General features: G+C 34.4%; 5 protein-coding genes across 7 annotated transcripts; 2 read left to right on the top strand and 3 right to left on the bottom strand.

The window, feature by feature from the left end:
* Positions 1 to 24868: 24868 nt before the first annotated feature.
* LOC120071239 (germin-like protein subfamily T member 2) lies at positions 24869 to 35286 on the bottom strand. The gene has a single exon (XM_039023395.1). It carries the CDS (start codon positions 26484 to 26486, stop codon positions 25821 to 25823), a length of 666 nt encoding a protein of 221 aa, XP_038879323.1. The 5' UTR covers positions 26487 to 35286; the 3' UTR covers positions 24869 to 25820.
* Positions 35287 to 35435: 149 nt separating this feature from the next.
* LOC120071238 (5-formyltetrahydrofolate cyclo-ligase, mitochondrial) lies at positions 35436 to 39056 on the bottom strand. 3 transcript variants are annotated; one of them, XR_005480190.1, is made up of 8 exons: positions 38575 to 39056; positions 38270 to 38410; positions 37678 to 37833; positions 36585 to 36626; positions 36438 to 36483; positions 36157 to 36227; positions 35923 to 36026; positions 35436 to 35835 (listed from the first exon to the last, which is right to left on the bottom strand). XR_005480190.1 is itself a non-coding variant. In XM_039023394.1 (8 exons), the coding sequence occupies exons 1-8, from the start codon at positions 38990 to 38992 to the stop codon at positions 35823 to 35825; spliced, it is 1014 nt and encodes a 337-aa protein (XP_038879322.1). In that variant the 5' UTR covers positions 38993 to 39055; the 3' UTR covers positions 35436 to 35822. The 3 variants fall into 3 exon arrangements, 1 of the variants encoding a protein (XP_038879322.1); XM_039023394.1 differs by having other exon boundaries at positions 35923 to 36049; positions 38575 to 39055; XR_005480191.1 differs by lacking the exon at positions 35436 to 35835 and having other exon boundaries at positions 35972 to 36049; positions 36410 to 36483.
* Positions 39057 to 73852: 34796 nt separating this feature from the next.
* LOC120071196 (transportin MOS14) lies at positions 73853 to 88737 on the top strand. The gene is made up of 27 exons (XM_039023316.1): positions 73853 to 74161; positions 75359 to 75436; positions 75589 to 75651; positions 76883 to 76930; positions 77018 to 77164; positions 77791 to 77922; positions 78041 to 78081; positions 79931 to 80022; positions 80736 to 80863; positions 81590 to 81665; positions 81765 to 81885; positions 81997 to 82096; positions 82422 to 82503; positions 83873 to 83955; positions 84421 to 84540; positions 84986 to 85037; positions 85241 to 85396; positions 85886 to 86009; positions 86104 to 86185; positions 86262 to 86350; positions 86435 to 86509; positions 86593 to 86647; positions 87072 to 87191; positions 87274 to 87366; positions 87464 to 87609; positions 87758 to 87935; positions 88046 to 88737. The coding sequence occupies exons 1-27, from the start codon at positions 74039 to 74041 to the stop codon at positions 88322 to 88324; spliced, it is 2883 nt and encodes a 960-aa protein (XP_038879244.1). The 5' UTR covers positions 73853 to 74038; the 3' UTR covers positions 88325 to 88737.
* A 3515-nt stretch (positions 88738 to 92252) lies between these two features.
* Positions 92253 to 95121, top strand: LOC120070555 (serine/threonine-protein kinase AtPK1/AtPK6-like). The gene is made up of 6 exons (XM_039022348.1): positions 92253 to 93418; positions 93563 to 93645; positions 93745 to 93865; positions 93957 to 94130; positions 94375 to 94482; positions 94558 to 95121. Exons 1-6 carry the CDS (start codon positions 92735 to 92737, stop codon positions 94843 to 94845), a joined length of 1458 nt encoding a protein of 485 aa, XP_038878276.1. The 5' UTR covers positions 92253 to 92734; the 3' UTR covers positions 94846 to 95121.
* A 1108-nt stretch (positions 95122 to 96229) lies between these two features.
* On the bottom strand, positions 96230 to 98517 carry LOC120070556 (transcription factor MYB1R1-like). Its single transcript, XM_039022349.1, has 3 exons — positions 98126 to 98517; positions 97668 to 97876; positions 96230 to 97234 (listed from the first exon to the last, which is right to left on the bottom strand). The coding sequence occupies exons 1-3, from the start codon at positions 98421 to 98423 to the stop codon at positions 96812 to 96814; spliced, it is 930 nt and encodes a 309-aa protein (XP_038878277.1). The 5' UTR covers positions 98424 to 98517; the 3' UTR covers positions 96230 to 96811.
* Between the last annotated feature and the right edge of the window lie 26485 nt (positions 98518 to 125002).

Consider the following 125002-nt stretch of genomic DNA (forward strand, 5'->3'; position numbering starts at 1 on the left):
ACGAGAAGAGGACCACCTGAAGAAGAAGAAGGAAGAGAAGAGAGAGGGCTGAGATCCCAGAAGTCGACGAAGAATCCACCACCATAAAGGTGGATGAGGAGGTGTCAGCGCAACAAAAGGAATCGGTGCAACCTGAAGAGGAAACAACGCAAATAAGAGCGGTTGTGATTGATGATGGAGAAGATTCAGACATCACCCCCCTCATGTGGCGTCGCAAGGAGAATGCGCCGCAAGGGTCAACAGTCGACCCACAATTTTTACAAAGTACATAGAAGAGAAGGAGAAGAGAAGAAGAGAGGAGGAAGAAAAACAAGAGAAGATGTTACGGGCACAACAAATCATCGTAGAAGGCGAGTTAAGAAGAAAATTACATGATGAAGAAATGCGCTGAAACAACGCAATCTCGGCAGAAGAGGAAAGAATAAGGCTCGAGGAAGAACAACGCATTTTACTGGCCTCGAAGCAATTTGAAAGAGAAATAAGAGAAGAAGAGGAGGAAGAAAAGAAGAAGAATGAAGAGAAGGAGAAGAAGCGCAGAGCAAATGTTCAGCGCATAAGATAAAAGAAGAGCAAAGAAATTGCAGAGTGGGAGAAGGAAGAACAACGCAAGGAAAGGGAAAGGAAACAAAAACAAAGATCCCGCCTTGCATTGATAAAAGAAAAGGGCAAAGCAATAGCGGAAAGTAGTGAGCCTGCGTTGGCCAAAGGACGCCCATCAAAGAAGAAAAAGAACGATGACATGGTGATGGAAATGGGGTTCTTCCCTGTGCCAATGCCACTATCGGTTTTGATCATAAGTCTTGTATTAGAGCATGGATGGGAAACATTTTGCCAGTGCCCATCCATTGTAATTCCAACGGTAGTGCGAGTTTTCTATAATGGACGACTTCATGGCACCAAAGATGCAGTGATCATGAAAGGAGAGGTAGTGCCTTTCAGCGCAAAGGACATCAATGAGTTATATCAAATGAAGGACATCCCGGATGCGCCGGTTAATTAAATCATTGATGATCCCATAGAGCAACAAATGGAAGATGCGCTGAAGATATTAACACAACCGGGCACTTCAGGTCGACTCCTTTAAAAGGCATCAGAACCCTTGTGTCCAATAAACTGCTTCCAGAAAGCGCGACTTATGGGTATATTTGGTGAAAACGGCGACTCATCCCGACTTCTCATGACAAAACAGTTTCGAGGATAGAGTAATGGCTTCATACTACATCGCACGTGACATTCCAATAGATTGGTCAATTGATCGCAAGGCAGATTCGAATGGGGCATATAAGAAGCCAATTTCTTCCTTGGACACTCTCAAGCTTATGCCTCTCATTAGGAGTGGGTATCGAAGAAGAACCAATGCCGGAAACATGGTCTCAATCAACACAATATAAATGTCTTCTCAAAATTCCCCACATTGCCTCAAACTTCCACCTAAAAGGCCCATCATCGATTAAAATGCGTTGCAAAAACCATAGCCCAAGAAATAGCACAAGGTTGACAAAGGAAAGGAAAAAGTCCAAGAGCCATCACCGCAAGATTCAAGAACCCTGGACCCTTTACCTTTGGTGATTCGCCCTTCAGCACCTTCTATAGAACCCCTCCCCCTCCCCAAACATTTACCAACCTCTCATTGCCCTGCTTCACCCAATGTATATCTAATAGCTCCTTCCTTCCCTTCGTCTTCATCGCAATTTTTCCCTCCACCGCTGCATATTGATGACCCACGTTGATTTGGGTAAAGGCACTTTGCCCCAACCCCAAAACATTGATGGTGAAACATCGCAGATGCAGCCCACCTTTGATACCCTAGCCTGCTGAACTTACTGATATGCATTCTCTTCTTTCTCATCAACAATGATTATTTCTACCATTACGAATAACGGAGGTACAAACGAGCGACAAGAAGAGTTCTCAATGGCAGTTGGTTGCCAGATGATAAAGGGCAGGTGTTGATCAACAATTCAATGCAATATCTATACGATCCACCTGAACCAAAGACAAGTAGCAGAGTGCAACCATGAGTACTTCAACTTCTTGATAGCCTATCTCCATGGTCTCATGGTGCCTCCGCACTTACAGCAACATTTGCACTTTGAAGCAGCTCCTCGTGTTCCTCCACAAAATCCTCCTCCTGAACCTCCTCCTCAATGAATCTACAAATTCGTTTGCGGTCATTCTTTTATTTTTAATTCACTTCATTATTTCTATGTATAGAAGCTATTTCTTGATTCTTTGTACATGCTCAAATTTTGTATTGCGTTATTTGTAATTCTTTGTATACTTGGTTAATTTTTAATATAACCGAGTAAAAATTCTTTCCGTATATGTGCTCCTCTTATTTATCATCCTTTGTCAATCATTGCGATGTTCTTTATCTTTTATCTTGCGTTATTCATTGTGCTGCCATGATGAGTTATGTGCATACCTTTAGCAACCTTTCCTACACTTTGTGTTTTCTGACTAACACTTAGATAATTCGTAGCAATAGCACTGCTTTACCTTTTATCCTTCAAGACTCTGCTCAAACCTTCTTTTCAAAACTTTGACTAAGTGCTTGTATATTCTGTCGAAAACAACGCAATGAGAACCATGTGCATCTCTAAATTTGGGGGTGGGGAAGGTCTGAGCAGATGCGACCAAGTGGATACGGTCATTAGAAAAATGCGTTCATTGTCAAAAAAAAATCATACAAACTCTAATGCCAGCGTAAGGAAAATTCCAAAACAATCCCAACCTGATAAGAGTTAAGTCGTGAAAGGAACCTGCTTGTAGTTGGCTGTTTGCATGACACCCGTGGAAGTAAGCCAAAACGAAGGTAGGTTTCCAAGAACGACGCAATATGAAAAGAAAAGAAAAAGAAAGAGAAATAAGAGAAAAATAAGAATATAAGAGACAACTCCTCTGACCAACAAAAGTTAAACTTAGATGAAAATCAAGAGTTGAAGTTGAGATTAGCACACAACCATAGTTGGATGTTCGCATGACACCCGTGGGAACAAGCCAAAACGAAGGGTGTAACCATGATCAACAGTCTCTAATAAAATGACGCAAACTAGACCACCGCATACAAACGCACCAAGTTGTTTTTGCATGAAGAGGTAAACATTCTTTTCAAAACAAGAAAGGAATTTTTTAGTAGAGATTTGTGGTATAATAGAATAAAGTAGAGCATGTTTATGAATTATCAAGGATAGAAAGAAATTGTGTTGTTAAGTAATGTTGCCTAGGTGGAGCATTCGAAGCAACCAATCGACGCAAAATAAGGATAGGAATTGAGCAATATTGCCTTAGTTGAAGATATGCTTGAGGACAAGCATATATCTAAATTTGGGGGTGTGATAACTTGTAGAAATACAAGTTAGTTATACTGTTTTATTTAGATATTGCAGTAAAAAGAAAGAAAAGTTGCGTCGATAGTATAGAAATTGGCTAAGAAATGCGAAAATTATAAAATATCGTCAATACACCCATTAACACTATTGCGATGGTAGAATAGAATGTTTCAGTTTCTGTTTTGCACGAAATCAGTCACCGCATGCATTCTGGCTCAAAAGCAAAATAAACAACGCATCTACGTCGCATTGCACCCATCCATCGAGAACGAAAAGATGATCAACGCAATGACGGCATATGCAACAATTGATCAAGAGCTCTAGCGATCAACGCAATTTCAACCGCGTGCGGTAATAAAAAATAACACCGCATGCGACGATTGATCGAAGATGTAAAGAGCAACGCATTTGTGGAGGAATCTGACAAATGTACAGCTTTCAGTTGTGCATTTCTGACGAATTGATTGCGTAACAGAAGGAAGATTCACTCTACCATTTCAGGAATTACCATAACCATACAGTGGGGACCACATATTCAAAGAGCCAAGCCTCACTTATAAATAGCTTCTGCAAATTCACTGAAAAATATACATGAATACATAGAGACGTGCATATATTGATTCTGAGAGAGAGACTGGTCTGAAGCGACTGTCCAGAGTAGATCCGGGATAATCAAGAGACAAGGCCGAGAGGTGAGTCTCCGAGCAAGGAATCCTTCCAATCCCCGTCGTTGAAGCTTTGTGCGAAGGTCATTTCTACCAGGAGAGCAAGCTTGAGAGGGAAGCTCTCCTCTCCATTACTTCCACACGCTGGCAAGCACTATCTCCATCTGAAATCTGTGTCAAGACGTTGAAACTCTTTATGTATTTGTTTCTAATCTCTATTTCATCATCTATATTCACCTTTTCTAATCTTTCATTCACACCATGTATCAGACGCTTAATCGTAGTATTAAATGTTATGATAATTACCATTGTCATCTCTCTGTCTCTTTCCATTCATCCATAATCAATTTTCTCCATGATGTTTTCCTAATTCCCTGGGTAAATGGCAAGACTTAAGTGAGTAAGTTAATTTGTGTTAAGGAAATAATTAAGTTTAACTAAAGCATGCTCGACGGCATCTCCACCTGTGAGAGCAAAAGTGAAGTTGTTATTCTGCCTATCGAGAGAGGGTTGAAAGAATGTGTTAACTAAAGCAAGAAGTATTTCCAGAGATGGAAACAACCTTGCGTTCATCACGTTCATCCCTGTTTTACCATAGAGATATGGAACGTGGTTGATCACCGAGAGGTGTACGCCAAGGGAAAGCGGAACCTTAGTTGCATCTTTAACGCAATTGACAAACTTGCGATGTTTTTACTATTTATTCTTCCTCTCTCTTCTTCATCCATAAAGACTTACCATCGCATACATAGATTCTTTGTACAACTTCACAGTCAGTTCTCGACCTCAGTATCATGTATCATGTATCTTGTATAATGTATCATATTAGTTTAAGATTTTATTTTATCAACGTAATTTTTACTTTCACCACAATTTACATTTCTGTATAAATCAACATTCTTTATTCATTGTAAAAACCGGTCGCATGTATCACATAAGTAACGCATTAACAAAAATAATCCTTGTGTTCGACCTCATATTATTCTGAGAAACTTGCGTTGGAATTATACATGGTTTCAGTGCAAGGAAACTTGTGACACGCATTACTTCATCGCATACAACAAGCATATCATTAACAATGCATATATTTAGACGTAGTATCTCATAGAAACTCTCTTTATCGCAAAAGAACTTTAGCGCATATTTAGCACGTCATTCGTTTCATTCATTAGCCATGCATTAAAGAAGATAAAGAGATTAAATTTCATGTCATCTGGCTTCCCTGTTTTTCTATCCTCAAGGCATTCCTTTTTCCAGTGAATGTGCAGTCCTGATCATCAAGCATGCCCAAAGAGATGAGATTTCTCTTAAGTTTTGGAACATGCCTAACATCTCTTAAGAGTATTTCCCTGTTGTCTGAGAGTTTTAATAGTACTAAGCCTCTACCAATGATTTCAGATTCATTGTTAATTCCCATGTAAATTGAGTCCCCTTCCTCTGATTTGTAGTCGACAAACCAACTTATTTTGGAAGTCATATGACAGGTACATCCTGAGTTTAAGACTCAGTCTCCCTCCTCAGTTTCAGAGTCCACAACTTTCTTATTTGCAGCAGCAAAAACCTCAGTATAATAAGTCCCCTCTTCAACAGGCCTCTGATTCCTCCCAAACTCCCTTGACTTCCTTTGATCATCACTTCTGAAGTCTCTACTTCTAGTTGAGTCATCTCTACCATATGGCTTGTACCTCTTATTATCATCTCTTTTGTGGTGTTTTCACCTTTCAGGGAAATTTCTCTTGAAATACCCTTCTTTATGGCAGATGAAGCACTTTAAGACTGGCCTCTCTCTGTGATTTTTCTGATTCTTATTGAAAGACTTTTTCTTAAACTGATACTTACCTTTTGTGAAAAGAGATTCAGCACCACCAGCACCCTTGCCTTTTGCTTGGAGCTCTAGTTCCTACTGCTTAAGGCTGTAATGACAATGTCTAATGTCATAGCCTGTCTACCATATTTCAAAGTTGTTCTGGCCTCTTTATAGGTGTCATGGAGTGAGTTGATCAGCAAAGTAGCCTCACTTTCTGCTCCTAGTTTCTCCCCTAATTGATTAAATTCATTTGTAAGTTTTTTTAATACATCTAAATTCTCATTCAAGCACTTGGAATGGTTCATCTTGAAAGAAAAAAGCCTTTCTCTAATGTACAACTTGATTGGAAGATCCGTTTTGTCGTAGAGAGTCTTCAATTTCTCCCAAACTTCATATGCAGTGTCTTCATTTATGACTTGTCTCAACACATTGTTTGAAATATTGAGGATGAGGGTTCCATATGCGATTTCTTCCATATTCTATCTTTCTCCAGCACTTAAAGTAGCAGGCAAGGTCTTTGGGTCATCAAGGTCTTTCAGGGCCTTTTGAGAGCTCAAAAAAGCTTTGACTTTCTTTGTCCAAAGAACAAAGTCTTCTGCTCCATTAAACTTTTCAATTTCAAATTTTGCAATGGTCATTTCAAGAACTTTAAGATTCTGTCCTGTGCTCTCTCAAGAATCTCAAGAAAACTGAATTTTGATTTCTCAAGAACTTTAAGTGAACTAAGCTTTTCAAGAATTCCAAGAAATTTTCATGTGCTCTAATACTAGTTGTAAATGGACTTTTGGATCAAATACTACAAGGCCCAAAACTGTTTCTGATGGATTGATCCAAGGAGAGAAGAAATGGATGTTGATTGTATGATGGATGAGCTGCCACGTAGCTTTACCAAATGGTAATTATTTCTTTCAGCTTATCTTTCTTTATCAATACGAGTGATAGCATTTTGATACAATTTTTTTTTTCAGATCTCTCTCCACTGTCCTTCTCTCTATTCTTCGTTTCTTTCTTTTAGCTTTATCAGTTTGAACTCAGATTCTTGACTCAATCATGGTAAAAACAACATGCAATCTCATAAATGAAAAGAGAAGAAGAAGACAAACTCAAAGAGGTATAGTGGTTGGGTGATTCTTTACCTATATCCACTCTGGAAATGATCTTCAAGCCTTTTATTCATCCTTCAAGATTACAAGTTTTAGATGCAATAAAGATGAGTATAAACTCTCAAACTCCATCTCAAAACTTTTATCTTCTGAATTATATTTTCTGTTATGTTCACTTTATCACAGAGTTTTAGTTCTATTTGTATTAGTTTATCACATATAACATAAATAACAAGAGTGGTCAACTAACAAGTTTAGTTTGTTGTAACTTTTTAACAGCTTCTAAATGTAAGTCTTGTATGGTTTGTCTTTGACAGGAGCTGTAGTTGAGCTTGGAGACAGGAGCTGGAGCTTTTTGGTTCACCTCAACAATTAACGCATTTGATTGTAGGAATTCAAGAAATTTCGCCAGTGGTTGCAAACCAAGCTAACGCAAGGGCATGCATCCAAATATGTCTGACATAGAAGAGATACATTGGTTCGCACTTTTTCTGTCAAATCACCACTTGCAGGTATGGGCATCTGACTGGTGGCATCTGAAAAGCTCTGAAATGGCAGGCAGCTGACCAAGGCATGAAATTTAATGTGAGTCTTGTCACAAATTGCTAAAGGAAACGCCTACAAATAGGGAAGCTTGCTGCCAAGAGAAGTTAGACACATGAGAAAACTTAGAGGATTCAGATAGCTAGAATCTTTGCCATTACAAGAAGAAGATAAGAGGAAAAGATCCATTGCCATCGTTGATCAAGAAGAGTTATTGGAGACTAAGCTCGAGAGAGAATTCTTTATCATCTTTTCACCAAGTTGGTTGCAATAAGAATTTAAGTCAAGCCAAAGAGAACAAGAGATTGAACTTTGCGACTTGACTTCTTTCTCTTCTTTTACTTCACTTCCATTTACCATCCCATTTGATTAAGTTAAGATTGTTGTAAACACATTTGCTATCTTTAAATTCAATCTTACATTTGATAAATCCACTTTTGATTCTCTGTTTACATTCAAATTTGTGTGTGGCTGCCATTTTTCTGACTTGTTGCATACTTGAATTCCATGCTTTAATCATCTTGATCACTTGATTGAAGTAATTACATAGCTAAACTGTCCGAGAGAGTAGGTTAACTAAAGAATGCATTGAGTCAAAGCACATAGTAGTTTTAGAGATAAAAATACCTGTGTTTCTACCATTCTCTGTCACCGGCACATGCACCTTAGAGATAAGAATACATGTGGCATTAGCATTGAGAAATGTTGAACAACACAATCTAAGGAATAGAGACATAACACATATACATACACTTGGTTTGTAAACAAGCATCCATATCATCTTTATTCCACTCTCACACCTTCACACACTTGTTCATCTAGCTTGGAATCAATGCATATCCCCAAACACTTAGCACCATTCACCCATAAATTTCCCTTTTCCCCTTGAGCTCCTATGTTTTCTTGTATGCGTGCATCAAGATTAATGTAAATAATCTTCACACTCATTAATTTGGGAACCATCTACAATTGAAGCAACACAAGGACTACATTAGACTGTCCCAAAATTCCTCATTTCGACCCTGGACTTACTAGGAAGCCTGAGTCAGATTTATATTTGGGTCTGGTTCAGGAAAGCTTGTACGCATTATATAACTGTGCCATATCTACTTCGACACATCGCCTACTCTTCTCACATAGAGAAACAACTTGTCATTCATATCCATCTCCATTCATCTAGTATCATCTTTTACCTTTATTCATAAGCACTTTTAGATACAAATCACGAGGCAAACAATTAGGGTCAAGATACAACTACAAAGTCCATGGTACATTTTTTTTATTTATTGATTCCTTAAAAACTTTCTTTTTAGATTGTAGGTGTATTCGCTATAATTGCAACTACACAATTTCTACACAAAAACACAAAAACCTATCAAAACACTCAAAACTAAATCTTTTATACTAAAACACCTCTATTTGATGAATTGAAATTAAAACATAGGTTTCACTAGTTTCATTTAAATTTACCATAATTAGTAAAATTCTCTTTAAGAAACACGTGAACTTTTTTTTTTTTTTGCATGAATTCACAAACTTAACTTTTTGAGCTCACAATAGTTGAGAGTTTATGAGTTATGAATGAAACCCTATCTAAAGTTGTTGATGCCAAATTCTAACCAAGGAAAAGCACACCTGACCTCCACGTGACATCAACGATAAATTTATAATTTGGGAAAGAGAGGGCCTGGAAAACAACAAAAAAAAGCTTCGATGCTTAAGTAAGTAAGAGAATTATATAATAGAAAGGAGTCAGAAGTTTAGGTTACCCTATATGGAGCCATAAGGGATGTATTTATAGGGGATTTGAGCTTAGATTCATCTTAATCCTACTAGAATTTATGTTAAAAATGTGCATTAACATTAATGCAAAAGTAAGCTGAGTTTGTTTAATGAATGAGGCGGTTGTAATTTTAAAAGAAGGAAAATTTTCTAAGTGTTAAGAGTATATGCGCTCGGGTTGTAAGAATAGCTGATGCATTGAGAGTTTGAGAAGTTTAAATAACGACAAGTTGGAAAAAGGGAAAGGAAATATGCTAAGTGTGGAATGTTAAGCTCTTGGGTGAAGTAGAAAGAAGTTGACACTTAGAGAAAGTAGAGAACTCCATGTGTTGGAGCTATAAGGCATCATGCAACCAGCTCTGTTGAACTACGTGGCCAGAGATCCAAGAAGGGGACGTTATGGCTAAGTACAACAATGCGGTATGAGATAAGTATATGACCAACCTCGTATCCCAATTTTGAGAGCTAGGTTGATAAACAAGGCGGCAGAGGATCATGTGTTGAAGGTGTCGCTCAAAGGATATGACAATGGGTAGAAGTATGCGCTGACTAGGAAAAGGCTTGAGTGGCCACAAGGCCAAACAGTGAAGTTAAGCTGAGGAGTTCAACTTACAATCTTAGAAATGTCAATTGGAAGATAAGTATGTCAGGTGGCGTTTAATTAAGTTGGAATGTCATGCAAGCCTAAGTATAAATTAACATGACGAAGAAGGAAAATGGTTTGCCAAAATTTTTCTTATGCTTAAGGGAAAGAGTATTGCTACCATATGAAGACTTAGAAAGTGAGAGAGTTCTCGGCAAGCTTGGAGGACAATTAGAGGATTCTAATCAACTCAAAGGGAGTAATGCTCAATTTCTAAGGTATGTGAAAGTTAAGATGTTTATGAGAAAAATCGTTGAAGAGAGTATAGCTAAATTAATATTGGGATTAAAGTATGAAATTTGAAAGATTGAATTGAAATGGTGTTGTGGATGAATAAGCAGGCAGCTGCATACGAAGAACAAACAAGCAGCTGACCAATTGATTGTTGAGTTATATGTCCTAAAACTTGCAGTTTGTAAAGTTAAACATATTTTATCGTCAATAAAGATGTTATTCGTCATTATTTCAATAAAGTTGTTATTGAATCTATAAATTTCACTTATAAAGTCTAAATCCAATAAACTAAGATCCATGGTTATTATATGTGGAGGAAACTCGTTTACAAGAGATCCATTAACGAAAGCGGATCATCCAAATTCCATTTTGATTGAAAACAAACATTTACAATAAACACAAACAGATTATGCATTTAACATTAAACTACAGTATGCTTTAAATAAAAAATTAGTTCAAGAGAAATTACCTTTGAAGAACTTTTCTTCACAAATCCCTCGAACAATCACGAATGGAACACCTTCCTTTTGGATCTTCTTCTTCTTGCACGGACACTACCAATCGAGAACCCTCTGTATTCTCTTTTGGGATTAAAGGATTCAAGCAGGAGTTGTGGGCTTTACTTGAATCCTTGGTAAAGGGAAGGAGAAGGAGATGATGAGATGTGGAAGTTTTTCTCAGAGAACTTTTCTCTGTATGAATTCTTGGAACAAGATGATTCTCCTCCACACACACCTTTATCATTTCTTAGTTATTTGGAGAGAATGTGGGAGGGAGTTATAGCTCTTTTCCCCTTTTTTTAATTTCAAATAAATTAATAAAATAAATTATATAATAACTACTTTATTATATATACAAATAAAGTATAGCATATAGTCCATAGCTGTATATTGTATCAAATACAACATAAACTATAGCTTTTATTCTCTCTTAACTATATGCGATATAAATCACATTTATATTAAATCCATTTATATGAATCTCATTCATATAAATGATATTTGGATCATATCCAAATATTTAATTCCTCTCAATATAAATCATATTTATATTTAATTACATGAATTTCGTTCATATAATTGGTATTTGAATCATATTCAAATTCCTCTCATAATGTATCAAATACATTATAATTAATTATATCATATATAATTAATTCTCTCAATTAATTTGAACACTTCAAATTAATTCAACAACTAAACCCCTGTTGAGCTATAGTGGGGATCTTATGGACCTGTAGATTGAAGCTCCAACGGTACTCGGATAATTAATTAAACTCTTTAATCAAATTGTCCAACATCCGTTAACTGTCGGTCACTCTACTAAAGACCGACAGTTGTACACTTCGCACTATAGATATATTTATGTGTCCATTGGATATAACCAATCAACAATGTGATGACCCTTCACAAATTGCTCGTAAGTACAGTTGGGTCAAAATACCGTTTTTGCCCCTGTAGTTACATCTAACTTCTTAAGTACCACTGATTTCTTTAATGAACAATAAGTCATAGTTCCACTATGACCAAGTCTCTCGGGCCAGTAGAGGGTGTGGCCACTATGTTCAAAACCCAGAATCAGCCATTAAGGGAGTAATATATCTACTTGCTCCTGCATTGGGGAAGGAGTGAATTCTATCTTGTGTAGCTGAGTTCCCAGTTCCCCAATCAAACGAATTCCCAAAATGGACGGCTTGTTGACTTGGCAATCTGGCCACTCTCACCCATACAGATCAAAAGACCGCCTTCATGAGCAAGATTTCACAACTTACTCAGGATTTAGGTCATGTGACCTATGGTCATCCTAGTGAAATGTAAGTCTCTATTATTAACGGTATTATATAAAGAGACTAATCATTTCGTGGTCCGGTCTTATACAAACTTTTTGTATAGGGTACCTCCACTCATATATCTCCACATGAATGATCAGGATCAGATCATTTATAGCACTTTACAACACTTGTAAAACCTACAAAACGAGTCGTATCTGTAATGTCACCAAGATAAGGTACCTAGCCTTATCCATCTACTACAAATCATTTAGGTTATTATTTAAACAAGATCCACTTGTATATCTCTACATACTTGTTTAAATTACATGAAATAACCTTGGATCTTAGTTTTTTTTTTATTGAGTTTATGCTTATAAAAGAACACTTATTTTATTAATAACAATATGTTTATATAGAGTTTACAAACTACGAGATTATAAGGAGATTTAGGACATCATTCCCAACAATATGAATACTTGAACTTTATGTGGAGACATAAAAGTGCATCAGTTTCGAGTAAATAATCAAAATGATCTATAGTATACGAATAAAGTTGGATGTCTTATTCTAGTAACATTATTAGATGCGGCTCACTCTGTAGTTGTTACAAGTTATTGTAAAGGTGCTATAAATGAAGTGGTTTGATTTATTCATGTATTGACATGAGGAGTGGGGGCGTCCTATGCAAAATGAGTTTGCATAAGATCGAACCAAGAAATAAGTCACTCTTACTTTATAACATTGTTCACTGTTTAAGACTGACTATTTCGTTTAGATGACCTAGGTAACTCGATCTTAATCCTGAGCTAACTATGAACTTCTGTTTATTCAAGATTATCCTTAGATTTGCATAGGTAAGAGTTGGCTCAACAACACCAACTCAATAAGCCTCCCATTTCAGGGATAAGACATAGGGTGCAATAAGGAATTCACGCCTACCCAATTTAGGGATAGAAGAAAGGTTGTTCTCTTAAGTACTGAATCCAAGTCTTGAACAAGGGACCCCACCCTCTCATTGGCTTGAGAGGGATCCAATTTAGTGATTGGATTACAAACCAATCGTTCATTAGAGGATCAATGAAACTTAAGGAGCAAGAGGTAAAATCGGGGGTAAAACAGCATATTAACCCAGTCATTATTACAAACAACCTGTGAAGGGTCGACTTACTGATTATGGTCAAATCAAGTTAACAAAAATATATCTACAGTAAAGAGAATGCAACGATCTAGCTATACTGGTGTGACTTGATAGTTAACGAATACTGATTAATTTGGAGCCAATTAATCTTAAATCATTAGAGCTCATGATCTGTAGGTCCATAAGGTCCCTCTACTAGCTCGTAAAACGTGAACACTTTGAATTAATAAATTGAATGAATTTGGAATAATATCAATTTAAATAGTTCAAATTGAGTTTCAGTTTGAAAATGTTCAAATTGAAATTAAGGTTTGAATTTGTATAGTTCAAAACTTGAATTAGGGTTTGTACAATTATATTCGATATAATTAATCAATGTTAAATTTATCGAAATTAAACGAAATTGGAGAGTTTACAATATTTAAATATTGATTACATGAATAGGATTCATGTTTTAAATTAGGTGTGTGATTAATTTAGTAATTGATATTAAATTATTATTTAATTAATTAAATATGTTTAATTAATTAAAATTAAATTAATTTCTCTTTTTATTTCAAATTCTAGAATTTGAAATTTTTTTATATTGATTAATTTTGAATTAATTAAAATTAAAAACAAATGAAAGAGAAAATGGAATTTTGAAAAGAAAGTGGAAACACCCCACTTTTGTGAAGTAGGTGGTGTTTTCTCTTCAATTTCACACCTTGCCCACTGAATTTCTGCTGATTGAAGTGTCAATGTTGTTGAACTTCAGTGCTTGTATGTGAATGATATATAAAACCTCTTCAATTTGTAGAGATCAAGTAAGTTTTTGCAGTTGGAAAAGTTCTGGCAATTGTGTTCTTCTTCTTGACAAAAACCCATTTTTTCCCTTCACAAATTTACTCCAATTTGGAGTTCCACCACTCAAATTCAAGGCTGAGAATAGTAAAGAAGATCTCTTGGTGGTGCACTATTGAATTGGAGCTGGAATCACGTGAAGAGCAGCTTGAAATTGGGAGAATTCATTAAAGGTATGAAGTTTAGAAACCCTCTTCTGAAATTTTTGTTTAAGCATGCTTTTAGAACTCAAATTAAATGTAATTAGAGTGCTTATTGATTATGTTTGCTTCCATTTCATGCTAATATATCCTAACATTGATGATATGCGTTGACACATATGAGCATAGACAAAAAGTTCACAACTAAGACACTTTGAGTACGTCGCCTAGTAGACGTTCATCGCATAGGCTAAAAAGGTGTTTTAGTGCTCACTCAAGCACCTTGAGAAAGAATTTTACATTTTCAGCCAAGTTATAAGGTAAGATAGCTAAGGATAGCTGTACAGTAAAGATGGTTTATGATGCATCGTATTTATCTGTGATCCAATGAATTACTAGTATGCGATGAAGTTAAGTTTATGCGTTAAGCTCAAAAGGGAGGACTTTTTTTTGTTTTAGGGCAGACGCAAATAGGAGAGGCTTATAAACCCCTTCGATAAGTAGCTTAAGGCAGTGAGTGACTAGTTTTCAAAATATTTTCTAAGTGTTTTTACTTATGAATGTTCAATGCATAGTTGCTCTTACTTCAATATTCAATGCATGCTTTTAGTAATAGAAATTGAGTTTAATGCATGATTGATGTTTCTAAAGACAAATTTTATATGAAATCTCCATATGTTTTACTTGAGTTTTCATGCCATAACTTAACATTTAAATGAGTTATCCATTGATTCCTGTAAGTTTGAAAACATGTTATTTAATGATGTTAACATGTGTGATTATATAAAAACCTACTTCTAAGTTTTGGTACCGAAGGTATGGTAAGGTACCCAATTATATATCAATCCTTGCTACCAAAGATATAGTAAGGTAAACAAGATCATATCCAGTTCTACATGCACGTAAGACTTATGTTATCGACATTGATGAAATCGAGCAAAAGGGTTCTCTCTCAACTAAGGTCGGTAGAGATTGAGCAACAAGGCTCTCCCACATGTTCAGACAAGGAATAAAGTAATTCTACAAGATATGTGAATGAGTTTTAAACCAGGATTTTCATTATATATTTTCTTTATTTCCTAAATTTTATTTCTAAACCTTGGTATGTGAATGAGAATGTTTTATTATTAAGTTGTTTATACTATGAGTTATGAAAGCATGTTTTCTTAAAAGGGGTCACTCATTGGGTTTTCCAGCTCACTCTTTTTAATGTTTCCCTCCCCATGTAGCGGTCGACGTCTCGAGGCCTAACAGTCACTTCCCAGACCCTTGAAAAATTGAAGCGTAAGTGGCTCATGATGTTTTGTTAATCTAGTTTTTATGTTCATGTCATGGGGAACAAGGTAGAATTTATGTTGAGCAGTTGTTGTAATAATACTTAGTTTTCTGGAACTATTATGTATGTTGAAGTTGATATTCTGATTAGTAGTAAATTGTATGCCTTGAGCTATTGTTGAGAATTGTGTGTTAAGTTCTAGAGTGTTATAAACTGCTAATCAAATTTAATAAGTAATAAGTGTTGGGATTGGTGTCCTAAATCTCCCGGAGTCTCGTTGTTTATAATTATACACATTGTTTATGAATAAAATGAGTATTATTGTTGCGTTTATGTCTTAAAAACTCGCAGTTTATAAAATGATAAACATTTTCTATAATCAATATACTTGTTATTGATTTCATAAATTGTATGAAAGTAAAAATCCAATAAACTAAGACCCATGACTATTGTATGAGTACGTGAACTTTATGTGGAGACATAAGAATAGATCAGGTTCAAGTAAATAGTCAAAATGATCTATGGTACATGAATAAGGATGGGGACTTTATACTGGTAACACCATTAGATGTTGCCTACTACGTAGTTGTTACATAGAGTTGTAAAGTGCTACATACGATGTGATCATAATTCGTATATGTTATGACATGACGAGTGGGGGCGTCCTATGTAATGAGTTTGCATAAGATCAGGACCAAGAAATAAGTCACTCTTACTTTATAACGATGTTTACTGTTTAAGACTGACTATTTCACCTACTCGATCTGAATCCTGAGCTAACTATGAACTTCTGTTTATTTGGGATTGCCCTTAGATTTGCATAGGTGAGGGTTGGCTCAACAGTGTCGGCTCAATAAGACTCTCATTTCAAGGGTAAGACTGGATAGATAGCTGGGGACATAGAGTGCAAGACGGAGTTCATGCCCACCCGATTTAGGGATAGGAGAAAGGTTGTTCTCTCAAGTACTGAATTTAGGTCTTGAACAAGGGGCCTCAGCCTCTCACTGGGCTGAAAGAGTTTAGTTTAGTAATTGGATCACAAACCAGTTGTTCATTAGAGGATCAGTAGGGACTTGAGGAATAAGACGTAATCTCAAGGGTAAAACAGATATTTAACCTAGCTGTTATTACAAACAACCTGTGAATGTTCGACTTGTTGATTATGGTTAAATCATGTGGACATAATATATTTACAGTGAGGGGAGTGCAACTATGGACTTTAGTGGAGTGACCCATTAGTTAATGAATGGGAGATTAACTAGGTCTAATGAGTTTAGCCAATTAATCTCGAATCATTAGAGCCCATGATCTGTAGGTCCGCGAGGTCCCCCTACTAGCTCCTAACGGACTAGCTCTGGAATAGTGAAATAGGTTAATTTGAAAGGTTCAAATTAGAATTAAGAGAATTAGTAATTATATGAGATATAATTACATGTTTAATTTGAGAATTAAATGGAATAGAAAAATTTATATATTTAAATATGATTTAAATATATAAAGATGGATATGTGTTAAAATTAATTTAATATTTGATATTAAATTAATTAAATTTTATTTAATAATTAATTTATGAAATTAATTAAATTTTTCATTTTTAAAATCAAAATAGTTTTAATAAAATCAAATTTTGATTTTTGAGATAAAATTAAAAAAGAGAAAACAAAACACACAAATGGAAAAAATGGTTTTTCCATTATCCATCTTTCAAGTAGCTCACACAAAATGCATTCAACTTTGCCTTGTCTTCTCCAAGCATGAGCTGCAACTCATGCAAGTCTCTCCTTTACAATTTGATCTACAATATAATGAAGAGATTGGAGGGAAAATCGAGCATGCAATCTATAGAGAATTTTAGAGAAAATTCAATTTGAAGAAAGGTTCTTCAACAAGGTTGCTGCAGTGAGCATTTCTTCATCCTCCCTTGATTCAAATTTGTTTTGAGTCCCACAACTCAATCTAGAGCACCAAGAGAATAGTGGGGAAGATCTTGAGGTGGTCTGCAACAAGATTTGGAGAAGATAGCAACTGGAGAAGGAGCTTTGAAGAAGTTCTACAAGAGGTATGTCTTGAAACTCACTTGTTTTTCCTGCAAGAGCATACTTTATTTTTGTCAAAATTAGTGAACTTGAATGCTTAAATGATTCTTGTGATTTTGTTGTTATTGATACAATCCTATAGTTATTTCATTCTGGCATTCACTCATATCCATTAAACAAAGGTCCATGATTATCTTATGTAAACTTAAGCATGTATATGAGATATACGAGTGAATCATGTCTTAAGTGATAACCTAAATAGGTCTGTAGTATAATTATTAAGGTAGGATACCTGATTCTGGTGATACTACGGATACGACCCACTTTCTAGGGGTTTGCAAGTGTTATAAACTACTACAGATGGTAGATCCTGACCATTCATGTAGAGACATGCGAGCGGGGGTGTCCTATACAAAGAGTTTGTATAAGATCGGACTACGAGATGATTTGTATATGTACATAACGTCGTTGATACTGGAGACTTACATCTCACCTAAACAACCATAGGTGACATGACCTCAATCCTAAGTATTTTGGAAACTCTTGCCTTTGAGGGCGGTCCTTTGATTAGTATGGGTGAGAGTGGCCAGATTCCAACTCAACATGCCTACCTTTTTGGGGACTTGTCTGATCTAGAAGCTGGGGGCTCAATTACACAAGATGGAATTCACTCTTTCCCCAAAGTAGGGATAAGTAGATAGATTGCTCCCTTAAGGGCTGATTCTGAGGCTTGAACATAGTGGCCACAGCTTCTCTTTGAAAGAGAGGACTCGATCATATTAGGACTATGACTTATGTTCATTAGAGGGATCAATGATACTTAAGGAGTTAGATGTAACTATAGGGGCATAATGGTTATTGGCCTAGTTGTACTTACGAGCGATCTGTGAAGGGTTGTCGCACTGTTGATTGGTTAAGATGGACACATAATATATCTGCAGTAAGGAGAGTTCAGCTGTAGGTCTTTAGTTGAATACCTGGCAGTTAATGGATGGTGGATCCCGTGACTAAAAAGTTTAGTCAGTTACTCACATACCATTGGAGCTTCGAGCTACAGGTCCATAAGGTCCCCTTGGTAGCTCAATGGATTCAAGTTGAGGATCAATTCTTGATGTTGATTTGAAATGTAAATTGACAAGAGGTAATTCGATTATATATGATATGATTGGTATGATGTATAAGATACATCTAGTGGAGGGTTAATGTAAATGAGATTTACATTAAGTGCCATGAAATAGAAAAAGAGTTATGGTTTATATGTTTCATGAGATGAAATATTAAAACTATAGATTATAAATATAGTATGGTAAGTTGGTTATCATTTATATTTATAATAATATTAATTATTGGATAATTATCTCTTTTTCTCTAATAACTAATTGAGTGGAAGGTTATTGGTGGTTTCATGGTAACCGTGAGATAAAAGGAAAAATATTTTCCTAAATTTAGTAAGAATGTTAATTTGAAATTTCCAATCTCGGAAAGTTATCACGAAACAGTTGTCAAGTAAATCAGATTTACTAAACGGCGGCTTGGAGAGACTAGATGATCGTGGAGTGTTCTTACACAATAGATACTCAGTTGGACGATGAGCTAAACAGTCGCATAGCTTTTGTTAAACGATTGGGCATCGACCTATATGATAGACTTTATCTTCTCCCACTTGCTCAATCATTTACACGATTGTTCTTCCTTTGGTTTCTGCCTCTACCAAGTCCACACATAGCCCACACTCTGGATTCTCACACCGAAAATACCGAGGTAACCTTTTTGGTAGTGTCTTACTCAACTCGACACAGTCAAGGTTCTGTGGAGGTTGTTCGTGGTGTTTGGGGTGTTCGTGACCTTGGTGATCGCTTTGTTTGAGTTCGCTGTGATCGTGCAGTGTAGCGGTCGTGTTTGACGAACGTTCATGTGTTGTTGTGATCGAGCGTTCATGATTAAGGAACTTGAAGATGAGTTTCCAAAGGTATGTTAGTCTTATCCATTGATCGCGTAGTAAAGCATGCTGTAACTTCTGTTTTGCGCATAACCGTATGTTTCTGTTTGTGATTGTAATGTTCATATACGATTGAAATTTGGAAAGATTATTCCGCTGCTCATGGAAATTCTTATGTCCGATTTTCTTCATTAAGGATACAAGTTTATAGGAATATGTTGGGTAGTAGTTGTCATAAAAGGGTTGGCAACTACTATCTTCACATCTCTTCTCGGATTAAGAATGTAATCTGGGGAGGGATGTGACACCAAGGGTATTTTCTACACTCAATTATCTTTAATTTAACTCAAGAAAATGAAAATTTTCCCGAGTGGAATGGAAGAAACTTTAAGGCCCCCCTTCCCCCCCCCCCCCCCCACCCCCCCTATTTATACCTAGTCCCAAGCCCCCCTCTTTGTGCCAGCTCCTCCTTGCATGTAGGGTTAGGTGTCTTCAGTATGCAAATCCTAGCACAACAAATCCTTTTTGAGGTGTCTTCACCAGCTTATTACATGATTCTTCCTTGCTTCATAGGCGGTCACCTCCTACTTAGACTTAGTCAATACTTCTTCCAAATTTGCCACAGACCCTTTCTAGCTATCAACTTGGCTTTGTTCCCCAAGTAACCGTTAGTTTCAACGTATCCTCTACCTTCCTTGGGCACATGCTTCCTCCAAGTTTAACGCATCCTGCCTCATGTTGGACGCATGGTTCTCTTGTCATGCGCCCATATCAATTCCTTAGGTTCAACACCTATGTCACTATGGTTTCAAGGCTACTTCCTACCCATGGTTTCTTTTACATTCCACACCCCCCCACCACCACCTTAATATGCATCCAAAATTGTATCCTATATGCATTCCCTGGAATAAGGGTTGAGTCTTACTCCTTCCCTGCTAACACTTTAGTCAAATTTTCACTTCTCCAATGGACTATGCGGTCAACCCTTCCCTTCCTATTTTCTCCTATGTTCAACCGCATGGTCCCGACACTTAGAAATTTTCCTAAGTACCTCAACTTCTTTGAAAGCATAATCTGACACTTAGCCAAATTATTAGCGTCCAAGATCCAAGTATATGCCTTTCATACTTCCTTGGCTCAAGTGGTTGTTTACTGTATCTCTAGCTTGGATGAAGAGAAAAAGGAATCAAAGGCTTACACTGATTGAAAGCACAAATAGTTGCTGCTCTTGCTAAGGATTCTAGAAAAGGTGGATTTTCGCAGTTGATAGAAGTTGTCGTCCTTAACTTGTTGATATCGTTGTTCAAAGCCGATGCCCATTGCTACTGCTACTGCTGTTATTATTTGAAGTTGACACTTCCTGTGGCTGTTTGGAACCATCATCGTCGCCTGTTCAAAACTCGTCACCGTCGCCTACTGTCGCTGTTCAAAGCCACTCAGTTGTTATCGCTTGGAGTCGTCATCGTTTGTAGCCATTTATCACCGCTTGCTTTTGTCTTTCCAAATCTGCTCCCCGTTGTCGTCGTTATCCAATGTTGTCACCCGTCTGCTTACCTCTCAGAACCGTTCAAGGTTGAAGCCGCCGCCACTGCTCGTCAGCATCAATCGAAGCTATTTGTTGTCTCTGTTCCCCGTCGTTCGCACCGTTCGGATCTGCATGTCGTCGTCGTCTGCCATCGGTCGAGGCCCTTGCCATTCAGATCTGCTCACCACCGTTCTTTGCTTGAAGCTTATTGCTTGTCGTTGCTCACCGATGCTTGAAAATCATTGTCGTCGCCACTCAAAGCATCTCGCTGCCACTACTTGCAATCATTGTCGCCACATGCTTCTTCTGCTTTTTGTCATCGTCTGTCACTGCCATTCAAAGCTGTTGGGTATATTGTTGAAGATGAGAAGCGTGGGGAAGGGTAGTGGCTAGCTCGCTTACTAAAAGAAAAGAGAAAAGAAAGAGAAAGTGAGTAGGAAAAAAATGACAACCATTTTCTCTATTTGTTCTTTTCTCCCCTTTTTTACTATCAATATTTCTTTTTAATAAATAAGCCCTCAATATTTTCATGATATTTTCCTTTGCATATGGTTTGAATTTATTCTTCTTGGATTAGAGACATGGAGATTTAATTCTCCCATTGTTGTTTTTTATTTTGGTTATGGGGATCTAATTCGCCCACGATTCTGTCATCAAAATTTTTTCCAATTCTTCAACTAAGTCACTGTAGCCTTGATTCTTTTAATTTTGCAAAGATTCTCGATTGTGCATTGATAAATCACTCTCGTTTAATTTTGCAAAGATTCCCGATTGTGTATTAGTAAATCACTCTTGTTTCTCACATACGGTTCCAACGGTTGATGCCAAATTTTGACCAAGGAAAAACACACCTGACCTCCACCTGTCATCAATGGTAAATTTGTAACTTGGGGAAAAGATGGCCGGCAAAACAAAGAAAAATGACTTAGATGCCTAAGTTAATAAGAGAATTATATAATAAAAAAGTCAGAAGTTCAAGTTAACTTAGCCATAATAAGTGTATTTATAGGAGATTTGAGTTCAGATTCATCTTAATCCTACTAGGATTAGGATATGAATTTCTTATTCCCTAGTTTGAATTTTGGTTTTATTCTATTGGACCAAAATCCACTCAAACAAAGTGATTAAATTTCATGAATGCTACCATCAAGTTTTAAACAACAAAGTAAAAGGATGGGAGAAAAACAATGCTTTGAATAACAAGTTGCCTACTTTCGATCCAATATTGTTAGCCTAATTACAAAGTTCAATGGTCCCAAAAAAAAAACATTTCCATAGGGGCAAAAGCTTTATAGAATAATCATGCCAATCTTAACATTCAATAAATTGAGAGCTGCTTCCAGTTCTTGTAGCCCTATGTGGCCCAATCATATGGTACCTCGTGGCAAGTCCATTTTGCATTTCTAACAAAGTTTTCATATTTTTCTTTACATTTTTCCTTTTTGTCTTTTTTTTAACGTTTTCATTGAAGTTTTTATCTTAAAAAAAAAAAAAAACAAACAAACTTCTCGACAATATCAATTTTAATATTTAATTTTATTTTCATTTTCTTTCTTACGTACACAGTACCTTTCATGAAAAATAACAACGGGAAAATTACGTTTCGTAACCTAAGGCTTACATCGATTTCATAATCAATTTCCTTTTATTTTTATAATTTTTAATTTTATTTTCTAATGTACCTAAACCATTAATTTTCAACAACTAAACTGAAACGGAAGAGTTAAAAATAGTAACGTGATAATTATATTAAATCACCTAAAATAATTTATATCGTCCGAGTTCAGAAGACATGCATGAATAAACCTAGGTCACATCCGAATGAGAGATTCTGAAGATATAAAAGTATGGTCAAAAAAGTCTTAAAAGAGTTGATAGCTACTACAAATACTAGCAAGATGTACCTTCCTTTTTAGTGGCCTAATCTAAAGAACTTTGTACTTAACTTTGAACAACTCTATATTACGTAACTTTTTTTCTTTTCTTCCCTCCCTCCCTCCCTCCCTCCCTAATCATTTGGTTCAAAGATTTTTGGACTGACTAGATAAATAACAAATTCAGAAGTTTCATTTGTAAAAATAGCAAAAAAAATTTAAAATTATGAAATGGAAAAATCGAATTAAATAATAAAAAATGATGATGATAAATTGTCAAACTACCCTCACTTACAAATAAATACCTAAAGCTCATAAGTTGAAGCAAAAAAAATTCAAATACACTAACTAAATAATTACCATGCTAATCAATGTAGCCTACCAAAAGTCCAATCAATACTTACATTACTACAATTCTCTAAACATTCATAGAAAATAAAAAATAATTAAAACAAAAACCATCAACAACTCAACAATAACTATGGATTTGAAAAACTTCTCCTCTTCCTTCGGTTTTCCATTCAAAAAGAAATTAAGGATTTGAAAATTTCTTCACGCAACTACAATGCATCTTCTTTCGATTTCTTTTCGTCAGGCGATCCCAATACACATTGTCACAGAGAATAAGAAGCGATTGAAGGAAAGAAAAATCATATATTGGAGTTGTATGGATGTCGATTACAGATTCATGAACGAACAAAGAAAGTGAGAAAAGGAAAAAGAACATGAACCTGCAGATGGTATGATATGTGGTTACGATAATAGTAGAACAACAAAAATAGGAAAAGAGAAAAAAGTTATAGCTCATAGGGTTACATTTTTTTATTTTTATTTTTTTCCTTTATTTTATTCATTTTTTTCTTTTTATTGATTTGAATCATATTAAAATTGAATTCTAAAATAAAACCTAAACATTTCAAATTCTATCAAAATTTATTGGGTTCTTAAAAAATGAAATCTATATAATTCCAAGTAAGGTTGACCTTTTCCCTCTTAAATTTTAAATTTACAAATTTTAAATCTTTTATCAACTTAAATGCAAAATTTTCAAATCTCGTATCAAATAAATTTAAATGGATTATCTTCTCAATTATATTAGCTTGATAATAAAATACAAATTTAAAAGGAAACAAAATCTAATAATTTGAGATAATTAATTTAAATTCATAAGATCTCGTAATATTACAATTTATATATCAATGATATATTATTATATTACATTTTAAAAAAATAAATTATATAAATAGTAATAATATAAAAGAAAAAATGTATGAAATAGAAAAAGAAATAGTTAAACCAGGATAAAAATACAAATACCTAAATATAGGGGGAAAAAAAAGATTGAAAGAGAATTTGATAACAAAATGTACAAATAAATTAAAAATGAATAAGATAAAACCAAATTTGATAAGAAAATGTATAAATAAATTGATAATGAATAAGATAAAATCCAATATGATGACAAAATATAGATTTGAATAGATAATCATAGAGAAAAATAAGAAAAATACAAAATTTTGTTATAATAACATATCAAAAAAAATTATGGTTAAAATCTCATAAGTTTACATTACAATTACGTTGTATGTGTAAATGTAAAATAATTAAATCTCATAACTTCATATTACTATTACATGTAACTATATGTTAGTTAATTAGTGAAAACTTATATAAATATAACTATAATAATATGATAAGTGCTAAAATTGACAAAAAAAAAATGAATAATATTTTAATGATTTGAAAAAGAAAAAAAAAACTATCACTTCGTAAAAAAATGACCATTCAAGGATATGAGGTTTATTTAAGAATATATGTATAGAATTAGAAAATCGTTAAAGTAATAGCAAAAATAGTATATAAAACAATTTAATCCTTCAAAGATATGATAAATACACCGTTAATTTATTGAGAACATATGTATAAAATTATGAAAAACAATTCAAAGATTTGAATAAAATTGAACATGTAAAAAGTAATGAAAAACCATTCAAAGATTTGAATAAATTTATATATCTAAAATGTTAATTTGGTAGAAAATTTGATATTTAATTCAGGTGAGGTTAACTCGAAAAGTGGTTAAACATAATCTAAATTAATAATAAAATATGGAGATTATGTTAACAGCAAAATCAGAAAGGCTTCAATTATATATAACTCGAGGACAAATTAGGGATTTAAAAATTTGTGATCATGTGCATATCACATGAATTACCATAAATCTTATTCCTTGGTTGTTTTGCCAAAAACCTAAAATTTTGTCATTCGCTCCAATTCCCCAAGATTTTTATTTGAGGGACCTAAATAAAAAATGACCAAAGATTCAAAAATAAATGAGAAATGGACTTCTCCTTACGTCAACTTCATGTGAAATTACCAACTTGATCCCAAATGTGCATGAGGATCTACTACTCGAAGTCATTCGCACTCTCGATTCTCACTCCTTGCTCCTCATCGCACTCCCCAATTCTTGCCCGTGCTTCCTAATTCTCGCTCGCACTCCTCATCGTGCTCCTCGATTCTCGCTCGCGTTTCTCATCTCGCTCTCCGATTCTCATGCACACTCCCAGATTCGTAGAAGTCATCACAACAAAATACGAAGACAAACGCAGGACCACAAAAGCAAAAGAAGAAGAATGCATAAGAGAATGAGAAGACAAACGCAAAAAAACGCAGATCGAGAGAAGACGAAGACAGAAGCGAAAGTGAAGGCAAACGCAGATTGAGCGAGAAAAATGCAAAAACAAAGAAGGAAGAAGAAAAATGCCCTTGAGGTTAACTTGATACTTTCGCACAGTGATGACATAAACGAAATGCCAAATTTTATTAGTTTTCAAAATTGGGGTTAATTTTATTTGGCCCTAAAAATGGGCCCTCTATATAATTCTTCCTGAATTAGATACATATGATGTAAAAAATAAAAATTATAATGAAACGAAATAAGTAAATTGGTTTATTTGTTTATTTAACATATTATTCTATTATCTTCACATTTCACTGAACAACAGAAAGAAATGCAAGCATCAAGAACAGTTGAATTATACAAAACACCCTCACATGACTGCCTTTTATGCTGTAATGTTAATACATTCACATTCAGGACTATGAATTAGATTTATTGTGCAGAAAAGTATCAATCTTCAGTAAAATTGACAAAGGAAGAGTAAAATTAAGCAAACTTGGACTTTATGCTGTTGATAACACCATCGTCAACCTGGAAGGTCTTTGTCAAAATTTTGACAGGGATCGGAGGATTTGAAGCGAACAAAGTTCGAGACACGACCACAGCCCCTGGCAACTGACTATTGAAAGCTGTAAGCAGAATTGCTTTGCTATGCCCAACATTATACTGGAAATGAACAAGTCCTCTGGGAACAATGAACATCTGCCCTACAGTCAAAACCTTATAATAGTACACATTTCTTGTTGACACAAAACCAACAAGAACCTTCCCTTTAATAACGACGATGCTTTCGGAGGCACGAGGATGTGAGTGAGGAGCATTTATTCCTCCCTTAGCAAGGTCGACACGGTTCATGGATAGCCCAAGTGTATTGAGTCCTGGAAATGCAAGAACATTTCCTTGTGTGACCCCAAAACCAAAAGGATTATCTGTGTTGCCCTCTTTGCTCAATCCATCAAAGAAGAAATCATCTGCAGTAACTTCTGAAACTGGCTTGCAAGGGAAGCCATTAAGGGAAATAGTAGCATTTAAATCAGCAACACAGAAGTCCTGCAACGGATCGAGGTCGGCTGACAAGGAAGGATAAGGAAGAAGCAACAATATAATGAAGCAAGAAAGCATGTTTAAAGGTGAGTTTCTCAAAGCAATCATGGTGGCCAAGCAGTTTAGTCTCAGAAAGATTATTAAGCCCAAGCTTGCTGATTGAGGTAGTTAAGAGCGTTGAGTCCTCTTAAATACTTTTCATGGATCAGTTGTCTTCATCAATTCTCTTTTCTCAAGCAACATATCAATGGATAAATTATTATGATAAGAATATACTAATCTGTTGAGGAGCCTTCCTATGCTGACCTTACAAATAATAAAAGCTTAAAACTAAGATTACACAGTCTTAATCCAGAAAAATGGTGAAGGTTAGTTGGGTTTGGACAAGGATAAAGCGACATAAAGTCAAGCCTTTTCATATATTTTTTTTGGAGAAAGAAACTAAATCTTAAAGAAGTGGGTGGGGGGGGATTGATTCAGTCTCATACTCGAGAACCTTGAAGCATTGACTTGGTTAGATCCCAACTTTTTTACTTCTCCTTGTCCAATTTTCTCTCAAAAAAGAAACCAATTTTCTTCCATTTCCCTTTTTCTATTCCTATAGCCCAACCATTCTTACTGAAATGACAAGGTCATTAGCTAACATTAGAGATTACATAGAAAGAGTTTTTTCTCCTTTTTATTGATAAAAAATGAAAAGAGAGTTACAAAGAGAGTTGATTTTGTTAAGCAACGTCATAGGAAGAGTCACCCAGAGGCCAGGTCAAGCTTTAAATTGGTAGTTGACAATTTCTGAACTTGCTGACATAATTACAAGTAGCCAATTGGATCACCAATTGGAAAAAATCAATCTTGTCATATGGGGTAAAAGCTTAAACTTATAAACACACACTCAAAGGACATTGTAAATTTGGAATTAACTTACCCAGTCAATTTTGTGGCAATAATATTGATTTTAGCAACACAAAAATTTAACCGTCATCCTTTCTACGCACCACAAAACATTATAGAATTACAAGTCAATTTTGTGAATAATTAAGACGTAAAGAAATAGGTTTTTTGATAGACCCCAGTGCTGAAGGTCTATAGCCAGAAGAATTGGAAAGGATAAGATTCGTTATGTAGCGGACCCATGGGAATCTTGTTCGTTAAGAGGGGCATGAGTCTATTATATTTGTTTTGTTCACTCTCTTTTTATACCATATATCTGTGTGGGGAGGGATATCTTTTGACAATCATCTTGTATTGGGTCTTTTAGAGAATTGTGGAGAGATTGGGAGGCTTTTGAAATCCTTCCTCGTTGATAAATAAAGTTGAAGCCTAGGTTTATCAACTTTGGTATCAAAGCGGTTGATCTTGGAATAGTGGGGAAAATGGAAACTAGAGTGATTGAATTGGAGGAGAAGATGACTAGCTTGTTGTAGGAGTGTTCAAAACACCCGATAACCCAATTAACCCAGACTACCCAACCCTTGAAAATTTTCAAAAATATTAAATCCAGGTCGGGTCTTGGGTTACTCCATTTCAAGGTTGGGTCGATATATATATATATATATATTAAAAAAAACAAAACAAAACAGAAATTGAATTGAAGTCCGAACTCGAAGAAACGAAACCCTCGGTCCCTCGCCAATCAGTTGCCTCACCCTCACAGTCGCCGTTCCCCTTGCCGCTTCCAATCAAAACAATCGAATCTTCGCTCACCCTCGCCTCTTGGGTCGCCCTCGCCGCTTCCGTCGAAACGAAACCCCTCCGCCTTAGCCGAACGAAAACCCTCCGCTTCCGATCCGGTCTCCGCCTCGTCAAATCCGACCCACGCCTCACGCTTCCGACCCGGTCTCCCTCAGTCCCTCGCTTCCAGTTCCGGTACTAACTCACGCTTTCACTTTCAATGTCGTGAATGTAGAAAATTTTGCAAATGTTCAAATAGATCTTTATAAGACAGTTAATACCACATTCGCGTCAATGTCGTGAATGTAGAAAATTTCGCCTACTGCTCCAAGCTTTACTACTCACATATTGGTATTTTCTTCAATAAAGCAATGATGCTTATCATTTCCCCCGAAGCTATCCAACAACCATTTGATTAGTTGAGTGCAAATATTTCAACGAGATAAAGCCAAGGCCATTTTTTGTGACAGTTTTGTTTTTAGGTTTTGGTTTCTTAAAAATTACACTTATAAAAACTATGCATAACTATTTTTTTTTTTTTCACTTGTATATAAACACTCTAGTAATCTTGATCAAATTCTTTCTAGTTTTTAAATTCGACCACGATTTCAAAAAAAAAAAAAAATTGAAAGTAGACTAGGAAACAAATAAAAAAAGGGGCAAATATCAATCTATACCCCTTAACTTTGGGAGTTCCAAGTTTTTTTTTGTGCCATTCAATTGTGCCATTCAAATTCAATTGTAAATTATTAGAGCTTTCATTTGAATTGTAAATCGCTATTCCATTCAAACGTAGATTTATTAATAAATAAATTTTTATTCAATCTCGCAGTGTCTTGAGAACAGTTAAATTCTTCAAAGTCGTCACAACGGACACAGAATCAGAGAATCACCATTTTCAAACTTCCCCATGAATAAAATAATTTAATTTTTATTATGTACATGTACTGTTTATGTGTGATTGATTGATGATTGATCTTTATACATGAGTTGTTATGAGTTAATTGAGAAGCTAGTGTTTGTTTTTTTTTTAATTATATAGGTAGGTATAATTAGTTGTTTACTAGTTTCATTTATTTTATAGATGGACAGCAGTAGTGGTAATGCAATTTTCTAAATTGTTTATTGTACATATCTAATATATATTATGCTCAAATAATTAATATATTTAATTTTGCATGATTTGTTTTGTAGAGAGTCCATCATCTTCGGTCCTTTTGAAATAAGGAATTGGATTTGAAGCATAATGATGATTTTAATGGTAAGTTTTACTATCATAAGATCAAATATTATTATTACCTAAGTGAAAAGACCAAAGATGAAGAACTCTTTCAAGCCATTCGTCATGCCTCATGGTGCATTGGTGCTCTTGAATGTTATTATTGAACTTGGAATTTTATGCAATAGGCCACTAGTCATTATTAAACTTGGACTTTTTGTTTCTATTTTGAATGGAGACTTGAATATTTTGAGTAGAGATTTTGAACTTGAACATTTGAATTGAATTATTTGAGGAAGTTTCTTTTGAAGTTATGGTAGTTGTATTTGAATGTAAATGTTAAAATTTCAAATTTATGGTAGTTTCTTATTATTAAATTTTTATTAATTGGTAATATATTTAGAATTAGTTCACTTTTGTAATATGGAGGTTTATTGACCTACAAAAATCAAATTATTCAATAGAACGGGAAGTAACCGAAAAAAAACATTCAAAAAAATAAAATAAAAAAAAAAGAACCGGTGACCCAACACGACCCAATCCAGAAATTTTGGATTGGGTTGGGTTTACCCTTAAAAATGAACCGATAGGGTTCATTATTAGCCAATCCAATTTTTTGGGTTGGTCCACAAAATTCTTCCAACCCGGACCATGTACACCCCTAGCTTGTTGGCCAAAGTAGCAGAGGTTGAAGGGTTGGTGGAAGCTCCATTCATCAAAGCTTCTGGCCACCATAGGGTGTTGGAGAAGAAGCTGGAGACCGGGTTTGCAGAAGCTGAAGCAAGAAGCAAATGCGGAATAGAGGTCGGAAACGAACTTTTCTTTAATGAGGGAGGACATGAAGAAATGGATGCAAGCATTATAGGAGTGTTGGGAGAGGATCGGTGAAAGAAGTGTCATCATCGAAAAAAACACTTACGGATAAAGGGAAGAAACCCATGAACGAAAACACAACTCGGGAAGGGAAAGGGGATCATAACCCAAACTCCACAAGTGACGGGGAGGCCAGTGCTCTGGCGATTGGCGCTCCCTTCAATCCAAACAATCGAGAAGTCTCTCTATTTGATATGCGGCTACGATAATTAGAGGTTCCCGTTTTCAAAGGGGAAGAGGAAGAAAACGTTGATGGATGGCTACATCGTGTGGAAAGATACTTCGTGGTGAATCGGTTGATGGAGAGGGACAAGTTAGATGTCGTTATCCTTTGTCTGGAAGGAGAAGCTCTGGATTGGTATCGTTGGAAGGAGGATAGGGAACTCGTCGAAAGCTGAAGTGTGTTTCACAACTTACTGTGGAAGCGATTCCGGCCGTCGGATCATGGTGAGAAACATGCTCGATAAATGAAACTGCGACAAGAGATGATCATACGGGCATATCGACAGCAATTCGAGCGATACTCAACGGGCCTAAAGGATCTGAGTAACAAAGCCCTAAAAAGCAAATCCGTATGTGGGCTTAAAGAAGATATCCAAAGTGAAATGAGGAAATTAAAACTCTAGGGCCTAGAGGCTAAAATGATGATGGCCCAATTAATTGAAGATGACCAGCAATATCAGCTCAAACAATTTCAGAATGTTGGGTCGAATCCAAGCCCAAACAAAAGCGGGGCGGGGGCAGGCGGGTCTTCTAACCCAACCGGGTCGACTACAAATGAGTGTTCTTCAACTGCTCAGACGATCACAATTAACCCTAGTCGTAGTGCTACTACTTCGTCCACGACGATTAACACCGCCGCACGAATTCGGAGGAAGAAATGTGATGTCCCAACCATCTAAATGATTATCAGATACAAAGTTGCGATTGAAGAAAGAAAGGGGGTTATGCTTCAAATGCAATGAGAAATTTAACCCTGGACATTGCTGTAAAAAGAAGGAGCTCAACGTCATCGTGATGCAAGAAGGGGAAGAGTTTGGGGATGAGCTGGAATCCAAGCTCAATGAACTAGAGGAACATGCGATGGAGCCGAAGGACACTGATGTAGCAAACCTATATTTGAACTCCTTGGCGGGCCTAAATTCCCAAAAAAACGTTGAAGATAAAAGGGAAGTTACGAGGTAGGGAGGTCGTCGTTCTAATTGATGGAGGCGCCACCCACAATTTCATCTCAGAGGAGATTGTGTCCTCACTAAAAATCCCTATAGATCCATTTGAAAGTCATGGAGTAATGTTGGGAACAGGTGGGGTCGTACGGACAATTGGAGTCTGTAAGGGAGTAGTTATTACAACCTCTAATCTATCTATTACTCGTGAATTATTTCCTTTACCTCATGGAAATGCTGATATCATTTTGGAGGTATCATGGCTGGAGACATTAGGCAAAGTCCAATTTGAATATCGACGGTCCGAGATGGATTTCTAGATTGGTGAGTGGATAGTGCACTTACAAGGAGATCGAAGCTTGATGAAATCACAAGTGTCCCTTAAATCTATGATGAAAATGCTAGGAGAAGAGGATCATGCCATGCTCCTCGAGTTGGGTATTATGGAACAGGGTGATTTGGAACCAGATGGTTCTACGATTGATCTATCCAACTTGCCATCATCGGTAAGATTTGTGTTAGGTAATCTTTTAAAAGTGTTTGAAATTTCTTTTGCTTTGCCTCCTAGGAGACTCCGTGATCACGCGATCAAGTTGGAACCCAATGTCGGGCCGATAAATGTGCGCCCGTACCGATATCCGGTGTCAAAAAGATGAAGTCGAAAGACTAGCACAAGAGATGTTGGTGGCCTGCATTATACAGCCAAGCCGGAGTGCTTTCTCGAGTCCGGTCCTCTTGGTAAAAAAAAAAAAGGGATGGCAGTTGGCGTTTTTTTGGTAGATTACTAAGTATTGAACAATGTGACCATACCAGATAAGTATCCTATTCCTTTAATAGATGAATTATTGGATGAGCTGTGTGGAGCAACGATCTTTTCTAAAATTGATTTAAAATCAGGGTATCACCATATTCGTGTTCGGGTGATGGATATGCACAAGACTGCATTTCGTACACATGAGGGTCATTACAAATTTTTTGTCATGCCATTTGGATTAAAGAATGAACCCGACATTTCAGTCTATGGTCAATGATATACTCAGGCCTCATCTGTACAAATTTGTCCTTGTATTTTTTGATGATATATTGATCTATAGTCAATCATTGGAAGAGCATTTAGGCCACATGTCCATCATACCAAATGTGCTTCGACACCAGATGTGCTTCGAACAAATTAGTTCTCTGCCAACTTTAAAAAATGCCAATTTGATGTGGAGAGTATTGAATATTTGGGCCACATTATTTTCGCAGCCGGGGTATCAGCGGATCCATCCAAATTAAAGGCTATAGAGTCTTGGCCAATTCCGCATATCGTTAAGGAGCTTCGAGGATTTTTGGGCCTAACCGGATACTATAGAAGATTTATAGCTAATTATGGATCTAGCTTTGCACTCACTTAACTACTCAAGAAAGGGCAGTTCTTATGGAACCCGGAGGCTGGGGATGCTTTCATTAGGTTAAAGTCAGCCATGTTATCAAGTCCGGTGTTGGTTTTCCCGGACTTCTCCCAACCATCTGTGGTCGAAACCGATGCTTCAAGAGTCAGAGTGGGTGTTGTGTTAATGTAACAACAAAGGCTCTTAGCATATTTCAGCCAAGCTTTGCCACTGACACATCGTTTTAAGGCTGTCTATGACCAGGAATTGATAGTGTCATCGTCTTAGCTGTCCAAAAGTGGCGCCCGTATTTATTGGGACGACGCTTTGTTGTTCTTACAAACCAAAAAAGTTTGAAGTTTCTCTTATAACAGCGATTGATTTCCGAAGAATACCAACATTGGATCGCCAAGTTAATGGGTTACAATTTTGCCATTGAGTATAAGCGGGGTTTAGAGAATTTGGCATTTGATTCCTTGTCACGGTTACCACCAGCATTAGAATTGGGTGCTTTAAGTATTGTGGGGGACCTAAACACAGCCATTTTTATGGAGCAAATTAAGAACAATGAAAGTTTGAATAATATCCGTCAGAGTTTGTTAGCTGGCTTACTTGCTCCGCCCGGTTATTCTCTTCAAGGGGATGTGCTTTGTTATCAGGGGAGGTTAGTTCTTCCAGATGATTCACCAACAATTCCCTTTCTGTTAGTGGAGTTTCATAACAGCCTCATCGAGGGACACCATGGAGCTTTAAAGACATATCAATGGCTGGCTCGTGAAGTATATTGGAAAGGCATGAAGGCTCGTGTTCGGACCTATGAAGAGGAATGTTCTACATGTTAGCAAGCTAAATATTTAACTTTGTCACCAGTCAATCTTTTGCAAGCACTTACAATCCCAAATCGCATATGGGAGGATATCAGTATGGATTTTATTGAAGGGCTACCAATGTCTGGTGGGTTTGATACTATCCTAATAGTGGTTGATCAACTATCAAAATATGCCCACTTCGTACCCCTAAAACACACGATTACTGCGAAGATAGTGGCTGAAATTTTTGTAAGAGAGGTGGTGTCCAGTTACATGGTTGTCCTTGGAGTATAGTTTTAAATCGAGACAAAATTTTCACCAGCCAATTTTGGGAAAAACTAATGTGACTTTGGGGGACTCATTTATGTCGTAGCACCGCTTATCACCCACAAGCCGATGGTCAATCGGAAGTGGTTAATCGGGGCGTCGAAACCTATCTGCATTGTTTTGCCATGGGTACCCCCAAACAATGGACACGTTGGTTGGCATGGGTAGAATTTTGTTACAACACCACCGTTCATACATTGTCCGGTATATCCCCCTTTGAAGCTACCTATGGGCGGCATCCACCTTCGTTAATACATTATGACAAGGGTTCCAGCTCGATCAATGAAATTGATATGTTGTTGAGGGATCGAGATGCAATGTTGGCACGTTTACAGATGAACTTAATGAGAGCACAGCAACGAATGATCAAAACGACCAACGCTAAACGTCGTGAGGTTCAATTTGAGGTCCATGATTGGGTTTATCTTAAATTTCGACCCTATCGTTAATCATCCTTGGCGTCCTTTGTTCACCCCAAGATCGCCCCCCGATTTGTAGGTCCCTTTCAAGTGATGGCTCGTGTGGGACCGGTGGCTTATCGATTAACATTGCCAAAGGACTCCAACATTCATCCGATATTCCATATTTCTGTTTTGCATAAGGTTGTCGGTAATAATTTACCCATCATTCCTCTTCCACACAAGATTGCCCCTGATCTCTCGGTACAAATAACCCTCATTGCATTGTTGGGTCTGCGCAAATCCTCCGCCACAGAGGCAACTTTGGAAGTCTTAATTCAGTGGGATGATAGTCTACTAGAAGATGCAACTTGGGAGCAGGCTAACGTAATTCAATCCCCTTTTCTTGACTTCCACCTTGAAGACAAGGTGGCTCTTTCGGGGACGAGTAATGATAGACCCAGTGCTAAAGGTCTATAGCCAGAAGAATGGGAAAGGATAAGGTTCGCTATGTAGTGGCCCCATAGGAATCTTGTTAGTTAAGAGGGGGATGAGTCTGTTATATTTGTTTTGTTCACTCTTTTTATACCATGCATCTGTGAGGGGGAGGGATATCTTTTGACAATCATCTTGTATTGGGTCTCTTTGAGAATTTTGGAGAGATTGAGAGGCTCTCGAAATCCTTCCTCATTGTTGATAAATAAAGTTGACGCTTAGGTATATCATTTCTATCTGGGTTATGCTAGAGATTACATTGCAAAAATTAGGTTCCTAGATGTATTTATAGGCACTATGATTTACAAGATTATATTTAAAAAAATAATAATAAATAATAAATAGATAATCAAATTTTTTTTTAAATTTTTTTTTAAATTCTGCTCTGAGGCCCAAACTTAAGAAAAATTTTCTTATTAAGCTCACTCGAAGATTCGAACATGTGACCTTTAAATAAATATTACTAGAGACCATAAATCACGGTCCTTACGCCAACAGCCCTTGGGAGTTCCATAGCCATGAAAGTTTAATATAGTAGTATACTAAGAAATGTATGCAATCCTAAGCAAATTTACAAATCAAATATCAAACAGACTCCTTGTAGGCTGGTAGTGGAGCGCATTACAAACTCTAAAGCTAAAGTCAACGAAAAGAACTTTAAACATAACACCAAAAATCCCTATGTCTACTTCAAATGACCGGGTCTTACGAGAAAATGCCCCTTCATTTACGGAAAACAATACATACATTTATTTTAGATGATGAAAATGTTTGCAGATTATTAACTGTTTGCTAGAAAACAACCAAAAGGCTTTCCTTTGTCAACAATACGTCATAGATTTCTCCATGTTGCCTAAAGCATGCTTGTACAATTAACAAAATTACATGTCATTCAGATTAGTACGCATTTAGAAGCTACTTTTCCAATGGCTAAGAAAAAAGCAATTATGAGGAACCATAACTTCCTCATGATGGCGTATCTAAAATAGGTGCCACTCGAAAAGGGAGGGGAAAGGCGTACATAATTTAACAGCTTCAAGGTTCTTCAAGCTCCAGATTTTCAAGGATTTCATCGAAGAAGTTATTGTTAGAGGTTGATCTCTGAGTCCAGTGTCAGACTTTCATTCTGCGAGGACATGACAAGTAGAAAGTAAGAAATCAAAGAAAAAATTGGAATGACAAGTGGTTAGACTTCTCAGATGAAAGAAATTACTTGTCCAATCCAACTGAGCTGATTGGAATCACACCAGATGGTGATACAAGAGCATCGATTAAAACATCGTTTGGAGTAAGTGGTATAATTCCTTCATCCATTATCTGCACCGAATAGGACAGTGCAACTGCAAATCATTCCAATTGAGTCAAGTGAAGTTGCAGGGAAACAAGGTGAGGTGCAAGGGAAACTAAGGTGAGGTTCTACTAGAAAGGAGAGAGCTTGCACACATACCGAGGAGAGGCTGCTTCCAATTCCGTGCCTTTGCAAGTTCTTGGTAGTTCCTTAGGAAGGTATCATAATAACTGGTTTCATAGCAAGTAAAGACAATACAGATTGAATGAGGGCAAAATCTAAACAAGCAGAGAAAAAAAAAACACAGGGGGGATTTCACTATCGTGATTTGGGAGTCACTCTACTAGTTTCAACTTCACAAATCAGCTCCAAATGTGGTATGAGTTAAGTAATAACAGCAGCAGAAAGAAACCTCAGAAAGGCTAAATGCAATTCCATACCCTCCCCCTCGGCCTAAGCGTCTTCCTGATTTATCAAATGCTAGTCCTGGCAGCAATCATAGTCAACATATTAACAAGTGATTTCACATTGGCTTCTAACCTATAAACAAACCCTAAACAACCAACAAATAGATACAAATATCTCACCTGGTAAGAGGAATAAATCCATGGGCTCTTTTGTCTGCATAACTGCAAAACATAGATGTTTAAATATCAGCAGTGTTACACTCAAGATGCAGAGATGGATTATGTCAAATCATTTTTTTGTTCACAAAAGATAAAAAGAACAAAAAAGAGATCATATGGATGGATAACAGTAATGTTTGGTTGATATATTTTTAGAAAAGGAAAAAAGAAAACGAATGTAACAAATCCTTCCTCATCAAAACTGCAAACTGTTTTGACAGATCGAAAGAAGAGAGAGGAATCGATTTGTTTTATGCCCGCAACGGAACAATAACACCATTCAATACTGATGCTCTGTTCTCTCGATGGCAATAATGTTTGGTTGATAACAATTATCACCACCATAACACATAAGAGTTAAAGTAGACTCATGGCTAACCACTCCCCACTCTGGGGGAAAATGCCGTATAAATTCCAGGAAAACTTCACAAGGCTAAGGAGTTTAACAAAATAAGTTAACGATTGGGTACTAAAAACATAAGAAGAATGAAACAGCAGTTCCATGACCTATCGTCAAGCTCAAAGAAGATCCAGGGACATACTAGAGGTACAGGTTTTTTTTTTTTTTTTGTTGGGGGGGGAGGGGGACAAGTATTTAAGGGATACTGGTTTATGGATTCTGTCAAAGATGCAAACCATGGAAGGTTCAGTTCTGGCTCGCATTGAAGAATTAATAGATCCATTGACCATCCAAGACAAAAAGGAACAACCTGTCTTTTTGCTGGTGGTAAACAAAAAATATTTTGGTCCCCGATGATAAGGACACAATTACCCTAGAGCTATTCTATTTGCAAAGCCATACTATTGCATTAGAGGAGATCAAGCCGGAGAAAACAATAATATCTTTAATGTTATGAAGATAAATGGTTTAAAATGTTATTCAAATCCCAGTACTAATTGCTATATATAATACATGAGTCAAATACATCATTATTCCAGTGGCAGTGCAATATATAATATATTGTAAATTGATCACAACAATCACTACGACCATTGTGCCAGGAACTGACAACAGAAAATCAAAGGAGATAGATGGGGTGGAGTATTCAGTTACCATCTTCACGTTCATTTCCATCACCATCCACTGGAGCTGGTTCTAAGATGTTCATTGAATTTGCAATAAGATCATCCATACATGAAATATTGAACATCCGCATATGACTATTCTTGTCCTCCACACGCGGGACAAAAATCTTCTTTGAACAACCATCTTCAGATAAAAAGAAAAATGTCAACATTTACAAAGCTCAGTCGAATCATACTATAATCAATAACTTCCCCGAGTAAAACAGAGCATTATCTTAGAACCAACATGTTCAAAAAACAACTTATCCGTATCATGAGCAACAATTGTTCCCACATGTACTCTGCATTCAGATCCACTGCGTCAAATAGTCTCTCTGTTTGAAATTGAAACCATTTCCAGACGATGATTATATTCTCCTACACTAATTATTAAACTGATCTAAAGAATCTAATTGAATTAGTAACTAATTGTGTTTATTTTATTTGATGTAAACTAATATAAAATCTTTCATTGAGCCTTACTGACATAATTGCGTTAATCTCGCCAAAAGAATCCTTGAAACTTCGGATATATCATCCGCATGAATTAGAGTAAGCGGCTAATAAGTTTACGAACACACCTTTAGGTGGGTATTGCAGAGTCTCTGATAATAGTCTCGATGTATCGACTTCCCTTAACGCATTGCAACTCACATAAGCACATAATCTCTGACTAGATTTAAACCACGGAGCTTCCAAGACGATACTCTGAATTGCATTGTCTGAAAAACAAGTATAGAGCCCAATGAAAGAGGGAAAATAGAAGATCGCATTCTGTCGATTCAGAAACATCGTAAAACGATATCCAATTAACTATGCTATTACATGGACAAACATTTTCAGCAAAGGCGAAGTTAATCGATGAAGATAAGTAAGCAATTGCTACCTTCCTGGTATCTGAGGGAGGGGTCCATGGCTTTGAGGGCTTTTCGAACGCTGGATCGAAGAACCCGTTTCTGTTCAAATGTGGCCTTCAATTGGTCTTCGTTTTCTGGTTTGATACTCTCGTTGCTCGCCATTTTTGGGGACCCGGATGAAGAACGCGATAATGGAGGAAGGGATCGTTGGAAAACTGAAGGTTGGAGGCGATTGAACAGTGAATTGGCTGCAATGGGTAATAATGGTTTATAGTTTCGGAGCATTGGGGCTTCGAAAATTGCCCACTTTCTGGGTTTTGGGCTCCGACCCAAGTGCACTCCGGCTGGACTTCGCTGGTTCGTCAACTTAGAAGCAGTGATCGAATCTTGAAATCCATGTACCGGTAAATTTGTATTGTTTCCTTGGAGGAGCTGATATTTTATCATCAAAACCAAAATGCTCCAATCCCCAATAAGAACAATTTGATTCCTTTCAACAAAAAAAAAAAAAGGGACAAGAACAATTTGATTGTCAAATCCGTAATTTGGACTTTTCAAATCACATAGGGGCTTTGGTTGAGGCTTTTTTTTATGGAACAGTTATATAGTTTTTAACTATTTATTTGGAATAAACTATTTTCACCTCATTTCACACTTATAATAGTTTTCTATTATCTTTCAAAATCTTTTTTTCTCTTTTCCCCTATCTATCTATTTTTCATCTTACATATATTTTCACTTTGAATATAGTTAACTAATTAATTAATTAATATTAATTTAATAAAAATAATATAAATATTTATTTTAATAAATCAATAATTATTATTAAAATATTTAATGAACTTATTTTTATAATAATTAAATAAATGGAATTATTTTTTTCATAAATTATTAATTTATCAATTAATAATATCTTAAACATATTTAATTAGTAAATTGGGATTAGTTGAATTTAGTTACTATTAAACTTCATTTTTCAATAGTAGTAATTTATTACTTTATTTTATTTTTTAATAATCAAGTAATTTATGGAGATTAATTTTAGTTTGATCCTTCATTATGAACATATAATCATCATTGATTATTTATAAGAAATTAATTATTTATTGTGATTAATTTTTATTATTTCATTTATTATTAACATATAATATTTACAAAACACTTTTTAGTAAATATAATAAGATTTTCGTGCTTAATTTCATAAATTAAATAAAAGCACAATTTTTGTTCACACAATTCTGATAGCATTTACATGCACAACCAAACACAATCATCTTTGATTCTCAGACATCTTATTCTCATATATCTTATTTTCAGACATCCTTTATTTTCAAACATCTGGAAAACCTTAAATCAGACGGCCCCATAGATATTATGGGAGGTTTAGATTGGGATGAACAGTGCAGCTCTGTTAAGCAAAGGAATTATTTGAGTATATAAAATAAAACGCAAATAGTTTCGTCATCATGAAAATAAAATGCACTAGCTCAACTTTTATGGTTAATAAGGGTGATCAAATAACCCGACAACTCAAACAATTTGAACGACCCAATCTAAAATTAAGGGTTAGATTGGGATAATTTTGTTGTTAAATTTTTTCTATTTTTGTTGGGTTGGGTCGTGAGTTGACTAAACAAATTTGGGTTGACCCAACCCAACCCGAAACTTATATACATATATATACGGATTTCTCTTTGTTTAAAGTTTGATTGCTTTGTATTGATTAATTTGTGAATTACTAATGTTTTCTTTTAAATTTGTTATAATGTTTGTCTTTGTTTAAAGTTTGCAATAAGATATTTGGTATCTGGAATTTGAATTTTATGGGAGTTTAGTTATTAGTCATGTGTTGTATATGAATTTCATATTTTTAATTACAAAGAAAAAATAAGTTATAACCCACAATACAACACAACCCGAATTTTGAATTTTCGGGTTGGTCCAGAACACAGTATCGATTCAACACATGTATACCTCTAGTTGTTTATATATATATAATAATTTAATGACCTTCTTATCTAAGTAGATTGATAAATTTTTTGTATGGGATTTTTCTTTTTAATTAACTATAGAACTAAGTCATTATGTAATTAAAGTTGACACTTAATTTTAAGAAGATTTTTCATTATAACCATACTTGTTTTATATAAATATTTTTGTAGACAGCTGATAATGGTTGAATAATGACGTCTGTTTTTGTAGAATTTCTACTAGAGAATGACTTGGATTTACATAATGTTCAAATAATTCAATTACAACTATTTGTTGATTTATAATTAATTTAATATAATTTAAATTTATATAACATATTTCTTTGGTTTAAACCATATTTTGATCCTTGAACTTTGAATCGTATTCTATTTTGGTCCCTACTCTTTGAAAAAACAATTATTTTAGTCCTTGGACTTTAGAAAAATGCCTACTTTGATCCATGGTGTTAAGATTTTGTTAGTTTTTTTAACAAAATGGTGAGTTGGATTGTATTTGTAGATGACTAGGTTGCCAAATACATCATCCTCCCAAAAAAAGAAAATTAGGGCTTTAATTTTCAATTAGAGGATAAATCAAAAGTCAGTTTGATATTGGTTATTCAATATTTTGGCCCGTTGGATGTTGGCATTCTACTTCACTTCTCAAACACATGTCATACACAATTTCATCCATGTCTTTTAGTGATTTGTTTTCTCAAGTTTGGGATATTTTTGTAATTCATCAAGGTGTTTTTTTCTTCTTCCTCCTAATCTTTTTTTTTTAAAAAAGAAATAATGAATCCAATTATGTGATTCTTTGAGATAATGTTTTTTTCTCCTTTTTAAGAGTTTATTTTCTATATGAGTTGGATTTATTTTATTATACTATATTTTGATTTTACTCCATTTTCATCTTATTTGCTTGGACATTTCAATTTGGAAAAAAAAATAAAGGTTTTTTAGAATAAATAAAAAGAAAGATAGTATTTAAAGAAAAGGGAAATTATTTTAAATGAAAAACTGCTAAAAATATTTAGAAATAATAGCAAAATATTACAGTCTATCTACGATAGATCGCGATAGACTACTAGCTATGTCTATCATGACACGGATAGATACAAATAGTAGTCTTTTACAGTCTATTGCTAATAGACAATTAAATTTTGCTATATTTATAAATATTTTTGTTCATTTTTTTATATTTGAAAACAAGCTTAAAGAAAAAACAAAAGAAAAAATATGTGAAACCAGAGGGATGTAGGAGAGTATGGTTTTGAAGGAAAGGAAAAAGAAGGAAATTAATTATTTTTTTCTTCAATTTTGTTTAAGTTTCTTGATTTTCTGTAAATTTTGGCGAGCTTTCGACTACAATTTTAACAGATACTCTAATTTACGTTCTGCTTGGGCCGATTAAATTTTCGTTCTGCTTGAGCCGATTGCAATTTCACCGTCATCTTCATCACAGGCTCTAAATTCTGCCTGAGTCGGTCCCAATGTTTCGTCTCTTTCAATTATCGTAATCGTCATTGGTTTGTACACCTCAAAATCAACCTCTGAAGTAGAGGAGCTCCAAAAGAATGAGAAGATAGAGGAGTGAGAAAGAGTTGTGTATTAATAAAATAAATTAGAACCCTAAATTTCTTAGTCTAAAGTTGGTTAGCTTATTGGGCATCTTAGTCAAACTATTTAGTGTTTGTTCATCTAAATCAACCACCCTCACTATTCTGTTAAAAACATAACAGAGTCTTAACAACAGTGACTAAAGTAAGCAATTTTTCAAAGTTAAGGGACTAAACACAAAAGTTTTTAAAAGTTTAGAGACCTAAACAGAACAAGATTCAAAGTTCAGTGACCAAAATAGAATTTAAACCTCTTTTTATTAATTTGAACTTCTTTTTCAATCAAATGTAGTTTATAATATTTTCATATGTTGTTGTTCTTAACAAAATAATATATATTAATTTGACATTTTTTTAACAAAATAAAATTTTAATTTAAATATAATTTTAATATATATATATATATAAAGGGTACAAAAGTAAAAAGACGGTATCATCGAGATGGAAATCCAAAAAATATATGTTTGAGGAAGGTATCCAAAATTCTCAAGATGTCTATAGATATCCAAATATTAGGACATCTTGTATTACCACAAAACAAACGGGACTTAAAGGGACCAAATCATTATCTACTAAAGTTCAATGACTAAATTGTTTCATTTTATGAATGTTTAGTGATCAAACAATTTTTTGGACCTAAAATGAACATCCCAAACTCAACGTAATTAATATGGGAAAATTTGTATGGATGACCCATTTTTTGGATCCAAAATGTCAAATGACCCATTTTTAAAAAATATTGTCAATTGACCATCTGCTAATATCATTGTCATACCAAATTACGTAAATTACCCTTAACTCTTTGTCTTCTTACCCTTTTATTAAAAACTAACCAAAACTAAAAACTCTTCAAATTTCCCAAGCGTAACGGCTTTGTATCGCTCATAAACTAAAAACTCTTTAGAATCTATCATTTGGGCTTGCAAACGATTCTATTGCCACCGATAAATCGAATCTGATCGGTCAATCTTTCAATTTGTGCCTGAAAAAGTCTTAAACTGATCGGTAATGAGGCTTTGTGGGTCATTCTAGGTTTAGAAATACTGTGAACCTATGGTTTTTTTTATTTGCTTTTTTGGTTTTCGACATGTTCTGTAGTTGAAGATGAGTAAAAAGAGATTGTGAGCGAGATAAGTGAAAGTGAAATCGGCGAGAGCGATAAGGGTCACTACGAGAAAAATGCCTCGATGCCTAAATCGATCGTCAGGAGTTTGGTCGTCGGGAGAAAGGGTATCTCCCAATGACATAAAACGGCGTCGAGAGTCCCCAGGGAACTCCCGACGCTGGAATTCTTGACGCCTACCCTAATCAGACGGATCTCCCACTGGCGGCATCGGGAGATGGGATCTGGTAAAAACCAGATCCCTTCTTCCTCATTTCCCCACTCTCCCTATTTTGAACCCTAACCCATCGCCCCCGAAACCTCAACCCGCCGTCGCTGTCATTCTTCCCTTTCCCTTTGCCGATCTCTCTCATTTTCCCATCCTTCTTCCCACCGATCTTCTCCTCCGCTCCGCTCCCTTGCTCATTGATCCCTCTCCCTTCCCTTGCATTTTGGTCCTTCAAGCAACCGACGCCACTCCTTCAGTTGTCGTCTAGTCCCTTTCCCTTTATCGTCGTCTAGTCCAGCCGCTGCCGCCTCCTTTAACTGCCAACCGTCGCCTGCCGGTAATCTTTCCATTTTATTTTCTCCTATTTTGTATATTAATTTAAAACATTATTTTTAATTTATAGCATGTTTATGTGGATTGAGTTTTTTTAATTGTGGATGTTTCAATTTATGCAATTTTTTTTATTGAGTTTTATTATTGTGGATGGTGGATTAATTTATAGCATGTTATTGTGGATTGTGGATGTTTCAATTTATGCGATTTTTTGGAGTATGAATGTTATTATGGATTGTTTTTAATTAGCATTGTTTTTTATTTAAGCCATGGATTGTGGATGTTTTAATTTATGCAATTTTTGATTATGGATATTATAATTTACTTAATTTTGGACTTAGTTTGGGGGGGGGGGGGGAGGGGGAATCAATGACATTAGGGGCAAAAAAAAGTCAAATCACGTATTATAAATTATTTAAATTTTAAATACTTCGAACAAACTTGGAATTTTGTATTAAGTTAATCAAAATTCATGCTTAATAAAGACTTTGTACTTTGTCCTCTAATCCAGGTTATTGTTTTGGATTATAAGTTGGTCAGAAAAGATTTATTTTTAAGGATGAATAAAGAATGAATTAAACTAAGGAATAAGTTATCAGTGGAGTATAGAGAAGGAGTATCCCAGTTTTTAGATATGGCGAAGTTTCGTGTTAATGATTCGGGACGAATAAGATGTCTATGCAAGAACAGTATGAATTCAATTTGGGAAAAAATAGATATCGTGGAACGACATCTATTAACATATGGAATATCTCCCTCATACTATGAATGGGTATATCATGGAGAGCCTATAAACTTATCTAGAAGTTTTGAAAGTCATTCAATACAGAATGTCGAAGTAGATAGTATAGAAAGTAATGTTGTTGAAGAAAATGAGATGTTGAATCTTATAAATGATTTACAAGTTCCAATTGAAAACGAAAATGCAAATGAAGAAAGGATTGAGAATGAAATATCCTCTAATGGTCAAGAAAGAGATACCACGAACTTATTCGAGGATTTAATGACTGAAGCACATAATGAATTATTTCCTGGTTATTTGCAATTTTCGTCCTTGAACTTTTTAGTGAAGTTGATGCATATCAAAATTCTCAACGGCTGAAGTAACAAATCGTTTGAAATGTTGCTGGAATTGTTAAAAGCAACGTTTTCAACTGGCACCTCTATACCTCTTCCTTTTATGAAGCCTAGTAAAAATTGTGTGATTTAGGCCTAGGTTATGAGTCTATTCATGTGTGTAAATATGATTATGTATTGTATTAGAAAGAGTTTGTAGATTTGCAACAATGCCCCGTTTGTGGTGAGTCTCGGTACAAGTTAATGATGGTAAGGGTAAAAAATACCACATAAGGTATTGCGTCATTTTTCATTAATGCCGAGATTAAAACGATTATTTGCATCAAAAGAAGGCACTTCTAATATGAGATGACATAAAGATAAGCGAGTTGAAACGAAGGATGTATTGCGACATCCAACTGATGCAGAGGGGTGGAAACATTTTGATCGTGAATTTCCTCATTTCACTTTAAATCCCCAAAATGTTCGTTTGGGATTAGCTTCAGATGGGTTCAATCCGTTTGGAAATATGAACACTTCTTATAGTATGTGGTCTGTGGTCATAATTCCTTATAATTTTCCCTCGTAAATGCATGAAGGAAACAAACTTCTTCATGTCTATGCTCATACCTGGTCCAAAATCTTTTGGAAAGAAAATTGATGTTTACTTACAGTCGTTGATTGAAGAGTTGAAAGAGTTATAGACAATTGGTGTGTGAACTTATGATTCTATTACAGGTGAGTTTTTTCAATTATATGCTACCTTATTGTGGACGATTAATGACTTCCCTGCGTACGATGACTTATCTGGCTGGAGTACAAAAGGCTATCAAGCATGTCTAATATGCAAAGAAGATAATTCATCCTTCGGGATAAGAGAAAAAATATCATTTATGGGACATCAGCGTTATCTTCCAGAGAATCATAGTTGGCGTCGAAGTAGGTAACATGATGGAAAAGTTGAACGTAGACCTCCTCCAGTCGTAATGAATAGAGAAGAGATCTTACAACAAATAAATATGCTGGACTTTTATGTGCTTAGCAAACATCCATCGAAGTAAGATAAAAAAAAAGAAAACGAATTCTAAACTGGACTAAGAAAAGTATTTTTGCTTTACTATCATGTTGTTTTTCATTTCTAACTTTAGTCGTTCGTTCTTACACATTTAATTAATATGTCTAGAATCAAATATTGAAATTACAATCCAACCTCACTCTAGAAGGTTCTCAACCAATAAAAGGGGATGAAATCTGTGAGATGGATTTGGGTAGACAACCCGGATATTCAAAAGGCCTAGGTTGGGGCCCTAAACCTAAGTCAATAAGGGGTAGCATCTCATCAAGCTTGTCATATACTCAAGGAATGGAGGAATTGAGAGCCAATTTCGAACAGTCTCAGTTGAGGATTAAGGAACTTGAAGACGTTCAGGAATAAATGAAAGATGATCATGCAAGACAAATGAAAAAAATGACGGAAGACATGATACGATCACAGAGAGGAGACCCATCAAATTAGGTATGATTACTACATTATTTAGTTGTCTAATATGTTGTTATCCTGCAGTTATGGTAGCAAAGTAGTTATGTCTTAAGTAGCTTTATGATAAAGAATTGTTGGCTATCCTGCAGTTATGGTAGTCAAACAACTGGATTTTGATGTATTTTTTGTCGTTTTGTGTGTTTTTTGATATGCTATCCTACAGTTATGAAATTTGTATGTTTTTTTATGTTCGGGAGGTTCCATGTTGTCGTTTTATATGGGTTTAGATTGGTTTAAACCATTTTAGGGATAAAATTTGTGTTTTATGTGTGTTGGTTCTTGTTTATGGTATTTGTGTGTTTTTTGATGTCCGGGATCAACCATGTTTGTCGTAGGGGGTGGGTAGAGTTTCATTGCACTCGCCTTGTTGTTGAACTTGGAGTTATTGTGTGTTTATAAATGTTTATGAAGTGTTGTGAGGGATGAGTTGAGATTGGTTTAAACCATTTTGGGGACAAAGTTTGAGTTTTATGTGTGTTAGCTTTTGTTTATGATATTTGTGTATTTTTTTATATTCGGGAGGTTCCATGTTTGTCGTGGGGGGTGGGTAGAGTTTCATTACATTCGTCTTGTCGTTGAACTTGGAGTTCTTGTGTGTTTATGGATGTTTACAAAGTTCTAATGTGTTGTGCAGTTTGGGTTGAATTGGTTTAAACCATTTTTTGGGACAAAGTTTGAGTTTTATATGTGTTTGTCCTTGTTTATGATATTTGTGTGTTTTTTTATGTTCGGGAGGTTCCATGTTTGTCGTGAGGGGTGGGTAGAGTTTCATTACACTCATCTTATCGTTGAACTTGGACTTCTTGTGTGTTTATGAATGTTTATGAAGTTCTAATGTGTTGTGGGGGGTGGGTTGAGATTGGTTTAAACCATTTTGGGGACAAAGTTTGAGTTTTATGTGTGTTGGTTCTTGTTTATGAAATTTGTGTGTTTTTTCATATTCAGAAGGTTCCATGTTTGTCGTGTGGGGTGGGTAAAGTTTCATTACACTCGTCTTATCGTTGAACTTGGACTTCTTGTGTGTTTATGAATGTTTATGAAGTTCTAATATGTTGTGGGGGTGGATAGAGTTTCATTACATTCGTCTTGTCGTTGAACTTGGAGTTCTTATGTGTTTACGAATGTTTATAAAGTTCTAATGTGTTGTGAGGGGAGTTGAAACTGGTTTAAACCATTTTGGGGACAAAGTTTGAGTTTTATGTGTGTTGGTTCTTGTTTATGAAATTTGTGTGTTTTTTTATGTTCAGGAGGTTCCATATTTGTCATGGGGAGTGGGTAGAGTTTCATTACACTCGTCTTGTCGTTGAACTTGGAGTTCTTGTGTGTTTATGAATGTTTACAAAGTTATAATATGTTGTGGATGTTTACCAATTATGACATTTGAATATTTTTGTTTTATTGTAGAATGCTGTTCGGAGACGAGCTTGGACGATTGTTGAAGATATTGTGTTCCAGACGTGTTTTAGACGTTGTTTTCATTTTATTTCTTCTATGTATTTGTGATATGAGTGTTTATGAAGTTCTAATATCAACTTTTTTTTATTTTAGGATATTGTAATTTTTGATTTATTTGTTATAGTATGGACTTTGTTTTCGTTGTTTTATTTATTATGTGAATCTTTATTTGGTTAATTATGTTTTTACAGGTTTTTCAGATCAAATTTTAAAAAATTACAAACTATAAATTAAAAATATTTGAAAAACAATTTTCAATTAATGAAGAAACTCCTCGTGCATATATTACTGCATCGGGAGTTCTCGTAACTCCCAACGCATCAAATAAATCGTCGGGAGTTCAAGCACTCCAGACGCATGAAACAACCGTCGGGAGTTTGGGAACTCTCGACGCATAGAAAACAACGCTGGGAGTTAGTTGAGGAACTCCCAACTAAGGCATCGACAGTTAGTGGAACTCCCGATGCCTTATACATGCGTCGGGAGTTCCTCGACTAACTCCCGATGACTTATACATGCATCGGGAGTTCCTCGACTAACTCCCGACGTCGTCCTTTCATGCGTAGGGAGTTCTTCTCTCGACGGGTTTTTCCTGACCAAACTTCCGATGACTCGTTATTCGTCGATAGAGTCTCTCCTGACATATTTTCCACTTGTTTCGACGAATTGTGACATCGGGAGAAGTTAGATTTCTTGTAGTGGGTGGGTCATTTTGAGGTTTAGAAATATTGTGAACCTATGGTTTTTTTTCTTGTTTTTTTTTTTTTTTGTTTCGATGTGTTCTATAGTTGAAGACGAGTAAAAAGAGAGAATGTGAGCGAAATAAGTAAGAGTTACTAGAGAGAGCAACACCATAGAGAGTGATACCAGAGAGAGCGACACCAGCGATAGCGATACTTGCGAGAGCGATGCCAGCGAGACTTAAACAGAATGTTTTTTACAATTTTTTTTTCTGAAGGAGTTTACTAATTGAATCTTTATTTCATGAGGAGTGATTTAAGATGTCAACACATTTTAGAATACTTGTAGTCGACCGATTTTTTGGTCAAGTAACGAGCTTGGCCCACATTGGTAATGCGAATAAGACTGTGAAGGAGAAGCTTACCCCAAGGCAGTTAGAGATGTTCAAGAGAACAATTTTTGGGCGATTTGTAGATGTTGACATGGTGTTTAACAACCCAATTATCCATCATATATTGTTGAGAAAGGTGAAGAGGACGAGATCTAACTTAATCTCATTCTCTATTTATGGAAAGGTCGTCACTTTTCCGAAGGATGGTTTTTTGTTGATGACTGGTTTGTGAAATGGAGTTGAAGTTTAAAAATGACGAGGATGCTATGAAGATCACATTAGTCTACTATAAGAAGGTTGCAATGATGAGAAAGAACAAACAGAAAAATGCAGTGGGCCTTAAATGTTTTAAGGACGTTCAAAACATAGAGTACTACAACAGTCTAGACTGGGGTACCATTATTTGGGAGAAGACACTTGATGCCCTAAAAACTGCATTGAATGTTAAAAGTAGTCTATACAAGACAAAGGTGAAAGGAAATAAAAATTACGTCGTGAAGTACTCTTGCGTGGATTTCCACAAGTGTTCCAGGTAGATTTGCTTAACATAATAATCGTGTTGTTTGATTTAACATTATTATTGTTCTTAATATATGTTAAGTTTTATTTAGGTATGGACGTACGAGATCCTAGCAGCATCGATAGCTAGGAACATTGCAGAGCGAAGGAGCAAGGTGGCTTTGCCTCGCATATTACGATGGTCATGATCACACTCAGTGTCATTCAAAGTACTTGAAAGAGACATATTCGAGTCTAACAATGTACGTTTACTCTATGCATAATATGATTATTTGGTTATTAAATTGGCACTAACCAGTTTACTGGATTGTTAATGCAAATAGAGGTTAAAGAGGGTATTGTCATAACAGACGCTGAAAGGGAGTTTCAGGATACCCCAATGGATAGATGACCTATATTTGATCTAGGTGCCAATGATGATAGTGCTGAAAGTGGCAATAGATCGAGTAGTAGGGGTAGTTCTGAAAGTGATGGTGATGATCATCATGGAGGTAACAATGATGAATGTGGAAGGGTGGAGGGAGGGGATGAACATGAACACTATGAGCACGAGGATACTGAATGTGGAAGGGTGGAAGGAGGGACATTCACGCCTAGTAATGATATGTTCCATGATGTGGTGAGGGATGTACGCGATGAGGACGAGTTGAACCCACCTGATGTCCATCTTGCGGACTCCCATAGAAAGTGATCTATAGATGAAGAGTGTCTTAAGTGTGTTGCCCACAGGGAGGGAGCCAATCCCAACGATTCTATTTATTCATACCTGCAGACCATTGGTCGCTCTCGAGCATATCGTCTATACCTAGATAGCTTCCTATCTCCCACTTGCTCGATCGTCTGCACGATTGTTGTCATCCAGTCTCTTCCTCAAACTAAGATCATACAGAGCCCAAAACTTCTGGATTCTCACACCAAGAATACTAAGGTAACCATTGTGGTGGTGTCCTCACTCACTTCGTTAAATCGAGTGTGACTCGATTGGTTTCGAGGAGCCGTTGGCTGTTCATTATGTTCATGCTATTGATCGTGCTGTGCACCAGCCATTGCGTTCGAGGGTTGTGCTGTTGTGGACGCTTATAGACTGATCGAGGGAGTTTGAAGATTGTTTCTTCGAAGGTATGCATACTCTATCCCTTGACACTCTTGTCAGCATGTTGTAATTTTATTTTGTGTATGACCTGTTAGTTTTAGTTCTTGTACTGTAATTGTTTATGTTCAACTTGAATGGAATTTGGAACAATCCTTTCGCTGCTCATGGAAATCCTCATGCTTGATTTCCTTCAAGCGATACCAGGGAGAGCAATACCAGAGATAACGATACCAAAGAGAGCGATACTGGCGAGACTTAAATAGAATGTCTTTTACAAAGTTTTTTCTGAAGGAGTTTACTGATTGAATCTTTATTTCATGCAAAAGTGATTTAAGATGTCAACACATTTCAAAGCACCTATAGTCGACCAATTTCCAGTCAAATAACGAGCTTGGCCCACATTGCTGATGCAAACAAGACTGTGAACGAGAAATTTACCCCAAGGAAGTTATAGATGTTTAAGAGAACAGTTTTTGGACGATTTGTAAACGTTTACATGTGTTCAACAGCTCAATTATCCATTATATGTTGTTGAGAGAAGTGAAGAGCACGAGAGCTGACTCAATTTCATTCCCTGTTAGTGGAAAGGTCATCACTTTTTCGAAGGATGATTATTCATTGATGATTGGTTTGTGGCAATCCCCTACGCGAGTTAATCAAAATGAGCAATCCTTGTATGAACTTACAATCAAGTATTTCAGTAACCGAGTGATGAAGGACACCTTATATGTCTATCTACTAGAAGAAAAATACAAGGAGTTGGAGTTTGAAAACGACGATGATGCTGTGAATATCACATTAGTAGTCTACTACACGGAGATTGCAATGATGGGAAAGAACAAGCAGAGAAATGCAGTGGACATTAAACGTTTTAAGGACGTTTAAAACATAGAGTACTACAACAGTCTAGACTGGGGTACCATTATTTAGGACACTCGATGCCCAAAAGACTGCATTGAATGATAAGAGTAGTTTATACAAGACGAATGTGAAAGTAAATAAAAATTACGTCGTGAAGTACTCTTTGCGTGGATTTCCACAAGCATTCCAGGTAAATTTGCTTAACATAATAATCGTGTGGTTTTATTTAACTTAACATTACTATTGTTCTTAATATATGTTAGATTTTATTTAGGTATGGACATACGAGATCCTAGAAGCATCGATAGCTAGGAACATTGCAGAGCGAAGGAGCAATGTGGTTTTGCCTCGCATATTACGATGGTCATGCTCCCACTCAATGTCCTTCAAAGTACTCGAGAGAGACATGTTCTAGTTTAACAATGTACGTTTACTAAATGCATAATATGTTTATTTGGTTCTTAAATTGACACTGACCATTTTACTGGGTTGTTGATGCAGACAAAGGTTAAAGAGAGTCTTGTTATGACCGATGCTGAGAGGGAGTTTCGGGATACCCCAGTGGATAGACGACCTGTATTTGATCTAGATGCCAATGATAATAGTGTTGAAAGTGGTAGTAGGTCGAGTAGTGGGGGTAGTTCTAAAAGCGACAACAATGATCATCGTGGAGGTAACAATGATGAATGTGGAATGGTGGAGGGAGGGGATGAACACGAGCATTCTGAGTACAGGGATGTTGAATATGGAAGGGTGAATGGAGGGACATGCATACCTAGTGATGATATGTTCCATGATGTGGTGGGGGACGTACGCGATGAAGATGAATTGAACCCATCTGATGTCCATCTTGCAGACTCCCATAGAGAGCGATCTATGGATGAAAAGTGTCTTGAGTGTGCTGCCCGCAGGGAGGGAGCCAATCCCAACGATTCTATTTATTCGTACCTATGGACCATTGATAGATCACTATCGAGGTTGGATGGTCGTTTATCGAGTTTAGATAGTCATGTATCGAATATCGAGGAAAACGTGACTTTCATGAAAGGATAATTGTCGACCATCTTGTCACTGTTGCAGTCTATGTGCAAGGTTTGCATTTACTATAATTTTATGTCTTCACGTGTTCGTGAACTCATCATTTTAGTTTTCTAATTGAAGGGTTCCATGGTGATTGAAGAGACGACAAGGTCGTCCATCCCACATACAGGTGACGATGCCACAATGTCACTTATCCCATCTTGGGATCCCGATTCCACTGATGCGACTGCCTCTGATAGTCCCATCTCCCCTGTAGAGCCTTAAAATACCACCACTTCACCTACTCCCATCCCCCCTCTAGAGCCCAATACCACAACATCACCCACTGACATCCAATCTATAGAGGCTGACATCCCATATATAGAGGTCGACATGTTTGACTTACTCACCATGCCACATATAGGGGCCGACACTTCTGGTATTGTTACGACCAAAGAAAGAGTTACAATGGTGAGTAATTTATTAATCAGTAATCTTTGTTTGTATTTTTATATTTCTTGATGAGTAATTTTTTGTTATTTGTTGGTGTAGGAATCTCGAAGAACTACTCGTAAGAGGAAAGGTGTTGATAATGTTAGGGTTAATGCCTTAAATCTCGCAGGGTCTTATAGTTTATAAACATCTGTATGAACAAACGCTTGTGATGTAATAATATGAGATATTTTCTTCATTGTTGTCTATGAAATATAAGATATTTTAGTTGCATTTACCACAAAAAAATAAACTAAGATCCCTGGTTATTGTTGTAACTTAAGCATGTATGTGGAGACATACAAGTGTTGGGATTTATGCCCTAAAGTTCCGTGTCCTGTAGTTTATAAACAACTTTGTACGAACACTTGTGATGTATAATATAAATGATATTTACTTCACTACTTAACTTTGCACATTTAAATTTTTTTTTATTTTACCACAAACTAATAAACTTAATATCCCGGGTTGTCTTTATGTAACTTAAGCATGTATGTAGTGACGTACAAGTGGATCATGTCTTAAGTGACAACTAAAATAGTCTATAGTATATGGATATATGAGGGAAACCTTATCCTGGTAACACTACGGATGCGGCCTGTTTTGTGGAATTATTACAAATGTTGCGACTTGTCACAGATGGTTTGATCCTGATCATTCGTGTAGTAGACATGCGAGTGGGGGTGTTCTATACAAAGAGTTTGTATAAGACTTGACCTCAAAATGGTAATGTCTTGTCATATAACTCCGTTCATGACTGAGACTTCACTTCACTTGGATGACCATTGATAACATGACCTCAATCCTGAGTGAGTTGAGAACTCTTGCCATTGAGTGCAGTCCTTTGATTTGCATGGGTGCGAGTGGCCAGAACGCCGACTCAAACTATAATTTTGGGGATTCGTCTGATTTGGGAGCTGGGAACTCAGTTTCACAAGATGGAGTTCACTCCTTTCCCAAAGTAAGAGTAAGTAGATAGATTGCTCTTTTAAGGGCTAATCCCGGGACTTGTACGATGTGGCGCCACGCACCTTCTCATGGCCCGAGAGGTGTTCACACATAGTAAGGCTATGTTGTATTGTTCATTAGAGAGATCAATGGTACTTAATGAGAAAGATATAATTATAGTGGCAAAACGGTAAATTGGCATGTTGTAATTACGAGCATCTGTAAAGGGTCATCACACTGATGATTAATTATATCCAATGGACATAGAAATATATCTATGGCAAGAAGAGTTCAACTGTTGGTCTTTAATGGAATGTCTGGTAGTTAACGGATGGTGGATATCATGACTAAAGAGTTTAGTCAGCTATTCACATACCATTGGAGCTTCGAGCCATAGGTCTCTAAGGTCCCCTTGGTAGCTTGGATTCAAGTTAAGAGTCAATTTTTGGGTCAGTTTGAAATGTTCAAATTAACAAGAGGGAGTTCGATTATATATGATATAATTGAACAAGTTAATTAAATATGATATAATTAACTTTATGTATGGGATACACTAATTTGGAGGAAATTGGATATAAATATGATTTATATCTAGTAGAGGAAAATATTATAATTAATATATGATATTAATTTGTATGTTATGAATATGATAATATCACATCCATTGTCTATTCTGTTCTTAATAACGGATAAGTGCATTATAAATATTTGACGGTGTGGTAAGAACAAAGGTGCAGAAATTGTGAAAAAGATTGTGTCATCGTTTAAAAAATCAGTGTCTATACGATAGTGACTGCACGATCGCTTACATATATGATATTGCTAAGAGATCGCTTACCGATTACACTATTGCGCACTATTAACTAAACGATCGTTTACTTTTTCCTAAGCGATCATTTAGCTCCCGATATTTACTAAACGATCGCTTAGTTTTTCCTATGCGATCGTTTGGATGATCGCTCACCCTTTTCCTACACGATCGTTTACTTTTTCCTACATGATCGTATACTTGTTTACTTTTTCCTACATGATCGTATACTTTACCTAAACAATCAAGCATCTTGTCTATGCGATAGACGATCTCATCTCCCACTTACTTGATCGTTGTGTACGGTCTCTCTTCCTCCTTCCCTCTACCAAATCCGAACAAAGCCCACGCTTTGGATTCTCACTCCAAGAATATTTAAGGCTCTGAGTGGTGGTGTCTTTTCCATTTTATTTTGTTCAAGTGATGATTGTTTGAGGTAGAAGGTTGGGTTTCAGACTCGATGTGAAGAATAAATCTTCATCTGTTATGATCTCTTGATCTCTTTAACATTATGAATGCATATTAGTATGTTTTAAATCTATATACGGTAATTATGTCACAATGAATTGGAAAGATCCACTTCCGCTCGAAGGTACTCTTGAATAAGAGTTCCTTCAACAAGTGGATCATGCCTTAAGTGATAACCTAAATAGTCTGTAGTATATGGATAAAGGAGAGAAACCTTATCTTGGTGACACTACGGATACAGCCCGCTTTGTAGATGTTACAAGTATTGTAAAGTGCTACAGATGGTCTGATCCTAATCATTCATGTGGAGACATGCGAGCGGGGATGTCCTATACAAAGAAGTTTCTATAAGACCGGACCACGAAATGCTTAGTCTCGTTATATAACGTCGTTCATGACAGAAACTTTCATTTCACTATAATGGTCATAGGTAACATGGCCTTAATCCTAAGTGAGTTGGGAACTCCTGCCTATGAGGGCGATCTTTTGATTTGCATGGGTGCGAGTGGTCAGATTGCCTACTCAAACCTACCACTTTGAGGATTCGTCTGATTAAGGAGCTAGGAACTCAACTACACAAAATGGAATTCACTCATTCCTTGAAGCAAGGGTAAGTAGATAGATTGCTCCCTTAAGGGCCGATTCCGGGTCTTGAATGATGTGACGCCACACACTTTCTCATGGCCCGAGAGGTGTTCACTCATAGTAGGACTATGATGTATTATTCATTAGAGGAATCAGTGGTAGTTAAGGAGTTAGATGTGACTACAGGGACAAAACGGTAAATTGGCCCAGCTGTACTTACGAGTGATTTGTGAAGGTTATCGTACTGTTGATTGGTTATATCCAATGGACACAGAAATATATCTGTAGTGAGAAGAGTGCAGCTGTCATACGTCAGTCTTTAGTAGAGTGCCCGACAGTTAACGAATGGTGGATTCTTCAAGCTATAGGTCCATAAGATCCCCTTAGTAGCTCAATGGTTTCAAGTTGAGAATCAGTTTTGGGTTAGTTTAAAGTATTCAAATTAACAAGAGAGAATTTGCATCAAAGTTAGCTAGAATAATTCATTCTCTCTGTTTTCTTTGCTTTGATGCCTATTGATGTTCCAAAAGTACCTATATGTGATATAATTGATTTGATGTATAAGATACATTAATTAGAGGAATTTGAAATAAATATGATTTATATTAAATAAAGGAGAAAAGAACTATGGTTTAAATATTACATATGATGTGATATTAAAACTATAGGTTATAAATATAATATGATAAGTTGGTTATTATATTTATTTATAATAATAAAACAATCATATGATAATTGTGGGTGGTTATTTGATTTCTCCTTTAACCATGCATGAAGTGGGATGTTTTGTTCAGTTTTTGATAACTAAAGAATAAAATGAAATGTGTTTTCATTTTACAAATAGACCATTTCATTAGTAAATTACTAATCATTTACCCACGAGAGACTACATGATAGCCCTCTAGTGATAGACTAAACGATTGTGTAAAGCGAGATTTACTAAATGATCGTGTAGAGCGAGATTAACTAAATGATCGTGTAAACGATCTAGCGAAAGACTAAGCGATCTTGTAAGTGATTGAGCGAGAGACTAAGCGATTGGCTATACGATTCTCACGAGGCGAGATTTACTAAACAGTCAAGTATTTTCAGTCTATGCGATAGATAGATCCTATCTCACACTTACTTGATCATGTAGTTCGATCATTTTCTTCCTCCTTTCCCTCTACCAAATTCACACAGAGCCCACACCTCCTAGATTCTCACTCAAAGAATACCAAGGTTGTCGAGTGGTAGTGTCGCGGGGTTACTGTTCGTGGATCAGACTGTTCATGTTGGCTAGGTGATTGTGACGACAACGAGATATTGCTGGAAAAATGCTCACGAGAGCGAGATATTGCTAGACCATTGATCACGAAAGCGAGATAATTCCATGAGAAGAGTTCTTCAAGCGTTTGTCTCTCATTTCCTTTTGTATTTGATTATGAAAGCATGCTATAATTTGTTCTATGATGTATAATTGTTTTGTATGTTTGTGAATGCCTTTATTCTTTCACAATAGACTTGGAAAGATCTTGCTTCTGCTCATGGAGATCTCTTTTGAGATTTTCTTCAATTGGTATTAGAGCCAGATTATGATATTCTAAATCCATTATAGTATTGAATTGTATTTACTTTCATGGTGGGTTTTAAGCATGTCTACATTATGTTTAATTGTTAAATCTATCTGTGGATGTGGATTAATGGGATTTTTGGGATGATTGCCTTTGGTTAATGAATTCTTTTACATTTGGAATTGATTGTAAAGGCCCCTATGTTTTTTGGCATATTAACTTACTATCGAGTCTGTAATTCAAAGTGTTTGAGTCTGTTCGAGTCACTCGTGATAAAGCTTCAAGGCATGGAGATGCAAATTACTTCGAGGAATAAGAAAACCAAGAGTTGGTAAGATCATGTAAACGATGGGGGTAAACGATAGTTAAGTATAGGACACTCGTTGTATAGTACGCGCACGCATTAAACGATCGTGTAGGCTAGCATGCTTCATCACATAATCACTGGTTACACGATCGTTCGGTAAATGTTACTTAGCGCTTGTTCTTCCATCGTCTAGACGATCATGCTTCATAGCATAGTAGTCGTCTACACGATTGTTTAGACTTGCGCTTAAACTTGGTGCGTTGCAAGATTGAGTGGCCTTCATGATTCCTCGCATAGTCAAAGGCACTCGATAATTGCTACACGATCGTGGTTACTCGACCAACTTTGCTAGACGATCACAAAGAAGGCTTCGCCCGGGCGGTTCAAGACCCGGTTCGCTTGTTGAACCGGTTTGCTCAATGGTTTAATGTAATAGATAGATTTATTTTCGATTTTTCAGGCTAATCATCCCGATCCATTAATTTTGGTGAATATACATGAGATGTATGTTTTTATTATATGTCATATAGTTTTTAAATCCAACCATAGGTTATGCATTAGTCGTGCATCATCTCTATATTGTAAGAGTTATGATATAGTAGTTTGTGATTAAATTACTTAAGAGCATACTCATGCATCATATAATATAAGAGTTATATTTATGAGTGCATTAAGCATATTCATGCATCATCTTTATATTATAAGTGTTACAATATAAGGGTGTATGGAAGCATGTATGCTAAGTTCACTACTTCTCTATATAAGAGTTATATATAGTAATGAATGGACATTGCATGAATCATGACACATAGGTTAAATTTATAAGTTATAAATACCTAGTCTAGCTTAGCAATGTGAATGATTTTGGTTGTTTCCATTTATAAGTGTTATAATGGAAATTAAAACTAAAATCAATAAGAAAGACATCCATGCAAACTTAGGCTTGAATCGTGTTTTAAAATAATTTTAAAATTTGATGGAGATAGACCTAAGATCACGGTTCTAATGAGATTAGAAACCTAAGGTTTGATCTTTTAATCAGTTTAATAGGATTAAATTGACTAATAGAAGATTAAATATGTACCAAATCTATCTATAAGGGACCTTTTGTCTAAAACGGGTTTAAAGCAGGTTCTGTCTAGGCTGGGGTATTTAAGCCGACGGAAATGGAACACCCCTACCTGGGAACCTATCTGGAAAGGTGAATTAGATAGATTTGTTGCATGCATGCAAATTTGATGATAGTCCGTTAAAGTGTTTAATGGGACTTTATTCGAACTTGTTTAATTATCAAAGACAAAAGTTGTTTTTTAGCAAATTAAACTCACACTTAGATAAAATCAGTAGTCAGATTATCTAAGTTAATGAATCCCTAGGTAGAACATTCAGTGTGAGATACTTGGGGTACACGATACTTCACTTAAACCTCTTTACGTTTCTCTCTAATATTCACACCGCGAGATCTATCCTCGACCTTGAGGCACCCTGGAAGTCCCCTAAAAGATGGAAGTTTTGCACGACTCTTTATTTGATCTCCTGTATAGGATAAGGTCGCTACAATCTCTTATCCTAATATGCCCTTTCCCTATGGTGGGCGTGTTAGGGTAGGACTTTAGAGCCTAAAATGAGAGGCTACACTTACGTGAAATTGTTAAAGCTTAACAGTTCTTGACCGAAAAATGGTGACTGTTAGAGTCAGTTACAAGAGTTGTTTCTGTCTAATGGTTGAAAACGTCTCATCTCAGTGAAGGGGCACTTGATCACCCCATCAGTGGCTTTTGTCTTGCCTCGCTGGGGCATCATTGCAAAATAGATGTCTTTTCACTTAGGGTACATAGGAACTATTTTGCTAAAACTAAAATTAGTGTTAAAAGTGCTAATGCATAGAATTATTAAGTTTGTTCATGTCTTTCAGCAACTTTAAAATAGCTACAGCTACATTAGCTCTATTAAATACCAATAAATTGACTGGCGAAAACTACGCTAGTTGGAGAAACACAATAAATACCATACTGATCATCGATGACCTTAGGTTTGTCCGTACGGAGGAATGTCCTCCTATTCCGACTCGAGAATGTCGCTCAAAATGTTCAGGAGGCATATGAGAAATGGACACGAGCGAACGAGAAGGCCTAAGCTTGTATCTTAGCCAGTCTGAACGATGTTTTGGCCAAGAAGCGTGAGCCTACGGTCTTGGCGCATGGACAACTCAAGCATGAATCTTTGAAATTCATTTTCAATTCCAAAATGAAAGAGGTTACATCTGTTCGAGAACACGTTTTGAACATGATGGTCCACTTCAATGTGGCGGAGAAGAATGGATCCCGCGTTGTCCTAGGTTAGCATAATTTTGCACTCATTGCCAAAAAGCTTCCAACACTTTGTCAACAATGTTGTGCTGAACAAAGTTGATTATACCCTTACGACTCTCCTCAACGAGTTGCAAACATTCAAATCCTTGCTGAAAAGTTAGAAGAATAAGGTTGGTGAGGCAAATGTTGTTTCATCATCAAATAAGTTCCATCGGGGTTCGACCTCAGGAATAAAGTCTGCACCTTATACTTCTAACACTTATAAGTGGAAGAAGAAGAAAGGTGGTAAGGGGAAGGGGAAGACACCTGCTAACCCACAATCTGTCACACAGCAGGGTAGACGACCAGCGCCGGTTGAAAAAGGAAAATGTTTCCATTTCAATTAGGATAGGCACTGGAAGCGGAACTATCTCTGCTAGTTAAAGGAGAAAAAGAAGGGTAAGGTAAGGCCAAGGCAAAACAATGTAAATATGATTTACTGGTTTTGGAAACTTGTTTAGTGAAGAATGATGATTCTGCCTAGATTATTAATGCTAGGCCACTAATCATGTTTGTTTTTCTTTTCAGGGGATTAGATCCTGGTGGCAGCTTGAGGATGGTAAGATGACGATGCAAGTAGGCACCGATCACGTTGTCTTAATTGTGGTAGTGGGAGGGCTCCAGTTGACTTTACAAAATAAATTTATCATGATGTCTATGTTGTTCCAGAGTTAAAACGGGACTTAATTTATGTAAAGTGTCTAATTGAATGTAAATATACTCTCAACTTTTTAGTGAATAAAGTGTTTATTCTAAGAGATGGTGTTGAGATTTATTCAGCAAAACTGGAAAATAAATCGTATGTGCTAAAGCCGTTAGCAACAAATTCCCTCCATAATATAGAGATGTTTGAAACTGTCGTAACTCAAAATAAATGACTTAAGATTTCTCCTAAGGAGAATGTCCAACTTTGGCACCTTCGATTAGGGCAAATCAAGCTCAATAGGATTGAGAGGTTAGTGAAGAATGGACTTCTAAGCGAGTTAGAAGAAAATTCTTTACCTATGTGCGAGTCATGCCTAGAAGGCAAGATGACCAAAAAACCTTTTACTGGAAAAGGTTATCGAGCCAAAGAATCTCTAAAGTTAGTGCATTCAGACCTCTGTGGTCCGATGAATGTGTGAGCCAGGGGAGACTATGAGTATTTCATCACTTTAATTGATGATTATTCCCAGTATGGTTATATTTATTTGATGCAACAAAAGTCAAAATTCTTTGAAAAGTTCGAAGAGTTCAAGGCTGACGCTGAAAACGCATTGGATAAACGGACTAAAACACTTCAATCAGATCGGGGTGGAGAGTTTTTGGATTCTGAGTTCAAGAACTATATGATAGAAAATGGAACTATTTCCCATCTCTTAACACTTGGTACAACTCAGTAAAATGGTGTATCAAAGAGAAGAAACAGAACCCTATTGGACATGGTTCAGTCGATGATGAATTACGCTTCCTTACTGAACTTGTTTTAGGGTTTTGTAGTGAAAACTGTGGTTTATATCCTTAATTTTGTTCCTTCCAAGAGTGTTGTCAGAACACCTTTGGAGTTGTGGAACAGGCGTAAAGCTAGTTTATGTCACTTCCATATTTGGGGTTGCCCAGCACATGTGCTTGAGGCTAATCCTAAGAAACTAGAACCATGTTCGAGGTTGTGCCTATTAGTAGGCTATCCTAAAGGTACACGAGGGGGTTGCTTTTATGATCCTAAGGAAAACAAAGTGTTTTTGTCAACGAACGCTACCTTCCTGAAGTAGGATCATATGAGGAAGCACAGTCCAAAAAGTGGGAGGTTATAAATATAATATGATAAGTTGGTTATTATATTTATTTATAATAATAAAACAGTTATATGATAATTGTGAGTGGTTATTTGGTTTCTCCTTTAACCGTGCATAAAGTGGGAGGTTTTGTTCAGTTTTTGATAACTGAAGAATGAAATGAAAAGTGTTTTCATTTTACAAAAAGATCGCTTCATTAGTAAATTACTAATCGTTTACTCACGAGAGATTACACGATAGCCCTCTAGCGAGAGACTAAATGATCGTGTATAGTGAGAGACTAAATGATCGTGTAGAGCGAGATTTACTCAACGATCGTGTAGAGCGAGATGTACTAAACAATCTAGTGAGAGACTAAGCGATCGTGTAAGCGATTGAGCAAGAGACTAAACGATCAACTATACGATTCTCACGAAAGAGAGATTTACTAAACAATCAAGTATTTTCAGTCTATGCGATAGACAGATCCTTTCTCCCACTTACTTGATCGTGTAGTTCGATTGTTTTCTTCCTCCTTCCCTTTACCAAATTCACACAGAGCTCACACCTCCTAGATTTTGACTTCGAGCATACCAAGGTTGTCGAGTGGTAGTTTCGAGGGGTTGCTTTTTGTGGGTCAAATTGTTCGTGTTAGCTAGGTGATTGTGATGACAATGAGACATTGTTGGACAAGTGCTCATGAGAGCGAGATATTGTTGGACCATTGATCACGAGACATAAAAAGAGTTCTTCAAGAATATATCTTTCATTTCCCATTGTATTTGATTGAGAAAACATGTTGTAATTTGTTCCATGATGCATAACTGTTCTGTATGTTTGTGAATGCCTTTATTCTTTCACAATGGACTTGGAAAAATCTTGCTTCCGCTCATAGAGATCTCCGCTCATAAATATACACCTCTAACTCAAGTAAAGAAGAAAAGTGTGGATTCTAGGGTACACCTTCCGTTTGAAAAAGTTAAGTATCCTTTCTCGGGTGTGGCTACGTCACTATTCAGAGCGATTGTCGGATACAATGTAGCATATGACGTTCCACTTGATTTCTTTACATAAATGATGAGCTGGATCTCAGATGAGAATATCGATAACGAGGTTCGAGAGAATTCCTTTAAGCCACTATCGAAGCAATTTTTCAATGAATTGAATGAACCAAGTTTGTGGGTCGAGTGTGATGTAAGTTTCCTAGTTTTGACTTTTTTATAGTTGGATATCTTGTACTTTGATTGACATAGTAATTTTTGTACATGCCATAAATACTTTATTTCATTTTATGAAAGAAAAAATTTATACCCGACCTGACAAGTGCATGCACAAGTTCACTATCTTGCCAATTGATGTAACGGTAAAGTTTGATATATTTTGTTGTGCATGGTCATTTTACTATGGTATATTTCGTTAGTTAACTTCTCATTTTATTTGGTATAGTCACCTTAATGCTTGTGGTGGGGTATTTAAATGAATAAAGAATAAGACGAGCCTAGAGGCTGCCCTAGTATGGGAGGATGAAGACACATATAAGGACTTCGCCATCGGTAAATTCGATGTCAAATGGGCAGATGTGGATTTCGTGTATACGAAAATGAATATCAGTGAGCATTGGATGGTCCTTGCAATGGACATTAATAGAGGCCATATATACGTGTTCGATTCACTTCCATCATACACACCAATGACAAAGTTGGGGACTTGGTTGGAGCTATTGGTTGTCACAGTACCATCCCTACTTCACTATTGTGACGTGGATCGTTCAAAGCCAAACCTATCCACATCCTGTTGGAAAATCTCGTGATCTATGAACGATGAATACAACACGAGTCGCTGATTATGGCATTTTTGCAATAAAATTACTAGAACATTTGGTGACTGGTGCTCCGTCCATAATCACTCAGAAGAAAATGAGTGAATATAGGATGCAGTTAGCATGTCAATTATGGGCAAACACTTTGTATTTTTTATGTGTATAAAACATGTATTTTTTTATGTATGTAAAACATGTATATAACAATTTTATCAAAGTTCAATATTATACATTTTATCAAAACATGTATAATTGAGCTATTGCTCTTTTCATTATATCAATTGAATATAAAACATTATATAAAAGCTCAAGGTTCAAAGTTCAAATATTGATAGAGCGAGATTTTGAAAATGAGATTTTGAGACAGAGCGAGACTTTGAGAGAGAATGATATTTATAGAGCGAGACTTTTAGGGAGAGCAGCACTTATAGAGATTGAGAGAGCGATATTGTAAAGAAAAGGCTCTGTAATGCTCTGTTAAATTCTCAACGCTAGATACTCGATAAGTTTCTGCTCAATACTCGATGGAAATTTCCTTCTATACTCAACGAGCTTTTGTTCTTTGTTCGATATTAATCTTTACTCGAAGTAACTTAAAGATGAAAAACTTCTGACTCGACGCTACTCGATAGAAGAAAATCAATACGCGATTCAATTCGATACTCTGAAATCAATATGATTTGATAACAAGATTGTGTTTTCATGATTTGCAAAAAGATTCACTTTCTTTCTCATTTGAAGATTGCTTACAGATTGTTTTTGTTTACAGGAAAAATAGAAAGTATGAAAAACTCTTATCTGGGACCTGATCATAGTATTTATAACACATACCAACAGATTGTTACAAGATAAAGTTAGTTATCAACTAAACTAGATGAAAGGTATTTGAGTCATGGTTTCTGGTATTTTTAGTACGTTGCACGGTTGTGAGGGTTCGCACATTTGGTGGTTATGCCCTTAATTCCCACACCGACCACATTTCATTTGTTTGCAAAATTCTCCTCTTGATGGTATTCTTCTCATTCTTCGTCGCCTGACATGTGCCATAAACTTTGAAGGAAGGATAGTCTTTTCTTAATGTCCAGGAGCTCTCTTCCATTCAGATATATGCCCGAATGGATTTATAGGCTCTGCACATATGCAGTCATTAGAGAGTACTGTATAAAATCGACTGCAATTACTCTGAATGGGTATGTTTTATTCCTTGGCGGCCACAATTGCATGCAAACATGGGATACCAAGTGAGTCAAATTTCTTACACGTGCATTCCTTCATGTGAAGATTCACAATATCGTCCAATTGATTATCTCACACATGGACCCGATAATAATTAATAGGATCAACCCGATATCGTCTGCCCTTATCGACCTCACTTATCAATCGGGTTTCATAGTAGTCAGAGTACAATGTCATTCGAGATGCCCAGTAATTTCTCCATTTGTAAAACCACGATTGGAACATTTCTCTAACATGTTCAACCAAGCATACTATGGGCAATAACCAATACTTTTTAGTTAACGAATTAAAACACTCTGCACTGTTGGACGTCATGTTGTCATATCTTCGTTCTATTTGGTAAACCCGTGCCTACCTTTGAAGACCGATGTCTTCCAGATATTTCATGATAGCACCGTCTCGAAAACTACGAAGTTCGTCCCATTATGTTTGGAATTCTGTCATGCGAAATGCCCTTACGACATCTTTAAATATCCCAACAACTGTACTATCCTTAAAGTTTGTAATAAGATTATGTTCTATATGCCACATGCACAATCCATGAAATGTCGTGGAAAAAAAATGCTCGAATAGCATCGCTGATAGATACCATCCGATTAGACACAAACACCAGATTATCGGGTTCTCCGATACTGCATTTCAAGTTTGACATAAACCATTTCCATGATCGGTCGGTTTCATTGTCCACTATTGCATATGTTAGTGGGTATAATTGATTGTACCCATCTGAAAACCGCAACCAACATGGTCCATTTGTACTTTCCTTTCAAGTGCGACCCATCAACAATTATCATAGGCCAATAGCTTGTGAAACCTCTAATACAAGGCCCTAATGCCATAAACATATACTTGAAATGTACCTCATCTTCAAGTTCGATCTCAAATACTGTACCCAGATTGTCTATTTTTAACGCTTCCCCATGAGCATGTAGTATAGAGTATGAGTATTCTAGAGTACCTCTAGTGAGATCATATGCGACTTTCCTTGCATCGCCACGCTTTATCATAACTTATATTCACGCCATAATCTCTCCTCATATCCTTGACGATATGACAAGGTTTATAAATATGTCTTATTCCTATAAACTTATCTTTAATCAACTGACCAACAACCATAGTAGTTGCTTGTCTACGGTCATGATTCATAATTCCGATGGAACATGTGTGCGAACTTCAGTACTTTGTAATCTTGAATATATCAGACCCTTCCATTTTCATTGCACGAAGGTTTTACTTACAAGTCTCCCCAATACATTTAACAGTGAACAAATATTTGGTTGACTTCATGACCTTAAATTCAAAATTTTTATTGATGGACAAAATAGATAATTGCATTTTAAAGTTTTTTTTTTTACTGAAAAATAGTTGACCAACTTTAACGTCCTCTGTCCCATATGAAGAGGTACCAAGTATGATCAACTCTCCCATATGACTTAAAGACACATATAGTGGAACTACTGAAGCTGCTGTAGAACAACGCGAAGGAACTCTTAACGAAGAGCATCCATGAGCGCGTTCGGATCTTTCCGATTTCATCGTGACCAAAATATAACACATACATTCCAACAAACAGTTATGCAAATTAACACCAATTAAGGGCATGCTTCGAACACTAAAAAAAAGGGAGGGAAAGTTCTTATACCAGTTGAAGAATCTCTTCAAATGTCGAACTCAGAAGTAGCGGAAGAACCTCTACGCGAATCTTATCGCCCAGCAAACCAGTCGGCTGCAGCAGCACGATCGTCTACACGAACAGTCACGAACAAGTGAACAACAGGGACGACACCACCAGTTGAAGCCCTTGGTATTCTCAGAGTGAGAATCTAAAGTGTGGTCTTTGGTGAATTTGGTAGAGGTTGGAGAAAAGACAAATCGTGTAGACGATAAGTAAGTGGGAGAGAAAGAGCTATCGTATAGCAAGAGTGCTTATCGTTTAGAAGAAGCTATACGATCATGTAGGTTTTACTAAGAAATTTTTTAATGAAAAGTAGACGATCGTTTAGAAATCACGGCACACTATGCGATCATTCAGGAAAGCTAAGTGATCGTTTAGGCACTGGTGTGCGATCGCTTAGATAATGAGAAACTATCATATAGGCTCTCGAACTAGGTGATCGTTATGTTTTCACACCGATTGCGAATTTTTTTAACCTTTTTGCAAAATGAAACAAATTTTCATTTTATTCTTCGGTTACAACAACCAACTTCGGATTCTTCCACTAATGCACGACCTATGAGAGGTTTTCAGCCAATTATTATATAATTAACCAATTTATAATTAATTAATATAATCATATTATATTTTTACCCTATAGTTTGATATCACATATCTACTATAGTAACTTCTCCTCCACTTTATATAAAATCATATTTATATCTAATTTCCTCCAAAATAATGTATCTGATACATTTAGTCAATTATATCATATATAATTAACTAGTCCAACTATATCATATATAATCGAACTTCCTCTTGTCAATTTGAACATTTCAAACTGACCCAAACACTGATTCTCGACTTTATCCAAGCTACCCATGGGACCTAGTGGACTCGTGGCTCGAAGCTCTAATAGTCCGTGAATAATTAACTAAACTTTTTAGCCATGAGATCCACCATCCGTTAACTGCCAGACATTTTACTAAAGACCAATAGCTGAACTCTTCTTACCCTAGATATATTTATGTGTCCATCGGATATAACCAATCATGAGTACGATGACCCTTCACAGATGCTCGTAAGTACAGCTGGGTCATTTTACTGTTTAGCCTCTGTAGTTACACCTCACTCCTTAAGTACCAATGATTTCTCTAATGAACAATACAACATAGTCCAACTATGTGTGAACACCTATCGAGCCAATAAAAAGTTTGTGGCGCCATATTGTTCAAGTCCTGGAATCAGCCCTTAAGGGAGCTATCTATCTACTTACCCCTGCCTCAGGGAATGAGTGAATTTCATTTTGTATAGCTGAGTTCCCAGTTCCCAAATCAGACGAATCCCCAAAATGGTAGGTTTGAATCGGTAACCTGGCCATGCACCCATACAAATCAAAGGATCGCTCTCAATGGCAAGAGTTCCCAACTCATTCAGGATTGAGGTCATGTTACCTATGATCACCTAGTAAAGTGAAGTCTCAGTTATGAACGGTGTTATATAACGAGACATTAACACTTTGTGGTTAGGTCTTATACAAACTCTTTGTATAGGATGCCCCCGCTCGCATGTCCCCTAAATGATCAGGATCAGACCATCTGTGACAAGTCACAACACTTGTGACCATTCCATAAAGTGGGCCGCATCCATGACGTTACCAGGATAAGGTTTCCCTCCTATATCCATATACTACAGACCATTTTGGTTATCATTCAGGATATGATCCACCTGTATGTCACATACATACTTAAGTTACATACAGATAACCAGGGATTTTATGTTTATTGGTTTGTGATAAATCAAATAAAACATACAACTGAGCAAAAAACAATATGTGAAGTAAATATCATATATTATACAACATAAGTGTTTGTACAAACAGTTTACAAACTATAGGACACAAGACTTTAGGGCAACAACCCCAACACAACACACATCTCTATGATCATGATCCATTTCATTTAATCCTGTTGGTTGCTTACTAACATCCACTGAAGGACCATAATGTTGCTCTGGATGACCACAATCTATATAATCAAGTCTAGATGATCTCTCATTACCAAAAACTGAAGTACTGCCCAATTCTGAATTCAATCTTACTAGATTAGTGCGGTCACTGTCTAGTGATAATGTTGATGGTACAGTGTTGGTAGACAATGGAATATGATCCTCTTCCCGATGAAACTAATATGATTCCTCGTATTGTGTGTCCACAATCATATCATCATAACTCACATTTCCAAACCCTATTCTAATATTTTTGTCCTGATTTGATTTTAGCGTTATAGATAACTGAAGTCTACTAAGCTCTTCTCAAAAAAGAAGGAAGCAAACATCATCATCATTCATTGTGTATTGTGGGGGGAGCCTCATATTCAAGCTTATCTTTAACTCTTATTATAAGATCAAATTATGAAGAACTAACATTTGTAACCTCGTAAACATGAGATTTAAGTTCTTCATACTTCAATGTAACAAACACAATGATAATTATCCCCCGATATAAGAACTTTCAATCTCATCCCAATTTCACATTCATATCGAATAAGTAGACACTTTATTGTCATCATACAAAGTAAGAGAACATTTATCATTAAGTTGTATAAGCAATTAAAGTGTACTCTAGCTCTCTCTTAATATCGTTCTCTTTCTTAATCTCGCTCTCTCTTAATCTCACTCCCTCTCTTACTCTTGCTCTTTCTCACTCTCGTTCTATCTCTCGTGCTCTCTCTCCCAATACAAAATTTCGTAATACTACATTTCCAGAAATAACACAGCAAAAATAATGAAACAAACTCAAAATAATGAAACACCCTTATAAAAAAGCCTCGTCTTGAAAATCTCCATTCGAAAAAACTTCGTTTAATAAAACACTGTCGAAAATGAAATGAAGTTTCGATTTAAAGAAATCACCATTGTATTATGTTTAGGTATTATTGATTTGAGAACTTTAGTCGTGAAAATTGAGCGATAGTGTTTAACCAGATGGGGGCGTGACTTATAACGTGAGGCACTTGTGAGGGCAATTTATGTAATTTGGTATGGCGATGATATCAGCAAAGGGTCAATTTACATTATTTTTTAAAAATGAGCCATTTGACATTTTGGACCTAAAAAATGGGTCATCCGAATAAATTTTCCATTTCGTTTGGGGGCTGATATAGGGATTTAGGGTTTTTTTTTTCTTTTTATTTTATTATTATTTTGTCATTTTCCTTTTCCCTTTAAATTCCTAATCTTCCAACAAAACAAGTTTAAACTCCCAAATCTCCCAACTAAATATAAACCAAATTATCGAATCTTTTATAACTTATAATTCAAATTTCCAAAATTATTTTTTTGGCAAAAATATCTAGAATATAATCTAAATATGTGAGATAATTAATTTAAAATTACCTGCAAAATTGGGACGCCACGTTCTGTTTCCTTTTAATTATTCTATCAATGAAATGAACTAACGTGGGTAATTTTATTTACATATCTAGTCCTTCTCATATATTGATAAAAAGTTAATTTGAATTTGATAAATAACGGTTAGTCAAAATTGATAATTAAATTAAACAATCTAATTTGACAAATAACTATATATAGTTGAAATCTAGAAAACGTTTTTATAAATACAATCTAAACATGCACATCATTAATGAGTGAATGAACAAAAACATTAACCATTAAGGGGAAAAAAAACTCTATTCATAAATTTCATAACAAAAAAACAAAAAAAACAAGTGTTATTATTTAATCCTTCACTAAAATAGAAACATGGAGAGCATGACAAAACAAAGTTTAAAAAGTAATGTTTTATTACATAGTTATATATGATTATGTTGTAACAAAGGGATGTGAAAACATTGAGGAGTGATACTTAGAGTGTAACTAAAATTGTAAATGTGTGGAAACAACCTATAAAGTATAGTAATAATAGATAGAAAAATTAACATGTATTTTATAAAAATCACAGTGTAACTAAAACTGTAAATGTATGAGAAACAATATATACAATGTAGTAACAATATATGGAAAATTAATATGTATTAAACAAATAACAAATTTTATAAGTACTTGAAACAAATAAAACTATCCATAAATGCCTGCAATTCATTGAACAACCGGGTATTGGACTTTTACACAATCACCCCTACTATCACAACGAATACTATTTTCCTATTATCTAAGCAAGACAGGATTCTCTTTTTCCTAGGTCTTCTAGCCAAGCGTTTGACTTGAGGAGGACGAATGGGGTTGTTGTTCAAATTATAGAGACTTGAAAATTGTTGCACATTACTAAAAGGCTATGTTTCCTACCTATATAGTGGTTAACACTTAATCATTGAACAACCATAACAAGAAAGCTTTCAACTCAAAGAAAGCTAGAGCTACACTTTGTATTATAATATTTTATGTTTGAAACAAAAGGATAATAAATATAAGGTTAAAAAGCATTTAAAACTTGTGAATATTGGTTAAGATTATTAGAAGTAATAATACAAACAACATATCTCAGTTAGGATAATTAATAATATGATATTTTAAATTTCAAAACAAGATTTGAAAATTAGTTGATATGTATGATTGAAAATTGAACAACTATTAAATCTGATTTGAAAATCCAAAACAACTATTAAATCTTGAGATTTATGGCAAATTAAATTATCCTAATGATCATCTTTGTTGGGATATATAGTTGAACAATTAATTATTATAGTCTTACTAATAAAGATGCAAAATTAATTACACTACAATTAAAAGAGGTGATCAGAATATTTTAGAACTTAAGAAATTGTGCTCACGTGACATACATGTGTTTTGCTATAATTCAAAATGATCCCGACTTCTACTATTTTCATGATTATTCTTTATTTGTATTCGAATTTGAGTCGAGAACAAAAATAACAAATTTGAGAGAATAATTTTAAAAATAGAAAAATAGTTTCAAAATTAGAAAACTGGCAAAATGGTTTTTTGAATTATTATTTGATAATTATTTTGACCAAAATATCTATATCAGACAATGATTACGTGGCGATTTAAAAAATATAAAATCTAAAAACCAGATTTCATTAAGTTCGAAAATAAAACTAACCAATATTTCATTGGCATTCTAAAAAACAAACAAACAAAATAAAATATACACAACAATTTAAAAACACCCAATTTTAACTACCAATATTTCATTTGCAAATTTAAACGAGACTTTTTCTTTTCCATTAAATCTGAATTATATATATATATATAAAAAATACAAACCTAATTATTAATCCTCGCATAAATATTTGGAGAAGTAAACTATAACTTTCAAAATAGTTTATAATCTTAAAACTACACCATCATTAAACTGATTAATATTCTACTATCATTAAAAACATGTATTGATAGAGGGAGAAAATGTCGTATAGTAAAAAATGTGATAATTAAGCAAATACTTAGAGAATATGAATATCTTGTATTCGTATTCAATACATTCAATAAGGGAATAGTTAACGCAGTCTGTAGGTATTTGGGATCACCCTATTTTAACCGACCCATCAAAACCCAACCGCTAACTCGATGGGAGAATGATGGAGTAGGTTAAAAAACATTGTTGGTCCATATATTTTTCATATAAGTATCATTTAGTCTTGGTCAATTTAAATTCTATAACCATTTAATTTTTACTTTAATAGATACAATTTTAATTTCTATTGTGAGAAATCTCATCAAAATCAAATGTCAACTTTTATTACGTAATGATTTAGTCTTTGTTGTTTGTAAATAAAATTGATTTTCAATTGGGTTTTCGATCTTTAAATTTTAATGATATCTTTCAAGACGATAACTAAATATTTGCAAACCATAAAATATAATGACCAAATTATTATTTATAAAAGTTTAATGACAAAATTGTTATAAATTTGAAAACATATAGACTAATTTTTTACCAACTAAATACATATTTGGGAGTGATTTTGAAATGTTTAAAATCATCTTCGTGGTAAATACTCTAAAATATGTATCTTGATCACATAAAATCAATTTAATAAATAATATTATATTTTTAAAAGTTAATATTTATATTAATGAAATTGATTTTGAATTATTAAAAACACTTGTTTCTAAATGATTCTAAAACATAAAAAAAAATGATTTTATCCGTTCTTTCCTAAATATGATTTAAAGTTTATAAACCAAACTATTAGTATCATAAAAATTGATGGTTTAAAATTGTTTCATAAACTATAAAGTATCTTAATATTCAATATTTTATAGGTATTAATGTTTCAATATCGTAGCGTGACGCTTAAATCAATTAAATAAAAGGCAGCGCCATATGATGTAAATATAATTATTTATGACTAGACAGCAACGCTAAAGATTATAATTGGGTCTATTTTTAAAAATAAAGAAAGGTTATAATTGGGCTGTCTTGGGAGGGAAAAAAGGACAGAAAATTTATTTATTTAGTTGTTTGTTTATTTATTTAGTGAGATTGTTGGCTCCAAAATTTTGACTTTGATTCTTAGATTTTAAAATATGATGCATTCCATCTCTAAATCTCAAGTTTTGTTTTAACTTACTCTTTAAATTTAAAATTTTTATAATTAATTTGAGTTTTGTTTCAATCTGATCTCTTAATTTTAAGATTTTATATTTTTAATCTCAAATTTTTATTAGATACACATTTTCAATCATTGATCTCGTTTTCTATTAATTAATTAAAAATAGAGAAATTCTCATAAATAGAAAATTTTTAAAAACATTCGTACTTTCTAGTAAAAAATTTTAAATATAAAAGGTCTTTTAAATATAAGTATGAAGTGAATTTTTAAATTTAATTTTAAAAGTGATAAAAATAGTAAAACTTAATTAATTATAATTATTTAAACGAATTTTAATTTATTAATATATATTAATATAAATTAACTCTAAAGACGAAAAATGAGAATTTAAAGAAAAATCGAAATTAAAAGTATAAAATTGAAACATAGAAATCAAATTGAAGTAAAACTTAAATTTCAAAAGTAAAATTATAGTATTTTGAAATTTAGAGATCAAATTAAAATCAAATTCAAAATTGATTAAATACACAATATTTTAAACTATATAGACTAAATTAAAATCGAACTCAAAATTTAAGAACTAAATAACTAATATTTAAAAACTTAAACTAGACACTAGACAAAAGAGATTAAAAAGATATTTGTTCCTAATTTATTTATTTATTTTATAAAAGGTCACATATACTTTTTTAAAAAATTTCAAAATTTCACGAGAGATTTCAATATCAAACTCCGAGACGGTGGGTCCGAACGCACGAATTCATCCAGTCAGATGCCACGTGGCAGAGATCCCCTACGGAATTCGCTGTGTTACCTAATGGTGGAGCCGTTGACCAAAGGTCAAACGACAGATCAGACGGCTGAGATTCTGCCTTCTACCCCGAGGCTGATCGAAACCGAAGGGGCCCTTCCCAGGTACCCAATCTCCATCTCCACAGTAGAGCTCCACAGCGGGCGCCAAAAATAGAGGAAAAAAAAAAGAAAAAGAAAAAGAAAAAGAAGAAGAAGAAGGAAGAGAGAAGAAGAAGAAGAGACAAACACAGAGAGACGGGGATTATCAGGCAGTCTTTGAAGAGCACGAGCTGGGTTTTGGGACTGGTTTTCGAGTCAAGCATGGAGCTTCAGAATACAGTGAAAGAAGCCCTAAACGCACTGTATCATCACCCTGACGATGCCTTCCGTATGCAGGCCGATCGATGGCTTCAAGACTTCCAGCGCACTCTCGATGCCTGGCAGGTATTGGTTTCAATCACTTCCTCGCTTTTTAGGTAATAGATTTCACTTGCTCGATTGGAAGAGAGGACTTTATGATTTGCGACTTTGATGATTGGTTTAGTGTTATTTTTGTTAACTTCTTGCTTAATTCCATCCAGCAAGTTTTAGTTTCGCGAGTTCGAGTTACCGTACAATGCTTTATATGCGTCATGGAGTGAATCCTGTTTAAGGGATTTTTTTTCCCTTTTACCAATTTCTGCTATTAATCATTCACTTTGGAAGTTCTATTCTTTCCCTTTTTCTATTGAACTCCACTTGCCTGCGGGAGAACGTTGGAAGAAGTAACTCCATCAGACTTAAGAATGGGACTTCCCCCCCTTGCCCCTTGTCATTTGTTCTGTGGAAGTATTTTTTTTGGTGAAAGAAACAGAGAATTTCACATACAGAGTTTGATCGATTTTTGAACAGGGAATTGTAAATCATCAAAAAGAACACATTTCACGCCTAATAATGGTAAAAACTTGTATAATGAATTCAGTGGTATGCCATTTTAAAACGAACAGATGCCAATGGGGATTTTATAATTTCAAATTTTTCTGGAGCTCATGCAACAAGTACACGTATTGATTTACCTGTTCCAAGCATCCAATTCACTTTATTGTCACTGTCTAATTATTGAGGATAGAGGTAGGAAATACTTCAATTGCTGTTCGCTTTCAGTAAGCTTCACAACTGTTGCGTGGACAAATTTCCAGGATAACTTAGATTGGATTTGGACAGGTTCATATTTGGGTATGGTTTCAAGTGTAGATCCACTAACATTTGCCAGTAAAGGATGTATCTTAATGATGAGATATGCATTTGCTATTAAAGATGTTGAAGGAGATGTGCTTGTAAGCTGTAACAGTTGAAAGCATAACATACATCTGCTTCAATCGTTTTAATTGAATCATATTTGATAGACATGGATATTTGTTTTTGGATCCTCCAATATTTCAAATTTTTGTTAGCTGCCTTCCTCCTCAAATTTGACCTGGTTAGATTCAATATAACATTCATCTGAAGAGGCTTTGGTCCTTATACTGGAGTTCTGTCATGAATATATCCATAACTCTTAAGTACTCTTCATTCCATGTGATTCACTCACTGCCCTTTGGAGCAGCCTTATGATATTATTCACATCTTTATTTAGGAAAGTTAATAGCCTTTATTCTTTAGGTTGCTGATAATTTGCTTCACGAACCCACCAGCAATTTGGAAACTTTGATCTTTTGCTCTCAAACACTTAGAAGCAAGGTATCCTTCTTTGACTTGTCATTGTTAATTACTGAATATTGGTTATTTGAATTTATCTATGCATTAGTTGCTTAGTAATACGATAAAGGTTGTTTAAATGTATCATGATTGGGTTGTTTTCTGAGTTCTAGTCCACTATTTATCTAATCCAGGTACAAAGAGATTTTGAGGAACTGCCTTCGGAAGCATTTAGGCCCTTACGGGACTCATTAAATGTAAGAATGCCATATTATGTTGCTAAGCTCTTAGTCAGCATCACTATAGTTGTGCAAAATATGTGGTTCAATGTCATAGTATCTTTCAACCTGGTGATGCGTGGTTGCTTTTTTCTGTTTCGAGGTGTGGCTTCGCTTTCTTTTAGATACGGATTTTTTAATCTCTCGGTGAACATCTGATCATACATATGTTGCAATTACACAGATTTACAATGATGCCAAATTATTTTTTGGCTTACTATTACATGCTCAAATCATTTTTAACCATGGACTTTTTTGCTGTTATAAAACTATTCTTTATGGTTCAACTGCTAATCTGCAACTGATGGAACATGCGTAATGCGTGTGCTATATATGCCACCACTTGATACAATTTTAAAAAGTCCCTAAATGATGTGACCGCTTCTCAATTTTAGATTAGCTCATTAGTGGTGAAGGATAGAGGCTGTGCACTACTGATTTGTGTGGATGTTTCTCTTATAACTTCTTGTTTTACTATCTTGAAAGAACTTATTTTGGCATATATTTATGTTATTTGGAGGGCCAAGTGACTTTGGATAGTCAAAAATTGAAATGATGCACAAGAAATTCTGTATCAGATATGTATACATATAGAGAAAAACTCACTTATCATTACAATTTTAGTCTCAGACAGGTGTATGTTGCAACTTGCAATCAAGCCAATGCTGATCTTGATAACCTTTTGTTGAAACCACTCTGCATTATTTATTTATCATTATTTTCCATGGGTTAACGAACATATTTAGGTTCCACTAATTGTATGCAAGGACTTTGTTCCGGTTAAATGGAGTTAGGTCTTAATAAATCTTACTGCAATTCTTTTCATTTATACGATGTGATAGGGGCTAGTCTTTGTGGTTGGTTCATAAACATCAGTTTCTTACAGTCCTTCATGGGAAACCAAAAGTTTTTGCCTATAGGGCCTTTTGGCTTCATCAGTAACTCTAAAATTATGAGATGATTATTGTACAAACCTCTAGCTTAGTAACGTTTAAATTACATCGTGGGCAATCTATGTTGAAAAAAATGAAGTTTTTTCAAAATAAATAGGGCGTTTTGGAAAATCCATGACATCAATATTCGTGTGGTTCTCCCTGGAGTGCTCTTGTAATTCTCACTTGGATTTGGGAGTATGCCACATAACTTTTTGTGTGTGTGTTTAACATATGTAATCTAACATATTATATTTGTATTCTATTTATACGTGCAGAATTTATTAAGAAAATTTCACAAGGGCCCACCTAAAGTCCGAACTCAGGTATTTTCTTTGAGAGCTCACAAGATTATTGAATAATTTTCCCGTCTGATTGGAAGGATAGATTCAGGTTAAATTTTGGTTTCATAGATTAGCATAGCAGTAGCTGCATTAGCAGTACATGTTCCTGCTGATGATTGGGGAGAAGGTGGTATTGTAAATTGGCTCAGGAATGAGATGAACTCACATCCAGAGTATGTACCCGGATTTTTGGAGCTACTGACAGTTTTGCCTGAGGTATGACTATGAACTTGTGATATCTTTTTCTTTATATTTGGAAGAAGTACTACTAAATCGTATCCTTAAAACGGAAAAAGTTGGAGATACATATTTTCTTCATGAAAGTTGAATACTACATTAAGTATATTTCACCATGCTGGAAGAAAATGCATTTTCAATTTTCGTGGCTTGACATTTTTACAGACTTGTATTGAAATGTCCACTAAATCATATAACTTGTGATGGATTATCAATCACACAGTTATCCAATAGGGCCAACAATTACATGAATTGTGAAAGCTAACTGAATGAAATGCTGGAACCTTTGATTGTATCAAATTTTCTATAAGTAGGTGATCAATTTTATAGAGAGTATGGGGAATTAAAACCTTAAACCATTATTGATCAGTGGTTTTAGATTATTTGATTGCTATGATACTGATGATTTCATATGCTAGAATATTATGACAAAATTTCGGCTAATAGGGCATCAGCTGGAATAATTTAATCTCTCTCTCTGAAGCAACTTAACGTGTTGAAGGGCTTTTAGGTACTTTTATGTGTGTATATCATAATTCCCAAAATGGTCAGTTGGTTTTTGTTTCGTGGCATGTTTCCATATTTCTTCTGCAATCATCAATCAGGAAGTATACAATTACAAGATCGCAGCCCGCCCAGATAGACGCCGTCAATTTGAAAAGGAACTCACATCCCAAATGCAAGTTACCCTTAACATATTGACAGCCTGTTTGAATATTAATGAGCTGAAGGAGCAGGTGGGACTTTTTTAATCATAAGAATTGTGTCCTATATCTGAAGTTTGGTTATTATGTCTTCATACTTAAATAGAAGTTTCTCAATATTTTATTTTCTTGGGTTTTATGGATGTTTCAGGTGCTCGAGGCATTTGCTTCTTGGCTTCGATTAAAGCATGGGTATGCCTGTTCTTCATGTCACTTTCTACACAATATATTAGTTAGCACAAAAGATAATTAGGAAGTTCACTTTTTTGAATGTGTATATCAGTATATGGTGCTGATGTACACATGGGTATGAAAATTTGAAGTAGACGTGGGTATACTTTAGATCAGTTTCTTGTATCATAAAGAAGACTGAAGAGCAAATCACAAAGGTTCGCTGCTTAAATTTTGGGATTATACATACAGTTGGGTTCATGATACCATTTCTTGCTCAAATATTGATTACGGAGTTGTATGAAGTTCAAGAAAAAAAAAAATTTGCTTATCCACAAAAGAATCTAGGATACCTAGCTTTATTTTGAAACAGATTGACCTAGTTAATTGGGAGCGAGTAAGTAGCTGAACAGATTGAATGTAGTGGTCCATGCTTGGGAACATATCTAAAAGAAGCAAAGCCCCATTTCTCAAGTGGTTATAGAGATTCCCATTGGAAGAAAAGTTTTTGTGGCATGAAGTACAGTGGTCTCAAGGTAAACCACCCAGTGGTTGGTTCTCTAGAATAAAATGTAGAAGTAGCCTAAAGGCCCCTGGAAACAAAATATGAGGCTTAGTGATTTTGCAAAAAGAAACACCACTGTTTGGGTGGGTTCAAGCGATAGAGTTAGTTTCTGGAATGATTTTTGGGCACGACACGTCAATTATTCCTGAAATATTCAAATCTTTGTAGCTTTGAAGAAGCTTTGGTTGAAAAAAATATTAATAACCTTTGGTGCCTCGGCAAACTCCAAGGAACTTTTTCTGATCAGAATTGGAAGATTGGTTGAGTGTCATGAATTTATTCGAGGGTGTTCGTCTCATGACCACTAGAGTAGAAGATTTTGGCTTCATGATAGCTCAGATATTTACCTTTTCCTGCAAATATTTTTTCTTTTCGTCTTCTCTATAGTGTGTCATAATCTACCGCAGGATCTTGAGCTATTCAGAAATGCTGCTATCCGAAGAAGTCAAACTTTATTGTTTCTTTTCTTTTTTTTAAAAAAATTGATTATTTATTTTTTTGGTCAGTTGTTTTTTGTTATCTACCGTTTCTTTATATATATATATATATATATATATATATATATTATGAACTGTTGTTAAAGGGGCCCTAACACTAATGACAAAGTTCAAGAGTCTTAAATCACCGATTGATCCAAAAGCTTAAGCCAGTGGGTGAAGTCAAATTTAATTATATAATCTAACACCCCCTCACTTTTGGGCTTTAAATATGAAGAAGACCCAACGAGTGGAAATGAATTTTAATTAGGGAGGAGCAAGTTTTAGGGGTTTGAACATATGACATTTTGAACCAACCTGCTCTGATACCTTGTTTTAAATCACTGATTGATCCAAAAGCTTAAGCTAGTGGTGAAAGCATATTTTAATTATATCATCTAGCAAAGAGAGACATCTTAATTGCCATCTACAACCAAACATTGTATTGAGTGCCATTCTTGTGGTGGGAGCGCGGTCCATTTGGATTGTTCTCTTTCAATTTCTTGGATGAGAATTATTCAAATTATTCTAGATCGACGTAGTTCTACCTTGCTTGGTTCACTAACCATACAATCTCTCTTTATTTCCCTCTTCTTGATAAGAAATCCTCAATGCTTTAGATTAATGTAGTTAATATGAGCATGGATAAGTGATAAGGCACCTATTACTATTTTGAAAGTTGATGTGGTTCGATTTCCCAACCAAAAATAAAAGTTTCTGTTTCTTATTATTGTGGTCCAGATTTCAGAATCTGCTTCTTCGGTTGTAGTCAGGGAAGAAGGTTGAGCTTTACAATTTAATCGCTTAGTTAAACTGCTTTTGGTTTCAGGATCCCAGGAACTGTGCTTGCATCACATCCTTTAGTACTCACAGCTCTAGCGAGTTTAAACTCCGAGCTTCTCTCAGAGGCATCTGTAAACGGTATTGCTTTTGAAAATGCCACAAGTTTCTAATTGCGTGGTGTTGTAAACTTAAGCTATATTGCAACATCTGAAATCTGTCTATTTCCTGAACTAATTCTGTTGTGAACACCAAGTAGCCGATGATAATGTTTGTAGTCCCATCCCTCTTCCACCACATTTTTAGATTTGAGATATGCGTGTGATCTTATAAAAGAGAAATAATTAGCAAGCCTGGTGTAGTAGGAATGCTATCATTCATTAATCTATTTTTTGTATGCTTGTTTGGTTTTGGTCAATAAGAAGGGGAGGGGGGCTAAAGCTAAGATGCCCTGGAAGTTTTAAGTGCTCAATTGGTTTTCATTTGTCTTTCGTTATGTTATTCTTTTACATCTATTATCGCATTCCTAAAAATTTGATTGAATGAGTAACATCCATGTAAAAAGAAGTGTGCATCTTTTTGGCCCTTCAGTGATAGTGTTTTTTTTCCTCCCTGTGATAGTCAACTAGACTTATCTGCTAATAGCACGTTTCCCTTGTGTTCACTAGTGTTATGATATTTTATTTATGTTTATATAATTAATTTTGCACGCTTTGCTTATGTTCTACATGTTTACTCTTTTGAAGTCCCAAACCCCCGGGTTACTTAGAAGCTTTTTGCATGTATTCTCAATAATTTCTCTTTGGTTCTTTGAAAAATTATTATAGAACTTTTCTTTGGCTTCTTTTGTGCAGTTATATCTGAACTGATACACTATTCAGCAGCTGGAAACTCAAGTGGTCTCCCAGTGCACATGCCTTTAATTCAAGTAATTGTCCCTCAAGTTATGAATTTGAAGGCACAACTTAGAGATTCTTCAAAGGTATTGCTACCACAGATTCTTCATCTTCCATTTCTCCATTTTTGTGTGAGAGAGTGCCTGGTTTTCTGGTTTTCTGGTTTAAAGCCTTAGCTATCAAGGGATATAGAACAGCTAGAGTATTGAGACCAATTATTTTTGTTCATTAGCTTTGTATGTCATCTCTTCCTCATTGTTGGATCCTGTGGACTTTCTTGCAGTATCATGATATCTGCATTTTCTGTTTATATCCAAAAAATGCTTTCCTCATTTCCTTCTCCATTTCTTTATTCTGAAGTGCAACTTAGTAATCCTTTCCTGTATTTCTTCTCATGTTGGAAATTTTATAATTTAAAGGTTATTGTTTTTGCTGGCTTTTTCTCTATTCAAGTAGACACCGGGTCAATACCTGGAACTCTTTTCAAGAATTGAATTCCTTCCTTGTAGAATGGTTTATTTGTTTGATGTATGTTCTAGCACCATTCTCATTGTTAGAACTAAGAAGTCAGGGTCCAACACACCAATTGTCTTTTCTTTTTAACCCTTTCCAGGTATTTTTATGATTTATATGCTACCATTACCCCTTCTTTCATCAGAAACTAGTGCGCTTCTTCTGTTTCTAGTTCTAAAATGTTAGCCCTCTTCCTTTATTTTCATTAATTTCCTAACCATGATATAGCTTCTGGTTGCTGAAGTTTATTCATTTCTACAGTTAATTCACCTTGTTCTTATTTTAATTTCTGCATTCAGGATGAAGAAGATGTGAAGGCCATTGCTCGGTTATTTGCTGACATGGGCGATTCATATGTTGAATTGATCGCTACTGGTAATAAATTGTCACCTAGTTGAGGGTACATCGTTGTTCTTCATGGTATTGTTTTCTTAGTTTGTTTTTCTTTTCATTGTTTTTTGGTCTACTTTCTAGGTTCTGATGAATCGATGTTAATAGTCCATGCCCTACTAGAAGTTACTTCACATCCTGAATATGATATTGCCTCCATGACCTTTAATTTTTGGCACAGCCTGCAATTGAACTTGACAAAAAGGTTATTTATTCTGGGCCTTCTGATATCAACTATGGATTCTTTTAGACGACAAACATATCAACCGTATCTTGTTAAAGGTTAATTTTACTTACAGTAGTTCTAATATCCCAGGGATGCATATATTTCTTTTGGCAATGATGCTTCCATTGAAGCTGAGAGGAAAAGGAGGTTACACATTTTTCGTCCAGTTTACGAGTCACTTGTATCCTTGGTAAGTTTTCCACTTTCTAGATTATTGACCCAAATTCAGAACTTTTAACTGAAAACTATATCATTCCCTCGATGGTTAGTCTTAGTACTTCTCTACATGAAATATCATTCCCTTCATTGTAGTGTACAATAAGACCGCATTTGCTCATAAACGATTGTTATTACTCAAATATTTGCTTGTATCTACTTTTTTCCAGAAAATATTTATTGTTAGCTAGAAAACTAGTATTTACAGATATGTATGCATGTTGGATTTATTAACTGAATTACATAAATCTGCATATGTAAATTTTGGTCTTGATTCTCCAGTAAAATTGTGTTCACAGGTTAGTTTCAGAGTTCAATATCCTAATGACTATCAAGACCTTTCTTATGAGGACCTCAAGGAATTCAAGCAGACTAGATATGGTAGTAAACTTGCTTAGTTTGTTGAATATGATCAATCAAATATTACTAGTTGGTTTGCAATGCAGTTTTGTTGTTAAGGTGCAGTTCTTTTAGCAGATATTATAATTTATTGGGTTGCAGTTGTTCCAGCCTACTAGGAAATCTTTCTTTATTATATCTTTATAGAATCCTTTTTTAATATAGAATGCTAGTCCATCTTCTTCCGTAGAAATTTGAAGGATGATGAGATTCTAGATTTTCAAAATCTCCTCAAACTCATTACCGAAAAGAGATTAACAAATAATCAGCACAAGAGAATCTGGTCCATTGAAACAGTGGAGTCTTCACTGTTAACTCCCTCGTGAAGCACCTATCTCTAGCCTCCCTTTTAGACAAACAGATGGAGAAAGCACTGTGGAAAACTAAAAGCTCTTCGCGAGTTAACATCTTAGTATGGACAATGTTTTTTGGAGAGTTGAACTGCTCCTCTATGATGCAAAAGAAGTTGCCTAATCATTGTCTTTCTCCAGAAATTTGCCCTCTTTGTATGACAGACACAGAGGACCTGCTGCATCTTTTTTTTTGGTTGCTGCTATGGAGAACAATGTTGGCTGAAATTGTTCTTGATTTTTAATTTGACATGGGTTTTTGGAAATGATTTTCGCTCTAACATTTTGCAAATCTTGATGGGCCCTCCTTTGAAGAAGAAGGCTAAATTGTTATGGTTCAACACGGCGAAATCATTGCTGGTTGATCTTTGGTTTGAAAGGAATCGACGGGTCTTCGATGACAAGCGGTTGATTTGGTTTGAACACTCTGAGACAGCCCAACTTAATGCCTAGTCCTGGTGTACACTATCCAAACCTTTTTCAGATTTTTCAATCCAAGAGCTGAGCTTAAATTGGCGGGCTTTCATTTCGATAGCTTCGTAGGAGTACTCTTTATCACGATTTTTAGTAGTATTTTTGGTTGCTTTGTCCACTGGTGTTAGATTAAGTTTTGTGGCTTGTGTTGTTTATCATTAGTTTTTTCTTTTGGCTGAGTTGTAATTAGTTTCGTCGGACTTTTGGTCGTATGCATTGGTTTGATATTTAGGATAATTTGGAGATGATGAGGGTGCTAAGGGGATGTCAACCTAGTTGAGATGCCTGGGTGCACCTCCTGATCCCCAGTTTTTGTTGCTTGTAGTTTCCTTTTGTATATTGAGCTTGTCTCATTTCATTATCTTAATGAAGAAACTGTTTCTTTTTTTTTTTTCTTTTTTTTCTTTTTTTTTAAATAATAATATAGAATGCTAGATAATTCAGTTTTCCCCGTGCTCATTTAGTCATTTCCATGTATGATTCAGTAAAGTGGATACTGAACAAATACATATTTGTATTATATCCAGCTGTTGCAGATGTCTTAATAGATGCAGCATTGGTTTTAGGAGGTGATATGACTCTGAAAATTCTTTACGTGAGGCTTGTGGAGGTGTGTATTTATTGCAAGCTCTTTACTTATTCTGCATCTTAATAAATTACTCACACAGCATGTAAAAGAATTGTCTGGATTTTCCCTCCCGATAGTAATCCTTTTTCCTTTGAGTTACTTATTCGTTTATATATGACTCATATTTTTATCCTGGGCTGCCTTTTGTAGTTACATTAGTATGTATTCTAACTGAAAATACGTCATAAGAAGAAAAGAATTTGCACACCACCATGGGTAGGGTTGAACAAGTGGTCAATAAAGACCAATTTAAATAAAAAAAAAAGTCCGAGAAAATAGGTTCAAGTTGTTAGGTGGTCACTTACCTAGGATTTAATATCTTACAAGTTTCATTTGTAAATAATTTTGTTTCTACTGCCTGTCAAAGTGGATCAAGTTTTGCAACCATGATTTATAAAGACTTCGATTTGTTGAATTTGGTTAATCCCTTTTCAAATATCATAATAGGCTGTTACAAGCTGTGGAAATAGTGAACCCAGTGAATGGCGTCCAGCAGAGGCTGCTTTGTTTTGCATCCGAGCTATATCTGATTATGTGTCAGTTGGTGAGACCGAAATAATGCCACAGGTAAAATATCTTCCAATTTTGTCCTGCCTCCAATGATTGACAATTTTATTATCATTCGTAGTTTACCCCCTTCTTACGTAGTTCTTTGTAAAGTTTGTTCTAAGAAGAAAAATTCTCAAACCTCTGTAGTTTGTCCTCCAATTAGTTAAGCAAGCCCACACAATTCTTTTCTTTCTTCTGTTTTCTTTTGAAGAGAAACTGAGTCTCATGAAAGAAATGGACAACACCACCTCATTCTTGCCCATATTTTAGCGGACTGTATCGGAAATAGTACTCCAACGTATTTGGAGAATGTGATCTCATGTTCTTGCTAGATAGTTGTTTCATTGCTTAATTCTTGTTTTTCGTATGTTCTACGTCTGCCTATTCTCTTGTAATTTATACTTTTCTCTGTTCTCTGTCTCTAATTCTCGGATTGCACTTGGCCTTTTCATTCTTCTCTCAGGTCATGGGTTTACTTCCAAAACTTCCTCAGCAAGCTCAACTACTTCAGACAGGTAACAGGATGTGACATGTTGCATATTGTGGTGTATTAAATGCTATCACAATATTCTTGGTTTTTTTTTTCATGATCAAGTCCTACTAACCACATATATCAACGTCTTTGCAATTTCGTTGTAGATATCTTTTTATAAGTGTACGTCCTATATGTTAAACTTGATTTATCAAGATAGATATTTATGCCTGATTGGATTTTCAGTGTGCTACACTGTTGGAGCATACTCGAAGTGGCTTGATGCATCATCAAGTGGGCAATCGATACTACCTTCAGTAATTGATATCCTCATGAGTGGAATGGGCACATCCGAGGATTCTGCAGCTGCTGCAGCTCTGGCATTTAGACATATTTGCGCTGGTACAAAATTTCCTTTCAAAATTGCTTTCTTTTTAGTTCTGTATTTTTCTGCATCAGGTAGTAGACTGTTTATGTTTAGTTTTTTAATTATACCAGTAATGTTAGTAAGACCAGCTTATTTTCTGGTGGCATGTCAAAATAACTCATAATTTAGACTGCTCTACTTTCTTTAAGCAGTAAGCACAGCTGGTTTTCGAATTTTGAAATCACATTTTTAGCAAACGTCAACATGCTGTGGTTTTAGAAATACTATTCTATGTGATTGCCCCTCCCATGTCCTTAGATACACTGGTGAGAGATTGAAGGTTGCCCTTTTACCATGCAACTAATAATTATTGGGTGACAACCACTCCCACTGATTTCTTGTTTGTTTAGCTTTAATGAATACCTCCAACATAGCCCCAAAATAAAACATAGAACCCAAACTTTTACTATCTCGAGCTTTGGTATCATTACTCCACTTTATTAACTCATTTATATCACAACTAGATTGCCGGAGAAAGCTTTGTGGATTTTTGGATGGACTCTTCCATATATATAATATGACTGTCAATGGAGAAAGTAGTTTGAAAGTGACTGCTGAGGATTCGTTGCACCTAGTGGAAGCATTAAGGTCAATGTCTTGATAATGTATTGAAGATGGTCGGTTGAGCAGAATATTATGTTTGGATAAAGGTTGATTTCTCTATCCCTATCTCTCTCTGCAGCATGGTTATCACCGAACTTGTTCCTGATCAAGCTAAAAGAGCACTGGAGGCATTGTGCGTACCTGTTGTCGCTCCTCTGCAGGTTGGCTCTTTTTTCCTTTCAAACTATTAGCTCATCCTCCCGACAAGTTATAACAAATTTCAGTGTAAATAATCAGGAAATTGTCAATCAAGGCCCAGAGGTATTGAATAAAAAGCCTTCTAATGAGTTGACAGTCCATATTGATCGGTTTGCTTATATATTCAGGTGTGTTAAGTGTCCATCCTTTCTATCTCTGTTTCTTCTAATTCTCTTGATATATTCTAAATCTATTAATTGAATCAACTTTAGATATGTAAATCACCCTGAAGCTGTTGCAGATGCGATACAAAGGCTTTGGCCAATTTTTAAAGCCATCTTCGATATGTAAGTGTCTTTTAATTGCATTAACTGCTTTTGTGTTCTATGCAAAATTTCTTGACTCGTTTTATTTAATGATTGGATTCTAGCCGTGCTTGGGACATGCGGACTATGGAATCTCTTTGCCGAGCGTGCAAATATGCTGTAGGTTTGCTGGTCCTCTTTTTTGGTGGTTCATTATTATATGTATTCATGGTTCAAAACGGCTGGAAAATAAAGAAACTAAGGAGTAACTTGGTCTGAGTGGGATTGTATTGGTTTGACTTGGACTGGTGGAGTATAATTCTGATAATATTTGTCATGAACAAGGGTTCAGTTAGATGATTAATAATGAAGAATAGATGTAAGATAGCTATCCCTTATGAAGTACTGAAATAGATCGACTTTTATGTTCTTATTTATCCCTTCATTCTATGCAAACGATTTTGATCCATGTCTACATTGTAATTGTATATCAATGTTATATTTTGAGGCACTCATTGAGTGGAAATATTTATGATAATAGTGCTACGTTTGCGCAAAGAAACAATTTATTCCGTTGAATATATTACTAGTTTACTTTCTGTAGGTGAGAACTTCCGGTAGATTTATGGGAATCACAATTGGAGTGATGTTGGAAGAAATTCAAGGTCTATATAAGCAGCACCATCAGCCTTGCTTTCTTTATCTGTCGAGTGAAGTTATAAAGGTTTGGGCCATATATCTCACTTTACTATGAAGTTTTAATTATCGTGTTAAGTTAACAGTTAAATTGCTGATTTTGCTTGCAGATTTTTGGTTCTGATCCGTCTTGCGCTAGTTACCTCCAAAATTTGATTGAAGCATTATTCATGCACACGACACGTCTTCTCACAAATATTCAGGTAGGGGCATAGGCTGCAGGTAGTTTATAGATGTTATCTTCCTCAATTATGGTGGTAGTTAAATTTCTAATTGGTTGTCCCTGCTTTTGTTTGGAAGGAATTTACTGCTAGACCGGACATTGCTGATGACTGCTTTCTTCTGGCTTCGAGATGTATACGCTATTGCCCTCAATTGTTTATTCCATCTTCAGTATTTCCAGCATTAATAGATTGTTCAATGGTTGGAATCACAGTACAGCACAGGTATTATATACTTATCTCCCAGCTCTTGTTCTCGTGAAGACCCTCATTGTCAAGCTTTTTATCTAAAAATTAAGCTAATCATGTAATGCTGATATGTTTGTTAGCATTATTGTGAATTACATATTGGCCCTTTTCTTTTTCTCTACAGGGAAGCCTCAAATTCAATATTGACTTTCTTGGCTGATGTTTTCGATCTTGCAAATTCAAGCAAAAGTGAACAATATATATCTAGAAGGGATGCAATAGTTATACCTCGAGGTCAAGTTATCCTTCGAATTTTGGTTGCAGCCTTGACGGGGGCATTGCCAAGTTCTCGATTAGAGCCGGTATTCTTATTTTCATGTGGATAATATAATTGCTTACATGTTAAATTTGAAAGCTCTATAGTCACATTGTGTGTTAAGAATCATATCATGATCCCATCCCACTTTCCCAGGTGACGTACACACTATTAGCGTTGACTCGAGCTTATAGAGTACAAGCGTTAGAGTGGGCCAAGGAAAGCGTTTCATTGATTCCATCAACAGCTGTTACTGAAAAAGAGCGGTCGAGATTTCTAAAAGCTTTATCAGATGCAGCCTCAGGATGCGATATAAACACGCTTGCTATACCAATAGAAGAGCTCTCAGACGTATGCCGGCGAAATAGAAATGTTCAGGAGATTGTTCAAGGAGCATTAAGGCCGCTTGAACTGAATCTATTGCCTGTATCATAGCGAGGAAAACTGGGGGGAGGGTGTTACAAAGAAGAAGAGGCCATTTTGCAACGGTCTCGTCTTGTTTCTGCCATATAGTTGCCTCGAGGTGTAATGCCGGTTGGTTTTATTCTTTTCTTCTATCTTCTCTTTTACCCTTCTTTTCTTTTTTCTTCATTTGGTGTATTAATTACCAGTCTCCAATTTTTAAGGAGAATGTTCATTTTTTATATCTTCTTTAAATGAGGGGTGAGGTGTAATGAGAAAAACTGGTGGTGGTCATATGTTTTTATTGATGATGAGGTTTGGGATGGTGGAGTGGTTTTTTTCTTTCAACGTTGTCTCTTTGGATGTCATTTTTTTGGGGGGTGTAATTTGCTTGACACAGTTGTAATTTATTACAATGAAAGAAAAGGAAACTTTGCTTCTACATATATGGCCCTCTTCTGTCCTCTTATCTTTGTACCTTAGCACTTAGCAGAGTACACTGTATATTCTCTTTTTGTACTATCGCATTGTTTCAAATTTAAAAGTTAGTTGATTTGTGTTACTGTGGAATTTTTGCTCCTTTGACTTGGTCATTCTGTACCAAGGAATGAATAGTGAGAAGATCCACCTTTTAATATCATGTTATGTAGTTAATTGAGCATCGATTAGGTGCAACCTTTTTTTTTTTTGTTTTATAGAATAGGATAAACATTAAAAAAAATTCAACTTTTTAAACAAAAATTGTCACATGGTAGATATTGATTGGATGTTGTTATAGTATGTACAATAGATGAGTGCAATCCAGACTATACCTAAGTTTTTGTCTTGATAATTTAAATGTTTTAAGACTTGTTTGGTAGGTAATCTGAAAACAGAATTTTGAAAATAAGGGGTTCAAAGAAAATAGAGTTATATTTCATGTTTTCAGGTATGAGTTTGGTGGTAGATTCAGAACCTAAATTCTAACCTAAGCAATTCTCAAAATGTGTTTAAGAATATATTTATAAACCATGAAACTAATTATAATTATTCACTAAATATTAGGATGAATATAAACTATCACTAATTAATTTTTGAACTCATCTTATGTTAAAATTTTTGTATAATAATTATTTTGAAATATCATATAGTGATATACTGTATAATACATATTTTAATTTTACAAAAAATATTTTGGTATTAAATGAAATGGTATAAATATTGTTTTTATGATGGTTTATCTTTTCTAATATAGTTATACATTTTAAAATTTTTTAATTCAAAATCTTGATACACGGAAAATATAAAAATATTATTTTTGGAATTTGCACGGTTTAGGATCATATAATTCGAAAAAAGTTCTCGAATAAAATATGAATGGTCTAGCAAACAAATATTCATTAAATTGATTGGATCTAAAAACATTTACAAGAATGACTTCCATACATGTCCTAAGGGGCTGTGTGGTTAAGATACCTGATGATCGTATTTGGTTTTACATTGGAATCCAAAAATTATGTTTGTATTTAATTTATGAAATTAAGTATGAAAATCTTATATAATTGTGATAGATTAATAAATTAAATAATAAACGACATTCTATATACCGATAAAAAATTAACTAGTTATGAATCAATAACAACTTTAATTATAAATATTTGAAAATTAAATAATTTATAATTAAAATTAATCAATCAATATATTTAATAAACGTCATACTAATTATAGTCTAATACTTAATCGCCCTTATAATTAATTAAGTTCAACATTAGTAATTTTAATATATTTTAATAAATAATATATTATATAAAAATAAAAAATAGATAAAAATATGATATATTAGTAAAAATACTAGAAAAAGTTTTGTAAATATGATGTGCTAATAATACAGGAAGTAATAAAAATTAATCACAATAAATAATTAGCCGACTATAAATAATCGATAATAAACATATATTTACGGTGAATGATCAAATTTAAATTAATATCAATAAATAGTTACTTGTTTATTAAAACAATAAGTTAGTATTATCGAAAAATGATTTTTTGTACTAATAAATATTGTTGACTAATAAATTAATAATTTAGGTAAAAAAAAATAATAACATTAGTTTATTAAATTTTTATTGTAAAAATAAGTTAAATAAATATTTATATTCTTTTTGTTAAATTAATATTAATTAATTAACTATATTTCAAGTAAAATTATATATAAAATGAAAGATAGAGAGGAAAAAAGAAAAAAACCGTTTTGAAAGAGAATAAAAAACCTTTGTCCTGAAAATAATTTATTCTTGGTCAAACAATAAATTCAAACGGAGTTATATTTCAATATTTTAAATATTATATTTGAGAGGAATTTTGAAAATGGTCAAAATCTTAAAATTGCATTTTTCCATTGTAAAATCAAATCTTATATTGATTTTGGATGTTAGCAAACTAAAAATGGCTTTTATGGATATATCAGAATCTAAGTAGAAGAAAAGTCATATATTCTTGGGTATGAGAATATTTTTAATATAAATTATAAGTAAATAAGTAACGAAACTTTTTTTCTTTTTTTTTTGGATAGGGGGGCATTCAAACTATATATATTATATTATATTATTTTAGAATAAAGTTATCCTAACGCTATATATAGTCATAAAAGAAATCTTCGTCTTTATCAAGATTGAAATATGTACAATTATATTATTTGAGTATTTAGTTGTTTTTTTTATCATATTGTTTCCTATAATTGCGCTCAAGTTTATTTGCAAGATTTGTATTTTAAAATTTCATTTTATTCAATTTTTATTCCTTTCTTTATCTATTTATTTTTCAAAAAATGTAAATCCTTACAATTATTTATTTAAAGTAACATAGATTTGTTAGCTGATTTGTTAAATATATCTCGTTTCTCACATTCTTTTTCTATAGTTCTATTACTTTTCAATGTTTAGAGGATAGAAATAAGGAGACAACCTTTTAATCTAGAGGTTGAGATTTCCAACTTAGATTTCTATGATTTTTCTCTCAAATGTTTTTTTTAACAATATTTTTAGTTAGTTGAATGTTTATTTAATTTATATACTTTTAAATGACTAGGTTCCCAATCTTATCAATAACTTAAAAAAATTAGAGAAATCAACTTAAAACAATTTTGAAAATTAGAACCAATGATAAACTTTTTAATATATATGATTAAATAAATACAATTTTTTGTGTGACAAACATAGCTCAATTTGTTAATTTATAGTGTTATCCTTGAAACAAATTTGACAAATTTCAAAATACTAGTATAAACATAATTCAACTAATCAAACCAATCCACTTCGATTGAAAAAAAAAGAAAAGAAAAGAGAGTTCAATTTGACCTGCCACCTTCATGTTAGATGAACCAAATAAAAAATTCGTAATAATTTATTCTAAAAATAAAGTATAGTTTATAAATTGAATTCCACTATTAAAGCGAGCCGCCACAACAATTCATAATTTTGTTTCCTTTTAACTATTTGTCCCTTTCTCCCCCCTCCCTCATTTCCCACTAACTTCATATTTCTTTTAAATTTGTTATTAAAACAATATATATATATATATATATGGGAAATTTTTAAGAATAAAAAAATAAGAAAAACTATTTATACAAATTAATAAAATTTAATCTTTTTTAATAGAGATTGAAAAAAATCTAATATAAATAAATAAAAGTCTTATCATTGATACTATAGTGATTAAAATCGGTATAAATGAAGTTTATCATTGACACTAATACAAATCTGTCACTGATATATTTATTAGTATTTTTTTATTATTTCGGTAAATAATTTGATATTTTTTTTATCGATAAAATTTTACCTCATATATATATTTTGTGTGTGATTATCGTCCACATGATTCCATCTCCTTGCCTTGCACGTGACTATTTGAAGAAAATTCCATTTTTTTTTGAAAAAAATATTTGAAGAAAAGAAACTAGAGAGTAATTAGAAAGAAAAGAAGGATAGTGTTTGTTTACGGGGAAAATTAGAGAGAAAATCAGAGCGGAATTTGGATAAATTCTCAAGATTTTCAACCTCAACTCTTGTTCATCAATTTCAATTTCCTAACTTTTTATGGTCAATAAAACATCAATTTCCCTCTCTTCCTCTTCACATTCAATTCCCTTCCGCTTCTCTCGTTTCTTCATCATCATCATCATCTTCTTCTTCTTCTTCTCCGATCCCACATTCCAATTCTTTCGCCTGCCATCTCTTCTCTGATTTCTTAATCTTTTCTCTTTTCAATTTCATATTTTTTCCCTCGTTTTTCTCCACCCCATTTGATCTCATTCCCTCTCGATCTCCTTTTCTCCCTCCTTTTTTACGATGTGATTCTTACGTTCTCAGCCCGCCCAGAAGAAATTCACGGCTGGCTTTGATTAATTTTGTCCATCTTCTTCACTTTTTCAAGGGTTTCCTTCCTCGATTGGATTCTCGAGCAACAATGGTGTCCGCATCGGCTCGTCAGAAGAACATGCACTCCCTTCTTGTAGCCAATCTCACGAAGCTAACGATTCCTTCTTCTTCTTCTGCTTCTTCTCCTCCTTCATCTGCCGCCGCTGCCGTTCATGACTTTGATTTCAACGATGTATTTGGCCCTACAAATCCCTCTCCTTCATCTTTTCCCGGGGACCCACAACACCATGAACAACAACAACCAGTGGTAATTCATAACAGATCTCACTCATTTGTGGGTCCTTCTCCTCGTTTAACTCCCCCAGCTTCCCTTCCTTTTTTCCGAGAAGTTGATTCACAGAGCGAAGGGGAGGAAGAGGGAGAAGAAGATGGCCTGGAAATCTCAACGACTCGCAATGGAGCTCAAGAAGAGAAGAAATTGGTGGGTGAAACTGAAAATTGCGGTGGAGAAAATGTACAGGGGAAGATTGGTGTTGGGGATTTTGATATTCTTCGTGTTGTGGGAAAAGGGGCATTTGGGAAGGTCTTTTTGGTGAGGAAGAAAGGGAATTGTAAAGGAAATGGTTCTGATAGTGATGGGATTTATGCTATGAAAGTGATGAGAAAGGATACCATCATAAAGAAGAATCACGTGGACTATATGAAGGCCGAGAGAGATATTCTCACAAAAGTTGCTCATCCTTTCATTGTTCAGCTCCGTTACTCTTTCCAGGTACTAAAATTTTCTCCTCCTTCTGTTCCTTGAGTATTAGTGATAGGCTATGAGAAATTAGAGCTGAACAAATCTCTCTGTGTGAATTTGCTAAGTAGTTTCTCTTTGTGTCATGATTTGATAGACTAAGTGTTGTATTTGCAGACCAAATCAAAACTTTATTTGATTCTTGATTTCATAAATGGGGGACATCTCTTTTTCCATCTGTACAGGCAGGGGATCTTCAGGTACAATCTTCAACCTTGGTTAAAAGATTTGAATTCTCTTACCAATCATGATACTATACGAACTCCATTTGATCTGAATCATGGGTCCCTTTTAATTAGTGAGGATCAGGCTAGGGTCTATGCAGCTGAGATCGTATCAGCTGTTTCACATCTTCACAACTGCGGTATTGTGCACCGTGATCTCAAGCCGGAGAACATTCTTATGGATGCTGATGGACATGTAATGTCAAGCTTACTTGTACAAATGATAGATATCTTGTAGTGGCTAATGAGTTTCTTGCTGTATTCCTGAACCCTTAATGTTTATACAGGTAGTACTTACTGATTTTGGACTGGCCAAGGAAATTGATGAATTCAGTCGGTCGAATTCGTTGTGTGGAACGACGGAATACATGGCTCCCGAAATCTTACTTTCTAAAGGCCACAACAAAGATGCTGATTGGTGGAGCGTTGGAGTCCTCTTGTATGAAATGCTTAGTGGCCAGGTACATGAAATTCAGCCATTCCTTTCCTAAGAATGGATAAACTGCATTTGTAATTGCAAGAATTATAGGAAACTAAACCTCATTTGTGATGCTAGGCATTCTTTTGAGTTTAAAAACTGAGAATTCAGTGAAGGGACTAGAGTCCTATGCTGCTTAAGTTGATTCATTTTTGTCCAACTGATCTGCCTTTGGTTGCTAAGTTCAGTTCGTCGTTGTTACTGTTTTTCTTTTCAACTATTTGCAGCCACCATTCACACACGCCAATAGAAAGAAGCTTCAAGAAAGAATAATCAAAGAGAAAGTGAAGCTTCCACCGTTCCTGAGCACTGAAGCTCACTCTTTGCTCAGAGGGGTAAACGAAGAACTCCATTTTTCATCTGTTATCTTTATTTTTTACGATGATAACAGGAATTGTTGTTCTTCACAGCTGCTACAAAAGGAGCCTTCTAAAAGATTAGGTAGTGGACCCAAGGGTGGGGACGAGATAAAAAACCATAAATGGTTTCGACCCGTGAACTGGAAGAAATTGGAATGTAGGGAGCTGCAGCCAAAGTTCAAGCCGGATGTCAATGGAAACGACTGCACAGCAAATTTCGATCATTGTTGGACAGCGATGCCCCCGGATGATTCACCAGCTCCGACGCCAACAGATAATGGACACTTCCAGGGATATAGTTATGTTGCTCCGAACCCTTGGCTTTCATCATCTGGATAGAATTGCTGGGCATAGTGTTCTCAATATACTGGTAAATGCAACTGTACATGAGTCCTATACTGCCATTAAATTATTGCTGGTTTCACGCTCAGTGACTTTGCAATCTTTCAGATACTTTCAAACGTTATTTGTGTTGATTCAATGTGGCTTCTTCTAGACTTCCACTTCTCTCTGTCTTCTCACCTGTGATCAATAGTATTGGATTTGAAGTCAATTTCTTTACAAATACTCTCTTATCAAGTGTTAATTAAAGTTGATTTATACTTTGGTTCCTCATTATTGTTTGTTTGAATTCATCAAATTGAAAACTTGCATTTGTTGCATCACATCACATAAACAGAGTTGATAGAACTTGTAATCCATGTTTCTAAAACAGGCTTCTGGAATATACTGAGTTTCATTAGAATGCTATTACCTATACTTTTCAAAGATTGATGTTGTCTTTCTTTGTTTGTCCTCACGTCAGATAGTATATTTTTCTAATAGGTTCATTCTTTTTATCACAGCAATTCCCTCGTGGGGAGTAAATTATTGTGTATTGGATGATGAAAAGTAGGTAATTCTTGAGATAAAAGTTCAAATTTTTGTTTAATAAAACTTCATAAATAGTTCATACCTTAGGACTAGATTTTAATTAAATTTATAGTTTCTGAAATTATATAGATCCAATCACAAATAAAAATATTATGATAAATGCAATCGGAATTTGGTGATCAAAGAAAGATAAGATTCGAAACAATAAATTAAAGCCAAAGAAAAATAAACACAACATCACAGCTCATGCATACATAAAACTAAATAAATGAATAGATTCCCTAGAAAGCAATATCCCAACATTTTTATTTCATTTTCAATATAGACTGGAACGATAAAAAAAAGTCATAGAAGGTACAATTAAAAATTGTCAAAGATAACAAGATAGGATTTTAAAGTACAGGAAGATAGACAATGGCACATGCAAAAAGAAGTATCAAAGGCTGTGGGGATTTCATTATATATTCAATACGGTTCTACCACTAATTAAATTAAATGTTTTAAATGTCCACCAAATCAACCTGAACGACATGATAGTGGGAGTTACAATTATACACCCTTAAATTTATACTCTCGTTTTCTACCTGGGTTCAATTTTGTAAGTTCGAGGACTCAATTTAAAGATGCAATTACAATTATCATGGTTTTTGCAAGTTATTTCAAACATCGACCACCATTTAATCCTTATGACAAAGATCAAAATAAAACTAAAATGAACTAAAGTTTTAAAACTAAAATGAACTAAAGTTTTAAAAACCAACTCGTTAAGACATCAATATACAAATTGACCTAGGCTTTCTATGGCAATTGAACAAAATGATTATAAACTTAATAAAGAGAGTTATGGAAATGAAAGAACACTGAATCTATTACATAAATGTTCACATCCAATAAAGGCTGTGGAAGATAAGAGGAAGAAAATCCAAACCACATATACAATAGAAGGCCCCAAATACCACACCGTATTATCAGAGAGAGAGAGATACTTAAAACGACGCGACACAGACACACAACAGAGACATTAGTGATTCCTTTCACAAAGGTTGACAAAAATTAATGGTAGATACAGAAAAACAAGGGAAATTTTGCCCCCTTTTCCCCCTTCTTTCATAATATTGCAACAACCACCACCCATTTTATCCAACTTGGATATTCTTTCCTTCAAACTAAAAGCAAAACCCACAATAGACCAGACCCACCAAAATACAGTCATTTCTAACAGAGAATAGTGTGTCATTATTTTCAGTCAGTACCATCTACCGACAGCAACAGCAAATCATCAAGAATCTAGATTACATAGATGCCATCAAAAAACATGAAGCAATCCATTTTTTTAGGATCAGATTCAGTCATTTAATAACTTCCGTCGTCTCTAAGCCCCATTTTTCTCTAATTGTTAATAACTTCTTCCTCTCAGATCCGTAAATTTTCATTAAGCTGCACTTATGATGGCATCACCATTATTGAAACTTGGTATGGATTGGAAAGTTGAATGTCTTGATGAAGCATCTATCTGGTCAGATGTTAAGGAAAGGCGAAGAGATAAAGTTGATGATGACGATGACGACTCCATTGTTGAGGTTGGAATTTGATTAGAGGAAAAGATCGAATCCGCAAGACCGAGCTTTAGTGATCCATCATTTTCTGTGTTTATTTCTCTAGGACCACACTTTCCCATTAGATTCTTGGTTGGAGTGGCTAATGGTGTTGGCCCAAACGAAAGTGGCAAAGTTTGTACTATTGGGATTACATTGTTATTAGAAATTTCAGGTAAGGTTGATGGCGTAAAGGAATGGGATTGAGAGGGAATTTCTTGAGGCTGCACCGACTCTTCAACCATTGGAGCAGCCGTGACCTAACAACAGCAAAGGAAAAGAAAAAAAAAAAAATCAGAGTTTATCTTGAAATTCAAACTTTTTGGGGTTAGTGAGAGACAGATAGAGATTTTGAGTTTCATAAGTCAAGCCTTTCAATGGTCAAATAAACAGCAGAAGCTAGAAAAATCTAAATGATTTAAGCAATTTGGTCTTTTAAAGGTCAACCTCTGCCTAAGAAAATGCAAGACTAAAATAGAACCTAGATCCATCATCATAAAGAGTAATTCGTCATGCATTACATCAACCAACAAGCTAATTAGTTAAGTAATCCAGCCAGTTGAGTTCTAATCAACAACCACGTTAAAACTTGATCGTTGAAAAATTAGGGACTAGGATTCTTATACCAGTAATCAGATTCAAAAATCAAACAAATGGCATATAGTTATTGGATAGTAAGTATTAGTGAGTTACAGTGTCCGTCGTGATATCGAAAAGACTAGATCTACGGCGACGGCGGTTTAGATTGCTCCGGCGAAGAAAGTACTTCTGAGCGTGGCTAGCGACCTGAGTTGGGGTGCGAGTCTTAACAAAGTTCCTAGAGATTCCTCTCCAATCCCCCTTCCCTACTTGTTGTAGTCCAATTAAAAACAGCTTGTGTTCTTCCTCAGTCCAAGGCACACCTATTTTTCACCCACACAAGAAATTTGTCAACACAAACACAGAAATTCAAAAGGCAAACTCCAGTTTCTTTTCGTACGTTCCGATCATAAGACAGAGCTACTCTACTACAATTAAACAGATCGGAAAATTGAATCTAAAAAAACAAGAGGAATCAGGGGAAAAAAAGAACCAGAAACTAGAGGAGATTAAAACGAATCAATAAGAGAGACAGAAATCGAAGGCGATCGGAGATCCGATGCCCATCGAACCTCGCTTGCGCTCACGTTCGCGGTTCCCCCGAGCGTTGGGAACAGCATCATCCGCAGAGGCATAACCAGCGGCAACATCGTCTTTGTTATTGACGGAAACGAGGTCGTTCTTGTTGTCGTTTGCGATTATATCGGCAGCGTCGTGAGGTTGTTCATACTGCGACAGATTGTTCAGACTGACGCTCTTCCTCATCGAATCCACCACCACTCTGACACCAAACAACATGATCTCACCTGGACCACCGCCACCGGTCTCAGCGGCGGCGGATTCGTTGACGGCGGCAGTGGTGCTCCGCATGATCAGATGAAGACGACGGCAACGGAGAAAGGGTTTGGAAAAGCATACAAGTGGAGAGGGAAACGTGGCTGATATGGAAGAGGAAGGATATTGCAGAGAGAAGCATGTGTGTATATATAGAAGAAGGAGAACAAAATGATGACACGCGCGGCACGTGGAGGTCGGTGCAGACACGCCTCAGGATAAAACGTGGTAATTTTATTTTTATATATTTCTCGGGTTAATCAGAGTCAATTTTTCTCCTTTAATTATAAATTCTATTCCGTCCAATTTTAAAATAATTTATTGACTTCTTAACTTATGATGGTCTAAATACTTTGCCATACCTTACCTCAAAATAAATAAATAATAATAATAAAAAAATAAAAAATAAAATTATATCGTTGGTTTTATTATTTTGGTCCTTATTTTATTAAAATGTTTATTTTTATCTATGTACTTTTATTTTGTTATTTTAGTCTCTATACATTTAAAATTTTTATTTTATTCATTGTAGGACGAAAATAAATATTTTGAAAGAATATAGACTAAAATTTAGTAAAATTAAAGATATAAGGATTAAAATTAATCTTTTATAAGTAAACCGATGTTAGACTCACTATATTAGTCAAGTCAATATGAAGATGACTTTACAGTAATTAATATGGGTTTCGTGTTCCACATTTACTGTGCTAAACAAAAATGTGCCATAAATTAGTTAACACTATACTCAAATTTGCAAGTAGTGTTACTATTATTTTGAACTAAATTTTGTTTATAATATTATTTTCGTATTTGTGCTAACCTAACTTTTTTATTTATTAATTAATATCAACAGAGTTCATTCAGTTAAAAATATATTATAACTTTGATCAAATGTTCAAAGTTGGAATCCACGTGTCACACTGGTTCAAAGAAATAAAATCCATATTTAACATATTATTTAACTCAAATAAAGTAATTGATATAAGGTAGAAAATAGTAAAATGGATTATAAAGATGGGGAGGGAGGGCGAACACGTGCCATAGAATATACAGAAAATAGAGAAATTAAAAGAAGCGGTAAGCGTCATCAAGTTAGATGTTTATTTAATTATAAAGAAATTAATTTATTTTAGTATTAATGTCAATTGGTATCTATTTTTATAACTTTCAATATCAATTCCCACATTTTAATCATTTTTTTAGTACTAACAAATTATGTAAATGAAGTTTCTAAGTTCACTCTTCTTATAATTTAATTTACTAATTTCAAAGGTATTTTTTTTCAATTATGATAATAATATACGAGGTTAATAACGGATATCAAATATAATTATTGGAGTGTTAGCTTCACCTTGTATTAATGTGGTCAGTTATTATTTTTCAGTAAGATTAACATAATTAATAAGAACCATGGACGAGTTTGAATTTAATTCAAAAGGTATGATTTAACGTAAAAAAAAGGTGTTAAAAATACTTTCAATTTTACAATCGTTGTAGACAATTTGATCTTTATTAGTGTCCAAATTTCCCAATTTTGACGGTAGAGGTCTAAAATAGATACCTAAAATCCAAGTATGATCCAACGAGTTCGAGAATGACATGATTTTTTTTAACAAAAAAAAAAAAAATGAACGAAAAGAAATCTATAATACAACTTAACAACTTTTTATTGGCAAGCATGAACATAAGTCAACTGATTTAGGCTTGCATATGGTTCAATACATAATAATATAACTAAAACTTTTAGAAGTATAGGAATATTTGGTCTAATTCATAATAATAAACGTCTAGTATTAGATAAAATAAAAACTGTTAAACCAAACATAATTCAATGGACATATAATATGTGATAACGATAAAAAACGATGTGATTTAAATCCTTATAAATCAAAATCATCAAACTTAAAAATAATAACAGTAGGTCAAATTACAAATTCGTTAAAATTTCTGCACCATTCTAACTTATTGTTTTTCTCTAAAATTGTACTCTTTCTCTAATTGTGTTTCTCTCTCTTAATACTTTATTCTTTCCTTACTAAATATTTGTCTCCTTGATTTTTTTTTTCAATTGTCATTCTCTTCTTAATTTTTTTTTACACCTTTTCAATATATCATCAAAATTTAGATTGATTTATTATATACTAACAAACTTTTTTTTCCAATATTTCAATACTATTATCAAAATATACTTGAGAATATCAAGATGAAGTTCAATAAATAGGAAGGACAACTCAAAATATATTATAAATCGAACATAACTCAATGGACATATAATATGGGACAACGATAAAAAAAAATTATGTGATTTAGATCCTAAAAAATCAAAATTATCAAACTTAAAAGATAATAACAATGGGTCAAATTACAAATTCATTCAAATTTATGTATCATTCACTTCTTTTCTTTCTAAAATTATACTCTTTTTCTAACTGTGTTTCTCTCTTAATAATTTATTCTTTCCTTATCAAATATTTCTCTCTAAAACTTTTTTTATTGTGTCATTTTCTTATTAACTTTTTTTTTTATTTTTTTATTTTTCCATCAAATTTAAACTGATTTACTACATTTCAACAAACTTTTTTCCCCAATGTTCCAATATTAATCTCAAAATATACTTGAAAAGATCAAGATGAAATTTAATAAATAGGAAGGATACATGGCAAATATTTTTTTTCCACGGGCTATATAACAATATCAAGTTAGAGAAATTGGTGAAGGGTATAAAATTTTGGAGAGAAGTTAAAAGAACGTACATGAAAAAATTGTATGGATTTTCTTCCACTCCAAAGAACTTCAAAAAAAACCTGAAAACTATTTTAAATAATGTAAAAATAATGAGTCATTATATAATACCACCACACAATTTTGATACTTCATAACAAAGCACATATGTTAGAATTCTTAAGTCATAAACAATTAGACAAAAATGAAACTAAACATAAAAAAGGAAGAGGTTCATGAAAACAACATGCGAAAATGCATCAATGAATCAATCATTCCAGTTGATTTAGTTTGCATTTTTTTTATATAGACACTTATGATATTTTTTTTTTCAAATTTTATGGTCTTTCAAAATTTTATATAATTTTTACAACTTTATACATAGATGGTAACTCATACACAAATGAATGCACCGATTCAATGTGTAACCACCTCCATCGAACAAGTACTTCCCATCAATATCAAGTGTACACTTAAAAAAACATTTACATTCGAACAGTCACGTCCCATTAATAAAGAATAAAATAAATATGTTCAAATAATGCAGGGACAAAAAAAATTCAAGATTCTCTACTTATAACTCATTTTATATATAGTATAGATAGATGTATTTTTATTAGTTAAATAAACTACTTTATTTAAAAATCTGCAATTCTCAAAATAATTGATTTTAAACCCAAAAAATAGCGGTAAATAATACAAATCATATAAGAATCTCAGTATGTTACATCTTACATTATATAGATCCAAAAATGAAAAATGTTTAATTTTCGATATAATAACTAAATTTAAAATGGTACTATCATTATTAGACAAATTTACCTGGAATCTTTTTTATTATTTTTTATTATTATTATTATTATTTTTTTGGGTTACAGATGAAACACTAAAAATTACATTATTTAGAATCCACTACAAGAAGATATTTTTTTTCATAACAACTGTAAGGTCGTAAAAAACAAAAGACAAACGTCACTTGTTATATTTATGTATATATGGAGATGCAAGTTGTGATTGAAATGGGGAAAAATATCTTGCATACAAATCAAAATTAGTCAAATCGATTCGATTAATCAATTTGAGGTAGAATTTTTTTTTTTTTGTATGTTCAATCTTTTATAATTGAAGTTTAAAAATTTTAAAAAAAGGGGTCAATTCTGATGGATTTAAGTGAGTTAAATTACAAATTTGGTCTTCGTAATTTATAAAATGTTAAATTTGGACTCCTGTAGTTATAAAAGTAGAATTCAACACTTATTACAAAAAATGGTAGAATTCGATCCTAATTATGTTGTGGGTGTCAAGTCCACTTGTTGCACAAGTAAGACTTTATTTTAAATTTGTATTTTATGAGTCCAATTGAGTTAATTTTTTTGGGTTGATCTATCTTGAGAGGCCCAGGTTTTCTTTTATGTGATACGAGGATGTCTTAAGGGAAAAAAGGGTGAAAAAGAGGCAGAAAATGAGAGAAAGATAGTAGTTCGGTTTTTCAATGATAGTTTCCACAAAGTTGTCAATTGAGAGTTTGCACCATTGGATTGTACTGAAATTTAGTCAGTCTGTCGAGACACATAAGTTCTTACTGAAATTTAGTCAGTCTGTCGAGACACATAAATTCTCTTTTTGAACGGTTGTATCATTGTTTGGAGCTCTCATTTGTCCGTAATTGCTATCGAACAGAACCTGTAAAATTGGGTGATTTTCATTCTTTTTTATCTCTCAAGTGTTGATCTTTTATGTATGATAGTATTAGTGGGTAGAGAATTTTTGTATGACTGATTTGAGTTCTTTTTCTCTTAATTTTATCATAATAAAAGAAGTTGACAAGGGTAGATACCTCACAAGTTCCATGGTTTTTAATCTTCACATCGAAGTATTGACCATTGTTTGGTTGATTGCTTGTAATTATTTGATGATTTATTTGTGGTGTTTTGAAGAACAGTTATTTAGTTGATTTTTTTTGGAGGAGAACCTAGTGGGTTGTTATTATATTGTTTGGATCCTATCAGTTGGTATTAGAGCGGGTTTTTTGTTTAATCATTGTTATGGAGTCTACTAGTAATGGTGGAAGTATTTCAATGCTAAAGTTGTCATCAATCAATTATTCCATTTGGAGACCGATGATGGAGGATTTTTCATATTGCAAAGATTTATTTGATCCAATTGAAACAACCACAAAAGCAGATGGCAAAATTTCTAAACTCGTAAAACTAGAGAAAATGGAAGAAAAAGTTGGGAAAAGTTAAAGAGAAAAACTTTGGTGACTATTAGGCAGTGGGTTGATATTAGCATTTTCAACCATGTGTCTAAAGAGTCCAACCCATATGAGTTGTGGAAGAAATTAGAAGGCCTTTATGAAAGGAAAACTGTGCATAACAAAGCTTTTTTAAGTAAGCAACTTGTTAATTTGAAATTGAAGGGCGAGAAGTCTATTTCTGAGCATTTGAATGTCTTTCAGGATATTATTAATAAGCTGACTACTATGAAGTAGAGGTATTCAAATAATCCGACAACCCGAGCAACCTGAACTATCCGATCCAAAATATAAGGGTTAGGTTGGCTAAAAAAAATTTGAGTTGACCAATCCAACTCGAATTATATATATATATATCTTTATTTGAAATTTGATTATTTTGTATCGATTAATTTGTGAATCTTTTTAATTATTTTTTAAAAAATTGTTATGATATTTGTCTTTGTTTAAAGTTTGCAATAAATATCATAGATATTTGATATTTAACATTTGAATTTTATGAGATTTTAGTTATTGGTCATGCGTTGTATATAAATTTACTTATTTTTAATTAAAAAAGAAAAAATAAGTTATGACGTGATAACCCAATCCAACTCAACTCGAATTTTAAGGGTTGAGTTAGAGACTTTATTTGGGTCATTTGGGTTGCCAATCCAATCAATCTGAATTTTTGGGTTGGTCCTAAAAATACCCTCAACCCAACCTAACCCAACCCATGTACACCCCTACTATGAAGATCGATTTTGGTGATGAATTGTAGGCTTTATTCTTGTTGAGTTCTTTGTTGGAGAGTTGGGAAATCTTGGTTGTGACTATTAGTAACTCTGCTCCATAAGATATTTTGTCTTTGGATGTTATCAAACAAAGCATGTTTAATGAAGAGGTAAGAAGAAAGGAGATGGGAGTTGATAATTCACATGCTCTTGTTGAGAATCGTAGAAGAAACAAGAGTAAGAGATTTAAAGACCGTAGTAACTCAAAAGGGAGGTCCAAGTCTAGAGACAAAGAGATTAGGACATGTCATTATTGTAACAAGTCTGACCATATAAAAATATTTTGCTATTGTTGGAAGGAAGAACAAAGTAAGAAGCAATACTCACAAAAAGAGGAAGATGATAAAAAAATTGTAGCAATTATTTCTCATAGTGATAATGTTGTCACCTTAATTTGTGCAACTAGTGAGTGTCATCATGTAGAGAGTTCAACACAGAATGGGTGGTAGATTCAGGTGCTTCATACCACTGTGTTCTCAAAAGAGAGTATTTCATGAACTATGAATCTCGTGATTTTGGTAGTGTGAAGATGGGAAGTGAGAATTCAGCTAACATAGTTGGGTTAGGTGATATTCTTGTGAAGACAAGTGTTAAGTACATGCTTTCATTAAAGAATGTGTGCTATATTCCTGATTTACGTCTTAACTTGTTGTCTGCAAATGTCCTTGATTAAGAAGGATTTCAACATACCCTTTGTGATGGTAAGTTGAAATTGTCTAAGGGTTCAATAATAGTTGCTCGAGGTAAATTATGTTGCTCTTTGTATAAAACAAAGTTGAGCATATGTTCTTCTGAGTTGAATGTAGTAGAAGAAAAGAATTCTCCAAATTTATGGCATCGAAGGCTAGGGCATATGAGTGATAAAAGGATTAAATTGTTGCCAGGTAAATCTCTTATTCCTGTTGAGAAAACATTTTCTCTCGACCTTTGAGATCATTGTTTGCAGGTAAGCAATATAGAATTTCCTTTTTTGGGACTAGAAGGCAAGGAAAATTGGAGAATAGGAATATCAAAAGAAAAAAAAAAAGATTTGTCTAGTCTGTCAGCAAAAAGATAAGAATGTATATTTGCTTTACATTCTGATATTTGTGGGCCTATTGATGTATAGTCGCTTGGTGGTAATAAATATTTTGTCACTTTTTTTTATGATGCTACTCAAAGAACTTGGTTGTATATATTGAAGACAAAAAGCCAAGTGTTCGAGATTTTTAGAAAGTTCCATGTCATGGTAGTAAGGGAGGCCGAAAGAAAATTGAAGTGTCTTCAATCTGACAATGATGGTGAATATACTTCGAATAAGTTTAAGTGTTATTGTTCACAACATGGCCTTAGACATGAGAAGACAGAGCCTGACACACACAACACAATGAAGTTGCTAAGAAGACGAACAGAACTATTGTGGAGAAGGTGAGGAATATGCTTAGAATGTCTGATCTTCCCAAGACATTTTAGGACAAAGCAGTGCAATGTGTCGTGTAATTGATTAACCAATCTCCATCAATTCCTTTTGGTTTAGACATTCTAGAGAGAGCATGGAAGGGACATGATTCCACTTATTTGCATCTCAGAGTCTTTGATAGCAAGGTATACATGCATGTGCCTAAGGAATTGAGATCAATGCTTGATTTGAAGACCAATCCATGTGTTTTTATTGGGTATAGGGATGAAGAGTATGGTTATAGGCTGTACGATCTAGAAAAGAAAAAGGTAGCGAAAAATAGAGATGTAGTATTTTTTGAGAACGAGAAGGGTACAAATCTTGTTAGTACAAGGTACACTTCTACTTCAGAGTTGTGTTTTGATACTATTAATGATTCTACTTCTACTCCTTATATTGTTCATGAAGGAAATCAAGCACGAGGATTTCCATGAGCAGTGGAAGGGATCGTTCCAAATTCCATTCGAATTGAATACAATCAATCACAGTCTTAAAATGGAAACTAACAGGTCATGTACAACTAAAAATTACAGCATGCTAAATGATGATACAAGGGATAGAGGATGCATACCTTTGAAGAACCATTCTTTAAACTCTCTCGATCAATCTACAAGTGTCCAAGAACAACACACTCGAACGCAACGACCAGTACAACCAACGAACACGAACACAACGAACGGCCAACAACTCCTCAAACCAAATCGAGTCTAACTCGATCCACGAACTGAGTACGGACACCACCCTAATGATTATCTTGGTATTCTCGGTGTGAGAATCTAGAAGTTGTGGGCTATGTCTGATCTTGGCTTGAGGAAGAGACTGGAGATCTACGATCGAGTAGACGATCGAGCAAGTGGGAGATATGACACAGTCTATCGTATAGACGATGTGCCCGATCGTTTAGTAAATGGCAGCCTATCGTATAGACTTAGCCACTCGATTGTTTAGCTACGATCAACTGATTAACTATCGTATAGTCAAAGGTAAGCGATCACTTAGCTGATTGTGTAGTCTCTCAACACTATCACTTAGTGAAACTCTTTCACTTAATAACTTGTCTCCGTGAGTGATTTTCGAATGAAGTAACTCCTAAAATTAGGAAAACAATTTTTCTTTTATCTCACGGTTACCATAAAACTTTGAATAACCTCCCACTCAATCGGTTATTAGAGAAAAAGAATTAATTATCAAATAATTAATATATTATAAATAAATATGATAACCAACTTACCATATTATATTTATAACCTATAGTTTTAATATTTTATTTCATGAAACATACAACTATATTTCTTTTTCTATTTTATGGTACTTGATATAAATGATATTTATATCAATTCCTCTAAATAATGTATCTTATACATCATACCAATTATATCACATATAATTGAATTTTCTCTTGTTAATTTGAACACTTCAAACTAACCCCAAGAACTGATTCTCAACTTGAACTCATTGAGCTACCAAGGGGACCTCATGGACCTGTAGCTTGAAGCTCCAACGGTACGTGAATAAACTCTTTAGTCACGGGATCCACCATCCGTTAACTGTCGGATACTCCACTAAAGACCGACAGCTGCACTTTTCTCACTACAGATATATTTCTGTGTTCATATCAACCAATCAACAGTGCGATAACCTTTCATAGATCGCTCGTAAGTACAGCTGGGCCAATTTACCATTTTGCTCTTGTAGTTACATCTAACTCCTTAAATACAATTGATTCCTCTAATGAACAATAAGTCATAGTCCTACTATGACTGGGTCCTCTTTTCCAAAGAGAGGGTGTGGCCACTATGTTCAAGACTTGGAATTAACCCTTAAGGGAGCAATCTACTTACTTACCTCTGCTTCGGGGAAAGAGTGAATTCCATCTTGTGTAACTGAGTTCCCAACTCCCCAATCAGACAAATCCCTAAAAAAGGTAGGCTTATTGAGTTGGATCTGGCCACTATCACCCATACTAATCAAAGGACCGCTTTCCAGAGGTGTTCATGGGTTGGGTTCAACGACTTTTTAGACCCAACCCAACCATGAAATATTTGGGTTGGGTTGGTTCGGGTTAATCGGGTCATTTATTTAAAATTTTGTTCTAAAAAGAAGCAAAACATAAATATGTAAAAATCTAATTTAATTATTTTCATATATTGAATTAAGATTAACAATTTAATTTCAATTTATATAGTGAAAATTTTCTTTCTAAAGTGTAAATAAACTACTTTTAAGAGTTTTTGAAGAATAAATTATTAAAAAATATTAGATTTAAATAAAATTAAAATCAATATATGTATAAATAATTATATTATAAGTAATCAAATAATATATTTTAAAGTTAATAATAAATTCGGGTTGGTTTGGGTTATATTAGGTGAACCCATGAACCCACCCAACCCATAAAATTTTCATTTATATGAACTCAACCCAAAATGAGTTGAAACCCAACCCAAAGACACGTGTTTGGTTGGGTTGATCGATTTTTTTGGATCATCGAGTTTTTTGAACACACCTATCGCTCTCATAGGCAGGAGTTCCAAAACACTCAAGATTAAGGTCATGTCACCTATGGTCATTTTAGTGAGATGTAAGTCTCAATTATCAATGACGTTATATAAAAAGACAAATCATCTCGTGGTGTTGTCTTATACAAACTCTTTGTATAGGACACCGGCTCGCATGTCTCCATATGAATGGTCAGGATCAAACCATCTGTAGTAGTTCACAACACTTGTAAACCTCTACAAAATGCGTCGTATTTGTAGTGTCACCAGGATAAGGTATCCCTCATTTATCCTTATACTACAGACTTTTTAGATTATTACTTAAGACATGATCCACTTATTTATCTCATATACATGCTTAAGTTTACATAAAATAACCACAGATCTTTGTTTATTGGATATGAGTAAATGCAAATAAAATAATTCTTATTTTGTTAATAACAATGTTTACAAAGTTTACAAACTACGAGACTCCAGGAGAATTATGACACCAATCCCAACAGTTCAGCTGACAAATAAAAATGTTGATGATATATATAATGATGTTGGTGAGATACAACCTGATGGTAATGTACCATATCATGTTGAGGAAGGCGCATATGAGAAAGTGATTTATGGAGAAGTTCATGAGGAGGGGGAGCAATCTATTCCCCAAGCAGAGGATAGTCAGGCTCGAAAGTCCAACAGAGTACGTAAACCTTCAATAAGGTATCCAAGCTCAGAGTTTATTCTAGTTAGTGAAGATGGAGAGTCAGAAAACTATTAAAAGGTTTTGTCTCATGATGAAAAAGATCAGTGGCTCAATTCAATGAAGGAGGAGATAAATTCCATGGAAAAGAATGGATCCTATGAGCTAGTGAAGCCTCCAAAGGGCAAGAAAGTATTGAAAAGCATATGGGTTTTCAAGTACAAGAAGGATGGTGAGAAGATAATGAGGTGCAAAGCCAGATTAGTGGTTAAGGGACGCAACCAAAAAAAGGACATTGACCTTAATGAGATATTCTCTCCAGTGGTTAAAATAACATCCATCAAAACAGTGTTTGAATTAGCAACAAGTCTTGATCTTGAGATAGAGCAACTTGATGTAAAAACTGTTTTTTTTTTTTTTACATGGTGACTTGCATAAATAGATCTACATGGACCAACATGAAGGATCTGAAGAAAAAGAGAAAGATAAACTTATTTGCAAGTTGAAGAAGAGTCTTTATGAGCTTAGTCAGGCACCAAGGTAGTGGTATAAGATATTTGATTTGTTTATGATAAGCAATGATTACAAACGAATTACAGCTGATTCTTGTGTGTATTTTAGAAAGTTACTTGCAGGCAACTTCATCATTCTTCTTTTATATGTAGATGATATGTTGTTAGTTAGACAAGATATAGATATGATTCAAAATTTAAAGAAAGACTTCTCCAAGTCATTTGACATGAAAGATTTGGGTCATGCAAATCAAATCTTAGGTATGAAGATTGCTTGCGATAGGAAAGTTGGGAAATTGTGATTATCCCAGGAGAAGTATATTGAACGGGTGCTGGAAAGGTTTAATATGAAGCATGCTAAGCCTATTAGTACACCGCTAGCAATTCATTTTAAGCTAAATAAGAGAGCTTTCCATACAACAGAGAAAAAGAAAGAAGTTATGTCATCCATTCTTTACTTTTCTGCTATTGGTTCTTTGATGTATGCTATGGTGTGTAGTAGACCTCATATTACACATGCGGTCAGTCTAGTGAGTCGTTTTCTATCCAATCCATCCAGGTAAGACTCACTGGAAAGCACTGAAGTGGATCTTCAAATACTTGCAGGGTACCTCCAAATTAAGTTTATGTTATGGAGGTGGCAAACCTATGCTTGAAGGCTATACTGATGCAACATGGCAGGTGATCTTGATAACAAAAAATCTACCTTAGTTTATGAGTTTACATTTTCAGGGGGAGTCATCTCATGGCAATCAAGCTACAAAAATGCGTAGCATTGTCCATAACTGAGGCAGAGTATATTGCAGCAGTAGGAGTAAGCAAGGAGATGTTATGGATTAAAAGGTTCCTTCAAAAGTTGGGTTTGAAGCAAGGTGAGTATGTAATATTTTGTGATAGTTAGAGTGCCATGGATTTGAGCAAGAATTTAATGTATCATGCTCGTAATAAACACATTCACATTCGATATAATTGGCTACAAGATGCAATTGAAAAGAAGAGATTGAATCTGAAGAAAGTCCATACTGACAAGAATAGTGCAGATATGTTAACTAAGGTAGTTCTTAGAAGTAAGATTGAGTAAGATTGAGCTTTGTATTAAGCTTGACGAGATGAGGTTCAAGTGATCATGGATGTGATTGAGTTTTTCCCATGTTGAACTAGGAGGGGGAGATTGTTGTGGATGTCTAGCCTACTTGTTGCACAAGCAATACTTTATTTTAAACTTGTGTTTTTTTAGCCTAATTGGGGCTAATTTTTTTAGTTACCCTATCTTGAAAGCCATAGGTTTTCTTTTATGTGATATGAGGATGACCTAAGGGAAAAAAGAATGAAAAAGAGGCAAAAAATAGGAGAGAAAAATGACAGTTTGGTTTTTCAACGACAGCTTCCACAAAGTTGTCGATTAGGAGTTTGCACCGTTGGATCGTGCTGAAATTTGGTCAGCCTGTTTGGGACACATAGAGTTTCGCTTTGAACAGTTGAATCGTTATTGAAGCTCTAGTTTGTCCATAATCGTTTTCGAACAGAACCTATAAAACTAGGTGATTTTCATTCATTTTTATCTCTAAAGTATTGATTTTTATGTATGATAGTATTGGTGGGTAGTGAATTTTTGTATGACTGATTTGGGTTCTTTTTCCCTCAATTTTATCATAATAAGAGAAGTCGACAAGGGCGGACTCCTCACAAATCCTGTGGTTTTTACTCTTCACATCGAAGGGATTTTCCACGTATAATTCATGTGTGCTCTTTAGTTTTTAGTCTTCCAAAATTTTGTGGTTTATTTTTGTCTATTATTTATTGATTACTTGGTGATTATTTGGTGATCTATTTGTGGTGTTTTGAAGAACAATTATTTGGTTAATTGTTTTGGAGGAGATCCTAGTAGGTTGTTGTTATATTGTTTGGGTCCTATCAAATTATTCATAACTTTGTAAATAGTTCACAATGTTAGAATGAAGCCACTAAACGAGTGTTTGGTTTAAGGAGTTGACAAAATAGGAGCTGTGAACTCATCTCTTTATTTAGCCAAAGGATAACATAGATCTCACATGTCTTATTAACTTCTTACATTTCGTCTAAAAAATTATTACATTGTATGTCTCAGAAGTTCACAACTGCTCAGACTTAACAAATCCTTTGAGTACTCCAAAGTCCTTAATATTTTGATAAGTGTGATAATTAGCTATTTATATGTGAGGCAACATTTTGTTTATTTACGAAGTTTAATCAAATCATAACAACCAAAACTTTTAAAATTGTGGCGACTTCTTAATTATAAAGGCCAACCTTGGAATTTAGCCCTTTTATTGATGTTTCGGTTGAACTTTTCAAATGATGAATTCCAAAAAAGAAAAGAGAATTTGGGTGTTAATGGGGAAGATTCTCATATTTGAATGAGATGATTTAGAGTTTGAATAATATGTAGGTTAGCATCTTATTCTAGTTTTCTCCCTTTAAAGTTCGACATTTAGCTTTTAAATAAATATATATTTTTTTAAATCGGCCTATAAATATAGGGATTTTAAATATATGACATTTGGGTGGAGCTTATGTGTCTTATGTCCATTTACGTTATGCTCGAGTTGATTTTTATTTTTTTTCTTTGTCTATAAAGTTTGTTTAAAAATCATTTTAGTTACAAAGTTTAATACTAATATATTAAAGTCTTCTAAATTTTATTTATAAATGAATCAAATAAAGTACCTCTTTTATTTTATTACATTCACAAAGTCATTTTCCTTTTAGTTTCACGACTTGACATATCTAATCGGACTTTATTTATCCTCTTTCTAAGTTCTAACAATGTACTCCCGCTTAAGTTAGTATAATATTTATGAAAAGTACAATTATTCCTCCTAATCCTTTTAAGTTCTACCAATGTACTCCAGATTAAGTTAGGCAAAATATTTATAAACAATATAATTATTCTTCCTGACTTTGAAATATTTCATTTTTACCTTGAAAATTGTTTTAACAAGACTCTAGAAGATAGAAATCGTTTAAAATAATACACTCACACACACATATATATACATATACACACACATATAATAATAATGTTTACAACTATACAAGAGATTAAAATTAATGTTATCATTTTATTTCATCTCAAAAGATATCATTGAAATAAATTACAATGTCACTTTTTACACATAAGTTACCTTGCCAACATGAATAATATTGTAAATATGTTAAGTATATCTTCTAACTTTTACATATAACCCATCAACTTAAGCTTATAGGTCAATCGGTGAATTAAAATGGTATAAAAATAAATAGTCCAAAAGGTTCTTCGGTCCATCGATGATTTATGAACATATATAGCCTTACACCAATTTCATTGTATTTTAATTGGGGGAAATACAAAATATCATTTTTTTTAATTCTTTGTAAACATACAATTTCCATATCAACTCTATTAAAATCATAAAATTCGATCAGATAACACAACAATATTTAAATTTTGTGAAAGATGGCATAGTTCAATTCACATCTATATGTGTTAACAACAACGAAGTTTGAGGATTCAAATCCTCTCAATATCCGTGGTATTAAAAAACAATATTTACGTTTTAAATAAAATCAAATAAAAGATCCGTGATTCTCCTCCTTTATAAAATCTTTAAGGAATTAAAATGATAACTTCATATATAACATAAAAATTGAATAAAATTGATTCGTTTGGAGTTTGTTTTCTTTTTTGTGTTATGAAAAGCCTAGGGAAAGTGTGGAGCGTGGGTTTGGGTTTGGCATATTCGATTCAAATCAAATGAAAAAAAGGGGATGAGAATAATTAATGGAAGTGATTTTTTTTCCCCTTTCCTTAAGAATAATGGAAGTGAAATAATTGAAGAGATGTGATATGGCATTAATCAATATAATTTTGGTGTAGGGTGGCTGCTGCTACGCCCTTCAATTTGCTCACCGGTCACATTCACTCTTTCTCAAACTTTACTCTTTTTTTTTTTCTTTTTAAATTTCTCTCGTAACAATATATTTTAAAATGATTACCATTTTTATCTTGGATTCGAATAAATTGAACACCATATATAGTTTATAGATATTAAATGCTTGTCGAATTGCAAAAAGAATATAACTCAACTGACATTCCATATGTATTAACGATCGTAAGATTTATAGTTCGAATTTTTCTACCCAATTATACTAAAAAAAATGCACCTTAAATTAGAAAACTATGAAGCTACAAAAATAATATATAGATTTATGATTTTTATTTTTTAACTTATATAAAAATTTTTGGATGAGAAATTAGTCTACTTTTTGGTTGACACTACGTGCCTAATTTCAGTTGAGTTATTTTCATATATTTTGGTTGGATTTGATGTTGCGATAGGTTTACACAATTATCAATATTCTGCATAATCTGTCTCAATCTCTTTTCAGTTATTATTATTATTATTTTGCATAATCTTGATTTATTATATTTTCTACGGAACTTAAATTTTCTTTTGTTAAAAGTTAGTTACAGAATTTATAACGGAAAATTGAAATAAAAATAAAAAATGATAAGAGTAATTATTTTAAATAATAAAACAACTGAAAATATTTTCAAATATAACAAAATATCACTATTTTTTTTAGTGATATATGATAGACATCTAACAATATTTCAAACAGTTTGGGATGAATAATAAAGACATGTTTGAGAGTGTTTTTAAAATGGTAAAAATAGATATGAAACATGTTATTCAAAACTACTTTTGATTATATAGAAATTGCATTTAAAAGTGTAGAAATTAATATTACATTGATCTTGAGTGATTAAAGCGTGTTTTAAAATGAATTTAAAAATGATAAAAATGATTTTGACGATCTAAAAATCACTTTCAAACATGTACTAAGTTCGAATCTAAAATTTGGACGCGACAAAAATCTACAAGTTAAACTCAAATTAAAATTATAGAAATTAATAAAATTTAACAAACTTAATAGTTAAGAAATATGGTTGAAGAACTCGAGTGAAAGAAAAAAAGAAATTATTTCTAAAGGTCCTTTTTGCACATATGTTATTAATCTTATCTTCCCATCTGGTCTGGGAACCAAGTAGGACCCTTTACCAACCCATCAATTTTTTTGTGGATCAATAGAAATCCACTCAAATTCATTTATATATTTTTTTAGGTCAAATTAAATAAAAAAATTGAAAAATATTTGGGTGCATCCGAGGCAACACTACTATATCCAATTAAAAATTAGCATGTGTCAATTTTTGTTTTAAAAAATATATATTTTTAAAATAATACAAAATGACCATAGTGACAATAATAAATATAAATAAAAGAGAAAACTGAAATATTTACCATTACTAAATATAGTGGATATCCAAACCTTAAACTTATATTAAAAAACCATGGTATTAAAAAAAAGTATGAGCATGCCATATCTTTTTATTTTATTTTAACATATATTAAGGTAATGAGTTAATGGTAAATATTGAAGATGTCATGCTAATTTACTCTATGTACTTTTTAGAAAATAATTAAAAAAAAAAAACTTTAGATATGTATTATTTTAGTTTATGTTCCTTGAGACTTGTTCTTTTTAGTTTCAGCATTTTTAAAATTTTAAATTAGATCTTTTCTACTTTCCATAAATTATAAAATTAGTATTTATGGTTAGTTTGTGGATTTTTTTTTTTAAAAGAAAATGTATATTATTCTTCTTTCTATAGAATTTACAATAACCGTCCAAATATTGTTAATATAACTGGTTCAAATAATTTAATTAAGCTTACTTGCATAGAATGAATTTACTATATTGACAATAATGTTATATTTATAAATTTGTTCAGTTTATAATTATCTTCACTAATCACTACATATAAATATGCGTGTATTTACACACGAATAGTAAAATACATTTTTTGCTATTTTTTTAAATATATAATAGTAAACTTAGTTTCGACCCAAAATAGTAAGATTCAAAATAAAGAGTAAAAAAGGGGCTATGTTTAAAAGAAAAATAAATAAATACAATAAATACATTACTCGAATGAATTATAATTTGTAACTTCGAAAAAAAATCGTAAGGCTTCTATTACACTGTTTTGTAAACCATTTTTTTAGCAGATGTTTTATCAATTAATATCTTTAGTTACTTATAGCAAATTAGTTCACATTCTTTATAAATATGATATGATTGAATTTTAAGAATATTAAAAGGTTAATAGGTTTATAATATCATTATTATCTAATCTGTGAACTCCAATCCGTCAACATTTGGTATCCCATCACAAATCTCAAGGAGCTTTCTTTTAAATTAAAAAAATAAAAAACCGAACTGAGAATAATAATAAATATGCATAATAATGTCCTCATCTTATCTTTTACAGTTGGCAGAATATTTAATTCTTGACCTTCAATTATTTTAAATCCCTACTTTCAAAAATCGTACGAACTGAAATTACTTTATTATCTTAATTTCATGTTTATAATTAGATTAGATCTGTTAAAATATGTCTAACAAAAAAAAAAAAAATCTGTTAAAATAAATTAAAAAATGATAATCCAAAATATTCGGTCCTCTTGATCCAAATATTAGGGCATATTAGATTGTACTCATGCTTAAGTTAAACTTGTTCAAAATAAATAAAATTATCATTTAAAAAAATTATTTTTATAAATTGGATTTATTTGTAAATAAACTAAAAAAAGAAGTGGTACGAACAAAGCGGCGTATAAAAGTTTTAAGTGTTATTTTTATAATATTGATTTTTTAATTATATTTTTATAATATTGATGTGGGCTGGTTAGTTGGTTGGATAATAAAATAAGAGGGAGGTTCTCTCGTGCATAATTTCATCCATATAAATTATTTTCTATTGACAATATTCAGTCTTCACACTTTTTACTGTGTCTAGTCAATTAGTATTATTTTAAAACAATTGGTCGTTTTATAATAAAATAATACACCTTATTTTTAATGGAAAATCCTTATAAATAGAAAAATATAAATTTTTTTTACGTTTTATAGTAAAAAATTTCAACAGTGCTATAAATTTTAAATATTTTTTTATATTTAAAAAGATCGTAAAGGTTCCAACCTTTAACTAGTTAATAATGATGGTATATGACTAAATCAGTTGAGTTATATTATAGTTTGACAAAATTTTAAATATTTTGGGGGCGTTTGAGGTAAGAAATTGGTTATTATAATCTTAGGTTATTATAATTGAGTTATAATAATTTGTATTTGGGTATAAATTATTTTAGCTTGGGTTATAATAATATGTGTTTGAGGTGTAAACTATTTTAGTTTGACAAGGAAATAGTAAATGCTGTAGGAAAAAATAAAAAGATGATGAGTGTAAAATAGTAAAAATTGTAACAAGTAATAAACATTGTATTAAATGAAGGTTTTGAAATAATGTTGACTATAGTTGAGGAATATAAAGTAGTATTTATTTTAACCAGAAGTGGTTATTATAATTTTAGGATAATTCTGGTCCCAAACATATCTTTTATTTTAATCATTCAATTACTGAAATTATATTTTAGCTCTATTTTTTTATACGTCATTACTATTAATTTTTTATTAATTATTTACCACAAATTAAGTCGTTTGAAATCCTATTCCACCGAACCCTTTAAAATTGAAAAACTAATATAATTTATATCAATTATAAACTCTTTTGTATTACAATGGTATGAACTTTGTTCTTAAAAAAAAAAGAGTAGTCAAAAGTTTAATGCAATAATTTAGCGTTAACATATTAATATATTATTTACCCTGTACGATTTGTTTTAATTTTTCTTTTAAAAACTCTCTATAATTAGTTTTCAGTAATTTTTAGATTTTAGGGTAATTATCAATTTATATTCCCGAACTTTGGGACTTTATCAATTTAAACTCTAAATTAATAGTTATATTAATTTAAACCCCAAACTTTGGGGTAGTATCATTTTAATCCTCAAACTGATAATTGTATCAATTTAAACCCTAAATTTTTATAAGTATGTTAATTTAAATTTTGAAATTTTATAAGTATATCAACTTAAACCTGTTGTGGGTGGATTATAGAATCAAAGGTAAAATGGACAACGAACAACAAATGAAGAGGAGTCAAATAAAACCAAAAGAAAAGTAGGCTTGATCGGCCTCGGCACCGAGGCCGGCCCCATCAACGATGGCCCAAGGCCGTTCGGCCAACATAGGCTAGCTGGGAAGGAATGAAATCCTAAATGCATTGGATAAGGAAGTGGGTTGGTCGACCTCGGTCCAAAAGGATTTTCCAAACAGATAGCCTAGTTAGAAGCCCTAATCAGATAAGAAATAGGGAGAATGTCAAAACTATAAATAAGACAGAGCAGAGTACAAAAGACGCAAGTTCTCCAACCAAAATAAAATATTCTCTTCTCTTTCCAACCTTCTGACTTAAGCATTAGAGTGTCTGTGACTTACACCACACTTGTGTCCAATTTCTATTTCCTTGCAGGCAAGCTCGCTTCCCCAAAATACAAATTTACCGTTGTTTCCCCATGGAGATCAGGTACACTCCTTGGTTAAAAATTGACATCAATATTTGGCACCATCTGTGGGGAAGAATACTCAAAAGCATGCTTTGGAAGATCTCTTTAGAATGAGTCAAAGGTTCACGAACATGAATTTGGACGGAGATGAATCTGGCCAAGAATACCAACATCTACAAATCTAGAGGGAAGAGGCTCCTCGGCCTCGACCCAAGGAGCAACTCGCGAAAGACAAAGAAGATGACATCGATTAAGGTCGTCACCCATTAGAAATCCAAGGTGAAGAATCACCTCGGCCGCCGCCAAATGAGGGTTGACCTAAGGAGATATTCAAAGGCTGAGGATAGGGAATGGGCAAATTAGATCCCACGACACCAAACCAGAAAAAATGAAAAATTTGAAGTGATGTGTTTCTATAGATGCGATAAGATCTATGCTTTGATCTCCTTAATTGTGTAAACATACTGTTTTATCTAACTAAACCCAAATGTAAGTTTAATTAGAGTTCTGATGAAACTAGAGTCGAACGCAGGGATTGCTATCTAAAGATGCGGTGAAATGCTTGTTTTAGATCTTAACACAACTTTGTATAAATAATGTGGATGACTAGTTCTATTTTACCAATAATACTAAAATGCATTAAAAAAAAGGGGTGCGATGAGTATCACAGTTCAAGTGAAGCAAAATGCGGAGAGAAATGTAAGATTCCAATGAATGAAATAGGGTTGAGAAAAATAACTACTATCACCCTGAAGTAATGCATATACCACGTGTTCAAGCAACCTACTCATAATTACAAGCTACACTTCTTAGTGCATTCAACCACAATATCATATGCAATGAGCATTTAATGCAAAAGACCTACTTTATGTCTGAAGGTATTTCTTTTCTTGTTTAATGAGATCTAAAATCCCTTTCTTTTTCAAACAACAATTAGTTCTATTTAGAGTAACTTGTCGACTTGATCAAAATAGTTTATGAAGCATGCATTAAACAAGTTGAACGCTAGTATATGATTTACTCAATACATATTAGTTTCATTTTCCTCATCCCATTATGAAATTAGTTACTCATACTTGGTAAAAAAAGATGGATAGATAGAAAAATGTGATGGCATTCATATAGGTAATGAAAATTTTTCAACGTTACTCAACAATGCAAATGCTAATAAAAATATAAAGTGAAAGTTAAGGATAGAGAATCAAGCCATCATATGCAATTTCTTGCACCTTCTAGCTCCTTTGAATGACTGCTTCATGTTGACTGTGATGTGGTTGATGTGCTTCTTCCTTTGTTGCCAGTGGAAATCTTGAGCTCTCACTCAAGATTTCTCAATTAGATAACTTGGGAGGAAGTTATCTAGGGGAAGGAATAGAGAATTTTTGTAGAGCTTTCACCAATTTCTTTTTATCTCCTCAAGACAGGAATCTTGTGGCTATTTATAGGCGTCGATGAAGAGCATTTGCGTCTCTTGCTAATGGTTATGCTGACACAAGGCATTAATTTCCATAATCTGTCATGTTGCCTTCATCACGTCAACAGTTCACCGGCTTTGTCACGAACCTTTATGTCTGCTACCAACTTTGATTTGACCTCCACGGCCCATGCGTTAGTTGTATTTAATGTTTTGTCTTCTCTTATTGCATTGAACTTATGCGATTCCATTTTGGGTGTCAAGTTTTTCCATGCACTCTAGTGGCAACAGTTGCTTCACCGCTCTAAGTAGATTTCTGCATTAAAAAAGCTCAAATTTTATAATTTACAAGGATTATGATTTTTTGTATGCTAGTGATCGCACAATGTAATTATTTGCATGATTTCCTTGTTAAGTTAACACATTTTCAATGATTTTTCCAAATTCTGCTAGATAAGAGAAGTAAAATAACTTTTATTTCTACAAGTTATCACACCCTAATTTTAAAATAATGCCCGTCATCAAGCATATATTTAAACCCCAATATATCTTAACTTGCTTTGATGCATTAGCTAGACCTCTCAAAGTGCTTTTCTATTCAAGATTCGTTAGAGTGGTATTTTCCTTGGCTTTACTCCTCTACCTATGGAAATCTTTCCAACCCTTAAATGCAACAAACTTATTTCTAAAAAATCATTTACTCATTTCCAATGCTACCGTATATTTCTTTCTCAAAAGTGGGCTTTTTGGTTCAATGTTTAGAAGAAAAAAAAAATCTCCTTGATGTGTTTATTTATTTTAGTTTAGGTTATGCGCTGATCCATGCGTCTTACCTTCGTTTTGACTTGCCATCACGAGTGTTATGCAGACATCCAACTACGAGCAAGACACCCTTCTCATACTTAACTCATGCCTTGGCGAATTTTTCTTTGAATCACAAGCAGTGGAGTTGCGATCATTTCGACATTGATCATGATTCCCACCTTCATTTTGGCTTTCCCCTATGGGTGTCATGCAGACATCCAACTATGAGGGAGTTCCAATCTCACTGCCTTTTTTTATGTATATATATATATTTATTTATTTATATTTTTTCTTTTTAATAAGATACAACAAGGAGATATTTAAAAATAAACATAAATTTTGAACACATTAAGCTCAAATCTCCCCCAACCCTAAATCTAGAGAGCAGCATGGTTCTCATTACTGAAAAAGATATGTGGGAGACAAACGTAAAGAAAAGGCAAAGAAAATGGAGAAATTGCCATGAATTTCGACTGTAATTAATTACTACGATCAAAGCATACAAAATGTAAAATTTAAATTGAAAAATTCATAAAAACACCCACAAATTTAATTTTCGCCCACATCGTTGTTTGGTTCTGGAGGGGGTATGTCATCGTCCTCCGGAAACTGCAAGGGATTTTCAATATGTAGGGGAACGGCTGGTCTGACTACAAGGCGTGCAACAACGTTATAAAAGAATTGGATTATAAAGTGGAACTATTCATGCTGCCACTACATCTGTCGAAGGATAAAAGTCCGTGTGGTGATCTGTTGCGTTAAACCATTTGAACTTGGCGCTGGATGAATCATTGAAGCTCGTTTTATTGTTTAACAAGCTCTTGTTGTTGTCACCTTAAGTTGTTGAGTTGACCTATGATCTCACGCTGTTGTCGCAACAGCTCGTTGAAGCCTCCCATGATTAGCTCTCAAAGGTCATTGTAGAGGAATTTGCACTATTCATCATAATCTTGATCTTTAGTTGCATTGGGATCATGGAATTGATTGCTCTCACCAGCTGGACGCCCGCTGACCTCACCAATGCTAGATCTGTCGCTTGTTTCATATGTAGGAAGTGGATGGCTTGGGACATTAGTAGTAGGTTTTGTTGTGTGGACGCCTGGGACCTTAGGCTCCTTAGGAACCAGAGCCTTGCCTTGTTCATTGGGTGAAAGTGGAGGCGTTGATGGTCTAAGTGCTATCGAAAGAGAAGGTAGATGAGTATCGTCAAGAGAAAGAAGGCGCTTATTCAAATCAACGCCTAACTTGGAGGACTCTTTTAGTGTTGGTAACAAGAGAGCTTCTACATCAGAGTCGATCTGATGAGAGGGGGCAGGGGGTGCTTTGTCCAAATAGAGGCGGGGAGAATTCATTGTGGTAAAGAGAAGGTGACCTCTCATCTTGAGGTGTGACCACCTTTGTTGGCGTGGCGATCACTTTATCAACATCCACAACGCTAGACGCTGTGGTCGCCTTTCTTCTCTTAGGCTTGAGGGCTTGGCGGAAGACGGAGGCTATTTTTGCATTGGGCACTTAACTGGCTGCTTCAGCTGATTTTCCTCAGTTTGAGGCGTTGACAATCTGATCAGGCGGTGGAGAGATTGACTAGTAAGAACTCCTTTTTTCGCCATCTCTTTCTTATCTTCAAAAAGACCTTAAGCATCGAACAACCTTGTTATAAGCGATGGGAATAAGAGCTTCCCCATTGGTTTGGAGAATGAATTCCATATCTTTGGAGTGACTATGCGATAGACATCGATGAGAATATGCTTCATGATGCAATAACTTGCCATAATGCGATCTCTTGACACTGAATAGTCATGTGTCGTCAGAAACAACTTCTTTTTTATGAAACAGCTTCAGGCGTCAGGTTGTGCGGCGATAATGTCTTCATTCCTTTATTGGAAGTAATCCACTTTGCTCTAGGCTCAGCTACCAACCTCAAAATTTCCCTTTGTTCCTCACTAGTTGGCTCCTCAATGATCATATTACCTTCTGCTTCAAGAGCGTCTTTTAACTTATAAATGACGTTGATTTTCTTAATGCCAAAGCCAATCGTCTCCGTGCCAATATCTGCCCAATACTTTGTGGTATGCGAATTCCTGTCATAAAATGCCCCCACCATGCTAAGTTTTACCATTTGGGGACCTTTACAAAAGTCATTCTACCTCATTGCGTCGACTGCTTCAGTGATGAAAGTGGATAAGGGTGAACTCTTGGGGAAGAATTCTATTTCGAGGAGAATTGGTTATCTTCTTTTTGGTGCCTTCTCCTCACTTTACACCATGGGTGCTTTTTCTTTATCTTCTTTTCTGAGTGCCTCCTTTTTGTGCGCCGCGTTCTTCTTTGTGGTCTTTGCCACTTTTTTTCCTGATTGTTTCCCTTTTCCCGCTGCCTTTTTTTCGTCTTTTCTCCTCTTCTCTAAACTTTTTCCTTTCTTCTCATATCTTTTTCATGTTTTGCTAATGCTTTGAGCCTTTTTTTTTTTCTTTCCTCTTCTTCGCATCACTACCTTTTCTCATCCTGTCTCTTATACACATCTAGATGTGTATAAGAGACAGTCACTACCTTTTCTCATCTCTTCCTCAAATGCTATTGCGGCACAATCCATACTGTCCATTGATTTTTCTCTATTGCACGCTGCAGTTCTAGCATCTTCAATCTCCTTATCGCGTATTTCATGATGGAATTCTATTGCTGCGATGAGTAATTCGGCTTCCTTCCTTGTTTGCTTAAAGCTTTCTCCATTTTTCTTTGTTTTTCGGTCACTTTGGCCGTCAACTGCTCTCCAGATGAAGCGGTAGAACCATTTTCTTCAAGGTCTATGCGCAGTGCTGCTATCCTTTCTTCGACGCCTTCCCTCGGCCTCCTTGTAGCCTGATTTTGCTTAAACACGACGAACATCTTTTTCAAAGGTTTTTCCTTGACACTGGTCGGGCTTGGCGCATTGGAAGCCAGCGCCTCAGAACCGCTTCCAGCCATCACCTTGCTTGGCTGGTTCACTTATTCTTCATCCATAGACTTAAGTGGCTTAAGACTCATCAAAATTTTTCCATAAACCTCGCGCTCTCTCTCCTTCTTGCTTCATTGGTGCCTCCATCTTGCTAATGTTGGGATTGATGTCCTAAATCTAGTGTATCTCGTAGTTTTTAGTTATGTTAACACAAATTATTTATCTAATAAAATCTAAGGTGTTTTATTTGACGATTAGACTGCATTAATTCAATCCAATAAACTAAGATCCAAGGTTATTTTATCAAACGTAAACATGTACGTGGAGACATATAGGTGGATCATGTTTAAGTAATAACCTAAATGGTCTGCAGTAGATGGATAAGGATGGGTACCTTATCCTGGTGACACTATGAATACGATCTGCTTTGTAGATGTTACAATTGTTGTAAAGTGCTACAAATGATCTTATCTTGAACGTTCATGTGGAGACATGCAGGTGAGGGTATTCTATGCAAAGAGTTTGTATAAGACTGGACCATGAAATGAATAGACTCTCTATATAACATTGTTATTAGAATCGACTTACATTTCACTAGGATGACCATAGGAGACTTGACCTTAATCCTGAGTGAGTTGTGAACTCTTGTTAGTCCTTTGATTTGTATGGGTAAGAGTGGCCATGATAGTCAACTTAATAAACCTACCATTTTGGGGATTTGTCTGATTAGGGAACTGGGAACACAGTTACACAAGATGAAATTCACTCCTTCCCATTCCTTGGAAGAGTAGATAAATTACTCGCTTAATGGCTGGTTCCAGGTCTTGAACAATGAGCCTTAACCTCTCACTGGCCTAAGAGGTGTTAGTTTATAATTGGACTATAAACTCTTTGTCGATTAGGGGAATTAGTGGTACTTAAGAAATTAGATGTAACTGTAGGGGTAAAACGGTATTTTGACCTAACTGTAGTTATGAGCATTTGTGAAGAGTCATCATTCTGTTGATTTCTTATATCCATGTGTTGGGTTTTATGTCCTAAAATTCGAAGTTTGTAAAATGATAAACATTTTCTATTATCAATATACTTGTTATTGATCTCGTAAATTGTATGAAAGTCTAAATCCAATAAACTAAGACCCATGACTATTGTATGAGTACTTGAACTTTATGTGGAGACATAAGAGTGGATCGGGTTCGAGTAAATAGTCAAAATGATCTATGGTACATGAATGAGATTGGGTACCTTATTCTGGTAACACCATTGGATGCGACCTACTCTGTAGTTCATGAGCTGTAACTCATGCAACTCTTCTCTTTGCATGTTGATTTGCAATATAATGAAGAGATTGGAGTGAAAATCGGGCATGCAATCAAAAGAGTTTTTAGAGAAAACTGGTTTGAAGAAAGGTTCTTCAACAAGGTTGCAAGTAGTGAGCTTTTCTCCTTCATCCTTGATTCAAGCTTGTTTTGAGTCCACAACTCAATCTAGAGCACCAAGAGAATAGTGAGAAAGATCTTGAGGTGGTCTACAATAAGAAGTGGAGAAGATAGGAGCTGGAGATGGAGCTTTGAAGAAGTTCTACAAGAGGTTGTCTTGAAACTCATTTTTCCTGCAAAAGCATGCTTTATATTTTGCCAAAATTAGTGAATTTGAATGCTTAGATGATCCTTGTGCTTCCGCTGCTATTGATACAATCCTACACCATGGACACAGAAATAAATTTACAATGTGAAGAGAACATCTATCAGCCTTTAGTGGAGTGCCCAGTAGTATTGATTAATTGGATTAAATGAGTTTAATCAATTAATCTCATATTATTGGAGCTTCTAATTTGTAGGTCAATAAGGTCTCCTCGATAGCTGACTAAAGGAATGATTTGAATTTTCAAATCAATTGATGGAAATACATATTGATGAGATTGATATAATATGGTTAATTACATGTTTGATCTATAATTAAGAGAGAAAATATTTGAATAGGATTCAAATAATGAGTTTTTATTTATTTATTTTTTTATTTTTATGAATCAGATTCATGAGGAATTAGTTAATTTTGAGAGATGGAGGCAAATAAATATATTGAATGT

The sequence above is a fragment of the Benincasa hispida genome, chromosome 2 (genome assembly GCF_009727055.1).
Source record: "Benincasa hispida cultivar B227 chromosome 2, ASM972705v1, whole genome shotgun sequence".
Taxonomy (NCBI): Eukaryota; Viridiplantae; Streptophyta; class Magnoliopsida; order Cucurbitales; family Cucurbitaceae; genus Benincasa; species Benincasa hispida.

What these genes read in the sequence shown, in the direction of transcription:
- LOC120071239 (XM_039023395.1), bottom strand. Translation starts at nt 26,486, where the DNA reads ATGATTGCTTTGAGAAACTCACCTTTAAACATGCTTTCTTGCTTCATT.
- LOC120071238 (XM_039023394.1), bottom strand. Translation starts at nt 38,992, where the DNA reads ATGATAAAATATCAGCTCCTCCAAGGAAACAATACAAATTTACCGGTA. An exon ending in CTCCCTCAGATACCAGGAAG is followed by an intron (nt 38,411 to 38,574) that starts GTAGCAATTGCT and finishes CTTGTTTTTCAG; the next exon opens with ACAATGCAATTCAGAGTATC. An exon ending in TCTGCAATACCCACCTAAAG is followed by an intron (nt 37,834 to 38,269) that starts GTGTGTTCGTAA and finishes TTTTATCTGAAG; the next exon opens with ATGGTTGTTCAAAGAAGATT.
- LOC120071196 (XM_039023316.1), top strand. Translation starts at nt 74,039, where the DNA reads ATGGAGCTTCAGAATACAGTGAAAGAAGCCCTAAACGCACTGTATCAT. An exon ending in CTCAGAGGCATCTGTAAACG is followed by an intron (nt 80,023 to 80,735) that starts GTATTGCTTTTG and finishes TCTTTTGTGCAG; the next exon opens with TTATATCTGAACTGATACAC. An exon ending in CTGTTGTCGCTCCTCTGCAG is followed by an intron (nt 86,186 to 86,261) that starts GTTGGCTCTTTT and finishes GTAAATAATCAG; the next exon opens with GAAATTGTCAATCAAGGCCC.
- LOC120070555 (XM_039022348.1), top strand. Translation starts at nt 92,735, where the DNA reads ATGGTGTCCGCATCGGCTCGTCAGAAGAACATGCACTCCCTTCTTGTA. An exon ending in AGCTCCGTTACTCTTTCCAG is followed by an intron (nt 93,419 to 93,562) that starts GTACTAAAATTT and finishes TTGTATTTGCAG; the next exon opens with ACCAAATCAAAACTTTATTT. An exon ending in TACAGGCAGGGGATCTTCAG is followed by an intron (nt 93,646 to 93,744) that starts GTACAATCTTCA and finishes CCTTTTAATTAG; the next exon opens with TGAGGATCAGGCTAGGGTCT.
- LOC120070556 (XM_039022349.1), bottom strand. Translation starts at nt 98,423, where the DNA reads ATGCGGAGCACCACTGCCGCCGTCAACGAATCCGCCGCCGCTGAGACC. An exon ending in CGAACGTGAGCGCAAGCGAG is followed by an intron (nt 97,877 to 98,125) that starts GTTCGATGGGCA and finishes GGTGAAAAATAG; the next exon opens with GTGTGCCTTGGACTGAGGAA. An exon ending in TCGATATCACGACGGACACT is followed by an intron (nt 97,235 to 97,667) that starts GTAACTCACTAA and finishes TGCTGTTGTTAG; the next exon opens with GTCACGGCTGCTCCAATGGT.